At 44.2% G+C, this 144,179-nt stretch overlaps 4 protein-coding genes and 3 long non-coding RNA genes across 11 annotated transcripts; 1 reads left to right on the top strand and 6 right to left on the bottom strand.

Annotated features, from left to right (window-relative positions):
- Positions 1-26,768: 26,768 nt before the first annotated feature.
- LOC115166081 (lysophosphatidic acid receptor 4-like) lies at positions 26,769-29,795 on the top strand. Its single transcript, XM_029719748.1, has 4 exons — positions 26,769-27,190; positions 27,378-27,668; positions 28,456-28,688; positions 28,929-29,795. Exons 1-4 carry the CDS (start codon positions 26,906-26,908, stop codon positions 29,281-29,283), a joined length of 1,164 nt encoding a protein of 387 aa, XP_029575608.1. The 5' UTR covers positions 26,769-26,905; the 3' UTR covers positions 29,284-29,795.
- An 11,924-nt stretch (positions 29,796-41,719) lies between these two features.
- Positions 41,720-42,671, bottom strand: LOC115164644 (uncharacterized). The gene is made up of 2 exons (XR_003869962.1): positions 42,608-42,671; positions 41,720-42,511 (listed from the first exon to the last, which is right to left on the bottom strand). It is a non-coding gene; the product is annotated as an uncharacterized LOC115164644 (long non-coding RNA).
- A 21,505-nt stretch (positions 42,672-64,176) lies between these two features.
- Positions 64,177-89,670, bottom strand: cysltr1 (cysteinyl leukotriene receptor 1). 3 transcript variants are annotated; one of them, XM_029719723.1, is made up of 4 exons: positions 89,603-89,670; positions 81,756-81,838; positions 65,239-65,424; positions 64,177-65,002 (listed from the first exon to the last, which is right to left on the bottom strand). In XM_029719723.1, the coding sequence occupies exons 2-4, from the start codon at positions 81,834-81,836 to the stop codon at positions 64,259-64,261; spliced, it is 1,011 nt and encodes a 336-aa protein (XP_029575583.1). In that variant the 5' UTR covers positions 81,837-81,838; positions 89,603-89,670; the 3' UTR covers positions 64,177-64,258. The 3 variants fall into 3 exon arrangements, with proteins under 3 accessions (XP_029575583.1, XP_029575575.1, XP_029575594.1); XM_029719715.1 differs by lacking the exon at positions 89,603-89,670 and adding an exon at positions 84,707-84,946; XM_029719734.1 differs by lacking the exon at positions 89,603-89,670 and adding an exon at positions 84,714-84,946.
- An 11,178-nt stretch (positions 89,671-100,848) lies between these two features.
- Positions 100,849-114,689, bottom strand: LOC115166049 (histamine N-methyltransferase-like). 3 transcript variants are annotated; one of them, XM_029719693.1, is made up of 15 exons: positions 114,639-114,689; positions 114,352-114,491; positions 113,803-113,880; positions 113,471-113,597; positions 108,106-108,267; positions 107,355-107,733; positions 107,127-107,228; positions 106,878-107,022; positions 106,509-106,807; positions 104,596-104,798; positions 104,371-104,499; positions 104,177-104,283; positions 103,860-104,072; positions 103,526-103,758; positions 100,849-102,532 (listed from the first exon to the last, which is right to left on the bottom strand). In XM_029719693.1, the coding sequence occupies exons 12-15, from the start codon at positions 104,239-104,241 to the stop codon at positions 102,096-102,098; spliced, it is 948 nt and encodes a 315-aa protein (XP_029575553.1). In that variant the 5' UTR covers positions 104,242-104,283; positions 104,371-104,499; positions 104,596-104,798; positions 106,509-106,807; positions 106,878-107,022; positions 107,127-107,228; positions 107,355-107,733; positions 108,106-108,267; positions 113,471-113,597; positions 113,803-113,880; positions 114,352-114,491; positions 114,639-114,689; the 3' UTR covers positions 100,849-102,095. The 3 variants fall into 3 exon arrangements, with proteins under 3 accessions (XP_029575553.1, XP_029575545.1, XP_029575562.1); XM_029719685.1 differs by lacking the exon at positions 114,639-114,689 and having other exon boundaries at positions 103,526-103,761; positions 114,352-114,528; XM_029719702.1 differs by lacking the exons at positions 100,849-102,532; positions 103,526-103,758; positions 103,860-104,072; ... (7 more) ...; positions 108,106-108,267; positions 114,639-114,689 and adding an exon at positions 114,206-114,258 and having other exon boundaries at positions 113,514-113,597; positions 114,352-114,530.
- A 2,807-nt stretch (positions 114,690-117,496) lies between these two features.
- LOC115166039 (uncharacterized) lies at positions 117,497-118,526 on the bottom strand. Its single transcript, XR_003870263.1, has 4 exons — positions 118,282-118,526; positions 118,059-118,193; positions 117,880-117,973; positions 117,497-117,739 (listed from the first exon to the last, which is right to left on the bottom strand). It is a non-coding gene; the product is annotated as an uncharacterized LOC115166039 (long non-coding RNA).
- Positions 118,527-118,603: 77 nt separating this feature from the next.
- LOC115166044 (uncharacterized) lies at positions 118,604-119,241 on the bottom strand. The gene is made up of 2 exons (XR_003870264.1): positions 118,996-119,241; positions 118,604-118,638 (listed from the first exon to the last, which is right to left on the bottom strand). It is a non-coding gene; the product is annotated as an uncharacterized LOC115166044 (long non-coding RNA).
- An 8,305-nt stretch (positions 119,242-127,546) lies between these two features.
- LOC115164641 (histamine N-methyltransferase-like) lies at positions 127,547-129,151 on the bottom strand. Its single transcript, XM_029717335.1, has 2 exons — positions 129,016-129,151; positions 127,547-127,970 (listed from the first exon to the last, which is right to left on the bottom strand). Exons 1-2 carry the CDS (start codon positions 129,134-129,136, stop codon positions 127,609-127,611), a joined length of 483 nt encoding a protein of 160 aa, XP_029573195.1. The 5' UTR covers positions 129,137-129,151; the 3' UTR covers positions 127,547-127,608.
- Between the last annotated feature and the right edge of the window lie 15,028 nt (positions 129,152-144,179).

Genomic DNA, 144,179 nt, shown 5'->3' with positions numbered 1-144,179 from the left:
GAACCTAACCCAACACTCACAACCCCACTATACCATAACCAAACATAACTCTGCCACGTCCTGACCAAATATAATACAAAAATACCTAAGTATATGGTCAGGACGTGACAACACACCAGGCAGCTGGTCTGCGCATGCTCTGAGGACGCGGCCGGGGATGCCGTCTGGGCCTGCAGCCTTGCGAGGGTTAACATGTTTAAATGTTTTACTCACATTGGCTACAGTGAAGGAGAGCCCGCAAGTTTTGGTAGCGGGCCGTGTCAGTGGCACTGTATTGTCCTCAAAGTGAGCAAAAAAGTGTTGTAGTCTGTCTGGGAGCAAGGCATCGTCGCGGAAGTTAGAATAACAGTGATCTAGGGTTTTGCCAGCCCTGGTAGCACAATCGATATGGTGACAGAATTTGGGGAGCCTTGTTTTCAGATTAGCCTTGTTAAAATCCCCAGCTACAATAAATGCAGCCTCAGGATATGTGGTTTCCAGTTTACATAGAGTCGAATGAAGTTCTTTCAGGGCCGTCGATGTGTCTGCTTTGGGGGGAATATACATGACTGTGATTATGATCGAAGAGAATTCTCTTGGTAGATAATGCGGTCGGCATTTAATTGTGGCTACGGAGAGCGTGATCACACAGTCGTCCAGAACAGCTTATGCTCTCATGCATGCCTCAGTGTTGCTTGCCTCGAAGCGAGCATAGAAGTGATTTAGCTCATCTGGTAGGCTCGTGTCACTGGGCAGCTCGCCGCTGTGCTTCCCTTTGTAGTCTGTAATAGTTTGCAAGCCCTGCCACATAAGATGTACGTCAGAGCCGGTGTTGTATGATTCAATCTTAGCCCTGTATTGATGCTTTGCCTGTTTGATGGTTTGTCGCAGGGCATAGCAGGATTTCTTGTAAGCTTCCGGGTTAGAGTCCCGCACCTTGAAAGCTGCAGCTCTACCCTTTAGCTCATTGCGAATGTTGCCTGTAATCCATGGCTTCTGGTTGGGGTATGTACGTACAGTCACTGTGGGGACGACGTCCTTGATACACTTATTGATAAAGCCAGTGACTGATGCGGTGTACTCCTCAATGACACCGGAAGAATCCCGGAACATGTTCCAGGCTGTGATAGCATAACAGTCCTGTAGTTTAGCGTCTGCTTCATCTGCCCACTTTCTTATAGACTGAGTCACTGGTCCTTCCTCCTTTAATTTTTGCTTGTAAGCAGGAATCGGGAGGATAGAGTTGTGGTCTGATTTACCAAATGAGGTCGAGGGAGAGCTTTGTACGCATCTCTGTGTGTGGAGTACAGGTGATCTAGAATTTTTTTCCCTCTGGTTGCACATTTAGCATGTTGATAGAAATTTGGTAGAACTGATTTAAGTTTCCCTGCATTAAAGTCTCTGGCCACAAGGAGCACCGCCTCTGGTAACTGGAATGAGACTGAAATCCTTCTGCTGCTCAGACATCAGTGTAGTTGGTAACTGGAAAGAGACTGAAATCCTTCTGCTGCTCAGACATCAGTGTAGTTGGCAACTGAAAGAGACTGAAATCCTTCTGCTGCTCAGACATCAGTGTAGTTGGTAACTGAAAGAGACTGAAATCCTTCTGCTGCTCAGACATCAGTGTAGTTGGTAACTGAAAGCACTCTTGCTTATTGATCCCCCCTGATCATTTATATTTTTAGTCATCCAGAGCAATTTATAGGAGTAATTAGGGTTAAGTGCCTTGCTCAAGGGCACATCAACAGATTTTTCACCTAGTCTGCTCGGGGATTCGAATCAGTAACCTTTCGGTAACCAACCAATCAGTAACCAACACTCTTAACCGCTAGGCTGCCTGCCGCCCGTTGAGCAAGTTGTCCAAACACCAATATTGGAATTTGAACAATTGTCCTCTGCTCTCACTTCGATCTCTATTAGATGAAGACACAGATCTGTTTGAACAGGGACATTCTTCCTTTTTCGCACTGACAGGATGTCTGGGAATCTAACCTGAGATTGCGCTAGTACAGAATTCCACGTAAGCACATTCAATGGGCCTTTTCTCACTCCTTTAGTCCCTATTGGTGTGAGCGTGTAAACTGTGTGTACCTCAATACTGCTTAGGTTATTTCTCTCTTAGAAACAAACTTTCAAATGAAAATAAACTTCTTTGCACGGAAAAAACAGTAGAATAAATGTGGGTTTTGACACTCTTATGTAGGTGTCATAATAATCAATATATGTCACAACAGGTGTAAACATATGGGTGATGACAGAGTTGGGCTCACAAGTGGAGCAGCGGTCTAAGGCACTGCATTTCAGTGCAAGAGTTGTCACTACAGTCCATGGTGCGAATCCAAGCTGTATCACACCCGGCCGTGATTGGAGACCCATAGGGCGGCACACAATTGGCCCAGCATCGTCCGGATTTGGCCAGGGTAGGCCGTCATTGTAAATAAGAATTTGTTCTTATCTGACTTGCCTAGTTAAATAAAGGTTAAATAAACATTTTAAAATATATTATGACATGCTTATGACCGTGTCGTAATGTGTTATGACACTGGGTGTCAAGTAAAGGATATTACCCTCAACAACATAACACTCACTCCAAATCAAAACTCTAAACCTACACCCTGATTTTGGACAAAATTACCTGGAAGAATTCTGGAAGGATTTTAATTACCAAGGATTCTTACGACCAAGGACTATCCAGAGAACTTTCTGACAAACCAGAAACCAGAAAAAGAAGCTTAACAGAAACCCCAAAATATCATCCAACCTTGAACTGAGAGAGTCCCATAAACTTTCGCACTGTTTCATAGGCCCGTTCCAAATCTCTAAAGTCATTAGCACCACTGCTGTTTATCTTTTGTTACCTCGTACCCTCCGTATTCACCCTACTTTCCATGTGTCTAGGATTAACCTGTTTGGGATAGGGGGCAGTATTTTCACGGCCGGATAAAAAAACGTACCCGATTTAATCTGGTTACTACTCCTGCCCAGAAACTAGAATATGCATACAATTAGTAGATTTGGATAGAAAACATTATAAAGTTTCTAAAACTGTTTGAATGGTGTCTGTGAGTATAACAGAACTCATATGGCAGGCAAAAACCTGAGAAAAATCCAACCAGGAAGTGGAAAGTCTGAGAATTGTAGTTCTTCTTTAGAATCTCTATCGAAACTACAGTGTCTGTGGTGTCACGTTCGGGGTATACAGCTGTGGGGCTGTCCTTCCGTCCCCTCGGACGGGTCCCCGACTCGGCCCGGCTCCACCTCAGCAGGGCCTCAGTGTTCTGATGCGTCTCCACTGCTCCCAAGAGGCCCTCCAAGATCTGGGACGTGCATAGACTCGCTGCCCTCTTCATGTCATGGGGTAACGCCTGTAAGAAGCAATCCAGAACCACTTTGTCTAGGATGGAGAGGGTGGATATGTTGGTTATGAGCCATGCCCTGGTGATACGCAGTAGGTCACTCATATGGGCTCGGGGGGAGGCGTCAGCCACGAACTTCCAGTCGTGGAACAGTTGGGCCCGATGGGCCAGGCTGTACCTGTAGTAGCTGTCCGTTCAAACGTGCAGAGGTATGTTTCGATGTCATCGTCTTCCGATGTCATGTTTACCAGAATGTGCAGTAACAAAGAAATACACCGTGATGTACTCACACTGCTGAAACGCGAGAGATAATTACTATATCTACTCAAATTTCTATAATCGGCTGGCTCATATGTCCTAGAACAAGAAATTAATAATGACCGAGTGAACTCATTCCTGAAACGCGAGAGACAGAAATAGTACTACGTTTTGGCCAACGAGTCTATATCTCAGAATACCTAAATCGGCCGGCCCATATGTATGTCCTGTCTCGTAGTATTCAGTAATTCACTCTTACACGCTGACTTCATCAGAGAAACAACACCGGAGGCAACAATAGTATCTTGTTGAAATGGAAACACACACACACACACCTTAACAACAATTCCTGCCTACAGCTCTAATGGTGTATAATGTAATCTGCTGCACAATTCATATAGGCTGAATTCAACATCAAGGACTCATTCTATCTGGGCACCACGTGAAAAGTTGTTTAACGAGTTACAATCACCCGACTTAAACTCTAAAGATATATAGATATCTCTTGCATCAATAAGAGTCAATTATTAATTATTACCTCATCAGTCTCATTCTGAACATCGCTTCACTGTGGCTCAGTTGGTAGAGCATGGTGTGTGCAACGCCAGGGTTGTGGGTTCGATTCCCACGCGGGACCAGTACAAAAAATAAAACAAAATTTAAAAATGCATGAAATTAAATGTATGCATTCACAACTGTAAGTCGCTCTGGATAAGAGTGTCTGCTAAATGACTTAAATGTAAAAAATAATACCTGTATCCGCAAGAACCCTAGCCCTTTTGAATATTCAGTACTACACGAAATTATTTAATAATGTATTTATTAACTAACTAAATAATAACACAGAATACCATACACACTTACATGAGATAAAAGTCCCTAGTGGTCTGACACGATATGATGGCTTGTTACACAATGGAAAGGGGGTGGGGAAAGACAAAGAGAGTGAACTTATCTTACATACATTTGGAAGCTATGCTCATGGAAATGTGAATACTTAGCACCCTACGCTGCTCATTCGGATTGGAAATGCAATATATATTTACGCGTAGATGTGTTTCTCTGTCGTCTCTCTGTTGAAACCAATCGATCCGTCTATGAGTAGTGGTTCGATGTAAGGCTCTGGTTGTCCACCAGAGGTCACAATGTCCTTCTTATTTGAAGAGCTTCTCTGGTCTTGGAGTGTTCGTTAGACTAGGCACTTCATATGTACCAGTAATAGTCTGAGATGGTGTTTCTTCCTTCCACCTTGTGTCTTTAGTCAAAGTTCTAGGACCACTTTTATATGCACAGCTGCAGATAATGTTTGTGGTCTCCTAGGTGATCTTCTTTACTCGTGTTGATGTGGAGAGCTTCAGAGTTTCTAACCATTTCAACATGTAGACCACCGTCTCAAGTCTTTGGTATCAATGTTTGATTTTTCAGCTCCCGACCACTTTACACAACAGCAGTAACCCGGCTGTAACGTTCGTTGCCTGGTGACGAGGAAGCGGACCAAAACGCAGCTGGGAGCGAACACATGTTTATTCTTTACACTGAATTAAACACGTACACAAAATCAAGAAAATGCCGATACGTTACTTGCTCAAAAACAAAGAGACAACACCCCACAAACAGCGTGGGGAAAACAGCAACTTAAATGTGATCCCAATCAGAGACAATTAGCGACAGCTGTCTCTGATTGGGAATCGACAGAACCCAACATAGAAATAACCCACCTATAGCCAACACAAGGCTAAAACGTAAACATAAAACAAACCAAGGAAAAATACCCAACATGACACACCCTGACCCAAAATACCCGAGTTCACCTGGTCAGGGCGTGACACCGGCATGTTTTGCTCTGGTTTTCATTGGTTCCAACCATTTTGTAACGTTCAGCTCACGCTGTCTGTATGTTAATTCTTAGCGAGTCCTTTTAAGCACTGTGGCCAAAGGGGGTGTTCCTTCATGCTAACACAAACTCTGAGCTCACAAGGCATGGCCACTGACTGCGCACAAGTTTCTATGAAAAACAAATATAATTTAGAAGGCTAAAATCACATTGCTATCTTCACCAAAGTATTCTCATATTTAATCATATCATTTTTACAACATTTAAATGCAAACCTGATACTTAGAATGCGTACACTTTCAGAGTTATCGTTACCTTGATATACCATCCTTAATGACATCACAAAATAATAAACAATGTGACAGGATTATTCTTTAAGTCCCCCCGGACCATTCAACCTCTTGAGCGTCTCATCCCGTTAGCGGGATCATTTTCCAGCGAAAAACTCCTAGCGACATTAGCATAACGAAATTCAATATTTTTTTTTTTCAAATATAGGACTGTCTCATATCGTTTTATAGATACACCTCTCTTGAATCGACCCTCGTCGTCCGATTTCAAAAAGGTTTTACAGGAAAAGCACAACATTAGATTATGTTAGAGGAGTACATGGTAAAAGTAGCATCATTTGAATTTTCCGCCCAAGCACATGCATCACATATAACCAAAAAACAGCTAAATGCAGCACTAACCTTTTACAAACTTCATCAGATGACACACCTAGGACATCATGTTACACACAGCATGCATTATTTTGTTCAATAAAGGTCATATTTCTATATAAAAACAGAATTTTACATCGGCACCTGACGTTGACTAACTATTTTCCCATAAAATGCGTCCCGGGAAACAGTGCTACAATTTCATAAATTACTATTCGAAAATATTTTTTTATTTTATATTGTCAATCTAAGATTTATATATGAATATCTCTTGAAAACACAGGTCATAACAGATTTTAAATTAACTTTACAGGGTAATCACACTTTGAGATAAAAGGGGATGCGATACTCAGAAAATGAGCTAGAAAACCTAGCTCGGCGCCATCTTGGAACAATCGCAAATCACATCTGATCTTGTATAATATTGTCAATAATCCCTCACCTTTAGTTGTCTTCATCAGAAAGCACTTCCAGGAATCCCAGGTCCACGACAAATGTATTTTCGGTCGAAAAAGTCCATCCTTTATGTTCCATTAGCTTGCTGTTGTTAGCGCGTCCGAAGGCTGTATGCAAATGTTGATACGGGCGCGGGACTTAGGTTACGAAAAATAACTTTTTTCCCTCCTTTAGGTTCGTTCAAACATGTCAAACGTTGTATAACATTAATCTTCAGGGCCTGTTTCAACAAGAGAGCCAATAAGATTTGAGTGGGACGATTTCATTGTGTTTCAAAACGTTTCCAAAGGTGGGGGTAGACACGGCCGCCGACGTCACAATGCTGATGGCCCTCCTACTGTGACCAATTGCCACAGCGTCTCCTTCACTGAGTTTCGACAGTAGAAGCCTCAAAACACTTTGTAAAGACTGGGGACATCTAGTGGAAGCACTAGAAAGTGCTCAATTATCGATTTTTCACGTTGTGAATTACAGGCAAGGCTGTGAAGTCGAGTCCACAATTCAGAATCCCACTTCCTGTTTCAATCGGTCTCGGGGTTTTGACTGCCATATGAGTTCTGTTATACTCACAGACACCATTCAAACAGTTTTAGAAACTTTAGGGTGTTTTCTATCCATATAAAATAAGTATATGCATGTCCTAGCTTCTGAGTTTGATTAGTAGGTCGTTGAAAATGGGAACGAATTTTTTCCAAAATGCGCTGTGGCGCCCCCTATGGTAGGATATCCGTAAGAGGTTAACATTTGAACATCAGAAATAATGTTCCAATATCCAATCTTTGACATTAGAGTGTTTAGGCGGGCCACACCCTCTCTAGACAAAGAATTCCTTTGGTGGATACTGAAAGGCAGAGAGGGAAAATTCCCTCTAAATTTACGACTGGCCGTTAAGTCATAAAACCGGCCCAACTCCCCCCTCTCCTCTCCTGTGGGAGAGAGGGGTTGGGGGTCAGCTATCTGTCAATGATGTTCCAAGCTGATCTGGCACCTTTGATACTCACCAAGTCATGACAACTGGTATCAACCCAACTGGTCATGACAAGTGGTATCAACCCAACTGGTACCACCCAGCCACTGCAACACTGACACAATGATACCTAGACTATCAACCCAACTGGTACCACCCAGTCACTGCAACACTGACACAATGATACCTAGACTATCAACCCAACTGGTGCCACCCAGTCACTGCAACACTGACACACCTTGGTGAACACAAAACATTTCGATTTTTTGTTCACACACTCATACGTGAATCCGTATATATGCGTGATTTGTATATTTATTTATACTTTTTATAAAAATAAAATAATATATTTTAAAACGTGACAAGTCCATCCAATACATGGAGCCACAGACTAGAACTGGAATACCTGCTCCTGTCTATTCTGGTCACCTCCCAGCTCAAAGTGGAAAACCTGTTCCTTCCTATTCTGGTCACCTCCCAGCTCAAAGTGGAAAACCTGTTCCTTTATATTGTGGTCACCTCCCAGCTCAAAGTGGAATACTTGTTCTTTTATATTCTGGTCACCTCCCAGCTCAAAGTGGAAAACCTGTTCCTTTATATTCTGGTCACCTCCCAGCTCAAAGTGGAAAACCTGCTCCTGTCTATTCTGGTCACCTCCCAGCTCAAAGTGGAATACCTGTTCCTTTCTATTCTGGTCACCTCCCAGCTCAAAATGGAATACCTGTTCCTTTATATTCTGGTCACCTCCCAGCTCAAAGTGGAAAACCTGTTCCTTTCTGTTGTGGTCACCTCCCAGCTCAAAGTGGATGACCTGCTCCTTTCTATTCTGGTCACCTCCCAGCTCAAAGTGGAATAACTGTTCCTTTCTGGTACCCTGTGCTTTGACCTCTTTCTCCCCTCTCTCTCCAGATGAAATCTCGCGTCTTGTGACGGCCGGCCGCCCAACAACCTGCCCACTTGACCCTATCCCCTCCTCTCTTCTCCAGACCATTTCCGGAGACCTTCTCCCTTACCTCACCTCGCTCATCAACTCATCCTTGACCGCTGGCTACATCCCTTCCATCTTCAAGAGAGCGAGAGTTGCACCCCTTCTGAAAAAACCTACACTCGATCCCTCCGATGTCAACATCTACAGACCAGTATCCCTTCTTTCTTTTCTCTCCAAAACTCTCCAGAACGTGCCGTCCTTGGCCAGCTCTCCTGCTATCTCTCTCAGAATGACCTTCTTGATCCAAGTCAGTCAGGTTTCAAGACTGGTCATTCAACTGAGACTGCTCTTCTCTGTGTCACGGAGGCGCTCCGCACTGCTAAAGCTAACTCTCCCTCCTCTGCTCTCATCCTTCTAGACCTATCGGCTGCCTTTGATACTGTGAACCATCAGATCCTCCTCTCCACCCTCTCCGAGTTGGGCATCTCCGGCGCGGCACATGCTTGGATTGCGTCCTACCTGACAGGTCGCTCCTACCGGGTGGCGTGGCGAGAATCTGTCTCCGCACCACGTGCTCTCACCACTGGTGTCCCCCAGGGCTCTGTTCTAGGCCCTCTCCGATTCTCGCTGTACACCGAGTCACTTGGCTCTGTCACATCCTCACATGGTCTCTCCTATCATTGCTATGCAGACGACACTCAATTAATCTTCTCCTTTCCCCCTTCTGATAACCAGGTGGCGAATCGCATCTCTGCATGTCTGGCAGACATATCAGTGTGGATGACGGATCACCACCTCAAGCTGAACCTCGGCAAGACGGAGCTGCTCTTCCTCCCGGGGAAGGACTGCCCGTTCCATGATCTCGCCATCACGGTTGACAACTCCATTGTGTCCCTCTCCCAGAGTGCTAAAAACCTTGGCGTGACCCTGGACAACACCCTGTCGTTCTCCACTAACATCAAGGCGGTGACCCGATCCTGTAGGTTCATGCTCTACAACATTCGCAGAGTACGACCCTGCCTCACACAGGAAGCGGCGCAGGTCCTAATCCAGGCGCCTGTCATCTCCCGTCTGGATTACTGCAACTCGCTGTTGGCTGGGCTCCCTGCCTGTGTCATTAAACCCCTACAACTCATCCAGAACGCCACAGCCCGTCTGGTGTTCAACCTTCCCAAGTTCTCTCACGTCACCCCGCTCCTCCGCTCTCTCCACTGGCTTCCAGTTGAAGCTCGCATCCACTACAAGAACATGGTGCTTGCCTACGGAGCTGTGAGGGGAACGGCACCTCCGTACCTTCAGGCTCTGATCAGGCCCTACACCCAAACAAGGGCACTGCATTCATCCACCTCTGGCCTGCTCGCCTCCCTACCTCTGAGGAAGCACAGTTCCCGCTCAGCCCAGTCAAAACTGTTCGCTGCTCTGGCACTCCAATGGTGGAACAAGCTCCCTCACGACGCCAGGACAGCGGAGTCAATCACCACCTTCCGGAGACACCTGAAACCCCACCTCTTTAAGGAATACCTAGGATAGGATAAAGTAATCCTTCTAACCCCCCCCTTAAAAGATTTAGATGCACTATTGTAAAGTGGTTGTTCCACTGGATATCATAAGGTGAATGCACCAATTTGTAAGTCGCTCTGGATAAGAGCGTCTGCTAAATGACTTAAATGTAAAAATGTAAATGTTTCTGTTGTGGTCACCTCCCAGCACAAAGTGGAATACCTGTTCCTTTCTATTCTGGTCACCTCCCAGCTCAAAGTGGAATAACTGCTCCTTTCTGTTGTGGTCACCTCCCAGCTCAAAGTGGAACTATAGAACTCATATCTAATGCCTGCATAACCCGTGAAAATCTGATGTAATTCTAGTTCTATGCATTACAGTGCTTTGCGAAAGTATTCACCCCCCTTGACATTTTTCCTATTTTGTTGCCTTACAGCCTGGAATTAAAATTGATTTTTTTGGGGGGGTTTGTATCATTTGATGTACACAACATGCCTACCACTTTGAAGATGCAAAATCTTTTTTTATTGCGAAACAAACAGACAAAAAAGACAAGACAAAAAATTTGAAAACTTGAGCATGCATAACTATTCACACCCCTAAAGTCAATACTTTGTAGAGCCACCTTTTGCAGCAATTACAGCTGCAAGTCTCTTGGGATATGTCTCTATAAGCTTGGCAAACCTAGCCACTGGGATTCTTGTCCATTCTTCAAGGCAAAACTGCTCCAGCTCCTCCACATTGGATGGGTTCCTGCTGGTGTACAGCAATATTTAAGTCATACCACATATTCTCAATTGGATTGAGGTCTGAGCTTTGACTAGGCCATTCCAAGACATTTACATGTTTCCCCTTAACCTGTTAGGGTATAGGGGGCAGTATTTTCACAGCTGGATAAAAAAATTTACCCAATTTAATCTGGTTACTAATCCTACCCAGTAACTACAATATGCATATACGTATCATTATATATGGATAGAAAACACCCTAAAGTTTCTAAAACTGTTTGAATGGTGTCTGTGAGTATAACAGAACTCATTTGGCAGGCAAAACCCTGAGACAGATTCTGACAGGAAGTGGATACCTGATGTGTTGAATTGACTTTAAGCCTATGCCATTGAAAAACAAAGGGGCTGAGGAATGTTTTGGCACTTCCTATTGCTTCCACAAGATGTCCCCAGCCTTTACAAAGTGTTTTGAGTCTTCTACAGTGAGATCTGACCGAAGAAGAGCCTTGGAACGGTGATGGCCCAGTAGACACCTGGCGTGCGAGTTCATGTTGGGTACTCTCATTCCGAAACGTTTTAAAAGAGAACCCAATGGTCCGCCTTGAATTTTATTCATGTTCTGGTTAAAAAAGGCCCTAATGATTTATGCGATACAACGTTTGACATGTTTGAATGAACGTAAATATATTTTTTCCGTTCGTGATGTGAAGTGAAGTCCGGCTGGCTTAGATCATGTGCTAACAACACGGAGCTTTTTGGACATAAATGATGAGCTTTTTTGAACAAAACTACATTCGTTATGGACCTGGGATTCCTGGAAGTGACATCTGATGAAGAGAATCAAAAGGTAATGGATTATTTACATAGTATTTTCGATTTTAGATCTCTCCAACATGGCGGTTAGTCTGTATCGCAATGCGTATTTTTCTGGGCGCAGTGCTCAGATTAATGCAAAGTCTGATTTCCCAGTAAGGTTATTTTTAAATCTGGCAAGTCGATTGCGTTCAAGAGATGTAAATCTATAATTCTTTGAATGACAATATAATATTTTACCAATGTTTTCTAATATTAATTCATTATTTTGTTGCGATGACTTGACTGCCGGTTATTGGAGGGAAACGATTTCCTGAACATCAATGCCATAGTAAAACGCTGTTTTTGGATATAAATATGAACTTGATAGAACTAAAAATGCATGATTGTCTAACATAATGTCCTAGGAGTGTCATCTGATGGAGATTGTAAAAGGTTAGTGCATAATTTTAGCTGATTTTATGGTTTTGGTGACGCCTGTCTTTGAATTGACAATACAGTACACACAGCTATTGTCAATGTACTCTCCTAACATAACCTAACTTTATGCTTTCCCCGTAAAACCTTTTTGAAATCGGACAACGTGGTTAGATTAAGGAGATGTTTATCTTTCAAAGGGTGTCAGATAGTTGTATGTTTGAAAAACTTGAATTTTGACATTTATTAGGTTTCAAATTTGCCGCTCTTGACATGCACCTGCTGTTGATAGGGTGCGCCACGGGTGGCACGCTAACGTCCCACATAGCCCCAAGAAGTTAAACCACTCGAGTGTTGCTTAAGCAGTATGCTTAGGGTCATTGTCCTGCTGGAAGGTGAACCTCCGTTCCAGTCTCAAATCTCTGGAAGACTGAAACAGGTTTCCCTCAAAAATTTCCCTGTATTTAGCGCCATCACCAGGCAGTCCACTCATTGACTGAGTTCCTTTTCTCTGCCCGGTTACAGGAGACGGATGAAAAAACTTTCTGAAGGCTTTTGACAGCAAATTGAAGCCTTAGGAAGTGCAACGTGACCCCACAGACACCATAGTTTTGATAGGTATTAGAAAGAAGAACTACAATTCTCAGATCTCCCACTTCCTGGTTGAATTTTGCTCAGGTTTTTGCCTGCCATATGAGTTCTGTTATACTCACAGACACCATTCAAACAGTTTGCAATGACTTCTGTCCCCAGAAGAATACATTGCCTGCTCCCCTAAATTCAACCTGAAGCCTATGTGGGCTATGAATGCCTTATGAACCTGTCTTCAATGAAAATTCATCAGGCCACTATGAGGTCTACCTGTGTTGATTGTAAGCTTCCTGGAGCAACCGGAAGTGGTTAAATTCACCCTAAAATTGTTTTGATATACTAAACCTGCAGTTTGTAAAAAACACTGCATTCAACCCTAAACTAAGGAAAAACCTACCCCAATCAGGATACGTGTTTACTTTCAGCTTCCTGTGCCACCCGGAAGTGCCTTAAATTGGGGTCATAGGGGCTGTTTCGAAGGGTTAAAAAAGTCACATCTTTCCAAAACTTCATATGTGTGATTAGGCAACCCTCATGAACTGTAAATCAGTCATTTCTCCCATCAGATTTCCAAGAAAAACTCTCTCTCTCTCTCTCTCTCTCTCACACACACACACACACACACACACACACACACACACACACACACACACACACACACACACACACACACACACACACACACAGAATGTACAGAGTGACACAGTGTGGGGCTTACAGACACACAGAGCCTGCAATAGTTACCTTCATTCGAACTATCAAAGAACCGTCAGACCTAGAGCTCTGAAACTTTAGAAATCTGTTCTAGAGCTCAAGTCGATAGTGCGTGGTGAGTTATGTGGCTCTACAAGGTTCTCAGACCGAGAAACAGCCTCGTACATTTGCAATAACTTCAATGCATTTTGACCATCACGAAAATGACGACATTAATAAAAGTACCAGAGTCGCAGGATTAGGTGCATTGAAACCGCCACGGCCCATAGAGATGGACCCTAACATTTCTGTCCGATATCTCATTCACGGACCCCATAGCAACGCCTGGGAAAAAGTGGATTTTCAGCACCACTTAAGGTCACTGCTTGTGCCCCGAATGACCTATCGAGTTGAAATTCGGGATTGGGAGTCGCCTCAGCTAGGCCTACACATAATGTCAGAACTGGAACCGCAGCTAGAACGTAACTACGTGTTTTACGTTTTTATCATGGTTTAACCTCTCTAGGGTATGTGGGACAAAATCGTCCCACCTACGTAACAGCCACTGAAATCCAGTGGCGCGATTTTTGAATCGTTAGAAATACTATTACTTCAATTTCTCAAACATATGACTATTTTACAGCTATTTAAAGACAAGAATCTCGTTAATCTAACCCCACTGTCCGATTTCAAAAAGGCTTTACAACGAAAGCAAAACATTAGATTATGTCAGCAGAGTGCCCAGCCAGAAATAATCAGACACCCATTTTTCAAGCTAGCATATAATGTCACATAAACCCAAACCACAGCTAAATGCAGCACTAACCTTTGATGATCTTCATCAGATGACAACCCTAGGACATTATGTTATACAATGCATGCATGTTTTGTTCAATCAAGTTCATATTTATATCAAAAAACACGAGAGTCTTGTCTTTAAAATGCTGTAAAATAGTCATATGTTTGAAAAATGGAAGTTTTCGGATTTTAGAGGAATTTGTATTTCGCGCCACGCCCATCATTGGATATTGGAGCAGGTGTTCCGCTAGCGGAACATCTAGATGTAAGAGGTTATTAACATAGTGATATATATCATTTGGGCAGTATAAATGCCATTTGGACATGGTTCACTGACTTTTGAGTTTGGAAGCCGACTTCCTATGATCATATATGGCAAATGGACATAACATCCTGATCTGGCACTTTCAATACCTATATATTGCATTTGGACATTTCTTATTGCATTTGGCAATGGTTCACTGACTTCTGACTTTGACTTTTGACTTCCTATGATAGCATATTGCAAATGAACATAACATCCTGATTTGGCACTTTCAATACTTATATATTGCATTTGGACATTTCTTATTGCATTTGGCAATGGTTCACTGACTTTTGACTTCGACTTTTGACTTCCTATGATAGCATATTGGAAATGGACAAAACATATGCCTTATGGACATCTCAATAGAATATGACAAAGGTATGTTCATACAGTTCTTATATATGTGTAATTGACAAATAAATCAAAAGAATTTCAAAAAACGGACCAGAAAGCACTTTTTTAGAGGGTGACAAATTTTAGATTTTTTTTTCTCACATTTTCAAAATTTGACACTTGGGTCTTGATTTGATGTCCATTTGCAATATGAAAATTTAAGGTGGAGTGCGCTCGCACTCCTTTGGATTTTTGCTGTATGAGACTTGGCATTTGCCATATGACATTTGCCATAAGCTTTGAATGATCTGCCGTCCAATTGAGTGGTATTTGCCATCGTGTATATGTTTCGTACACTGCCAATATGTTCCCATTCATTTTTGTCCATTACAGGGTTTTTTTCCCTTACTTATAAACTCACTCACTGAGTCAGCGTATAGCGCAATCGTTGTTGTTCTCTGAGGCTGCCCGGAACATTTCCCAGTCCACGTGATCAAAACTATCTTGAAGCATGAATTACGATTGGTCAGACCAGCGTTGAATGGTACCTGTGACTAGAACCATTCAACACTGGTCTGACCAATCAGAATCCACGCTTCAAGATTGTTTTGATCACGTGGACTGGGAAATGTTATGGTCAATAATATCGCAGGCCGGGTGCAGTGCACACTGACCAGGTCGCCTGGTGTACGGTGTTTCCTCTGACACATTGGTTTGGCTGGCTTCCGGGTTGGATGGGCATTGTGTCAAGAAGCAGTGCGGCTTGGTTGGGATGTGTTTCGGAGGACGCATGGCTCTCGACCTTTGCCTCTCCCGAGTCCATACGGGAGTTACAGCAATGAGACAAGACTGTAACTTCTACCAATTGGATACCACGAAATTGGGGAGAAAAAGGGGTGAATTTAAAAAAAGACTAATAATATCAAAGGCTGCAATGAAATCTAACAGTACAGCTCCCACAATCTTATTATCAATTTCTTTCAAAAATAATTTATATGTGTCAGTGCAGTACATGTTGAGTTCCCTTTTCTATAAGCATTCTGAAAGTCTGTTGTCAATATGTTTACAGAGAAATAGCATTGTATTTGGTCAAACACAATGTTTCCAATAGTATGCTAAGAGCTGGCAACAAGCTGATAGGTCTGCTGTTAGAACTAGAAGAGGCCGCTTTACCACTCTTGGGTAACGAAATTACTTTGGCTTCCCTCCAGGCCTGAGGACAAACACCTTCCTCTAGACTCAGATTAAATATATGACAGATAAGAGTGGCTATAGAGTCAGCTACCATCCTCAGTAGCTTTCCATCTAAGTTGTCAATGCCAGAAGGTTTGTCATTATTGATCGATAACAATATTTTCTCTCCAACACTTACTTCACAAAATTTTAACTTACAATGCTTTTCTTCCATTTTTGTTTTTTAATGCATGGATACAATGGCCACAGTTGATTGTTGGCATTTTCTGCCTAGGTTTGCCCACTTTGCCAATGAAGTAATCATTAAAACAATAATTGCCAACATCAAATGGCTTTGTGATGAATAAGCCATCTTATTCGTTTAAAGAGGGAGTTGAATTCGTCTTTCTACCCATAATGTCATTTAATTAAAGTACTCAAGTTTTTTTTCCATCATTCTTTATGTAATTGATCTTGGCTTCATAATACAGTTTCTTGTTCTTTTTGTTAAGTTTAGTCATCATTTCTCAATTTTCAATTTTCTCAATATTTTTTTTACTATTTTCTACATTGTAGAATAATAGTGATGACATCAACACTATGAAATAACACATATGGAATCATGTAGTAACCAAAAAATTGTTAAACAAATCAAAATATATTTTATATTTGAGATTCTTCCAAGTAGCCACCCTTTGCCTTGATGACAGCTTTGCACACTCTTGGCATTCTCTCAAACAGCTTCATGAGGTAGTCACCTGGAATGCTTTTCCAACAGTCTTGAAGGAGTTCCCACGTATGCTGAGCACTTGTTGGCTATTTTTTCTTCACTCTGCGATCCGACTCATCCCAAACCATCTCAATTGGGTTGAGGTCGAGTGATTCTGGAGGCCAGGTCATCTGATGCAACACTCCATCACTCTCCTTCTTGGTCAAATAGCCCTTAACTTCTTGGGGCTATGTGGGACGTTAGCGTGCCACCCGTGGCGCACCCTATCAACAGCAGGTGCATTTCAAGAGCGGCAAATTTGAAACCAAATAAATGTCAAAATTCTAATTTCTCAAACATACAACTAACTTACAGCCTTTGAAAGAGAAACATCTCCTTAATCTAACCACGTTTTCCGATTTCAAAAAGGTTTTACGGGGAAAGCATAAAGTTAGGTTATGTTAGGAGAGTACATTGACAATAGCTGTGTGTAGTGTATTGTCGATTCAAAGACAGGCATCACCAAAACCATAAAATCAGCTAAAATTATGCACTAACCTTTTACAATCTCCATCAGATGACACTCCTAGGACATTATGTTAGACAATGCATGCATTTTTAGTTCTATCAAGTTCATATTTATATCTAAAAACAGCGTTTTACTATGGCGTTGATGTTCAGGAAATCGTTTCCCTCCAATACCGGCAGTCAAGTCATGACAACAAAATAATTATTTAATATTAGAAAACATTGGTAAAATATTATATTGTCATTCAAAGAATTATAGATTTACATCTCTTGAACGCAATGGACTTGCCAGATTTAAAATTAACCTTACTGGGAAATCACACTGCAATAATCTGAGCACTGCGCCAGAAAAATACGCATTGCGATACAGACTAACCGCCATGTTGGAGAGATCTAAAATCGAAAATACTATGTAAATAATCCATTACCTTTGATTCTCTTCATCAGATGTCACTTCCAAAGAATCCCAGGTCCATAAAGAATGTAGTTTTGTTCAAAAAAGCTCATCATTTATGTCCAAAAACCTCCGTGTTGTAGCACATGATCTAAGCCAGCCGGACTTCACTTCACATCACGAACGGGAAAAATATATTTACGTTCGTTCAAACATGTCAAACGTTGTATCGCATAAATCATTAGGGCCTTTTTTAACCAGAACATGAATAAAATTCAAGGCAGACCATTGGGTTCTCTTTTAAAACGTTCCGGAATGAGAGTACCCACCATCAACTCGCACGCCAGGTGTCTAATGGGCCATCGCCGTTCCAAAGCTCTTCTTCAGTCAGATCTCACTGTAGAAGACTCAAAACACTTTGTAAAGGCTGGGGACATCTTGTGGAAGCAATAGGAAGTGCCAAAACATTCCTCACCCCCTTTGTTTTTCAATGGTATAGGCTTAAAGTCAATTCAACACATCAGGTATCCACTTCCTGTCAGAATCTGTCTCAGGGTTTTGCCTGCCAAATGAGTTCTGTTATACTCACAGACACCATTCAAACAGTTTTTGAAACTTTAGGGTGTTTTCTATCCATATATAATAAGTATATGCATATTGTAGTTACTGGGTAGGATTAGTAACCAGATTAAATCGGGTACATTTTTTTATCCAGCCGTGAAAATACTGCCCCCTATACCCTAACAGGTTAACCAGCCTGGAGTTGTGTTTTGAGTCACTGTCAAATTGTCAAAAACAAATTATAGTCCCATTAGGCACAAACCAGATGGGATGGCGTATCGCTGCAGAATGCTGTGGTAGCCATGCTGGTTAAGTGTGCCTTGAATTTTTAATAAATCACTGACACTGTTACCAGCAAAGCACCCCCCCAACATCACACCTCCTTCTCCATGCTTCACAGTGGGAACCACACATGCGGACATCATCCGTTCACCCACACCGCATCTCACAAAGACACGGAGGTTGGAATCAAAAATCTCAAATTTGGACTCATCAGACCAAAGGACAGATTTCCACTGGTATAATGTTCATTGCTTGTGTTTCTTGGCCCAAGAAAGTGTCTTCTTCCTATTGGTGTCCTTTAGTAGTGGTTTCTTTGCAGCAATTCAACCATGAAGGCCTAATTCACCCAGTATCCTCTGAACAGTTCATGTTGAGATGTGTCTATTACTTGAACTCTGTGAAGCATTAATTTGGGCTGCAATCTGAGGTGCAGTTAATTGCCCATTTCTGAGGCTGGTAACTCTGATGAACTTATCCTCTGCAGCACAGGTAACTCTGTCTTCCTTTCCTGTGGTGGTCCTCATGAGAGACAGTTTCATCATAGTGCTTGATGGTTTTGCGACTGCACTTGAAGAAACTTTCAAAGTTCTTGAAATGTTCATTGACTGGAGGTCATTGACTGACCTTCATGTCTGAAAGTAATGATGGACTGTCATTTCTCTTCACTTATTTAGCCTTCCCTGTGGCTCAGTTGGTAGAGCATGGTGTTTGCAACATCAGCATGGTGTGTGCAACGCCAGGGTTGTGGGTTCGATTCCCACGGGGGGACAGTACAAAAAAAAAAAAGAATGCATGAAATGTATGTATTCACTACTATAAGTCGCTCTGGATAAGAGTGTCTGCTAAATGACTAAAATGTTATTTGAGTTGTTCTTGCCACAATATGCACTTGGTCTTTTTCCAAATAGGGCTATTTTCTGTATACCAACCCTACCTTGTCACAACACAACTGATTGGCTCAAACGCATTATTAAAAAGGATATAAATTCCACAAATGAACTTTTAACAAGGCACACATGATCATTGAAATGCATTCCAGGTGACTACCTCATGAAGCTGGTTGAGAGAATGCCAATAGCGTGCAAAGCTGTCATCAAGGCAAAGGCTGGCTACTTTGAAGAATTTGTTTGTTTAACACTTTTTTGGTTACTTCATGATTACATGTGTGCTATTTCATAGTTTTGATATCTTCACTATTATTCTACAACGTAGAAAATAGTAAATAAAAACGTTTGACTGGTACTATATGTGTGAACACCTAACAAAAACACATCTCCACTGACAGTCCATGTTAATTCAAGGTGGTTTCTTAGGCACTCAGTTACATGTTAGGTGACTTGGTGAGACTTATCAGCAGCTATGTTAGGCTAAGTTTAGTCCCCTTTCACCCCTCATAGCTGTACAATAGCAGGAGAGGACAGGACATCCTGCTCCCATCAGGCACACACACAATGAGAAGTGTCTGACATGCAGCTATATATAGCTGTGTGTGTGTGTGTGTGTGTGTGTGTGTGTGTGTGTGTGTGTGTGTGTGTGTGTGTGTGTGTGTGTGTGTGTGTGTGTGTGTGTGTGTGAGTGAGTGAGTGAGTGAGTGAGTGAGTGAGTGAGTGAGTGAGTGGTCACGTGTAGACTTGGTAAAAACATATAGATTCAATGGTTGTAAAGATGGGGAGAGGTCTGTCCGTAATAAAGAGATGCTCTGTTTAACTCCTGCAGACTCTAGTTTTGTCTAATCTTGATTATTGTCCAGTCGTGTGGGCGAGTGCTGCAAGGAAAGACCTAGTTAAGTTGTAGCAGGCCCAGAACAGAGCGGCACATCTTGCTCTTCATTATAATCAGAGGGCTAATATTAATACTATGTATGCCATACTCTCTTGGCTAAGAATTGAGGAAAGACTGACTGCATCACTTCTTATTTTTATAGGAAACATTACGTGTTGAAAATCAGAAATGGTTTGCATAATCAATTTACACATATCTCTGACATACACATTTATCCCACCAGACATGCCACCAGGGGTCTTTTCACAGTCCCCAAATCCAGAACAAATTCAAGATTGCATCCAATGGGTCCGGATACAGCTTTAGAACAAAGTTTTACAGTATTAGTACAAATGTGATCAATACGTGTGGATGATCTTGTTACTGTAGTGTTTGTAAACACCCTGGTAGGTTGATTAATACCCTGAACCAGATTACAGACAGTGGTTACAGTGAGAAGCTTCCTCTTGAGCGGACAGCTTGATGAAAACCAGTCAATATTCAGGTCCCCAAGAAAGTAGACCTCTCTGTTTACATCACACACACTATCAAGCATTTCACACACATTCAAATCTGATCCGGTGACATCACTGACACATTGTGAGGTAAATCTGTGTCAGAGAGAATGCAGAAGTGTTATAATTCTCTAGAAGAATTGAACAAATTCAAGACAGCGTACAGTATTATATAGGACCATTAATGCATGGAACTCCGTCCCATCTCATATTGCTCAGATGAACAGAAAACCTGGTTTCAAAAAACAGAGAAAGCAACACCTCACAGCACAACACCTCTCTCCTATTTGACCTAGACAGTTTGTGTGTATGTATTGATATGTAGGCTATGTGTGATTATTTTTAATTGATGCAGTTCTGTCCTTGAGCTGTTCTTGTCTATTAATGTTCTGTATTATGTTTCATGTTCTGTGTGGACCCCAGGAAGAGTAGCTGCTGTTTTCACAACAGCTAATGGGGATCCTAATAAAATACCCCAAAATGCCAGACAGTATGGCTGGAAGGATGGTGTGATATGATTTTGATCCGACCAACACTTCATCATGTCATGGACTGCACTACATCATACCAACACTATCCATAGACTAACTGTATACAGCTCCACACTGAGAGGTATATGTCACTTCCTCTTGTAGTCTGGTGGTGTACTTACTGGAGGAAAGGAGGTGAGCATAGAAGACCAGAATCTAGAACTACACTCTCCTGATAAACCAACCAGAGTGTTGAGTCTGAGTGTCTGGATCAGTCTGCTATCAGCTGGACACGTGTCTGGACACGTGACTCTCTCTCTCTCTCTCTCTCTCTCTCTCTCTCTCTCTCTCTCTCTCTCTCTCTCTCTCTCTCTCCCTTGCCCCTCTCTCTCTCCCCTACCCCTCTTTATCTCTATCTCTCCCTCTCCTCTCTCTCTCCAATTCCTGCCCCTCTCTCTCTCTCCAATTCCTGCCCTTCTCTCTCTCTCCCTACCCTGCCCTGTCCGCTCTCTCTCCCACCCCTGGCCCCCTCTCTCCATCCCTCTCCTGCCCGCCCCTCTCTCTCTCTCTCTCTCTCTCTCTCTACCATGCCCCCTGCCCCACTCGTGTGTGTGTGTGTGTGTGTGTGTGTGTGTATGTGTGTGTGTGTGTGTGTGTGTGTGTGTGTGTGTGTGTGTGTGGGTGTGTGTGTGTGTGTGTGTGTGTGTAAGTGCCCCGCGCCCCTCCAGCGACCAAAGTGCTATCGTCTCATTTCCTGCGGCCATGCAAGTCGACCTCCAGGCTACCACCGACTGCACAAGAACACACAAAAAATCCTCCACCGAACTCTACATTCAACTAGACACAGACACACGCGCTGAATGGGATCCCTTACTCTGTTTTCTGCCAAAGTAAAAAATAAACAGCTCTTCTGGATACGGCAAGTTTGATAAGTTTTGACGACATGACAGAATCCTGGAAAATTTAAAATACTGTGGGAAGTGAAGTTACTGAGGTGAGACCCCCTCGGCAGTCCAGTGCAGAAGAAAAACGGAACACTTGTCAGTGAACCAGTCTGATTCTACAACGAGGTGAGCTGTCATCATCATCCTCACTAACTCAGATAACTAGTTACCACAGCCACAAAGTAAAAAATATACGCTGGGTGTACAAAACATTAGGAAAACATTGCACCTCCTTTTGTCCTCAGAACAGCCTCCTTTTGTCAGGGTATGAACTCTACAAGGTGTCGAAAGCGTTCCACAGGGATGCTGGTCCATGTTGACTCCAATGCTTCCCACAGTTGTGTTCAGTTGGCTGGATGCCCTTTGGGTGGAGGACCATTCTTGAAACACACAGGAAACTGTTGAGCGTGAAAAACCCAGCAGCGTTGCAGTTCTTGACACAAACCAGTGTGCCTGGCACCTACTACCATACCCCATTCAAAAGCACTTAAATATTTTGTCTTGCCCATTCACCCTCTGAATGACACACATACACAATCCATGTCTGAATTGTGTCTTTGCTTAAAATCCTTCATTAACCTGTCTCCTCCCCTTCATCTACACTGATTGAAGTGGTTTTAACAGGTGACATCAATAAGGGATCATAGGTTTCACCTGGATTCACCTGGTCAGTCCATGTCACCTGGTCAGTCCATATTGCCTGGTCAGTCTATGTCACATGGTCAGTCTATGTCAAGGAAAGAGCAGGTTTGCCTAATGCTTTGAACACCCATTGTATAGCCAATTGTAAAAAAGCATGAAAAAAAGTGCATTTTGCTTTAAATTTACAGTTAGCAGTGTGGTTTAAGGTGGGTTATGGTTATGCATGTGGTTAAGGTGGGTTAGGGTTATGCATGTTTTTAAGGTGGGTTAGGGTTATGCATGTGGTTAAGGTGGGTTAGGGTTATGGATGTGGTTAAGGTGGGTTAGGGTTATGCATGTGGTTAAGGTGGGTTAGGGTTGTGCATGTGGTTAAGGTGGGTTAGGGTTATGCATGTGGTTAAGGTGGGTTAGGGTTATACATGTGGTTAAGGTGGGTTAGGGTTATGCATGTGGTTATGGTGGGTTAGGGTTATGCCTGTGGTTAAGGTGGGTTAGGGTTATGCATGTGGTAAAGGTGGGTTAGGGTTATGCATGTGGTTAAGGTGGGTTAGGGTTACGCATGTGGTTAAGGTGGGTTAGGGTTATGCCTGTGGTTAAGGTGGGTTAGGGTTATGCACGTGGTTAAGGTGGGTTAGGGTTATGCCTGTGGTTGAGGTGGGTTATGGTTATGGATGTGGTTAAGGTGGGTTATGGTTATGCATGTGGTTAAGGTAGGTTAGGGTTATGCATGTTGTTAAGGTGGGTTAGGTTTAGGGTTATGCATGTGGTTAAGGTGGGTTAGGGTTATGCATGTGGTTAAGGTGGGTTAGGGATATGGTTATGCATGTGGTTAAGGTGGGTTAGGGTTATGCCTGTGGTTAAGGTGGTTTAGGGTTATGCATGTGGTTAAGGTGGGTTAGGGTTATGCATGTGGTTAAGATGGGTTAGGGTTATGCATGTGGTTAAGGTGGGTTAGGGTTATGCCTGTGGTTAAGGTGGGTTAGGGATATGCATGTGGTTAAGGTGGGTTAGGGATATGGTTATGCATGTGGTTAAGGTGGGTTAGGGTTGTGCATGTGGTTAAGGTGGGTTAGGGTTATGCATGTGGTAAAGGTGGGTTAGGGTTATGGATGTGGTTAAGGTGGGTTAGGGTTATGCATGTGGTTAAGGTGGGTTAGGGTTGTGCATGTGGTTAAGGTGGGTTAGGGTTATGCATGTGGTTAAGGTGGGTTAGGGTTATACATGTGGTTAAGGTGGGTTAGGGTTATGCATGTGGTTAAGGTGGGTTAGGGTTATGCATGTGGTTATGGTGGGTTAGGGTTATGCCTGTGGTTAAGGTGGGTTAGGGTTATGCATGTGGTTAAGGTGGGTTAGGGTTATGCATGTGGTAAAGGTGGGTTAGGGTTATGCATGTGGTTAAGGTGGGTTAGGGTTATGCATGTGGTTAAGGTGGGTTAGGGTTATGCCTGTGGTTAAGGTGGGTTAGGGTTATGCACGTGGTTAAGGTGGGTTAGGGTTATGCCTGTGGTTGAGGTGGGTTATGGTTATGGATGTGGTTAAGGTGGGTTATGGTTATGCATGTGGTTAAGGTAGGTTAGGGTTATGCATGTTGTTAAGGTGGGTTAGGTTTAGGGTTATGCATGTGGTTAAGGTGGGTTAGGGTTATGCATGTGGTTAAGATGGGTTAGGGTTATGCATGTGGTTAAGGTGGGTTAGGGTTATGCCTGTGGTTAAGGTGGGTTAGGGATATGCATGTGGTTAAGGTGGGTTAGGGATATGGTTATGCATGTGGTTAAGGTGGGTTAGGGTTGTGCATGTGGTTAAGGTGGGTTAGGGTTATGCATGTGGTAAAGGTGGGTTAGGGTTATGGATGTGGTTAAAGTGGGTTAGGGTTATGCATGTGGTTAAGGTGGGTTAGGGTTGTGCATGTGGTTAAGGTGGGTTAGGGTTATGCATGTGGTTAAGGTGGGTTAGGGTTATACATGTGGTTAAGGTGGGTTAGGGTTATGCATGTGGTTAAGGTGGGTTAGGGTTATGCATGTGGTTATGGTGGGTTAGGGTTATGCCTGTGGTTAAGGTGGGTTAGGGTTATGCATGTGGTTAAGGTGGGTTAGGGTTATGCATGTGGTAAAGGTGGGTTAGGGTTATGCATGTGGTTAAGGTGGGTTAGGGTTACGCATGTGGTTAAGGTGGGTTAGGGTTATGCCTGTGGTTAAGGTGGGTTAGGGTTATGCACGTGGTTAAAGTGGGTTAGGGTTATGCCTGTGGTTGAGGTGGGTTATGGTTATGGATGTGGTTAAGGTGGGTTATGGTTATGCATGTGGTTAAGGTAGGTTAGGGTTATGCATGTTGTTAAGGTGGGTTAGGTTTAGGGTTATGCATGTGGTTAAGGTGGGTTAGGGTTATGCATGTGGTTAAGGTGGGTTAGGGATATGGTTATGCATGTGGTTAAGGTGGGTTAGGGTTATGCCTGTGGTTAAGGTGGTTTAGGGTTATGCATGTGGTTAAGGTGGGTTAGGGTTATGCATGTGGTTAAGATGGGTTAGGGTTATGCCTGTGGTTAAGGTGGGTTAGGGATATGCATGTGGTTAAGGTGGGTTAGGGATATGGTTATGCATGTGGTTAAGGTGGGTTAGGGTTATGCCTGTGGTTAAGGTGGTTTAGGGTTATTTATTTTATTTTATTTTATTTTACCGTTATTTTACCAGGTAAGTTGACTGAGAACACATTCTCATTTACAGCAACGACCTGGGGAATAGTTTCAGGGGAGAGGAGGGGGATGAATGAGCCAATTGTAAGCTGGGGATGATTAGACAGCCGTGATGGTATGAGTGCCAGATTGGGAATTTAGCCAGGACATGTTATGCATGTGGTTAAGGTGGGTTAGGGTTATGCATGTGGTTAAGGTGGGTTAGGGTTATGCATGTGGTTAAGGTGGGTTAGGGTTATGCATGTGGTTAAGGTGGGTTAGGGTTATGCATGTGGTTTAGGTGGGTTAGGGTTATGCATGTGGTTAAGGTGGGTTATGGTTATGGATGTGGTTAAGGTGGGGTTATGTATGTGGTTAAGGTGGGTTTTAATCCGATTTTAAGAAGAGAAATAGGTGGGATGTATGACTTTGTGGCTGTGGTAACTAGTGACTACCCAGCTAATCAGACACTGAACTAAAAATACTGTTATTTACTTGTTCAACTGTTGTGATTGCTTATTAAAACGTGTTTGTAAATTAGTTTCATAAATTATAGCGCTAGCAGCTCTCTCTTTCCATGCATTGTTAGATAGGACTAGGACTAGGGATTAGAATTAGGACTAGGACTAGTACTAGGATTAGGACTAGGTTTAGTACTAGGACTGGGATTAGGACTAGGACTAGGGTTAGGACTAGGATTAGGACTAGAATTAGGACTAGGACAAGGATTAGTACTATAATTAGGACTAGGACTAGAATTAGGATTAGTACTAGAATTAGGACTAGAATTAGGACTAGGACTAGAATTAGGACTAGGATTAGGACTAGAATTAGGACTAGGACTAGGGTTAGGACTAGGATTAGGACTAGGACTAGAACTAGGGCTAGGACTAGGGTTAGGACTAGGATTAGGACTAGGACTAGAACTAGGGCTAGGGTTATGACTAGGACTAGGATTAGGACTAGGACTTGGACTAGAATTAGGACTAGGACTAGGGTTATGACTAGGACTAGGACTAGGACTAGGGTTAGGACAAGGAACAGGGTTAGGACTAGAATTAGGACTAGGACTAGGACCTGTGACTCCTACAGTAATCTGTTTATAGTTTTAACCCCCATAATAACACTGGAATAATGGAGAAAAGAGACAGGCATTGGGGAACATTATCTGATTATCAGCTTGTACCACTTTGACATGATACATTCTACATGGCATGGTCTGTCTGTCTGTCTGTCTGTCTGTCTGTCTGTCTGTCTGTCTGTCTGTCTGTCTGTCTGTCTGTCTGTCTGTCTGTCTGTCTGTCTGTCTGAGTTGTAGTATCTACAGTAGGACTGACAGAAAGACACAGCTGTATTGGTCTAGTATCTATAGTATCATGCTAACAGACATGTTTATTCCTGTCTGCAGGGGGAGCGACCAGCCCATACACACACACACACATAGTGTCAACATCTTTGGGAGTGTGTGTGTGTGTGTGTGTGTGTGTGTGTGTGTGTGTGTGTGTGTGTGTGTGTGTGTGTGTGTGTGTGTGTGTGTGTGTGTGTGTGTGTGTGTGTGTGTGATCATGATGGCCTGGAGAGGTCTTGCCTGGTGGACCCCGCGCTGATCTCCCCAGAGACCTCCCCCCCGGCCTCAGCATGGCTGGTCTGGTGCTGAATGAGACAGGCATGGAGGACTGTGGGATAGATGACAGCTTTAAGTATGACCTGTACAGCGTGGTCTACAGCGTGGTGTTTGTCCTGGGGCTCTGCACCAACTGTGCTGCTCTCTTTGTGTTCTGCTTCCGGATGAAGCTACGCAACGAGACAACTCTGTTCATGACTAACCTGGCGTTGTCAGACCTTGTGTTTGTGTTCACGCTGCCCTTCAAGGTCTACTACAACGTCAACCGACACTGGCCCTTTGGAGACGAACTATGCAAGGTAGTTACTAGTTTCTAGCCCTTTTCACTGTGTGAACTGTTCTGTCATTGCACAGGTGTTTGGCTGTATATGTGTTTCTGTCTCATACATCTATTCCACCCCCCAGGTGTCAGGCAATGAATTAATCAATTAATCAATTAGTAAATTAATTAATCAATTAACCAGCCAATCTTTCTCCATTCCCCAGGTATCAGGAACAGCCTTCATAACCAATATCTATGGCTCCATGCTGTTCCTCACCTGCATCAGTGTGGACCGCTTTCTGGCCATTGTCTACCCCTTTCGATCGCGCTCAGTCCGCACGCGGAAGAACGCAGGACTGGTGTGTGCTGCGGTCTGGCTCACCATCGTGGGTGGAGGGATATCGGTCACCTTCTTTTCCACGATCAACCAGGCGAACCGCGCTACGGCCTGCTTCGAGGGATTCTCCAAGAGCACCTGGAAAACATACCTGTCCAAGATCACTATCTTTATAGAGGTGAGGAGAGGGAGGGAGGGAGGGAGGGAGGGAGGGAGGGAGGGAGGGAGAGAGGCAGGGAGGGAGGGCGAGAGAGAGTCAGGGAGGGAGGGCGAGAGAGAGGCAGGGAGGGAGGGCGAGAGGGATGCAGGGAGGGAGGGCGAGTGGGAGGCAGGGAGGGAGGGCGAGAGGGAGGCAGGGAGGGAGGGTGAGAGGGATGCAGGGAGGGAGGGCGAGAGGGATGCAGGGAGGGAGGGCGAGTGGGAGGCAGGGAGGGAGGACGAGAGGGAGGCAGGGAGGGAGGGCGAGAGGGAGGCAGGGAGGGAGGGCGAGTGGGATGCAGGGAGGGAGGGCGAGAGGGAGGCAGGGAGGGAGGGCGAGAGGGAGGGAGGGTGAGAGGGAGGCAGGGAGGGAGGGCGAGAGGAGGCAGGGAGGGAGGGTGAGAGGGAGGGAGGGCGAGAGGGAGGCAGGGAGGGAGGGCGAGGGGAGGCAGGGAGGGAGAGAAGCAGGGGGAGTGGGAGGGAAGGATAGAGAGAGAAGGATTCTCTTCAATCACCTGGAAGACTCACCTGGAATTACCTGGATTCAATCAGAAACCACTTTAGCGTGCTTGACAGTTAAAGGTCATCTCCAATTCAACCGGCATCTGCCCTTGATTAAGATCCCTGGGAATGCCATAATATTGCCTTTGAAAGTCGTCTTGTCTTCAAACACGATGGGATTGAATCCCGGCCTTACCTCTCACGGTGTGTGTATCATATTATTAGTGTGTGTCGTGTGTGTGCTAAGTACTTCCTGTCCTCTCCAGATCGTAGGTTTTCTCCTCCCCCTCATGACCAACCTGGTGTGTTCCTCTCTGGTGCTAAGAACCCTTCGTCGCCCAGGGACCATCGGCCATGGCTGCAACAGCAAGCGCCGGGTCCTCCGTATGATCCTCGTCCACCTGGCCATCTTCATCGTCTGTTTCGTCCCCTACAACTCCATCCTCTTCCTCTACGCCATGGTGCGGACCCAGGCTCTGGCCAATTGTAACCTGGAGAGGTATAAGTAATTGCATTTTTGCGCTTATGCTTTAACAATCAATCAATATATCAATCAATATATCAATCAACATGTCAATTTTTATAAAACTGCACTTATTCAACGTTCTTGTAAATATCCTCTGAAATGTGTTGTTGCTGTTTTTAGATATGTGATTTTGTCTGTATGTAAAGTATGGTGTTTGTTGCTAACTGACTTGCCTCATTGAGGCCATTCATTAGCGTTGTTCTGAGTTTGAAGGTTTGTCCGGACGCTGTACCCCATCACCCTGTGTCTGGCCACCCTCAACTGCTGCCTAGACCCAGTGGTGTACTACTTTACCTCTGAGTCCTTCCAGAAGAGTCTCACCACAGGGGGGAAGGGAGGGGTCCGGGCTGAGAGCATCCCCCGCAGCGACACACACCTGAGTAGTGAGGCAGAGACGCAGCAGGACACAGGGACACTGACCAGGGATGGGAGACCGTGGAGAGACACATGGGACTGGACAGTCACCAGGAGAGACTCACAAGAAGCATCACTCACTAGAAACACACAGGACGCACACGCTCTTGCCAGCAATGGGAAAGATACAGGAGTGAATGAGACTCAGTTCTGACACTGCAGGAGAGACAGGGAGAAATAGAGAGAGGAAGAGAGAGGAAGAGAGAGAGGAAGAGAGAGAGAGGAAGAGAGAGAGGACAGGTCAGGATGGAGAGATCAGGTCTCTGAGTCGAAGCCTTATTTCAAATGCCACTCTATCACCGCACCAAACAAAAAAAATATTGAATTTTCTTTTTGGAAGAGGGGGGAGGAGAGGGGGGATAGAGTGCCGTCTGAAACCACCCGCCTTGTCGGACCTTTGACAATAGTTTGGCCGCCTCTGCCACTCTTTCTTCCTCAGTGTGTGTGAAGCACTCCTCTGGTTCATGCAGCATGCCAGAGCAGATCTTCCACAGTCGGGAGAAATAGTAATGCATATTAATAGATTTTAATTGCATGCAAATAAAGGTTGCTTCGCTACCACTCCCACAACAGAAGCACAATCATGGTCTCGGATTGGCAGGTGGAGGACTTCTGTGAGAGGTCGCTGTTATGCCCAAATTCAACAATAAACCAACGAGGAAGTCTGTTGCAGTGTTGAGAACTGTTGACTGGGTGAATAGGGTCAATATCAGGGGATATCTTTATCTAGATATTTCCGGATATCTGACATGTTATTAGATATAAGGAGTAGACATGCTCCAGATACACATGTCCTTCATTTCATTTACGGAGCTAGGATATTCTCCATAACACGACAGTTTCTACATGCGTACAATCAGGACCTCAGCAATCTCCCTGCTACCGTATGAGTCCGAGGAGATATCTGGGATGAGATATGTTCAAGATACTCACCAGATGCGCGTGTACCTGCTTACAAATTTGTTGAATTTTCTAACTCCGGAAAGGGTATGTGTCAACATGCTGACATACAGTATCTAAGCCTTTATACTTAGGCATGAACGAATCCACATATTTTCAGAAATGTACCACATCTGCAGTCATTACCTGATCATGCGAGGTCGCAGTTGTAAATGAGAACTTGTTCTCAACTAGCCTACCTGGTTAAATAAAGGTGAAATAAAATACAAATAAAATATATATTTACTGTATCATAATTTAAATATCCTTACATGATATGTGAATCGTGGATATTTTAATGTTTCATCCTCATGTCTGATCGAAATGGGCTAAATCTGACTCATGAAATGTCCAGCGTCCAAACTTTTTTACCTGTTCAGGTGCCGAATATTACTTTTATTTTTCCCATGAAGGTGACATATCTGAGTAAACACACCATACTCAGAAGTAGGTTACATGGAAAAGCAAACCTCGGCATATTTAATCCAAGTTGCTGTTTTCAAAGCACTTTCCTGCTATTTCTGTTTCAGAGCTGCAGAATAGCAAACCCAGAGCTTCCAATCACAACACGTTTTCTGTAAAGATGCAAAAGTAGCTCAATCTTTGCTAAACATTTATTTTATTTATATAACAGAAAATCTAAGTTGCACACCCTCAATACCCCTGCCTGCCCTGTTTGTTATGGATCGTTATGTCAAGCAAAGCTCTTAACCGTACCAGTCTGCTTTTAATTCTTATTCAGCTCGACTGGCCATAAATTCGGTGTCTGAACTGTGCGTTACAGACTTGAAGAATTTGGACTTTACTCATGGAAAGGAACTGATTCTGCTTTGTGTAATCTCTGCTCCCTGTGATTCCCTGAAACTATGTTTCATCACTTCATCTACTGCTCCTTCTCAACTTCAACTTGATCAACAGAGAACAAGATTGAGAAGTGAAGATGGACTTGAACTGAACTTGATGTTGATTTATGTAAAGATCCGAAAGGTCTTGAGGGACTTAAAGGTATTGAACTTGATCCTGCTGTTGTTTTGTTCCAGACTTAGCAGTCTCTGAGAAACAAACACAAACACATAGCTGGCCAGATTAGAGAAGGAGAGAGAGAGGGAGAGGTAAATCTTGAGTTACAGCCTGAGCTTTAGGGATTAACATGGTCCTTGAGGAGGTCAGTTGGCTGTGAGGATGAAGCCTTTAGTAAGAGACCAGCTGAATGTCCCTGACTGTTAGGGTTGTAATGAATGTCCCTGACTGTTAGGGTTGTAATGAATGTTCCTGACTGTGTTGTAATGAATGTCCCTGACTGTTAGGGTTGTAATGAATGTTGCTGACTGTTAGGGTTGTAATGAATGTCCCTACTGTTAGGGTTGTAATGAATGTTCGTGACTGTTAGGGTTGTAATGAATGTCCCTGACTGTTAGGGTTGTAATGAATGTCCCTGACTGTTAGGGTTGTAATGAATGTCCCTACTGTTAAGGATGTAATGAATGTTCCTGACTGTGTTGTAATGAATGTCCCTACTGTTGGGGTTGTAATGAATGTTGCTGACTGTTAGGGTTGTAATGAATGTTGCTGACTGTTAGGGTTGTAATGAATGTTGCTGACTGTTAGGGTTGTAATGAATGTCCCTGACTGTTAGGGTTGTAATGAATGTCCCTACTGTTAAGGATGTAATGAATGTTCCTGACTGTGTTGTAATGAATGTCCCTACTGTTGGGGTTGTAATGAATGTTCCTGACTGTTAGGGTTGTAATGAATGTTGCTGACTGTTAGGGTTGTAATGAATGTTGCTGACTGTTAGGGTTGTAATGAATGTTCCTGACTGTTGTAATGAATTTCCCTGACTGTTAGGGTTGTAATGAATGTTGCTGACTGTTAGGGTTGTAATGAATGTCCCTGACTGTTAGGGTTGTAATGAATGTCCCTGACTGTTAGGGTTGTAATGAATGTCCCTACTGTTAAGGATGTAATGAATGTTCCTGACTGTGTTGTAATGAATGTCCCTACTGTTGGGGTTGTAATGAATGTTCCTGACTGTTAGGGTTGTAATGAATGTTGCTGACTGTTAGGGTTGTAATGAATGTTGCTGACTGTTAGGGTTGTAATGAATGTTCCTGACTGTTGTAATGAATTTCCCTGACTGTTAAATTGTAATGAATGTTGCTGACTGTTAGGGTTGTAATGAATGTTCCTGACTGTGTTGTAATGAATGTTCTTGACTGTTAGGGTTGTAATGAATGTTGCTGACTGTTAGGGTTGTAATGAATGTTCCTGACTGTTAGGGTTGTAATGAATGTTCCTGACTGTTAGGGTTGTAATGAATGTCCCTGACTGTTAGGGTTGTAATGAATGTTCCTGACTGTTAGGGTTGTAATGAATGTTGCTGACTGTTAGGGTTGTAATGAATGTTGCTGACTGTTAGGGTTGTAATGAATGTCCCTGACTGTTAGGGTTGTAATGAATGTCCCTACTGTTAGGGTTGTAATGAATGTTGCTGACTGTTAGGGTTGTAATGAATGTCCCTACTGTTGGGGTTGTAATGAATGTTCCTGACTGTTAGGGTTGTAATGAATGTTGCTGACTGTTAGGGTTGTAATGAATGTTCCTGACTGTTGTAAAGAATTTCCCTGACTGTTAGGGTTGTAATGAATGTTGCTGACTGTTAGGGTTGTAATGAATGTCCCTGACTGTTAGGGTTGTAATGAATGTCCCTGACTGTTAGGGTTGTAATGAATGTCCCTACTGTTAAGGATGTAATGAATGTTCCTGACTGTGTTGTAATGAATGTCCCTACTGTTGGGGTTGTAATGAATGTTCCTGACTGTTAGGGTTGTATGAATGTTGCTGACTGTTAGGGTTGTAATGAATGTTGCTGACTGTTAGGGTTGTAATGAATGTTCCTGACTGTTGTAATGAATTTCCCTGACTGTTAAATTGTAATGAATGTTGCTGACTGTTAGGGTTGTAATGAATGTTCCTGACTGTGTTGTAATGAATGTTCTTGACTGTTAGGGTTGTAATGAATGTTGCTGACTGTTAGGGTTGTAATGAATGTTCCTGACTGTTAGGGTTGTAATGAATGTTCCTGACTGTTAGGGTTGTAATGAATGTCCCTGACTGTTAGGGTTGTAATGAATGTTCCTGACTGTTAGGGTTGTAATGAATGTTGCTGACTGTTAGGGTTGTAATGAATGTTGCTGACTGTTAGGGTTGTAATGAATGTCCCTGACTGTTAGGGTTGTAATGAATGTCCCTACTGTTAGGGTTGTAATGAATGTTGCTGACTGTTAGGGTTGTAATGAATGTTGCTGACTGTTAGGGTTGTAATGAATGTTCCTGACTGTTGTAATGAATTTCCCTGACTGTTAGGGTTGTAATGAATGTTGCTGACTGTTAGGGTTGTAATGAATGTCCCTGACTGTTAGGGTTGTAATGAATGTCCCTGACAGTTAGGGTTGTAATGAATGTCCCTACTGTTAAGGATGTAATGAATGTTCCTGACTGTGTTGTAATGAATGTCCCTACTGTTGGGGTTGTAATGAATGTTCCTGACTGTTAGGGTTGTAATGAATGTTGCTGACTGTTAGGGTTGTAATGAATGTTGCTGACTGTTAGGGTTGTAATGAATGTTCCTGACTGTTGTAATGAATTTCCCTGACTGTTAAATTGTAATGAATGTTGCTGACTGTTAGGGTTGTAATGAATGTTCCTGACTGTGTTGTAATGAATGTTCTTGACTGTTAGGGTTGTAATGAATGTTGCTGACTGTTAGGGTTGTAATGAATGTTCCTGACTGTTAGGGTTGTAATGAATGTTCCTGACTGTTAGGGTTGTAATGAATGTCCCTGACTGTTAGGGTTGTAATGAATGTTCCTGACTGTTAGGGTTGTAATGAATGTTGCTGACTGTTAGGGTTGTAATGAATGTTGCTGACTGTTAGGGTTGTAATGAATGTCCCTGACTGTTAGGGTTGTAATGAATGTCCCTGACTGTTAGGGTTGTAATGAATGTTGCTGACTGTTAGGGTTGTAATGAATGTCCCTGACTGTTAGGGTTGTAATGAATGTCCCTGACTGTTAGGGTTGTAATGAATGTTGCTGACTGTTAGGGTTGTAATGAATGTCCCTGACTGTTAGGGTTGTAATGAATGTTCCTGACTGTTAGGGTTGTAATGAATGTTGATGGCTGTTAGGGTTGTAATGAATGTTCCTGACTGTTAGGGTTGTAATGAATGTCCCTGACTGTTAGGGTTGTAATGAATGTCCCTGACTGTTAGGGTTGTTATGAATGTTGCTGACTGTTAGGGTTGTAATGAATGTTGCTGACTGTTAGGGTTGTAATGAATGTCCCTGACTGTTAGGGTTGTAATGAATGTTGATGGCTGTTAGGGTTGTAATGAATGTTGCTGACTGTTAGGGTTGTAATGAATGTCCCTGACTGTTAGGGTTGTAATGAATGTTCCTGACTGTTAGGGTTGTAATGAATGTTGATGGCTGTTAGGGTTGTAATGAATGTTCCTGACTGTTAGGGTTGTAATGAATGTTGCTGACTGTTAGGGTTGTAATGAATGTCCCTGACTGTTAGGGTTGTAATGAATGTTGATGGCTGTTAGGGTTGTAATGAATGTTGCTGACTGTTAGGGTTGTAATGAATGTTCCTGACTGTTAGGGTTGTAATGAATGTCCCTGACTGTTAGGGTTGTAATGAATGTTCCTGACTGTTAGGGTTGTATAATGAATGTTGCTGGCTGTTAGGGTTGTAATGAATGTTCCTGACTGTTAGGGTTGTAATGAATGTTCGTGACTGTTAGGGTTGTAATGAATGTTGCTGACTGTTAGGGTTGTAATGAATGTTCCTGACTGTGTTGTAATGAATGTCCCTGACTGTTAGGGTTGTAATTAATGTTGCTGACTGTTAGGGTTGTAATGAATGTTCCTGACTGTTAGGGTTGTAATGAATGTCCCTGACTGTTAGGGTTGTAATGAATGTCCCTGACTGTTAGAGTTGTAATGAATGTTGCTGACTGTTAGGGTTGTAATGAATGTCCCTGACTGTTAGGGTTGTAATGAATGTTCCTGACTGTTAGGGTTGTATAATGAATGTTGCTGGCTGTTAGGGTTGTAATGAATGTTCCTGACTGTTAGGGTTGTAATGAATGTCCCTACTGTTAGGGTTGTAATGAATGTTCCTGACTGTTAGGGTTGTAATGAATGTTGCTGGCTGTTAGGGTTGTAATGAATGTCCCTGACTGTTAGGGTTGTAATGAATGTCCCTACTGTTAGGGTTGTAATGAATGTTCCTGACTGTTAGGGTTGTAATGAATGTCCCTGACTGTTAGGGTTGTAATGAATGTTCCTGACTGTTAGGGTTGTAATGAATGTTGCTGGCTGTTAGGGTTGTAATGAATGTTGCTGACTGTTAGGGTTGTAATGAATGTCCCTGACTGTTAGGGTTGTAATGAATGTTCCTGACTGTTAGGGTTGTATAGTGAATGTTGCTGGCTGTTAGGGTTGTAATGAATGTTCCTGACTGTGTTGTAATGAATGTCCCTGACTGTTAGGGTTGTAATGAATGTCCCTGACTGTGTTGTAATGAATGTCCCTGACTGTTAGGGTTGTAATGAATGTCCCTGACTGTTAGGGTTGTAATGAATGTCCCTGACTGTTAGGGTTGTAATGAATGTACCCGACTGTTAGGGTCAGCAGGGGATCAGCAGGGGATCAAATACTTTTTTCCCCCACTGTAGGGAGGAGATATCAGTGATGAACTTGTGCAGTCTAGATGGGGTGATATAGAGCTGATGGGGGAAAATAAACTGGATCAGTCTGTATCTGGAGTTCAATGTGGCTGTAACAACATCCCTGCATAGGTCACTCCATAGGCCCTCATCAAGATCAATACCCAGATCTTTTCCCCATCTAATTCAGGGTTTATCTAGATCATGCAGTGTTAGTCCTGATATAAGAGCATCGTAAACACGGGAAATGGTCTTGAACAGTGGTTGGTCTGCATGGCAGAGTTGTTCAATAGGTGACATCTTAGGTAGGTTCCATTGTCCCTTCAGAGTCACCCTAATAAAGTTTCGTAGTTGTAGGTAACTAAAGAAGTCCCTGTTAGACAAGTGGTATTTCTGTTTCAGCAGTTTAAAGACATAAGAACTCCCTCCTCATAACAATGTTCAAGAAGAGTGATCCCCTTATCAGACCATGGTCTAAAGTTACTATTCTGGAAAAACATAGGAATCAATCTATTGTTCCATAGAGGGGTTTTAGGGGAAAGAAATCCCTCTCGACTGAACAGCTCATGCAGTTTACACCATGCCAAGACAGAATGTATGATTAAAGGGTTGTCTTGATGGTTTTTATAGATTTCCTGTCCCATTTGTAAAACAATTCAGGAGCATTATCAAACCTCTGAGCCAGAAATCTAGGCTAAGCAGCCCAGTAGTACATTCTGAAATTGGGGAGTTTTAAACCCCCATAATCAAGGGTCAGTTTATACAGGCCAACTCTAGGGGATTTTCCGTGCCAGATAAACCGTCTGGTCAGCTTGTCGAGAGAGGAAAAGAATGACAAGCTGGCCAGATTGAGTTTATAGAGGTTCTTCATGTCACCCTCCACCTTTTGCAACAAGCTGGCCAGATTGAGTTTATAGATGTTGTTCAGGTTACCCTCCACCTTTTACAACAAGCTGGCCAGATTGAGTTTATATAGGATCTTCAGGTCACCCTCAAGCTTTTACAACAAGCTGGCCAGATTGAGTTTATAGAGGTTCTTCAGGTCACCCGCCACCTTTTACAACAAGCTGGCCAGATTGAGTTTATAGAGGTTCTTCAGGTCACCCGCCACCTTTTACAACAAGCTGGCCAGATTGAGTTTATAGAGGTTGTCAGGTCCCCCTCCACCTTTTACAACAAGCTGGCCAGATTGAGTTTTTAGAGGTTCTTCAGGTCACCCTCCACCCTTTACAACAAGCTGGCCAGATTGAATTGATAGAGGTTCTTCAGGTCACCCTCCACCCTTTAAAACAAGCTGGCCAGATTGAGTTTATAGAGGTTGTTCAGGTTACCCTCCACCCTTTACAACAAGCTGGCCAGATTGAGTTTATAGTGGTTGTTCAGGTCACCCTCCACCCTTTACAACAAGCTGGCCAGATTGAGTTTATAGAGGTTCTTCAGGTCACCCTCCACCTTTTGCAACAAGCTGGCCAGATTGAGTTTATATAGGATCTTCAGGTCACCCTCAAGCTTTTACAACAAGCTGGCCAGATTGAGTTTATAGAGGTTGTTCAGGTCACCCTCCACCCTTTACAAGAAGCTGGCCAGATTGAGTTTATAGAGGTTGTTCAGGTCACCCTCTACCTTTTACAACAAGCTGGCCAGATTGAGTTTATAGAGGTTGTTCAGGTTACCCTCCACCCTTTACAACAAGCTGGTCAGATTGAGTTTATAGAGGTTGTTCAGGTCCCCCTCCACCTTTTACAACAAGCTGGCCAGATTGAGTTTATAGAGGTTCTTCAGGTCACCCTCCACCTTTTGCAACAAGCTGGCCAGATTGAGTTTATATAGGATCTTCAGGTCACCCTCAAGCTTTTACAACAAGCTGGCCAGATTGAGTTTATAGAGGTTGTTCAGGTCACCCTCCACCCTTTACAAGAAGCTGGCCAGATTGAGTTTATAGAGGTTGTTCAGGTCACCCTCTACCTTTTACAACAAGCTGGCCAGATTGAGTTTATAGAGGTTGTTCAGGTTACCCTCCACCCTTTACAACAAGCTGGCCAGATTGAGTTTATAGAGGTTGTTCAGGTCCCCCTCCACCTTTTACAACAAGCTGGCCAGATTGAGTTTATAGAGGTTCTTCAGGTCCCCCTCCACCCTTTACAACAAGCTGGCCAGATTGAGTTTATAGAGGTTCTTCAGGTCACCCTCCACCTTTTACAACAAGCTGGCCAGATTGAGTTTATAGAGGTTGTTCAGGTTACCCTCCACCCTTTACAACAAGCTGGCCAGATTGAGTTTATAGAGGTTGTTCAGGTCCCCCTCCACCTTTTACAACAAGCTGGCCAGATTGAGTTTATAGAGGTTCTTCAGGTCCCCCTCCACCCTTTACAACAAGCTGGCCAGATTGAGTTTATAGAGGTTCTTCAGGTCACCCTCCACCTTTTACAACAAGCTGGCCAGATTGAGTTTATAGAGGTTGTTCAGGTTACCATCCACCATTATGCCCAAATATGTGAAGCCCATAGGCGACCATCTAAAAAGAAACTTATGCTTGATGGTATGATGGTCAAAGACAGACAACAGTAAGATTTAGCTTTTAGCAGATTTCTACTTTGCACTTTCTTCCACTGCAAATCTACCATTCCAGTGTTTTACTTGCTATATTGTATTTACTTCACCACCATGGCCTTTTTTTCCCATTACCTACCTTATTTCACCTCATTTGCTCACATTGTGTATAGACTTATTTTTCTACTGTATTATTGACTGTATGTTTGTTTTACTCCATGTGTAACTCTGTGTTGTTGTATGTGTCGAACTGCTTTGCTTTATCTTGGCCAGGTCACAATTGTAAATGAGAACTTCTTCTCAACTTGCCTACCTGGTTAAATAAAGGTGAAAAAAAGAATTGACCTCATATCCAGATAAATAACTATAATACTGTAATAGGTTCTGTAAGTGAGAGAGGGAATTTTCTGGGTTCATTAGAAATAAGATAAGGTTGTCCGCAAAGAGTGATAACTTATGGGTAAGTAGGCCCACCTCAAAGCCATGTATGTCAGGGCACGTTCTAATGGCCTTGGCCAACAGTTCGATGGTGAGGGCGAAGAGGTGGGGGCTAAAAGGGCCGCCTTGTCTGTTCCCCCTATAGAGAGAGAAAGAGGAGGAAGTAATCCCATTGGTAGCAATCCTAACTTTAGGAGATATGTACCTGAACCAAACTTTTCCAAGACACGAAAGAGATATGGCCATTCAACCCTATCAAAGGCATTTTTGGCATCGAGATATACTGCGACAGTAAGCATTTTGTTTTTGTTAGCAAGGTGAATTATATCAAAGAACCTTCTGAGATTCTTGGAGGACAATCTATTATTTATGAAGCCATTTATGAAGTCTGATCTGGGTTGACCAACAGGGGAAGACATAATTCCAGTCTCTTAGATAGCATCTTGGTGACCAGTTTACAATCTGTGTTTGGTTTTATAGACCAATCTGAGATTGGTCTATAGGAGGCGCAATTTAGCGAGTTTTTCCCTTTCTTGTGAATTATTGTAATCACCGCTTGAGAGACACTCTGGAAAGCAGTTGTCCTCCCCAGCTTTTTTAACTACCTCCATAAGGTAAGGGACCAACAGCTCCCTAAATTCTTTATAGAACTCCGGAGGGAAGCCATCCTCCCCAGGACATGTATTAGAAGGTAAGGATTTAATAGCCTCCAGCAATTCAGGGACTGAGAACTGTTTACTCAGACACTCTCTGTTTTCCTCTGACAGGCATGAGAGGTTGAGAGAGGAGAGAAAAGAGTCAATCTCTGATAGATCATCGCTTGATTGGGAAGTGTAGAGTTCTTCGTAATATTTCTTATAAATATCATTCATTTCACTAGGGTCGAAAGATATCCCATTAGTAAGAGTTTCTATAGCATTGATTGTCCTCTAACTTTCCTCTGCTTTCAGTTGCCATGCCAATACTTTGTGTGCTTTCTCTCCAAGCTTGTAGTAATGGTGTTTTGATTTAGTGATGGCCCTCTCAGCCTGATATGTGTTCAGTATTATATTTCAGTTTTTTATTTACCAAAAGTCTGTATCTCTTTGGTAGGTTTTCTCTAGCTCAGAGATTTCAGATTCAAGGACATTCAGTTCCTCACCGTGTTTTCTCTTCAAGTATAGGAAATGATCTGTCCCCTCAGATAGGCTTTCAATGCATCCCAAAGAATGAAACTGTCAGGAGCGGAGGGTTTGTTTGTCAAAGTAAAAATATTGGTCTGCTCTTTGATGAATCCACAAAATTCAGGTTGCTTCAGGAGTGTAGGATTTAGTCTCCATCTATATGCTCCATTTACCTTGGGTAGGAATGGAGATTGATAATACCAGAGGAGAATGGTCACTAAGCAATCTGGGGAGATAATCGGTATCTAACACTCTATGAAAGAGGGCCCTCGCTGTCATCTTTCAATCCCACCACACAGATATTGCTACATCTGCTCTGGTTCTCCATCTGGTCTACCTTGTTGTTGAGGTAGGCATTGTCCTTCTGCAGCTCTATCAGAACCTGGTCATGTCTAGTGACGTTATCTTCAACTGTGCTAATGCGTAACTCAGCCTTAGTCGTTCTCAAAAGGAGATTTTTACATTTTAGTCATTTAGCAGACGCTCTTATCCAGAGCGACTTACAGTAGTGAATGCATCCATTTTTTTTGTACTGGCCCCCCGTGGGAATCAAACCCACAACCCTGGCGTTGCACACACCATGCTGGCATTGCAAACACCATGCTCTACCAACTGAGCCACAGGGAAAGCCAGGAGATCACTCAGGGAGGATTTCAGGTTGTCAATGGAAGAATGGAGTTCAGCCGATTTCTTGTCAATTTTGAGAGAAAGACCTTTGTTACCATCTTGAATTTCCCGGAGGAGAGTAGCAAGCATGTCGGCAGGCTCAGAAGAGGCTGCTGAGAGCAACAGTCTGGAACTGTCGTCTGAGTTATGAGGGCTAATGCTAATCTTGCTAGCTGTGGTGTTATCATTATCTTGGGAATCAACCAAGTTTTGGTCATCCTTCTTGCCTCTCGGTCAGAGGTCCATGGCTCTTTGGGAAGGTAAATACTTGACAGTTTATCAGCCGATGTTAGAATATTGTTTCAACTTTGTTATTTAGGTAATAATAGGATAACTTTGAAGAACTCGGTTTTTCAATGTCTGCTCAGCTCCACGGCATCACGTGCTCTCATGAAATCTCATTCTAACCAATAATGGGGCTTGTTCATTATAAATACAATGATTTAGTTTCGGTATCAGACTAACTTTTCTTATGATTTTGTTTGCAGAGCATACAGGCTGGCAGTTTATTGCCAGTTCACCCTATGGGCACAAGGGAGAATTGGATGAGGTGTATGGCGTCTCATCCCTGCGTGTGTCGTTTATTAAATAAGGAACACCTACCCAGATGCAAAGGCATTTACATAGGGTTGGAGTTTGAATAGAACCAGTTCATTCAGTAAATCTAGCCTGCTGTAATTTTTGAAGACATAGACCTAATGCCTGCGCCTTATGCAAAAATAGTATTAGTTAGTTTGTCTACTATAACAACAGGTTCAATCGTAACCAGAAACTTGCATTGAAGACAAAACTAATTTCAACAAGCGCTAATCCTGTGTCCCTGTTGCCAGAGTAGTGACTTCAACTAGCTTTGGCTGCCATCTAGAAAGGAATGGTAACTACACTGGGCAGCAAAGGAGACTTTAGTAATATACGCCATTTAGCAGATGCCTTTATCCAAAGCAAACTGGGTTACATGGTAGTAAAAACAGATCATAGAAACAGGATTACAATTTTGATATCATGGATGGTCAGTCCTTGCATCTATAGCTCTGTAAATGAATTTGAGAGGGGTTACATTTCTCCAGCCCCATCCCTCAGCTTTTTAACGAAAGAGAAGCAGGGAGACACTTTTTTTATTGTTTCTACTGCTGATTGGCACTTTAAGAACTTAAGATGCAGATTAAATACACACCAACATATGTTACAGATACTATATAAATGTCCCATCACTCAGACAGGTAGTGAATACACAGCATCCAGCACAGCAAACAATCAATCAATCAGTTAGTGAATACACAGCATCCAGCATAGCAAACAATCAATCAATCAAATGTATTTTACAAAAGCTCTTTTTACATCAAAATAATAACCACAGTGGTTATAGAGGATGCAACAGTTCAACACCTCAGGAGCAAATGTCAGTTGGCTTTTCATAGCTGAGCATTCATAGGTTGAGAGAGAGAGTCGAAACAGCAGGACCGGGACAAGGTAGCACATCTGTTGAAACGGGTAAAAAAGAATCTGTGGAAAAACAATTCCACTCCGATTCCCTTTATGGATGGGTGTATCTTTGAATTCGCTGTTGAATAGCCTTCTACTTGTCCATTTTCGGAACACCATCCCGCTCCCCCAAAGTGATCGATAGTATATCTTGTCTCGCACTGTGATGATGGTTATTCTGAGCTCTCAGGTTCATACAGCGAGTTATGGTCTTCACTGATCTCACTCTCCATCAGCTACATCTGTGGCCTATAGGGGCAGGACTCAGTTGTATACTGATGGTTGTGAGCTCAATCTAGCTGGGCCCTGAGCTCTTTAGTGATGGTCCCCGTTGACCTCTTCTCCACCGCAGCACAGGAACACTCTGGCACCCATAGGTCAGTTTGGCATGTTGTACTAACCGTTCTTTCCTGTTGGTAGAAAACAATTAAGGCATCTATTAGGCTATAGTTATATTCAATAATCACTGCATATACTTAGAAATAACATGGATTAGCATGTACCACCTGCCTCCTGCACAGTCTCCTCCAGGATGAAAACATTTTCAGGGATGAAGCTGTCATCCTGAAAATAAACAAAAGTTTTGTTAAGACAACAGAACCCAAATATATCAGTTGGCATTAACAAGCTACCTCTCTTGTATGGTTTGTCAACACACACACACACACACAGAGCAACTACAGGGACATTTATTTTTAAACAAACATTAGCTATGTCAACTTCAGTCTTTCTAAATGAGGTGGAGCTAACAAAACATTACAAAAACAAATCTGTCAACAAAATGTATTCCAGTACTTGACTATCTGAGGTGGAAGCTAGCTACAGTAATAACCTAATAACAGGGGAATATGGAGAAACTGTGTTGCAATTTTAGTTATTTATTTAACTAGGTAAGTCAGTTAAGAACAAATTCTTATTTACAATGACAGCCTACCAGGAAACAGTGGGTTAACTGCCTTGTTCAGGAGCAGAACAACAGATGTGTACCTTGTCAGCTCGGGGATTTGATCCAGCAACCTTTTGGTTACAGGCCCACCACTCTAACCACTAGGCTACCTGCCACAGTTGAGTTGCTTGCTAATGTTATTTACTGGGGGGGTGTTGACACAAAACACTTCAGATGCAATTAGCTAGTTACAGTACCTTCAACTAGAGTTGCAACAAAGTTGTCCAGTGTCTAATGCTAGCCTAGTCAACAACAGTCATGACCGGTTAACGTTACCTCAGGCTCCAGTGCATTGACTCGTGTCGCCTCTTCCGTTCAGTCGCTTTGCTTGACTCAAGTCACCGACGTTGATGATGGTCGGTCGGTAACCCCTACACCATAACCCTCTAAATTGAAAATGGAGGCGCAAGCAGAGGGCTTCAATGTAGGCCTATGACTCCTTTACATTTGGAAACTCCCGGATGCCGTATCGAAAGTGCTCTTCATCGCGAAGTCTGCCTCCGCAAAGTGCTGTCTGCAGATCCTGCTCGAGCTGTCACATCCTTCCTCTTCAGGACATGGAGCCACTTCTTCAAAAGTTGTGGGTCCTTGGGCAGCTGATTGTAGTTTACAGAGGGATTTTTTGGAGCCAATTCATACAGCCTGGCGCTATACAGTTCATGTGTGAATTACTGTTTGCGCTGTTCTGTGAAGGGAGTAGAACACAGCGTTGTACAAAATCTTCAGTTTCTTGGCAAAATATCGCATGGAATAGCCTTAATTTCTCAGAACAAGAATAGACTGACGAGTTTCAGAAGAAAGTTCTTTGTTTCTTGCCATTTTGATGTTGCTGACTGAGGTTAAAACTGGTGAGTGTAGATGGCATAGGGACATTGTTATCCATGTTGGCACCAACGATGTTAGGATGAAACAGTCAGAGGTCACCAAGCGCAACATAGCTTCAGTGTGTAAATCAGTTAGAAAGATGTGTCGGCATCGAGTAATTGTCTCTGGCCCCCTACCAGTTAGGAGGAGTGATGAGCCCTACAGCAGAGTCTCACAACTGAATCGCTGGTTGAAAACTGTTTTCTGCCCCTCCCATATTCTCTATGAACATAGACAGGGGTCTTACTCCTCTAGCTCCACAATGAGATAGGGTTCAGGCCAGGCAACAGGCTGTCAGCCAGGCTGTTATCCAGCCTGCCAGCTTAGTGGAGTCTGCCACTAACACAGTCAGTGTAGTCAGCTCAGCTATCCCCATTGAGACCGCGTCTGTGCCTCGATCTAAACTCAGCAAAAAAAGAAACATCCCTTTTTCAGGACCCTGTCTTTCAAAGATAATTCGTAAAAATCCAAATAACTTCACAGATCTTCATTGTAAATGGTTTAAACACTGTTTCCCATGCTTGTTCAATGAACCGTAAACAATTAATGAACATTTACCTGTGGAACGGTCGTTAAGACACTAACAGTTTTCCGACGGTAGGCAATTAAGGTCACAGTTATAAAAACTTAGAACACTAAAGAGGCCTTTCTACTGACTCTGAAAAACACAAAAAGAAAGATGCCCAGGGTCCCTGCTCATCTGCGTGAACGTGCCTTAGGCATGCTGCAAGGAGGCATGAGGACTGCAGATGTGGCCCGGGCAATAAATGGCAATGTCCATACTGTGAGACACCTAAGACAGCGCTACAGGGAGACAGGACGGACAGCTGATCGTCCGCGCAGTGGCAGACCACATGTAAAAACACCTGCACAGGATCGGTACATCCGAACATCACACCTGTGGGACAGGTTCATGATGGCAACAACAGCTGCCCAAGTTACACCAGGAACGCAAAATCCCCCATCAGTGCTCAGACTGTCCACAATAGGCTGAGAGAGGCTGGACTGAGGGCTCGTAGGCCTGTTGTAAGGCAGGTCCTCACCAGACATCAACAACGTCGCCTATGGGCACAAACCCACCGTCGCTGGACCAGACAGGACTGGCAAAAAGTGCTCTTCACTGACGAGTTGCGGTTTTGTCTCACCAGGGGTGATGGTCGGATTCGTGTTTATCGTCGAAGGAATGAGTATTACACCGAGGCCTGTACTCTGGAGCGGGATCGATTTGTAAGTGGAGGGTCCATCATGGTTTAGGGCGGTGTGTCACAGCATCATCGGACTGAGCTTGTTGTCATTGCAGGCAATCTCAACGCTGTGTGTTACAGGGAAGACATCCTCCTCCCTCATGTGGTACCCTTCCTGCAGGCTCATCCTGACATGACCCTCCAGCATGACATTGCCACCAGCCATATTGCTCGTTCTGAACGTGACTTTCTGCAAGACAGGAATGTCAGTGTTCTGCCATCGCCAGCGAAGAGCCCGGATCTCAATCCCATTGAGCAGGTCTGGGACCTGTTGGATCGGAGGTCAGGGCTAGGGTAATATCTCACAGCAAGAACTGGCATATCTGGTGCAGTCCATGAGGAGGAGATGCACTGCAGTTCTTAATGCAGCTGGTGGCCACACCAGATACTGACTGTTACTTTTGATTTTGACCCCCCTTTGTTAAGGGACACATTACTCAATTTCTGTTAGTCACATGTCTGTGGAACTTGTTCAATTTGTCTCAGTTGTTGAATTTTGTTATGTTCATCCAAATATTTACACATGTTAAGTTTTGCTGAAAATAAACGCAGTTGACAGTTATTTTTTTGCTGAGTTTAGGTTGGGCAAAACTAAACATGGCAGTGTTCACTAGCAATCTCATTGGAATTAAGACCATGTCCATTCCTGTCATTATTTTAAGATATGTGATAATACCTCACATCTCAAAAGGCCTCCTGGGCCGTATACAGCACTCCTCACTGAGTTCCCTGAATTCCTATCGGACCTCGTAGTCATGGCAGATAATATTCACAATTTTGGTGATTTTAATATTTACATGGAAAATTCCACAGACCCACTCCAAAAGGCTTTCGGAGCCATCATCGACTCAGTGGGTTTTGTCCTACATGTCTCGGGACCTAGTCATTGCCACAGTCATACCCTGGACTGGATCTAGTTTTGTTCTGCAGAGTAGATATTGTGGATCTAAATGTTTTTCCTCATAATCCTGGATTATTGGAACACCCTCTTCCATCGCAAAAAATCATTCGCCCAGACCCCAACCAAGGATTATCAAAAGCTCTATTCATTTTTGGACAACCCAAAGATTTCTAAATGCCCTTCCAGACTCCCTCCACCTATCCAAGGACATCGGAGTACAAACATCTATTAACCACCTGAGGATCTAAATTTAACGTGATAGCCTAGATGCAGTCTCAAGAAATTATCTCCCTGGTATCCAGGAAATACCCGAGCCCTGAAGCAAGCTTCCAGAAAATACCCGAGCTCTTAAGCAAGCTTCCAGAAAATACCTGAGCTCTGAAGCAAGCTTCCAGAAAAGGCCTGAGCCCTGAAGCAAGCTTCCAGAAAATACCCGAGCCCTGAAGCAAGCTTCCAGAAAATACCCGAGCTCTGAAGCAAACTTCCAGAAAATACCTGAGCTCTGAAGCAAGCTTCCAGAAAATGCCCGAGCCCTGAAGCAAGATTCCAGAAAATACCCAAGCCCTGAAGCAAGCTTCCAGAAAATACCTGAGCCCTGAAGCAAGCTTCCAGAAAATTGGACTTGCGTGTAAAGACAGTACCCTCACTGCTGCTCGATCAGCCGACTTTTCCAACCTGATTAAGGTGAATAAAAACAATACCCAAACTTTTTGGGATACTGTCGCAAATGTAACTAAAAAGCAGCATTCCCCAAGTGAGGATGGCCTTCACTTCAGCAGTGATGAATTAATGAACTTCTTAAAAAAAAGATCATGACCATTAGAAAGCAAATTATGGACTCCTCTTTGAATGTGTATTTCTCCAAAATTCAGTTGTCCTGAGTCTGCACAACTGCTCAGTTCTCAGTTCAATGGAGACACTCTAGTTTTTTAAATCCTTTTAATCTTGTATCTCTCAACACATTCATGAAATTAGTCATGATCTCTAAACCTTCCAGCTGCTTACTGGACCTTATTTCAACTAAACTACTGAAAGAGCTACTTCCTGTGCTTGGTCCTCCTATGTTGAACATTATAAATGGCTCCCTATTCTTCAGGTGTGTACCAAACTCACTAAAATTGTAATAAAGCCTCTCTTGAAAAAGCCAAACCTTGACCAGGCAAATGTTTTAAACTATCGGCCTATATTGAATCTCCCATTCCTCTAAAAATGTTTATAAAACACTGTTGCTCAGCAACTCACTGCCTTCCTGAAGACAATGTATACGAAATGCTCCAGTCTGGTTTTAGACCCATCATAGTACTGAGACCACACTCGTGAAGATGGTAAATTACCTTTTAATGGCATCAGACCAAGGCTCTCTGCATCTGTCTTCATGCTCCTAGAGCTTAGTGACGCTTTAGACCCCATCAATCACCACATTCTTTTGGAGAGATTGGAATCCCTAATCGGTCTACACGGACATGTTCTGGCCTGGTTTAGATCTTATCTGTTGGAAAGATATCAGTTCATCTCTGTGGATGGTTTGTCCTCTGACAAATCAATTGTAAGTTTTGGTGTTCTTCAAGGTTTCATTTTAGGGCCGCTATTGTTTTCACTATATATTCTACCTCTTGGTGATGTAATTTGGAAACACAATGTCAACTTTCACTTCACTGCTATGCGGCTGGAAGTCTGCGTTTCAGACATAATGACAAAACAGGGAAGCAAATTCTATGTACCAAGAAACAGAAATCTGCTGTTTGATCTGACAATTAATGTTGATGGTTGTAGTCATCTCATATATAAATGTGAAGGACCTTGGCATTACTCTGGACCATGATCTCTCTTTTGACTAGCAAATCAAACATATTTCAAGGGTAGGTCAGATTTTTTAATCTTTGTTGCAAAAATCGGAAAACCTTTTGTCCAAAAAATTAATCAGGAAAGCTAATCCATGCTTGTCACTTCAAGATTAAACTACCGCAATGCTCTACTCTTCGGCTACACAGATAAAGCACTAAATAAACTTCAGCTAGTGCTAAATATGGCTGCTAGAATCTTGACTAGAACCCCCAAAAATGATCATATTACTCCAGTGCACAGAAGAGGACTGGCCACCCCTCAGAGCCTGGTTCCTCCCTAGGTTGCTTCCTAGGTTCCAGCCTTTCTAGGGAGTTTTTCCTAGCCACCGTGCTTCTACATCTGCAAAGTTTGCTCTTTTGGGTTTTAGGCTGGGTTTCTGTACAGCACTTTGAGACATCTGCTGATCTAAATAGGCTTTATAAATCCATTTGACTGATTGAGCAAGTAATCCTGCTGCGGTCTTTAGATCCTCTTTGCATCTAGACCTGCTGTCCTCACGATGACCTCTGGCATGGTCTGATGTCCTTACAATGACCTCTGGCATGGTCGGATGTCCTCACGATGACCTCTGGCATGGTCTGATGTCCTTACAATGACCTCTGTTCTCTTACCACTGAGGGAATTAAAGACTTCTGTGATATTAATTATAGGAAACATGTACCAACAGTATGCTGAATGACTGTGTACGCTGTAGACTACTATGAGTTAGCGGTTGTTACGTGCAGTGTCATATGCTGGCCACTAGGTGTCCCCAACCATTCATATGTTAGTTACCAGAAAGTTCAGTTGAACCTTTATTCACATACTGGTATAAGACACTGAACAATAATAAATACATCTCATCAGAACACACACATACATACAATATATACACACTTAATAATAACTATATACTCACTGGCCAGTTTATTAAGTACACCACCCCGTTCACGATAATGGTTCGCTCCTACAGACAGTTTGAGTTAATTTTGATTTTTACAGGGACAGTGCACATTAATCAATGTTTCAGTAAAAGTGTCGGTTTTAGCTCATTTTCAACTTCAGTCCCTGGGCTGGTTATTAAAAACAATTCCAATAACAATACAGACAAACAATGAGCAGTGGCCACATGCAGAGCAACATAGGACCAGCAACACGTAGCATGCAGACAGAGCAACATAGGAGAAGCAACACGTAGCATGCAGTCAAAGCAGCATAGGACAAGCCACACGTAGCATGCAGACAGAGAAACATAGGACAAGCCACACGTAGCATGCAGACAGAGAAACATAGAACAAGCCACACGTAGCATGCAGACAGACAGAGCAACATAGAACAAGCCACACTTAGCATGCAGACAGACAGAGCAACATAGGACAATCAACACGTAGCATGCAGACAGAAAAATAGCACAAAAAGCAACAAAACAAAATAAAAGCAAGTGTTTCCACATCTCACCAGCTACAGACAACATGGAGAGACAATGCACATCTCACCAGCTACAGACAACATGGAGAGACAATGCACATCTCACCAGCTACAGACAATATGGAGAGACAATGCACATCTCACCAGCTACAGACAACATGGAGAGACAATGCACATCTTACCAGCTACAGACAACATGGAGAGACAATGCACATCTTACCAGCTACAGACAACATGGAGAGACAATGCACATCTCACCAGCTACAGACAACATGGAGAGCTGCAATGCACATCTCACCAGCTACAGACAACATGGAGAGGCAATGCACATCTCACCAGCTACAGACAACATGGAGAGCTGCAATGCACAGCTATGTCTTTATGTTCACTAGTCTGATTGGCCTTTAGCTATGTCTTTATGTTCACTAGTCTGATTGGCATTTTGCCGTGTCTTCATGTTTTTTTGTGAAGGTGTGATAGGTGGTACAGTTGTGTGTCTGATAGCAGTGTATTCCAGACATGGGAAGCTCTTACAGAGAAAGCAGATTGACTAAAGGTGCTTTCCTTAAAGGAACTATACAGTCATCTCTCATGGCAGACCTTGGCAGATCTGCTGCCATGGGTTTGGGTTTTCTGTTTAACAAAAGTACTAAGTGGAGGGGTAGGAGCCAGGCCATTTAGGATCTGGAAAACAAGACATGCATTGGTGTATTGCACAGGAGCTCATGCTTTCTGAGGACGTAACAGTGATGATTGCTATTGGGCTTCCTATCAAGCACTTTGAGAGCCTGTTTGTAGACAGACTGAATGGGTTTTAATGTTGTACAGCAATCTTGGGCCCAACTAGTCAAGCGGTATGTTAAGTGGGGGAGTATCATAGCATTAAAGTACAGTTTTGCTAGCTCTGTAGTCAAACAAATTCAGATGAATCGCTAGGTTGAATTCGGTGATTTGAGTTACCTTTTTCACCTGCTTTTTAAAAGAGGTTGGAATCAAGTATGATGCCAAGGTACTTATAATCAGATACCACCTGGAGCTTCTCCCCTGACACATACAGTGAGGGAAAAAGTATTTGATCCCCTGCTGATTTTGTACGTTTGCCCACTGACAAAGAAAGGATGTCTATCATTTTAATTGTAGGTTTATTTGAACAGTGAGAGATAGAATAACAACAAAAAAATCCAGAAAAACACGTCAAACATTTTATAAATTGATTTGCATTTTAATGAAGGAAATAAGTATTTGACTCACTCTCAATCAGAAAGATTTCTGGCTCCCACGTGTCTTTTATACAGGTAACGAGCTGAGATTAGGAGCACACTCTCAAATGGAAGAAACACAAAAGAACTGTCAATCTCCCTCGGCCTGGGGCTCCATGCAAGATCTCACCTCGTGGAGATGCAATGATCATGAGAACGGTGAGGAATCAGCCCAGAACTACACAGGAGGATCTTGTCAATGATCTCAAGGCAGCTGGGACCATAGTCACCAAGAAAACAATTGGTAACACACTACGCCGTGAAGGACTGAAATCCTGCAGCGCCCGCAAGGTCCCCCTGCTCAAAAAAGCACATATACATGCCCGTCTGAAGTTTGCCAATGAACATCTGAATGATTCAGAGGACAACTGGGTGAAAGTGTTGTGGTCAGATGAGACCAAAATGGAGTTCTTTGGCAGCAACTCAACTCGGCGTGTTTGGAGGAGGAGGAATGCTGCCTATGACCCCAAGAACACCATCCCCACCATCAAACATGGAGGTGGAAACGTTATGCTTTGGGGGTGTTTTTCTGCTAAGGGGACAGGACAACTTCACCGCATCAAAGGGACGATGGACGGGGCCATGTACCGTCAAATCTTGGGTGAGAACCTCCTTCCCTCAGCCAGGGCATTGAAAATGGGTCGTGGATGGGTATTCCAGCATGACAATGACCAAAAACACACGGCCAAGGCAACAAAGGAGTGGCTTAAGAAGAAGCACATTAAGGTCTTGGACTGGCCTAGCCAGTCTCCAGACCTTAATCCCATAGAAAATCTGTGGAGGGAGCTGAAGGTTCGAGTTGCCAAACATTAGCCTTGAAACCTTAATGACTGCAAAGAGGAGTGGGACAAAATCCCTCCTGAAATGTGTGCAAACCTGGTGGCCAACTACAAGAAACGTCTGACCTCTGTGATTGCCAACAAGGGTCTTGCCACTAGTACTAAGTCATGTTTTGCAGAGGGGTCAAACACTTATTTCCCCTCATTAAAATGCAAATCAATTTATAACATTTTTGACATGTGTTTTTCTGGATTTTTTGGTTGTTATTCTGTCTCTCACTGTTCAAATAAATCTACCATTAAAATTATAGACTGATCATTTCTTTGTCAGTGGAGAAACGTACAAAATCAGCAGGGGATCAAATACTGTTTTCCCTCACTGTAGACATCTGGTTCAGTAGCATCAGTTGTCCTCTTTGTGAACAATATGCAGACTGTTTTATTTCACATTGAGATGCAAACATGAGTCACTGAGCAACTTTGTAACCTGGACCATTACAGTAGTGAGTTCTTGTGCAGCTTGTTGTTTACTCTTTGCATGCACATATATCACTGTATTATTTCCAAATATTTGACATTCAGACAGAAGACAGATCATTAATGTACAGGCTGAACAGGAGGGGCCCCAGTATTGACCCTTGGGGCACGCCAACATCATAGCTGAGAGTGGACGACAGCTCATTGCCCACTCTGACACACTGGGTTCTGCCTTCAAGGTATGATTCCATCCATCTTGAGGCATTGGGGAAAAGATGAACATGGACAGTTTTGTGTTGAGAACCTCATGGTTAACAGTATCAAAAGCTTTCCTTAGGTCTAGAGATACAGCCCCAACAACTTCCCCTTTGTCCATCTTGGACTTCACATTTTCCAGAAGAAAGCAGTTGGCCGTTATTGGGGAGGGTTTTGCTCTGAAGCCAAACTGCATGGAGTGTAATGTGAAGGGGCGGTTGTTGAGGTGGGCAATCAGTTGTCCTGCTATAAACCTTTCAGCAACCTTCAACACCAAAGGTAGTATACTAATGGGCCTGTAGTTACTCATGTCAGCAGGGTCACCTGATTTAAAGATGGCCGTTATTATGGCCAACTTCCATACCCTTGGAAACACCACCTGACCAATAGATGTGTTGGTGACCTTAGTAATGGGGCCAATGAGTGACTCTTTGTAGTTTTTAAGAAAGGTAGAGTCCAGCCCAAACACATCTTTGGCTTTTGAGTTCTTTAGTGAGCTAATCACCTTGTTCCCCTCTGACTCAGAAACCTCCCTTATGATGAAGACAGGTGGAGTGTCATTTACTAGCACTGAGCCCAAGAAACCAGTGTAGGGGTTCTGTGTCAGTACCTTGACTTTTTTAGATTCTCACAGATCAATTTAGTCACATGGCCGTGGCTTGCTATAAAAAGCAGGCAGACAGGCGATGTGGCATTCAGTTACTGTTTGATTGAACATTAGAATGGGAAAAACCAGTGACCTAAGTAACTTTGAGCATGGTATGATCGCCGGTGCCAGGTGTGCTGGTTCCAGTTCCGCAGAAACAGCCAGCCTCCTGGGATTTTCACATACGACAGTGTCTAGGGTTTACTGAGAATAGTGCTACAAACAAATAACATCCAGTCATCGCCAGTCCTGTGGGCGAAAACAGCTCGTTGATGAGAGAGGTTGAAGGAGAATGGCAAAAACCGTGCAAGCTAACAGGTGGGCCACAAAAAGGCAAATGCTGTACAACAAAGCAGTACGGTGCAGTACAGCAATGGTGTGCAGAACGACATCTTGGAATGCACAACTCTTCTGTCCTTGTCACGGATGGGTTATTGCAGCAGATGACCAGACCGGGTTCTACGTCTACCAGCTAAAAACAAGAAGAAGCGGCTCCAGTGGGCACGCAATCACCAACACTGGACAATTGAGGAGTGATAAAACATTGCCTGATATGACAAATCACAGTTCCTGTTGCATCACGCTGATGGAAAAGTCAGGATTTGGCGTAAGCAGCATGGGTCCATGGCCCCATCCTGCCTGGTGTCAATGGTACAGGCTGGTGGCGGTGGTGTAAGTGTGGGAAATGTTTTCCTGGCACACGTTAGGTCCCTTGATACAAACTGAGCAACGTTTTAATGAGACACCTTGAAGAATCCATGCCCCAAAGAATATAGGCTGTTCTGGAGCAAAGGCAGGTCCGACCCAGTACTAGATGAGTGTACCTAATAACCTGGTCGCTATATATACACCAGTCAAACATTTTGGACACATCTACTCATTCAAGGGTTTTTCTATATTTTACTGTTTTCTACATTGCAGAATAATAGTGAAGACATCAAACCTATGAAATAACCCATGGGATCATGTAGTAACCAACGCCCCATGAAAGAAAGAGTGTGCAAAGCTGTCAAGGCAAAGGATGGCTACCTTGAAGAATTTTAAATATATTTGGATTTATTTAACACTTTTTTTTGTAAGTTCATGATTCCATACGTGTTATTTCATAGGTTTATTGTCTTCACTATTATTCTGCAATGTAGAAAATAGTAAAAATAAAGAAAAACCCTAGAATGAGTAGGTGTATCCAAACTTTTGACTGGTACTGTGTGTGTGTGTGTGTGTGTGTGTGTGTGTGTGTGTGTGTGTGTGTGTGTGTGTGTGTGTGTGTGTGTGTACACTACAGTTGAAACGTTTGGGGTCACTTAGAAATGTCCTTGTTTTTGAAAGGAAAGAAAAAATTTTGTCCATTAAAATAACATCAAATTGATTAGAAATACAGTGTAGACATTGTTAATGCAAAATGAAAAAAAATCTGGATCCCTACAAATCAGCTGGGCTAGACAATCTGGACCATCTCTTCCTAAAATTGTCCGCTGCCATTGTTGCAACCCCTATTACTAGCCTGTTCAACCTCTTTTGTATCGTCTGAGATTCCTTAAGATTAGAAAGCGGCTGCGGTCATCCCCCTCTTCAAAGGGGGAGACACTCTAGACCCAAACTGTTACAGACCTATATCCATCCTGCCCTGCCTTTCTAAAGTCTTCGAAAGCCAAGTGAACAAACAGATCACCGACCATTTCAAATCCCACTGTACCTTCTCCACTATGCAATCTGGTTTCCGAGCTGGTCAAGGTGCACCTCAGCCACGCTCAAGGTCCTAAACGATATCATAACCACCATCGATAAAAGACAGTACTGTGCAGCCGTCTTCATCGATCCTGCCAAGGCTTTCGACTCTGTCAACCACCGTATTCTTATCGGCAGACTCAACAGTTTCTCAAATGACTGCCTCACCTGGTTCACTAACTACTTCTCAAACAGAGTTTAGTGTGTCGAAACAGAGGGCCTGTTGTCTGCCTCTGACAGTCTCTATGTGTATGCCACAGGGTTCAATTCTTGGGCTGAATCTTTTCGTTGTATGTAACAATAATGTCGCTCTTGCGGGTGATTCCTTGATCCACCTCTATGCAGACGACACCATTCTGTACACATTTGGCCCTTCATTGGACACTGTGTTAACCTGTTGGGGCTAGGGGGCAGTATTTGCAGGGCCGGATAAAAAACGTACCCAATTTAATCTGGTTACTACTCCTGCCCAGTAACTAGAATATGCATATAATTGTTTCATTTGGATAGAAAACACCCTAAAGTTTCTAAAACTGTTTGAATGGTGTCTGTGAGTATAACAGAACTCATTTGGCAGGCCAAAACCTGAGAAGATTACAAACAGGAAGCGCTCTCTCTGACCATTTCATGGCCTTATTGATCATCTCTAACAAAAACAGGGGATCTCTGGCATGACGTGACATTTTCTAATGCTCCCATAGGCTCTCAGAAGGCGCCAGAAAGCTGAATCGTGGCTTTGCAGTCCATGGCTGAAAAACATTAGCGCATTTTGATAGTGGTCGATCTGAGGACAATGGGACGGGGCGTGCGTGCCCGAGTCGCCTCCATGTTTACTTGCTCTCTCTTTGAACGAAAACCACCACTCCCGGTCGGAATATTATCGCTTTTTTACGAGAAAAATGGCATAAAAATTTATTTTAAACAGCGGTTGACATGCTTCGAAGTATGGTAATGGAATATTTAGACATTTTTAGTCACGCAACGCGTCGGGCGCATGACCCTTATTTACCCTTCGGATAGTGTCTTGAACTCACGAACAAAACGCCGCTATTTGGATATAACTATGGATTATTTGGGACCAAACCAACATTTGTTATTGAAGTAGAAGTCCTGGGAGTGCATTCTGACGAAGAACACCAAAGGTAATCAAACTTTTCTAATAGTAAATCGGAGTTTGGTGAGTACCACACTTGGTTGGTGTCAAAATAGCTAGCCTGTGATGGCTGGGCTATCTACTTAGAATATTGCAAAATGTGCTTTCACCGAAAAGCTATTTTAAAATCGGACATAGCGAGTGCATAAAGGAGTTCTGTATATATAATTCTTAAAATAATTGTTTTTTGTGAACGTTTATCATGAGTAATTTAGTAAATTCACCGGAAGTGTTCGGTGGGAATGCTAGTCACATGCTAGTCACATGCTAATGAAAAAAGCTGTTTTTTGATATAAATATGAACTTGATTGAACAAAACATGCATGTATTGTACAACATAATGTCCTAAGATTGTCATCTGATGAAGATCATCAAAGGTTAGTGCTGCATTTAGCTGTGGTTTGGGTTTATGTGACATATGCTAGCTTGAAAAATGGGTGTCTGATTATTTCTGGCTGGGTACTCTGCTGACATAATCTAATGTTTTGCTTTCGTTGTAAAGCCTTTTTGAAATCGGACAGTGTGGTTAGATTAACGAGAGTCTTGTCTTTAAAATGCTGTAAAATAGTCATATGTTTGAGAAAATGAAGTAATAGCATTTCTAAGGTATTTGAATAACGCGCCACGGGATTCCACTGGCTGTTGAGTAACCTCCAGATGAGATTTAACGCCATACAACACTCCTTCCGTGGCCTCCAACTGCTCTTGAATGCTAGTAAAACGAAATGCATGCTCTTAAACCGATCGCTGCCCGCACCCGCCCGCCCGACTAGCTTTACTAATCTGGACGGTTCTGACTTAGAATATGTGGACAACTATTCATACCTAGGTGTCTGGCTAGACTGTGAACTCTCCTTCCAGACTCACATAATTAAGCATCTCCAATCCAAAGTTAAATATAGCATCGGCTTCCTATTTCACAACAAAGCCTAATTCACTCATGCTGCCAAACATACCCTCGTAAAACTGACTATCCTACCGATCCTTGACTTCGACGATGTCATTTACAAAATAGCCTCCAACACCCTACTCAGCAAATTGGATGCAGTCTATCACAGTGCCATTCGTTTTGTCACCAAAGCCCCATATACAGTGAGGGAAAAAGTATTTGATCCCCTGCTGATTTTGTATGTTTGCCCACTGACAAAGAAATGATCAGTCTATAATTTTAATGGTAGGTTTATTTGAACAGTGAGAGACAGAATAACAACAACAACAAAAAACAGAAAAAAACATGTCAAAAATGTTATAAATTGATTTCCATTTTAATGAGGGAAATAAGTATTTGACCCCCTCTCAATCAGAAAGATTTCTGGCTCCCAGGTGTCTTTTATACAGGTAACGAGCTGAGATTGGGAGCACACTCTTAAAGGGAGTGCTCCTAATCTCAGCTTGTTACCTGTATAAAAGACACCTGTCTACAGAAGCAATTAATCAATCAGATTCCAAAATTTCCACCATGGCCAAGACCAAAGAGCTCTCCAAGGATGTCAGGGACAAGATTGTAGACCTACACAAGGCTGGAATGGGCTACAAGACCATCGCCAAGCAGCTTGGTGAGAAGGTGAAAACAGTTGGTGTGATTATTCGCAAATGGAAGAAACACAAAAGAAAAGAACTGTCAATCTCCCTCGGCCTGGAGCTCCATGCAAGTTCTCGCCTCGTGGAGTTGCAATGATCATGAGAACGGTGAGGAATCAGCCCAGAACTACACCAGAGGATCTTGTCAATGATCTCAAGGCAGCTGGGACCATAGTCACCAAGAAAACAATTGGTAACACACTACGCCGTGAAGGACTGAAATCCTGCAGCGCCCGCAAGGTCCCCCTGCTCAAGAAAGCACATATACATGCCCGTCTGAAGTTTGCCAATGCACATCTGAATGATTCAGAGGACAACTGGGTGAAAGTGTTGTGGTCAAATGAGACCAAAATGGAGTTCTTTAGCATCAACTCAACTCGCCGTGTTTGGAGGAGGAGGAATGCTGCCTATGACCCCAAGAGCACCATCCCCACCGTCAAACATGGAGGTGGAAACGTTATGCTTTGGGGGTGTTTTTCTGCTAAGGGGACAGGACAACTTCACAGCATCAAAGGGACGATGGACGGGGCCATGTACCGTCAAATCTTGGGTGAGAACCTCCTTCCCTCAGCCTGGGCATTGAAAATGGGTCGTGGATGGCTATTCCAGCATGACAATGTCCCAAAACACACGGCCAAGGCAACAAAGGAGTGGCTCAAGAAGAAGCACATTAAGGTCCTGGAGTGGCCTAGCCAGTCTCCAGACCTTAATCCCATAGGCAATCTGTGGAGGGAGCTGAAGGTTCGAGTTGCCAAACGTCAGCCTCGAAACCTTAATGACTTGGAGAAGATCTGGAAAGAGGAGTGGGACAAAATCCCTCCTGAGATGTGTGCAAACCTGGTGGCCAACTACAAGAAACATCTGACCTCTGTGATTGATAACAAGGGTTTTGCCAGCAAGTACTAAGTCATGTTTTGCAGAGGGATCAAATACTTATTTCCCTCATTAAAATGCAAATCATTTTATAACATTTTTTACATGCATTTTTCAGGATTTTTTTGTTGTTATTCTGTCTCTCACTGTTCAAATAAACCTACCATTAAAATTATAGACTGATCATTTCTTTGTCAGTGGGCAAATGTACAAAATCAGCAGGGGATCAAATACTTTTTTCCCTCACTGAACTACCCACCACTGCGACCTGTATGCTCTCATTGGCTGGTCCTCGTTACATATTAGTCACCAAACCCACTGGCTCCAGGTCATTTATAAGTCTTTGCTAGGTAAAGCTCCGCCTTATCTCAGCTCACTGGTCACCATGGCAACACCCACCCCTAGAGTGCTCCAGCAGGTATATTTCACTGGTCATCCCCAAAGCCAACACCTCTTTGGCCGCCTTTCTTTCCAGTTCTCTGCTGCCAATGACTGGAACGAATCGCAGAAAACATTGAAATTGGAGTCTTATATTTCCCTCTCTAACTTTAAGCATCAGCTGTCAGAGCAGCTTACCGATCGCTGCAGCTGTACACATCCCATCTGTAAAATGCCCATCCAACCAACTCCCTACCTCATCCCCATATTTGTTTTTCTGCTCTTTTGTACACCAGTATTTCTACTTGCACATCCTCATCTGCACATATATCACTCCAGTGTAAATTGCTAAATTGTAATTACTTCGCCACTATTAGCCTATTTATTGCCTTACGGCCTTACTTCATTTGTACACACATTTGTCTATTGTCTTATTGACTGTACGTTTGTTTATCCCATGTGTAATTCTGTGTTGTTTTTGTCGCACTGCTTTGCTTTATCTTGGCCAGGTCGCAGTTGTAAATGAGAACTTGTTCTCAACTGGCCTACCTGGTTAATAAAGGTGAAAAGAACCAGTTTGCGCTGTACTGTGAAGGGAGTTGTACAAAGCATTGTACGACATCTTCAGTTTCTTGGCAATTTCTCGCATGGAATAGCCTTCATTTCTCAGAACAAGAATGGATTGATGAGTTTCAGAAGAAAGTCCTTTGTTTCTGGCCATTTTGAGCCTGTAATCGAACCCACAAATGCTGATGCTCCAGATACTCAACTAGTCTAAAGAAGGCCAGATGTATTGCTTCTTTAATCAGGACAACAGTTTTCAGCTGTTCTAACATAATTGCAAAAGGTTTTTCTAATGATCAATTAGCTAATCCAAGTTTATAATTTTAAAAGGCTAACACAACGTGCCATTGGAACACAGGAGTGATGGTTGCTGATAATGGGCCTCTGTACACCTATGTAGATATTACATAAAACATCTGCAATAGTCATTTACAACATTAACAATGTCTACACTGTATTTCTGATCAATTTGATGTTATTTTAGTGGACAAAAAACTAGCTTTTCTTTCAAAAACAAGGACATTTCTCAGTGACCCTAAACTGTTGAACGGTAGTGTATGTAAATATATATATGGGTTCGATTATACAAAAAACTAGGTTTTAAAGTGAGAATAGGCATTGGTCTGAATCAAAAAATATAAGAAATTTACATGAGCACCACATTGCCAATTCCACCCATGCGCTACCAAGGTTTTTCAGCACACAGCCTTGACCTACTACAGTAGTTATGTTGGTTTTGTACTTCAGACTGTGTGTAGGCAGGTTTCTTAGGATTCAAATCTTCTCAAACAGCCTAATTCATAGTCTGAGAGGAGGTGATGTAATTTTTACCTCATACAAGGTAAAGGATTGGATTCTTCACACACCACAGTAAGACATTTTCCCATTATGCTCTCTTTTCATGCTTTTTGTATTAAATGAAAGCAAGCTTTCCTTTTATACTTACAAGACTATCAGGTTTGATTTGTCTTGTAGTAATGTGGTGCCTGCCTATATTTCCTTAAACCTTTACTTTAGCAAAACATGTCATTACATGTTTTATTCCTTTTTTGGTTAGTAGGTGCCCGACATAGCAGGTGGTGGTGTGTTGGACACAGTCGCTCAGATAGATAGAGCCTGTCTGCATTCCTGATTTCTGTAACTGTTAGCTTACCTGTGTAATACTGTCAAACTCAGAACCGCTTGTGTTTCAAACATGGTCCTGTTTTATCAATTGCTGTGCTGATCAATGGACAGTTTATTACCTCTGTCAAAATAATATGTACTTAAAGTTATGTTTGTACTTGTATTTATTTTTGCAACAAAGATTGTGATGCAACAATAACACATATTTACAATACGCCTATATCTAAAAATACATACAGCCAAATGATAGATATATATATATATATATATACACACACATAATTTTACTAGCAGGGTATAGTAAAGTCCATAATTTTTTTTAAGAGTATAGACTGTTTGAGAAGTGTTGAATGAGCATGGGCGGAGTAGGCATTGCGATGCTTGTGAATTTCCTTTCTTTTTCGGCTTCAGAACAATGACTATTCTCACTAAACTTAGTTTTTTGTTTTTCATTTCTGTGGTTTTTACACTGGAAGGTGATTATGCAACATTATAATACAGCATAGCACATGCTCTCCTCACAATGTCATGCGTTTTATTGATTTTATTTATTGATAAGATCCTAGCTCATAATCCTACTGATCATTGCTCAAAGCAAATTGGCGAGAGCAAGGAAACACAAACTGAAGTGAATGTTTACTATATGATTACACAATGTATCTGGCTGGATGACTACAGGAGCGAGAAATATGGATGAGCTGTTCTCAATGGAAGAGTTCTGAAATATTATTTCTCGCCAAGGCAGAATGTGACTGTCATATTCATCAAACTCGGGGGAAATGACTTGGGCCACACAAAGGGCCCTGGTGCGTCAGATGAGAGCTGATTTGGAGGTAGTCATCAGAATGTTCTCCGGGAGAACGGTGGTCAACTCTGACATCACACAGTGGAGGAGTTGGATGTTCCAGTGGGAGGAGACCAGGCTGGTCCACAGCAAGTCACCAAGCAATGATTCTGATGTTTTAACCTGGTGCAGTGCGTGGAGCCCCCTGACTATGTTTTACTATATTACGTCTAGTCTATGAGACCAGGCTGGTAGACAGCAAGTCACCAAGCAATGATTCTGATATTGTCATTTTAACCTGGTGCAGTGTGTGGAGTCCCCAGACTATGTTTTACTTGCGGATAGCGATTTCAGATTTTCTGTGAACACACTGAAAAGTAATTTGACACCTATGTTGATCAGTCAGCACACATTTGCATTATAAATGTCAAGACGGCAGGAGAGGGAGTTTATGCCGGAGCTGGCATTTATTCGACCAATGTTTGAAACAGCAATACTGTCAGTCTGGTAAGCATGCACAACTGAGGTTCGGTTTCTATGTGCTTTTGGGGTTCTTAACTATATGCGGTTCAACATCGCTAACTTACTGTATCTCAACAAATCAATTTGTTTTCTCGGCTATGGTTTGTGTTGTGGTCTTGGTTCATCTTAGTCGAGGATATGTAGCGTAGCTAACTGCAATATTAGTCCATGTCTTCCCTGTGGCTCAGTTGGTAGAGCATGGTGTTTGCAACGCCAGCATGGTGTGTGCAACGCCAGGGTTGTGGGTTCGATTCCCACGGGGGGCCAGTACAAAAAATATATAATTTATTAAATGTATGCATTCACTACTGTAAGTCGCTCTGGATAAGAGCGTCTGCTAAATGACTAAAATGTAAATTACCGTAGCTTGATCAATGCAATGCAAATAAACGTGATGAGTATGGCAGTTTCCCAAAGTTTGGTGGTTTTAGACTTAACATTAACTAAATAGTTATGTTTTGTGTAAGAAAGTATGATATATTGTCATGCATGAACTGGCCATACACGTTAGCTAATGTTCAGTCTTATGTTGGCTAAGGTTACTTAGCTAGCTAAAGTTAATTGGCTATCATAGCAGCCAAGGACATTAGCTAGTTTATTTGTGCATCTTTGTTTGTGCTCTGGTTACATGTAAGTGTCTAGATCAGCAGTTTACACATGATGATTTCAGCATTATGTGAAAAATCTTATTGGCAAAATATAGCTAGCGTTCCTTACTTATTGGTTAGCTACCTAGCCAATGTTAGCTCTCACCTGACTGGTATAACATTATGTTAGCTAGCTAGCTACATTTATTTGTCTCTTTGTTTGCTAGCTAGCTTTCAGCTGACTGGTGATAGCTAACTACAGAGGCTAGCTGCTGGACTTTGTACAAGCAAGCTAATGTTAGCTAGGTAGCGTTAGCTATTTAGCTACCTAGCTAATCAAAATATCTCTTTAAATTTATTGATTAACCTCAGGTATATGGTGGTATCGAAAGCTATCTATATACAGTAGTCTTGGTTTGTTCCATACACTTATGACTGGCAGCATGGTGCAAGCAGCTGTGTTGTTGCCAAGCAACTGACCCAGTGTTAGAACTGAGTTTCAGCTAAAAAAATATGTTAGCATTGTCCGAAATGCTACCAAAAGGTAGCACATCGTTGTTTCTTAACGGACAGAAATGTGCACGTGAGGCCGATTTGAAATTATAAATTTAACAAAAACTGTTGCACCTACAAACTTAGTCAATCAGCCATTTTTTAAGTCCAATGGTCAATTTCTGGAAGGTATAGCCTTGTTTTAATCCGCCATCTAGAATTTTACCTAGGTAGGCGCAAGAAAACACGCTTCACCATCTGGCAGTCCGATGGACGAATCTGGGTTTGGCGGATGCCAGAAGAAGGCTACCTGCCCCAATGCATAGTGCCAACTGTAAAGTTTGGTGGAGGAGGAATAATTTGTTGTTTTTCATGGTTCAGGCTAGGCCACTTAGTTCCAGCGATGGAAATCTTAACGCAACAGCATACAATTACATTCTAGACAATTCTGTGCTTCCAACTTAGTTTGGGCAAGGCCCTTTCCTGTTTCCGCATGACAATGCCCCAGTGCACAAAGCGAGGCCCATACAGAAATGGTTTGTCGAGATCAGTGTGGAAGAACTTGACTGGCCTGCACAGAGTCCTGACCGCAACCCCATCGAACATCTTTGGGATGAATTAGAACGCCGACTGCGAGCCAGGCCTAATCACCCAACATCAGTGCCCAACCTCACTAATGCTGTTGTGGCTGAATTGAAGCAAGCAAGCAATGTTCTAGTGGAAAGATTTCCCAGAAGCGGTGAGGCCAATATTGCAGCAAAGGGGGACCAACTCCATATGCATTGTGCATAGGGGCATTGTCATGCTGAAACAGGAAAAGGCCTTCCCCAAACTGTTGCCACAAAGTTGGAACTACAGAATGGTCTAGAATGTCATTGTATGCTGTAGTGTTAAGATTTCCCTTTACTAGAACTAAGGGGCCTAGCCCAAACCATGAAAAAGAGCTTGGCATTGTGATCTTAGGCTTCTCTCTGTCACACTCACTCTCTGTCACACTCACTCACTCACTCTCACACTCACTCACACTCACTCACTCTCTCTCACACTCACTCACTCTCTCTCACACTCACTCACTCACTCTCACACTCACTCACTCACTCACTCTCTCTCACACTCACTCACTCACTCTCTCTCACACTCACTCTCTCACTCTCTCTCACACTCACTCTCACTCACTCACTCACTCACTCTCACTCACTCACTCTCACTCACTCACACTCTCTCTCTCTCACACTCACTCTCTCTCACACTCACTCTCTCTCACACTCACTCTCTCTCACACTCACTCTCTCTCACACTCACTCTCTCTCACACTCACTCTCTCTCACACTCACTCTCTCTCACACTCACTCTCTCTCACACTCACTCTCTCTCACACTCACTCTCTCTCACACTCACTCTCTCTCACACTCACTCTCTCTCACACTCACTCTCTCTCACACTCACTCTCTCTCACACTCACTCTCTCTCACACTCACTCTCTCTCACACTCACTCTCTCTCACACTCACTCTCACACTCTCTCACACTCTCTCACACTCTCTCACACTCTCTCACACTCTCTCACACTCTCTCACACTCACTCACTCTCACACTCACTCACTCTCTCTCACACTCACTCACTCTCTCTCACACTCACTCACTCTCTCTCACACTCACTCACTCTCTCTCACACTCACTCACACTCACTCTCTCTCACACTCACTCACTCTCACACTCACTCTCTCACTCAAAGCGTGTTCCCCTCCCTAAACGGTGGCCGTGCCCGTCTCTGCAGCCGGTTGTCTCTGTGTCCTGCTAGTGGACCTGAAGGTTGACAGGCGTCGTCTGAAGCCTTCTCCAGAGAAGAAGTAGAGCAGGGGGTCGAAGCAGGAGTTGGAGGCAGCCAGACAGAGTGTCACCACCACACTCTTCTGCATGTACACCAGCTCCGAACAGGAAGTGGCAGTCTGGGACAGGAAGCTGAGGTGGACAGAGCGCTGGATGTGGTACGGCATGAAGCACAGCAGGAACGCCAGCATCACTATGACAATCATTCTGATGGCCTTAGACCCCGCCCCCTTCTGGCGCTGCGCAGTGTGTTGCCGTGACAGCAGGGCCCGGATAATCCCGGCATAGCACAGCAGGATGACCAAGAAAGGAAGCACGAAGCCCACGACCAATGAGAAGTAGTTGAGCATGATGAGCTTGCTAAGCCCGCCCCCTGTGCTGCGCTCTGGAGGCTCGAAGCACTTGGTCTTATTGGTGACTGGGTCGAAGTGCTGACCAGTCATGAGGAAGGGGGAGGAGACAGTGCAGATGAACACCCAGATACAGACACACACCAGACGGGCGCGGCGCTCTGAGACCAGGCGCAGGTTCTGCACGGGGAACACGATGGCGAGGAAGCGTGTGACGGACATGGCTGTCATGAAGAACACGCTGCAGTAGAGGTTCACGTAGAGGGCATAGGACGAAACCCTGCACAGGAAGTCTCCCAGGTTCCACTGACCCTGAGGGAGAGGGTCAAAAACAACAATAATCTATTTTAATAGCATCTCAAAGACCTGGATTCATTCAAAGGTGCATTGTCGACAATGTGCCTTTTAAAAGGCAATTTCCCCCGAAGTAAATTAGCTGTAAAAGTCAAGTGAAATGCGCTTGTCGACAACTCAACTTTGATTGAATTTGTCCAAAATGCTGTTACAGAGCACAACCCCCCGAAAACAAGAAGTAGAAATAGTCCTACCTTATTAACGTAGTAGAGGACCCGTAGCGGCAGCGTGGAGACACACAGCAGGTCGGACACGGCCAGGTTCAACATGTAGATGTGGAATGCAGAACGCTGACGGAACGTTTTAACCAGAACCAACAGGGCAAAACCATTACCGGCCAGGCCGAACACCGTGATGATAGAGTACACCGTAGAGTACACCTGGAGAGACAAACACCTGGTTACAGCCAGTAGAATGCACCTGTTAAAACATAGAACACCTGGTTACAGACAGAGTACACCTGGTTACAGACAGATACACCTGGTTACAGACCGAGAGTAGAATACACCTGGTAACACATACAGTAGATACACCTGGTTACAGACAGAATGTAGAATGTGGCAGGGCTTGCAAACCATTGCAGACTACAAAGGGAAGCGCAGGCGAGAGCTGCCCAGTCACACAAGCCTACCAGACGAACTAAACTAGTTCTATGCTCGCTTCGAGGCATATAACACTGAAACATGCATGAGAGCACCAGCTGTTCCGGAAGACTGTGTGATCACGCTCTCCGCAGCTGATGTAAGACCTTTAAACAGGTCAACATTCACAAGGCCAGACGGAATACCAGGACGTGAACTCCGAGCATGAGCTGACCAACTGGCAAGAATCTTCGCTGACATTTTCAACCTATCCCTGTCCAAGTCTGTAATACCAACATGTTTTAAGCAGACCACCATAGTCCCTGTGCCCAAAACACTAAGGTAACCTGCCTAAATGACTACCGACCCGTAGCACTCACGTCTGTAGCCATGAAGTGCTTTGAAAGGCTGGTCACGGCTCACATCAACACCATTATCCCAGAAACCCTAGACCCACTCCAATTTGCATACCACTGTCACGCCCTGACCATAGAGAGCCCTTGTTTCTCTATGGTGTAGTAGGTCAGGGCGTGACTAGGGGGTAGTCTAGTTTATATTTCTATGTTGTGTTGTAGTTTATATTTTCTATGTTGGTGTTTTGTATGATTCCCAATTAGAGGCAGCTGGTAATCGTTGTCTATAATTGGGGATCATATTTAAGTAGCTATTTTTCCCACCTGTGTTTGTTAGGATATTGATAAGAGAATTATCTAATAAAAGGTAAATGAATCAATAAACCATGATGAATTATTAGTCATACAGCATGGTTAACCTGTCTGGGCTAGGGGGCAGTATTTTCACGGCCGGATGAAAAACGTACCCAATTTAAACAGGTTACTACTCTGGCCCTAGAATATGCATATTATTAGTAGATTTGGATAGAAAACAATCTGCCGTTTCTAAAACTGTTTGAATGGTGTCTGTGAGTATAACAGAACTCATATGGCAGGCAAAAACCTGAGTAAAAAAAATCCAACCAGGAAGTGGGAAATCTGAGGTTTGTAGTTTTTCAAGTGATTGCCTATCCAATATACAGTGTCTGTGGGGTCAGATTGCACTTCCTAAGGCTTCCACTAGATGTCAACAGTCTTTAGAACGTTGTTTCATGCTTCTACTGTGAAGGGGGAGAGAATAAGAGCTGTTTGAATCAGGGGTCTGGCAGAATGCCATGAGCTTTGGGAGCGAGCTGCGTTCCTTTTAATTTCTAAAGACAAAGGAATTGTCCGGTTGGAATATTATTGAAGATTTATGATAAAAACATCCTAAAGATTGATTCTATACATCGTTTGACATGTTTCTACAAACTAATGGAACTTTGTCTTTTCGTCTGGACTTAGTGCCTGCGCATTTGGAATAGTGAACTGAATGCGTGAACACTTCCGGATGCTGGAGTGAGTGGTCGTGCGGCACCTCGCTCCGCGGGTAATATTACATTACATTGGAACGATTTGATTAGTGTATTATTAGCTAGCTACATAGTTGTATCTGCTGTCTTTGTATCAAGGATAAAGGTGTAGCTCTGAGGAACTAACAAGGTTAGCTAGCCAGCTGTATTCGTTCGTCCGCGCCGTTTTCGAAACAGCGTCAACACCACAACACCACAGCCACTGTTAGCTAGCCAACTTTACCAATTAGCAGTACTGTAGAAACTATATACATTACAACGGAACGATTTGACTAGTGTAATGTTAGCTAGCTACATAGTTGTCTTTGTATCAAGATAAAGGCGTAGTACAGAGTAACTATTGAGGTTAGCTAGCCAGCTACATTTTCTAACAGTCTACAACGCGCCCACTGCTAGCTAGCTAACACTACCAGCTAGCTGTATCATTTTTAGTTAATAAGATTTTTGCAACGTAAGCTTAACTTTCTGAACATTCGAGTTGTGTAGTCCACTTGTGTAGCTAGCAGGACTGACTTTGTGTTAGCTAGCCAACGTTTAATTACTTCTGCGTTATGAACTAGACACGGAAACGAATGATCCATTGGTAGCTTGTTACCAAGTATTGGTGCTAACCGTGTGTTATTGGATGCTAGCATGCTAGTTAGCTACGGCGTCATAGGACACGGTGCACTAGGTGGGTTTTCACGGAAGAATACTGTACCAAGTTATCTAGCGGAAAAAACTAAGTTTGAGCCCATTCCTGGAAACATTGAACCACTGTAGTTTACATGTTACAGTTATATTTTAGCGTTTCAGTGAATTGTTAGTGAGGGAGGACCTGCTCTCTCGCTTCCCCAGTTGTTTAGTTAATTTTTCATGCCAATCTCCTTTGCATTAGCGTAGCCTCTCCTGTAGCCTATCAACTGTGTTGGTCTATCCCTGTTCTCTCCTCTCTGCACAGGCCATACAAACACTTCACATCGCGTGGCCACTGCCACTCTAACCTGGTGGTCCCAGCGCGCACGACCCACGTGGAGTTCCAGGTCTCCGGCAGCCTCTGGAACTGCCGGTCTGCGGGCAACAAGGCAGAGTTCATCTCAGCCTATGCTACCCTCCAGTCCCTCGACTTCTTGGCGCTGACGGAAACATGGATTACCACAGAAAACACTGCTACTCCTCTCTCCTCGTCTGACCACGTGTTCTCGCACACCCCGAGAGCATCTGGTCAGCGGGGTGGTGGCACTGGAATCCTCATCTCTCCCAAGTGGACATTCTCTCTTTCTCCCCTGACCCATCTGTCTATCTCCTCCTTTGAATTCCATGCTGTCACAATCACTAGCCCATTCAAGCTTAACATCCTTATCATTTAATCGCCCTCCAGGTTCCCTTGGAGAGTTCATCAATGAGCTTGACACCTTGATAAGTTCCTTTCCTGAGGATGGCTCACCCCTCACAGTTCTGGGTGACTTTAACCTCCCTACGTCTACCTTTGACTCATTTCTCTCTGCCTCCTTTCCACTCTCCTCTTTTGACCTCACCCTCTCACCGTCCCCCCTACTCACAAGGCAGGCAATACGCTTGACCTCATCTTCACTAGATGCGGTTCTTCTACTAATCTCACTGCAACTCCCCTCCAAGTCTCCGATCACTACCTTGTATCCTTTTCCCTCTCGCTCTCATCCAACACTACTCACTCTGCCCCTACTCAGATGGTATTGCGCCGTCGCAACCTTCGCTCTCTCTCTCTCTCTCCTGCTACTCTCTCCTCTTCCATCCTATCATCTCTTCCCTCGGCTCAATCCTTCTCCAGCTAATCTCCTGATTCTGCCTCCTCAACCCTCCTCTCCTCCCTTTCTACATCCTTTGACTCTCTATGTCCCCTATCCTCCCGACCGGCTCGGTCCTCCCCTCCTGCTCCGTGGCTTGACGACTCATTGCGAGCTCACAGAACAGGGCTCCTTACACAGGAAGCGGCGCAGGTTCTAATCCAGGCACTTGTCATCTCCCGTCTGGATTACTCCAACTCGCTGTTGGCTGGGCTCCCTGCCTGTGCCATTAAACCCCTACAACTCATCCAGAACGCCGCAGCCCGTCTGGTGTTCAACCTTCCCAAGTTCTCTCACGTCACCCCGCTCCTCCGCTCTCTCCACTGGCTTCCAGTTGAAGCTCGCATCCGCTACAAGACCATGGTGCTTGCCTACGGAGCTGTGAGGGGAACGGCACCTCCGTACCTTCAGGCTCTGATCAGGCCCTACACCCAAACAAGGGCACTGCGTTCATCCACCTCTGGCCTGCTGGCCCCCTTACCTCTGCGGAAGCACAGTTCCCGCTCAGCCCAGTCAAAACTGTTCGCTGCTCTGGCACCCCAATGGTGGAACAAGCTCCCTCACGACGCCAGGACAGCGGAGTCAATCACCACCTTCCATAGACACCCGAAACCCCACCTCTTTAAGGAATACCTGGGATAGGATATAGTAATCCTTCTAACCCCCCCCCCCCCAAAAAAAGATTGATGTACTATTGTAAATATTTTAAGGTGAATGCACCAATTTGTAAGTCGCTCTGGATAAGAGCGTCTGCTAAATGACGTAAAATGTAAAAAATAAAAAGAGGTATTTGGACATAAAGATCAACCTCTCTGGGGTATGTAGGACACGTTATTCAACAGCCAGTGAAATAGCAGGGCGCCAAATTCAAAACAACAAAAATCTATTATATCCCATTTTAAAGATACACTTCTCGTTAATCCAACCACATTGTTCGATTTCAAAAAGGCTTTACGGCGAAAGCATAACATTAGATTATGTTAGGACAGCGCCTAGACAAGAAAAACCACACAGCCATTTTCCAAGCAAGGAGAGGCATCACAAAAAACAGAAATACAGCTAAAATTAAATCACTAACCTTTGATGACCTTCATCAGATGGCACTCATAGGACTTCATGTTACACAATACATGTATGTTTTGCTCGATAAAGTTCATATTTATATCCAAAAACCCCATTTTACATGGGCGTGTAATGTTCAGAAATGTTTTGCCTCCAAAACCCCTGGTGAATGAGCACATCAATTTACAGAAATACTCATCATAAACGTTGATAAAATATTAAATTGTTATTCAAAGAATTATAGATACACTTCTCCTTCATGCAACCGCTGTGTCAGATTTCAAAAAAGCTTTACAGCGAAAGCAAACATTGCAATAATCTGAGTACAGCGCTCAGATATCAAAACAAGCCATACAGATACTCGCCATTTTGGAGTCAACAGAAATGACAAATTACATTATAAATATTCACTTACCTTTGATGATCATTGGAATGCACTCCCAGAAATCCCAGTTCCAGAATAAATGTTTGTTTCCTTCGACCAGGATCGTAGTGTTTCCCTGTGAAAGAGGAAGGTTGGTTAAAAAAATATCCACCGACAGGTGTGACCAAGGTCGTTGTGGAACGGGTAAGGGGTGTAGCTTACCTCTGGGCAGGTGTGTCGGAGCCTTACACTGGGCACACATCGAGCAGGAGGAAACATAAACCCTCACGTCCTTAGCCAAGGTGGGCCACCAGTACTTCCCAGTCAGACAGCGCACCATCCGACCGATTCCCAGATGATCAGAGTAGGGTGACGCGTGGGCCCAATAGATCAACCGATCTGACGGCAGACGGAACGTACATACGCCCGACGGGACACTGGTGGGGAGCGGGCTCTGTACACAAAGCCTGATCAATGTCCGCGTCCAGCTCTCACATGACCGGCGCTACCAGGCACCAGGCCCGGAGTATGGGAGTCTGATCCATGGGCCGCTCCTCTGTGTCATACAGCCGGGACAGTGCGTCTGCCTTCATATTCTGGGGACCTGGTCTGTAGGACAGGGCAAACACAAAACAGGTAAAGAACATGGCCCACCTTGCCTGATGAGGATTCAGTCTCCTCGCTGCCCGGATGTACTCCAGGTTGCGGTGGTCAGTCCAGATGAGGAAATGGTGTTTAGCCCCCTCAAGCCAATGTCTCCACGCCTTCAACGCTTTAACCACAGCCAACAGCTCCCGGTCCCCCACATCATAGTTACGCTGTGGCGGGCTGAGCTTCTTTGAGAAGAAAGCACAGGGGCGGAGTTCGGTGGGGTACCCAAGTGCTGTGAGAGCACAGCTCCTATCCCAGCCTCGGACGCGTCCACCTCCACTATGAACGCCAAAGAAGGATCCGGATGGGCCAGCATGGGAGTCGAAATAAACAGAGCTCTTAGCTGCCCAATAGCCCTGTTCGCCTCAGCCGACCACTGTAACCGTACGGGACCCCCCTTCAGCAGTGAAGTAATGGGAGCAGCCACCTGGCCAAAACCCCGGATAAATCTCCGGTAGTAATTGGCAAACCCTAAAAATCTCTGCACCTCCTTTACCGTGGAGGGAGTCGGCCAATTACGCACGGCTGCAATGTGGTCACTCTCCATCTCCACCCCTGATGTGGAAATGCGATACCCTAGGAAGGAGACGGCCTGCTGAAAGTACAGGCATTTCTCGGCCTTGACGTACAGGTCATGCTCAAACAGTCGTCCAAGTGTCCTGCGCACCAAGGACACATGCTCGGCGCGTGTAGCGGAATATATCAGAATGTCATCGATAAATACCACTACACCCTGCCCATGCAGGTCCCTGAAAATCTCGTCTACAAAGGATTGGAAAACTGATGGAGCATTCATCATCCCGTACGGCATGACAAGGTACTCATAGTGCCCTGATGTGGTACTAAATGCTGTCTTCCACTCGTCTCCCTCCCGGATACGCCCAGGTTATACGCACTCCTGAGATCCAGTTTCGTGAAGTAGCGCGCCCCATGCATTGACTCCATTGCCGGGGCGATAAGAGGTAGCGGGTAACTGTACCTCACCGTGATTAGATTGAGACCTCTATAGTCAATGCACGGGTGCAGACCTCCATCCTTCTTCACAAAAAAGAAACTCGAGGAGGCGGGTGAAGTGGGGGACCGAATGTACCCCTGACGCAGGGATTCAGAGACATACGTCTCCATAGCCACTATCTCCGCTTGCGACAGGGGATACACGTGACTCCTGGGAAGCGCAGAGTCTGCCAGGAGATTTCTTTCACAATCCCCCCGTCGATGAGATGGTAATTGAGTCGCCTTCTTTTTACAGAAGGCGAGAGCCAAATTGGCATATTCTGGGGGGATGCGCACGGAGACCTGGTCTGGACTTTCCACTGTGGTAGCACCAACGGACACCCCAACACACCTCCCCGAGCACTCTCGCGACCACCCCGTGAGAGCCCTCTGTTGCCAGGAAATAGTGGGGTTATGATGAGCCAACCAGGGAAGGCCTAGTACCATGGAAAACGCAGGACAGTCAATGAGGAAGAGACTGATTTTCTCCTCGTGACCCCCCTGCGTCTCCATGGCCAGGGAGATGGTGGCTTCCCTGATTAGCCCGGACCCTAATGGTTGACTATCCAGAGAGTGAACCGGGAAAGGTTTAACTACAGGAATAATGGGGATCCCTAAACTAAGGGCTAACGCTCTGTCGATAAAATTCCCAGCTGCGCCTGAATCGACAAGCGCCTTATGCTGGGAATGCGGGGAAAACTCAGGGAAACAAACAGGTGGTCAACAGAGGACTCTGGATGAGTGTGGTGCAGACTCACCTGGGGTGACGCAAGAGTGCCTTGCCTGTTGCCTCGACTCCCAGATAGACCGACACCGCATCGATCGGCAGTGTGCCGTTTGCGGCCACAGATGGTGCACGTGATGGCCCCTCCTCCAGCCTCCCTACATTCAGCCCCTCCCAACTCCATGGGCACCGGAGCGGGGGTGCTGGAAGATGGCACCGACAGAGCCCCCTCTGGACGTCTGCGAGTGACCAGCAGGTTATCCAACCGGATGGACAAATCCACCAGTTGGTCAAAGGAGATGGTGGTATCCCTGCAGGCCAGCTCACGTCGGACATCCTCGCACAGGCTGCACCGATAGTGGTCGATGAGGGCCCTGTCATTCCAGCCTGCTCAGGCGGCCAAGGTCCGGAATTCCAGGGAGAATTCCTGGGCGCTCCTCGTCCCCTGCCTCATATGGAAGAGCCGTTACCCCGCCGCTCTACCTTCGGGCGGATGGTCGAAGACGGCCCGGAAGCAACGGGTGAACTCCTCGAAGTGGTCCAACGCCACGTCTCCTTCTCCCCACACGGCGTTTGCACACTCCAGAGCTCTCCCCAAGAGGCATGAGACGAGGGCAGACACTTTCTTCCTTCCCGAGGAAGCTGGGTGCACAGTGGCCAGGTAGAGGTCCAGTTGTAACAGGAATCCCTGGCACTGTGCTGCTGTCCCATTATACTCCCTTGGAAGGGAGAGATGCATCCCACTGTGACTGGCTCCGGAAGGGACGGGTAGAGGTAACCCCGGTTGCGCTGGTCGAGGTACTGGAGAGACTGTTTCTCCTAGAGGTCCATAGTCTGGACAACGCGATCCATCATGGCACCAAGATGATGTAACATAGCAAAATGTTCCTGGACGTGCTCCTCGACTCCTCTAACTGGGGTACACTACAGTCCGGTCGTCTCCTCCCTCTGCCCGGTTTTCCTACGGCCCTACAGACTGCGGAAGCCCTGTTTACTCACGTCTTCCGGCACTACGGGGTGCCTGAGGATATAGTGTCTGATCGGGGTCCCCAGTTCACGTCGAGAGTCTGGAAGGCGTTCATGGAACGTCTGGGGGTCTCGATCAGCCTTACCTCTGGTTTTCACCCCGAGAGAAACGGGCAGGTAGAGAGAGTCATCCAGGATGTGGGCAGGTTTCTGCGGTCCTATTGCCAGGACCGGCCGGGGCAGTGGGCGCCGTTTGTGCAGAACTTGCTTCGCCACTCCTCCACTAACCTCTCCCCCTTTCAGTGCATATTGGGGTACCAGCCGGTTCTGGCGCCATGACATCAGGGTCAGACCGAGGCTCCTGCGGTGGATGACTGGTTCAGGCGCGCGGTGGAGACATGGGAGGCCGCCCATGTTCACCTTCAGCGAGCCGCGCTTCGCCAAAAGACCAGCGCGGACCGTCACCGCAGTGAGACCCCGGTGTCTGGCTCTCGCCCCGAAACCTGCCCCTCCACCTGCCCTGCCGGAAGCTGGGTCCGCAGTTTGTGGGGCCATTCAAAGTCCTGAGGAGGGTGAACGAGGTGTGCTACAGATTACAGCTTCCCTCTGATTGCCATATTAACCCCTCGTTCCATGTGTCTCTCCTCAGGCTGGTGGTGGCTGGTCCGCTCCAGGAATCTGAGGTACGGGTGGTTCCTCCACCCCCTCTGGACATCGAGGGGGCCCCGGCGTACTCCGTTCATTCCATCCTGGATTCAAGGCATCGGGCAGGTGAAACTCAGCCTTCAGTACCTCGTGGAATGGGAGGGGTACGGTCCGGAGGAGGGGTGCTGGGCCCTGGTTGCGGATGTGTTGGACCCTGAACTGCAGCAGGAGTTTCACCGTCGCCGCTGGAGCCGCACGTCAAGAGGGCGGGGGTACTGTCACGACTTCCGCCGAAGTCGGCTCCTCTCCTTGTTCGGGCGGCGTTCGGCGATCGACGTCACCGGCATTCTAGCCATCGCCGCTCCATTTTTCATGTTTCCATTTGTTTTGTCTTGTTCCATACACACCTGGTTTTCATTCCCTAATCACACTGCATGTATTTAGTCCTCTGTTCCCCTCCATGTCTTTGTGTGAAATTGTTTTATGTTATGTGGGTATTTGTCACGCGCCAGGCTTTTGTTACATTTACATTTTAGTCATTTAGCAGACGCTCTTATCCAGAGCGACTTACAGTAGTGAATGCATCATGTTCCGTGTTTTGGGCACGTTTATGTACTTATCCGCTTTCGTTTTGGACCGGAATAAAAAGTGCGCCTGTTACTACACTCTGCTCTCCTGCATCTGACTTCTACACCCGCATTGCTTGCTGTTTGGGGTTTTATGCTGGGTTTCTGTACAGCACTTTGAGATATCAGCTGATGTAAGAAGGGCTATATAAATACATTTGATTTGTACGTTGGCTAATTGGACCGATCGTAAAGGTAGATTACCCTCTCAGTGACGGATCCTTACAAGGCATCCGGACCACGATATCTTCATCTTTTCCTCCTGTGAATGACGGGGATGAGGGCCTGTCGGGTGTCTGGAGTAAATCCTTTCCATCTGACTCGAAGAAGATGAATTCCTCCAGTACAGGTTGAGTAATTGCTGCCCTGATATCAAGAAGCTCTTTTTGGTCATAAGACACGGTGGCAGAAACATTATGTACAAAATAAGTTACAAATAACACAAAAAAACATACACAATAGCACAAGTGGTTATGGGATCGTAAAATGGTGGCCATGTCCTTCGGCACCAATATCCATGTTTGTGCGTATTCATGTGTCTGTACCTCTGTATCTCTTCACAGTCCAGTGCTGCCCTGTTCTGAGCCAATTGTAATTTTCCGAGGTCCCTCTGTAGCACCTGACCACACGACTGAGCAGTAGTACAGGTGTGACAAAACTAGAGCCTGTAGGACCTGCCTTGTTGATAGTGCTGGTAAGGCAGAGCATTGCTTTTATTTAACTTACTTGCCTAGTTAAATAAAGTTACATTTAAAAATGTAAAAAAAATGTATAATGGCCAGACATCTCTCCATCTTAGCTACTGTTGTATAAACATGTTCAAGCTAGCATATATGTCACAAAAACCAAAACCACCGCTAAATGCAGCACTAACCTTTGATGATCATCAGATGACACTCCTAGGACATTGTTATACAATACATGCATGTTTTGTTCAATCAAGTTCATATTTATATCAAAAACCAGCTTTTTACATTAGCATGTTTTGTTCAGAACTAGCATACCCACCGAAAACTTACGGTGAATTTACTAAATTACTCACAATAAACGTTGACAAAAACAATTATTTTAAGAATTATAGATACAGAACTCCTTTATGCAATCGCGCTGTCCGATTTTAAAATAGCTTTTCGGTGAAAGCACATTTTGCAATATTCTGAGTAGATAGCCCGGCCATCACGGCTAGCTATTTTGACACCCACCAAGTTTGGCACTCACCAAACTCAGATTTACTATAGAAAAATTGGATTACCTTTGCTGTTCTTCATCAGAATGCACTCCCAGGACTTCCATTTCAACACCCAATGTTGTTTTGGTTCCTAATAATCCATAGTTATATCCAAATAGCTCCGTTTTGTTCGTGCGTTCAAGACACTATCCGAAGGGTGACGCGCCGGCGCATATCGTGACAAATTTCAAAATATTCCATTACCGTACTTTGAAGCATATCAAAACGCTGTTTAAAATCAATTTTTATGAGATTTTTCTCGTAAAATAGCGATAATATTCCAACCGTGAGACGTATCCATTCAAACACTGAAATAAGAAAATGGAGTCATCACATGCACGCGCAGCCAGTGTCATTGTTCTCAGAAGTACCACTCTCCAAAACCCCTAATGTTTTTCTCCCAGAGACTGCAGAGTTATCATTCAACGTTCTGGCGCCTTCTGAGAGCCAATGAAAGCCTTAGAAAATGTCACGTTACAGCAGAGATCCTGTATTTTCGATAAAGAGGCTACAGAAGGCCAAGAAATGGTCAGACAGGGCACTTCCCATATAGAATCTTCAGGTTTTGGCCTGCCATATGAGTTTTGTTATAATCACAGACACCATTCAAACAGTTTTAGAAACTGTAGGGTATTTTCTATCCAAATCTACTAATTATATTCATATTCTAGTTTCTGGGCAGGAGTAATAACCAGATTAAATCGGGTACGTTTTTTATCCGGCCGTGAAAATACTGCCCCCTAGTCCAAACAGGTTAAGTGTTGCAGTCATTTCATTAGTTGTAGTTGCTGATGTGTATAGTGTTGAGAAAGTATGGTGTGGGTTTTTCTTTTGTTTCCCTCCTAGTGGGTAGATTTAGTGGGCGCTCAGGGTGGGTGTCTCTTAGGTTCCAGTCAACATTCAGTGAACTCCACCATTAGTGTCTTTTAGAATCCCTCCTAAAACATCCACCCGTTTCATTTTAGTTGTTGTCAGTGACCCTTTGTTAGTTCCCTATTCTATTTGAGCAGCATTTTTGGTTTTCTTGTGGGGTAACGTAATAGTCCCCACAGTGACCGTACGTACGTAACCCAACCAGAAGCCATGGATTACAGGCAACATCAGCACTGAGCTAAAGGCTAGAGCTGCTGCTTTCACACTATTCCGGACGCTTATAAGAAATACAATGCTACGACCTTTGACGAGCCATCAAACTGGCAAAGCGTCAATACAGGACTAAGATCGAATCCTACTACACTGGCTCTGACGCTCAGCAGATGTGGCAGGGCTTGCAAACTATCACGGATTAGAAAGGGAAACCAAGCCGCAAGCTGCCCAGATGTGTGCCAACCAGACGAGCTAAATGCCTTCTATACTTGCGTCGAGGCAAACAATACTGAATCATACATCATACAAGGTCCACAGTTGAGGCTCCCACACTGCCCTATCCCACCTGGACAAGAGGAACACCTATGGTGCCATGATTTTCTTTATTTTGATACTGAATGTTATCAGATCTTCAACCAAAACCTAATATTAGATAAAGGGAACCTGAGTTTACTAATAACAAAAAAAGTATACTTATTTTATGTATTTAATGAAGACTTGCGTAACACCCAATTCCCCTGTGTGAAAAGATAATTGCCCCCTTACACTCAATAACTGGCTGTGCCACCTTTAGTTGAAATTATTGCAACCAAATTATTAATATAGTTGTTGATCAGTCTCTCACATTGCTGTGCTTTAGCTTCAACTCACAGATGGATGACGTGACATTCTCCTGTAGAGTTCTCTGATATAGAGCAGAATTCATGGTTCCTTCTATTAAGACAAGTCGTCCAGGTACTGAGGAAGCAAAGCGTCCCCAAACCATCACACTACCACCACCATGCTTGACCGTTGATATGAGGTTCTTACTGTGGAATGCAGTGTTTGATTTTCGCAGAACATAATGGGACCCACGTCATCCAAAAAGTTGACTCAAGTTTGCCAAAACAGCACCTGGAAGCACCTGGATGATCATCAAGACTCTTGTAAGAATGTTCTATGTACTGTGGAAGGACCACCATGGGACAGGCTGGTCCCACGGATAGTAGCCCAGCCCAGCATGTGAGTAAAGGTGATCAGAGGCAATTAAGCACAGCTAACGGTACTGATTACCTATTCTCTTCCCCCTACAAGAGAGAGGAGGGAACCGGCAGTGGAGAAGACTGGAGAAAAAAAAGAGTGATTGCTTCTCCAAAGGAGAAGACTTACCGGATGGAAGGGAGAAGAAGAGGACAAACTACCTCTTGGGAATGGCAACCATGGATCCACACCACCACCCGGGCCCGTAATTTATGTTATAGTTAAAAGTTACTCACCTTGTGTTCGTTGTTCCTGTAAAGAAGAATATTTGTGTTTTCCGTGTGAGATTATCCTTGAATGTGTGGGATTGTTTGAGAAGAAACAAATACCTCAATAGAGAACATTGTTCAATGTAAGAAAACCTGCTCCCAACTAGTTTATTCCACCTTTCCCTTTAGAGCAACCTCAAAGTACTTGGTCTGCTCACAGTACAGATAATTCAAAAGTATAACCTTTTGGTCGACATGGGTCCCAGACTGAAAAGATTTGTCATGGACCCTCAGATCTGAGGGTGAGCTCCCTGCCATGCAGGACCTCTATACCAAGTGGTGTCAGAGGAAGGCCCTAAAAATTGTCAAAGATTCCAGCCACCCAAGTAATGGACTGTTCTCTCTGCTACCGCACGGCAAGCAGTACCAATGCACCAAGTCTGGAACTAACAGGACCCTGAACAGCTTCTTCCCCCCAAGTCATAAGACAGGTAAATAGCTTGTCCGGGTAGCTATTTAACAATCTGCATTCACATGCACTGCTGCTACTGGTTATCTATCCTAGTCACATTATTATGTATGCAGATGACTCAACACTATACACATCAGCTACTACAGCGACTGAAATGATTGCAACACTTAACAAAGAGCTGCAGTAAGTTAGTCCTAAATATTTCAAAAAGTAAAAGCGTTGTAATTAGGACAAGTCATTCACTAGACCGCAACAAAATCTTGTAATAAATAATGTGGAAATTGAGCAAGTTGAGGTGACTAAACAGCTTGGAGTAACCCTGGATTGTAAACTGACATGGTCAAAACATATTGATACAACAGTAGCTAAGATGGGGAGAAGTCTGTTCATAATAAAGCGCTACTCTGCCTTCTTAACAGCACTATCAACAAGGCAGGTCCTGCAGGCCCTAGTTTTGTCACACCTGTGGGAAGCATTGGAGTCAACATGGGCCAGCGTCCCTGTGGAACGCTTTCCACACCCTCAACACAAATTGAGGCTGTTCTAAGGGCAAAGGAGAAGGTGTTCCTAATGTTTGTTATACTCAGTGTCTATACAGTGCATTCGGAAAGTATTCAGAGCCCTTGAATTTTTCTACATTTTGTTACTTTACAGCCTTATTCTGATATTGATAAATACTTTTTTCCCCCTCATCAATCTACACACAATACCCCATAATGACAAAGCGGAAACATGTTTTTTGAAATTTTTGCAAATGTATTACAAAATAAAAAAAACAAAATACCTTGTTTACATAAGTATTCAGACCGTTTGCTATGAGACTTGATGTTTCTGCAACTTGGAGTCCACCTGTGGTAAATTCCATTGATTGGACATGATTTGGAAAGGTACACACCTGTCTATATAAGGTTTCACAGATGACAGTGCATTTCAGAGCAAAAGCCAACCCATGAGGTCGAAGGAATTGTCCGTAGAGCTCTGAGGTTCTTCAGCAAAGTACTGAGAAAAGGGTCTGAATACTTATTTAAATGTGATATGTTTTTTATTCTTAATACATTTGCAAAAATGTCTAAACCTGTTTTAGCTTTGATGTGGGGTATTGTGTGTAGGTTGATGAGGATTTTTGTTTTCAATACATTTTATAATAAGGCTGTAACGTAACAAAATGTGGAAAATGTCAAGAGGTCTGAATACTTTCCGAATGCCCAGTACATACTGTATCTACCTCAATTACCTCCTACCCCAGCACATCGACTTGGTATTCGTAGCGTGTATATAGTCAAGTTATCATTACTCATTGTGTATTTATTATTATTTGTATGATTACATGTTTTTACTTTTCTATAGTTTCTCTATTTTCTTTCTCTCTGCATTGTTGTGAAGGCCCGTAAGGAAGCATTTCACTTTTAGTCTGCACCTGTTGTTTACGAAGCAAGTGGCAAATAAAATCTGATTTAATGGCGAAGAACAGTTTGCAAAACTGCATATCTATGGCTCTGGTCTGCCTGAGGACTGAGTGACTGTAAATGGTAGGCATGTTCTCTGCCATCTATCCACTGGGCACACTGGTTGAGTCAACGTTGTTTCCACGTCATTTCCAGTGGTGTGAAGTACACAAAAATACTTTAAACTACTACTTAAGTCTTTTTAGGGTTTCTATTTTTGACAACTTTTACTTTTTAATCCACTACATTCCTAAAGACAATAATGTACTGTTTACTCCATACAGTTACCCTGACAACCTAAAGTACTTGTTACATTTTGAATTCTTAGTAGGACAAGAAAATGGCCCAATTCATGCACTTATCAAGACAACTCGTGTTCATCCCTACTGCCGCTGATGTGGTGAACTCACTAAACACAAATGCATCTTTTGTAAATTATGTCTGAGTGTTAGAATGTGGCCCTGGCTATCCATATATTTAACAAGAATATGGTGCTTAATATAAGGAATTACAAATTATTTAGACTTCTACTTTTACTTTTGATACTTAAATATATTTTAGCAATTACATTTACTTTTAATACTTAAGTATATTTAGAACAAAATAGACTTTTACTCAAGTAGTATTTTACTGAGTAACTTTCACTTGAGTAACTTTCTATTAAGGTATCTATACTTTTACTCAAATATGAAAATTGGGTACTTTTTCCACCACTGGTCATTTCAACAAAATAATGTTGAACCAATGTGGAATAGATGTTGAATTGACTTCTGTGCCCAGTGGGTACTTTAAGTTTTAATGATTAATCTAGGTAGAGGGAGGGTCATGTAAAATGTGTTAAATAATATACTGTATGTAATTTGGCGACATACAGTCATTCCTATTCTAAATACTGTACAGTCCCTTATATCGGCCCATGCCTGTTCACAACAACGTGGATCCCGATTATTCTGTCACCACTGTAACTTACTGCCTGAACACACTGCTTCTGTTAGATACCACTGTTAGGGTTTGACCAACTATTTGTTTGCATAACCTATATAATATAACAAAGAAGCTATGCTATAATATTAAGTTTATACTCTATATGATAAGAGTATACTGCTGTGTGAGAGGAAGGGGCTCATGGGATGGTGAGTCATATGGAAAGAATGCAGATGCTGTGAATCAGGGATGTGGAAGAGCTTGTTAAAAGATAAGGGCAGGATATGGGTGAAATGTATATGCGGAGGGGTGTCGGGGTTTAAGAGAACTGTGCAGTCACAAGATAAATCGACTGCCAAAGATAATAACTACGCCCGGCAACAGGAGGCGTCTTGAGGTTGGGACCAACCTGCACGCCAACGATAGGATGAGTAAGTTTAAACCACGCAAGACAGGCAGGCAGACAGGCAGGCAGGCAGGCAGACAGACAGACAGACATGGTTACCTGGTTACGGAAGTCATCGATAGACAGACAGTTGGTCGTGTTGTCCCTCAGAGTCACGTTGTCAAACTCCTCTAGATGCATATCTGGAACACACAGACAGCCAGTATGAGAAGAGAGGAAGACAGACAGACAGTATAAAAAGAGAGGAAGACAGACAGACAGTATAAAAAGAGAGGAAGACAGACAGACAGTATGAGAAGAGAGGAAGACAGACAGACAGTATGAGAAGAGAGGAAGACAGACAGACAGTATGAGAAGAGAAGAAAACACTTTTCTAGAGTTCAGGTACGCCTCTGCATGAAAGAAAAGAAAGTTGGAGGAGTTTAATAACAATGACATCCCGTACTAGGGCAGAACCAGGAAAACAGAGCAGTTTTATGTTTGCTTTGAGGGCAACCTACAAAACATGTTATCTAAGCTTTGTTTGTCGTAAAGCTTTGCTGTTTATGAAGCAGATACTAATCTGATAATTTTCTGGAGAAGAGTTTCCACAGAACACCAACAGAGCCCTCCGCATTGTTACAATATTTCAGAGGCACTCGGCGATGCGGTATGGATTGTTGATTTAGCCTCAGCATGACTCCTGGGCCTTCGCAATTGCGTCAAACAATTCACATGGAGCCACTGAACCTCTGCTCCGGGATCAAGCCTAAATTGGCTTTAACCCTCCCTGCTGCAGAGAATACCACAACCCTCCCTGCTGCAGAGAATACCACAGAACACCCTAACCCTCCCTGCTGCAGAGAACACCCTAACCTGCCCTGCTGCAGAGAATACCACAGAACACCCTAACCCTCCCTGCTGCAGAGAATACCACAACCCGCCCTGCTGCAGAGAATACCACAGAACACCCTAACCCTCCCTGCTGCAGAGAATACCACAACCCGCCCTGCTGCAGAGAATACCACAACCCGCCCTGCTGCAGACAATAACATAACAGTTATTGGGTCAGGACTGTTCTGACAATACCAGCTATTGGGTAGGAACTGTTCTGTCAGTACCAGTTATTGGGTCAGAACTGTTATGTTCTGTCAATACCAGCTATTGGGTAGGAACTGTTCTGTCTGTACCAGCTATTGGTCAGGACTGTTATGTTCTGTCAATACCAGTTATTGGGTCAGGACTGTTTTGTCAGTACTAGTTATTGGGTCAGGACTGTTCTGTCAGTACCAGCTATTGGGTCAAAACTGTTCTGTCAGTACCAGTTATTGGGTCAGGACTGTTCTGTCAGTACCAGCTATTGGGTCAGGACTGTTCTGTCAGTACCAGCTATTAGGTCAGAACTGTTATGTTCTGTCAGTACCAGTTATTGGGTCAGGACTGTTCTGACAGTACCAGTTACTGGGACAGGACTGTTCTCACAGTACCAGTTACTGGGACAGGACTGTTCTCACAGTACCAGTTATTGGGTCAGAACTGTTCTCACAGTACCAGTTATTGGGTCAGAACTGTTCTCACAGTACCAGTTATTGGGTCAGAACTGTTCTCACAGTACCAGTTATTGGGTCAGAACTGTTCTCACAGTACCAGCTATTAGGTCAGAACTGTTATGTTCTGTCGGTACCAGTTATTGGGCCAGGAATGTTCTGTCAGTACCAGCTATTGGGTCAGAACTGTTATGTCAGTACCAGCTGAAAAACATCCTGCTAGTAGCTATATTAAACACCTGACAGACATCCTGCTAGTAGCTATGTTAAACACCTGACAGGTATCATGCGTCAATCATCCACGGGACAGAAGTGGAGGTGGAAAGTTTTAAGTTCCTCGGCGTCCACATCACAGACAAACTGAAATGGTCCACCCACACAGACAGCGTGGTGAAGAAGGTGCAACAGCACCTCTTCAACCTCAGGAGGCTGAAGAAATTCGTCGTCACCAAAAACACACAAACTTTTACAGATGCACAATCAAGAGCATCCTGTCGGACTGTATCACCGCCTGGTACGGCAACTGCACCGCCCTCAACCGCAAGGCTCTCCAGAGGGTAGTGAGGTCTGCACAACGCATCACCGGGTGCAAACTACCTGCCCTCCATGACACCTCCAGCATCCGATCTCACAGGAAGGCCAAAAAGATCATCAAGGACAACAACCACCCGAGCCACGGCCTGTTCACCCCGCTGTCATCCAGAAGGCGAGGTCAGTACAGGTGCATCAAAGCTGGGACCGAGAGACTGAAAAACAACTTCTATCTCAAGACCATCAGACTGTTAAACAGCCACCACTAACATAGAAGCTGCTGCCAACATACTGACTCAAATCTCTGGCCACTTTAATAAATGGATTAAAGGCATCATGAGTCACATTAAATAACGCCACTATAAGAATGCTTACATATCCTACATTACTCATATGTATATACTGTATTATATACCATCTACTGCATCTTGCCTATGGCACATTGTAACGGTTTTGACTTGAAGTTATTGTTTATAGGGGTGCCAGGTAGGTTGTGCCTACCAGAGAATATATTAGTTTCTCCTTTTGGTTTGGGAGGGAATGAGTCCCATCTGGTCCGTCAAGTCTACACCAATACAAAGGACTCATGTAAAAGACAGGGTGGAAATACACTTTTCATAAACCCTTAAAACATTGGAAAGAACTTCAAAAACAACTATTCTTTAGCGTGGGTTGTATTAACAACATAAATGATCACACACACACATATAACAATATACAATAAATGAGCTCTGGTTCCTCCAGAAATGTCCTGTACCTCGGGCCTAAAAAGAGTCCAGCCCGGTAAACAAGTTCAGGGAACTCAAGTGAACTTAGTCACGCAATGTTTGTCCGTTCATACCAGTGTAACGTAAACCCAGTATCAATCGTACAATCAAAATAACTATTATTTTACCACACAACTATAAAGCGTATCACATCTTAATAAGTCCTCAACTACAACTAACTACATAAATCATCACGGTATACATCACACCAAAACAAATTAAATACCGTATACAAAAAGGTTGTAGTCAGTCGGTCAGTCAGACAAGCCAATCCGCCGACAGATAACCAGCGGAGAAAGGCCACGAAGAACAACAGAGAGGTGTAGTCCACAGACGCAAAGAGTGGATCCGGTCCTGGGTAAACTTGCTATTAGGCTACAAATCACACTTTTAAATGCAACACAACAAACGGAAGAGAGACGCTTCAGAACTGAGGGTTGAACACATCCTCATTCACGTCTCCATCACAACCCCACTTTTGCGCAGCTAATGCTGGCTATTTAATTGGGAATTAAAGGGAAAGCGCCCTATTGGAAGGAGAAGCACTGAGACGTTCAGGAAAATTCAGGGCCGTCACAACATGGCTATCGCTCATCCATATATTTATATGTACAAATACATATTCATCCCTTTACATTTGAGTGTATAAGGAAGTCGTTGTGAATTTGTTAGATTACTTGTTAGATATTACTGCACTGTCGGGAACTAAAAGCATAAGCATTTCGCTGCAATCGCACTAACATCTGATAACTATGTGTTTGTGACCAAGAAAATTTGATTTGATTTTCTAGTAGCTATATTAAACACCTGACAGACATCCTGCTAGTAGCTATATTAAACACCTGACAGGTATCATGCTAGTAGTTATGTTAAACACCTGACAGACATCCTGTTAGTAGCTATATTAAACACCTGACAGACATCCTGTTAGTAGCTATATTAAACACCTGACCTGATAGACATCCTGTTAGTAGCTATGTTAAACACCTGACAGGTATCATGCTAGTAGCTATGTTAAACACCTGACAGGTATCATGCTAGTAGCTATGTTAAACACCTGACAAACATCCTGCTAGTAGCTATGTTAAACACCTGACAGGTATCACGCGTCAATCATCCACATCGACGGGACAGAAGTGGAAAAGGTGGAAAGTTAAGTTCCTCTGTGTACACATCACGGACAAACTGAAATGGTCCACCCACACAGACAGCGTGGTGATGAAGGTGCAACAGCACCTCTTCAACCTCAGGAGGCTGAAGAAATTTGGCTTGTCATCTAAAACTCACAAACTGTTACAGATGCACAATTGAGAGCATATTGTCGGGCTGCTAGCAGCTATGTTAAACATCACTTCGCTTTTCAATTTATTTCACCTCTAAGATTACAGATAAGCTTGTCACAACTGGCTGGGAAATATAAGGCACCGACAGACATCCTGTTTGTGTGTGTGTGCGCGCCCATGCGTGTGTGTTTAATATGTGTATAAACATGACGTCTCGTGACTGAAGTTTCTGCCAAAAAGGTTTCCAAGTGAAGTTATGCAAATATCCAGCAGGTCAGAGAAGTGAAAGTGTTTCAGGTATTTAGGTCTGCACCCTATCCCTAGCAGCATACCACCCTACATCCCACTGCTGGCTTGGTCCTGGTCAGTCTTATTGAGAATTGTCCAGACCATGCATGTTAATTATTAATTGCAGAAGAGCTAGTAAGATGGGTGCCCTCTAGATGTGCTCTTGGTCATTAGACACCATTAGACATGCACCTGTCTGGGGTGTGGACACGATTGGTTATTCCTGTAACTGTGCTATGGCCTAATATGTACTGTTGCCATGGTCCTACATGCATGAAGCTGTCTTAAGGCGAGTACATGTCTGTATTTTTGAACTATTGGTGTGGCTCTACAGTTTCCATGCCCTAATATGACACCAAACTAAAATGAGTGCAAGGCAATAAGATAACGGTGGCTAAATGCCAGAGGTGATGAGTCATTAAGAGGAGTTACTATGGGTGTGACGTAAGGAGGAAAAATGTATAAGAAGTCCATGCCAAGACTGGAAAGTGAGTTGTATTCATGAACCAGCTCGACTTTTATTATGCTGTCTATAAGTCTATTTGAACTCACAGGCTCCAGTATTTGAGAAACATGATTGACTATATATTTCCACGACAGTCTCAAGATGGGAGACCAGATGCTGCTGGTAGTGGTGTTGGAGGGCCAGTCTCTAGATGGGAGACCAGATGCTGCTGGTAGTGGTGTTGGAGGGCCAGTCTCTAGATGGGAGACCAGATGCTGCTGGTAGTGGTGTTGAAGGGCCAGTCTCTAGATGGGAGACCAGATGCTGCTGGTAGTGGTGTTGCAGGGCCAGTAGGAGGTACTATTTCTTCTGGTCTAAAGAAATATCACAGGGCAGTGATTGGGGACATTGCCTTGTGTAGCGTGCAGTCTTTCGGATGGGACGTTAAACGGGTGTCCTGACTCTCGGTGGTCACTAAAGATCCCATGGCACTTATTGTAAGAGTAGGGGTGTTAACCCCGGTGTCCTGGCTAAATTCCCAATCTGGCCCGCATACGATCATGGCTACCTAATCATCCACAGCTTACAACTGTCTCATTCCTATCCTTCCTCTCCCCTGTAAATATTCCCCAAGTCGTTGCAGCTAATGATAATGTGATAGTCAAACAAAGTGCAGTTCTTTTGACCAGGGGTCATAGGGAAAAACGTAACATTTGGAACACATAATAAGATTGACAAATATTGTAAATACTTGTAGAAAGTGTACTGAGAGATCAATGATCATCTGTCCACTGCATAAATTATACACGGCAGAACACTGTCAACTACAATGTTAGCTGTAGGCCCACTGGTCCTCCTGGGGGTTTAACTACAATGTTAGCTGTAGTCTAGAACACTGGTCCTCCTGGTGGTTTAACTACAATGCTAACTGTAGTCCAGAACACTGGTCCTCCTGGGGGTTTAACTACAATGTTAGCTGTAGGCTAAAACACTGGTCCTCCTGGTGGTTTAACTACAATGTTAGCTGTAGGCCCACTGGTCCTCCTGGTGGTTTAACTACAATGTTAGCTGTAGTCCACAATACTGGTCCTCCTGGTGGTTTAACTACAATGTTAGCTGTAGGCCCACTGGTCCTCCTGGTGGTTTAACTACAATGTTAGCTGTAGGCCAGAACACTGGTCCTCCTAGTGGTTTAACTACAATGTTAGCTGTAGGCCTACCACCTTCCACCTTCATAACTGACCTCCTGACCTGTCTGCTTGACCCCTAGCGCCATCATAACTGACCTCCAGACCTGTCTGCTTGACCCCTAGCACCATCATAACTGACCTCCAGACCGGTCTTCTTGACCCCTACCACCATCATAACTGACATCCTGACCTGTCTGCTTGACCCCTAGCACCTTACCAGCAAAGCTAACAATTTTTCGTAACATTCTTAAACCGCCAATCAGCAGTTGAAACAATAACAGCCGTCTCCCCACCACTGTTTCAGTAAAAAGCAGGGGGATGGGCCTGGAGAAATGGAACCACTATCAAATTCAAAGACACAGGTATGGATGCAAGGACTGACCATGATATCAACACTATAGGTTTAACAATATGTTGAGGCTATATAGATGTGTTTACATTTGCTTTTGTTTACAAACATTGGAGTAAAACTAGAAAATATTTTGGGTTCTGATGAGGTACGATAGTAGAACTAAGCTCATGAGGCACTTATAAGTTCTATTCTTCAAGAATCAAAGGGAATATACAGTATCATTAATTTGTATGTCCAAAAATGGATGCAGCAACTGCTGATTGCCACTAAGGTCTGAGTTCAGCTGCAGCTCTCTGATAAGAGTTTTGCTCTCAGCTGTAAAACCACCAATCAGATATCAGCAGGGTTCTGCTCTCTAGTGTACGGACGTGTGCTGATGAAAGACCAGGCCAATTCCAAATGCCTAGCAGTTGGCAGACCGTACCCAATACACATCTCTCTCCCTGTGTATTTTCCCCATTGTGAATAACTTCTTTTTTTCAAGGAGAACATGTCATGCTTTGAATCATTATGTAGGGAACATTATGCCCTGAACAATGACCCACCTTTGGTTGTACAAGGGATTTATATTTTCAAAACAATACTGAAGATGGTTCTTCTCCCTCCTCAAGAGAGATCCAGCTTGAGAGGTCCAGCAGGATAAGAGAGAGAGAGGAGAGGAGAGAAAAGAGGGAGAGAGAGAGAGATTCAGCAGGATAAGAGAGGCTAAGAGAGAGAGCGAGGTCTAGCTTGTGAGGTCCTGCAGGATAAGAGAGGCTGAGAGAGAGGTCTAGCTTGTGAGGTCCAGCAGGTTACGAGAGAGAGGTCCGGGGGGGGGGGTAGAGAGAGAGAGAGACAATGCTTTTCTAGTCTTGGTATTGTACATAGGTGTGAAGGGCCACAGTTCAGCATTATAGACAGACAGTAAAAGTATGTTCAACATATGATATTAAAATGACACGTTGCTGCACTGCTGTATAACCACCAATCAGATATCAACAGGGTTATGCACTGCTGTATAACCACCAATCAGATATCATCATCTGAACACATCTCTGTTATGCAACTCAGCTTCCTGCCCGCCTGTCCGCCCGCCCGCCCGTCCGTCCGCCTGCCCGCCCGCTCGTCCGCCTGCTTGCCCGCCCGCCTGCCAGTCAGTCCGTCAGTCAGTCCAGGTCAGACTCACACATCTTCCCTTTCTAATCTCACACACGTAGCCCACCCGAACACCTGTTTATACAAACCTATCTGTTTACTAACACTGTGTGTGAACCAGTAAGCATTTCTCTCTAGATGTTGACATATTTATGGCCTTGAATAGACATGTTATCTACAGTGATCTGATCGCTGCTCAGACACTTTACCTGCTGCTGCTGATGAAGAAGTTGTGTTCCAGTTTTTTTTTTAAACATTGACTGAGTGATGGCATTATGAAACAGCAGATTAGGGGTTTCCTATTGAAGTCAGCAGAACACAAGGGAGCCCTGTTCAAGAAGGGCAGCTCAATCAATGGTAAATATAAAGTAACTCATTTAATCCCATTCCGTATACAGAGGTTTGTTCATATAAAGAGAGAGTTTCTTACCGTAACCTGCAGACTGTTGCCTGATAGATGACAGAACCTGCTGCTCTGCTTCAGCCTCAGAGTACTGCTGCTGTGGGACACACTGATACACTCAGACTCCTCTCTCTCTCGCACACACTCTCTCTCACACACTTTCTCTCTCTCTCACACAAACACACTCTCTCCCTCACACACACTCTTTCTCTCACGTTTTCTTGGACTCTCTCTCTGTGTTTTTGTTGTAATGATGTTGAGTGATGATGCCTGTTGGAGGGAGACCATACAGTAACATCAATACATTTCTTTACAGTAAATTGATGATGACCTCAGCATCTGTTATTATAACAGATAATCCCATGTAAATAATCTCCTGTCACACCCACTTCTAGAGAAGAAGAATGAGAAGATGTCCAGTGTGTGAGGGCATCATCAATTTACTGTAAAGATCTTTACGGCTGTCCCCTCCCTCCCTTAGCCAGCCAACCAGCCAGCCAGTCAGTCAATCAGCCAGTCAGCCAATCAAGCAGCCAGTTACCCAGTCAGCCAGTCTGTCAGTAAAGAAGCCAGCCAGCCAGTCAGAAAGTCAGTCAGTCTGTCAAGCAGCCAGTCTCTTCACACCATATGGTAATGTATTTAAACCAGACAAACCAGTTTCTCTGTCATTCTGTCTGTCTGTCTATTAAACCGACGTCATCCATGAAACTCAAAACTGCATCTGCCCACTGAGATAAAGCCTAGGCATTAGTTATGGTAGCCTACAGGGTTAGGGTTAGGGTTAACCCATCTGCCCACTGAGATAAAGCCTAGGCATTAGCTATGGTAGCTAACAGGTCTCAGGTGTGTTCCAGCACCACATCACCCCCTGGTAGCTCCACTGGCACCACATTACCCCCTGGTAGATCCACTGCCATCACATTACCCCCTGGTAGCTCCACCGGCACCACATTACCCCCTGGTAGCACCACATTACCCCCTGGTAGCTCCACTGTCACCACATTACCCCCTGGTAGCTCCACTGTCACCACATTACCCCCCTGGTAGCTCCACTGCCACCACATTACCTCCTGGTAGCTCCACTGCCACCACATCCCCTCCTGCCACCACATTACCTCCTGGTAGCTCCACTGGCACCACATTACCCCCTGTAGCTCCACTGGCACCACATTACCTCCTGCCACCACATTACCCCCTGGTAGAGCCACTGGCACCACATCACCTCCTGCCACCACATTACCTCCTGGTAGCTCCACTGCCACCACATTACCCCCTGGTAGCTCCACTGGCACCACATTACCCCCTGGTAGCCTCACATTACCCCCTGGTAGCTCCACTGGCACCACATTACTCCCTGGTAGCACCACATTACCCCCTGGTAGCTCCACTGGCACCACATTACCCCCTGGTAGCTCCACTGGCACCACATTACCCCCTGGCAGCACACAACATGTTGCAACACTGATCCTGGTACTATCAATCTCTATGCAAACGCCGTCTTCAAACATACATTTTGATCAAACTTTGGCAGAGGGGTGAGAACACAAACATCGAATATCCAGAGCAGATATGGGACATAACCTCATCATTAGGTCGTTGGCATGTTGCCCTGTATGTACTCCACTTAACTACCCTACAAAGGCAATGCAGTAAATACATAAAATATTTAACTGCGAAATCTGTCCAGACAAAGATCAATTTCTTATTCTAATTGTCTGGCTTGTTTTTGTGTCAGGAAACTAAATACCAACAGGACATTACAACAGATTGGCAGTTTTTGCACTTTGCAGCACAGTAAGGTTGTTAACATGGTGTTCTGCTCAGCCGGTATTTATCCTACTTAGCTTCTGGCCTGGTCCGGGTACAACACAACCTTCTGGCCTGGTCCGGGTACAACACAACCTTCTGGCCTGGTCCGGGTACAACACAACCTTCTGGCCTGGTCCGGGTAAAACACAACCTTCTGGCCTGGTCCGGGTAAAACACAACCTTCTGGCCTGGTCCGGGTAAAACACAACCTTCTGGCCTGGTCCGGGTAAAACACAACCTTCTGGCCTGGTCCGGGTAAAACACAACCTTCTGGCCTGGTCCGGGTAAAACACAACCTTCTGGCCTGGTCCGGGTAAAACACAACCTTCTGGCCTGGTCCGGGTACAACACAACCTTCTGGCCTGGTCCGGGTAAAACACAACCTTCTGGCCTGGTCCGGGTAAAACACAACCTTCTGGCCTGGTCCGGGTAAAACACAACCTTCTGGCCTGGTCCGGGTAAAACACAACCTTCTGGCCTGGTCCGGGTAAAACACAACCTTCTGGCCTGGTCCGGGTAAAACACAACCTTCTGGCCTGGTCCGAGTACAACACAACCTTCTGGCCTGGTCCGGGTACAACACAACCTTCTGGCCTGGGTTGGGATTCAAGTGGTTAGAAGGACATTTCCTCTTAATGAGTTGCTGTGTGTTGGCTACAATAGTTAGAGGATGTTAGTTGATGGAGTAGAAGATACAGAGGAAATGAGAAACCCGTTTTCTGTTGTGGAAAGTGATAATTCAGTTACAACTCAGTTTTACAGAGAGACAACTGTTATACAGTTATACACCCCAGGGAGGGGGAGGTAGGGAGAGAGAGCCTTAACATTCAGGCTGACTGGCACCCAGGACCAACATTACAGTAATGAGCATTATTATTCAAACATCATTAGTGTATAAGTGGTTTACTCCATCGGAAGACAGTGTGTGGTTATAGGTCTCAGTGGATCTCTAGTGGGAGCTATGGGAAGATTCTCAAATTTTACAAAAGTAAGTCCTCTCCTCTCTCTCCTCCCTGACCAAGAAATATGGTCGAATGGTCGAGGAGAGCTTCAATTAGTTAGTAGGCGAATCGAGGAGTGTTCTCACCTCCTCCCACTAAGGAAGCATATCAGTATCCTAGCTGAGTCCTTCACGTAAGAGTTTTTTTTTTAAAACCTTTGAATCAACTGTTGTTTACTCAGAAAAGAAAAGCATGTACACTACTATTCAAAACTTTGGGGTCACATAGAAATGTCCTTGTTTTTGTCCATTAAAATAACATCAAATTGATCAGAAATACAGTGTAGACATTGTTAATGTTGTAAATGACTATTGTAGCTGAATTTTTTTTAAATGGAATATCTACATAATGAGCATCTGTACGCCTATCAGCAACCATCACTCCTATGTTCCAATGGCACGTGTGTTAGCTAATCCAAGTTTATCATTTTAAAAGGCTAATTGATCATTAGAAAACCGTTTTGCAATTGTGTTAGCACAGCTGAAAACTCTGTCTATTTTTGTTCTGAGAAATGAAGGCTATTCCATGCGAGAAATTGCCAAGAAACTGAAGAAGTCGTACAACGCTGTGTACTACTCCCTTCACAGAACAGCACAAACTGGCTTTAACCGGAATAGAAAGAGGAATGGGAGGCCCTGGTGCACATCTGAGCAAGAGGACAAGTACATTAGAGTGTCTAGTTTGAGAAAGAGACGCCTCACAAGTCCTCAACTGGCAGCTTCATTAAATAGTTCCCGCAAAACACCAGTCTCAAAGTCAACAGTGAAGAGGCGACTCCGAGATGCTGGCCTTCTAGGCAGAGTTCCTCTGTCCAGTGTCTGTGTTCTTTTGCCCATCTAAATATTTTTTTATTTTTATTGGCCAGTCTGAGATATGGCTTTTTCTTTGCAACTCTGCCTAGAAGGCCAGCATCCCGGAGACGCCTCTTTGAGCTTGACATTGAGACTGGTGTTTTGTGGGTACTATTTAATGAAGCTGCCAGTTGAGGACTTGTGAGGCGTCTGTTTCTGAAACTAGACACTAATGTACTTGTCCTCTTGCTCAGATGTGCACCAGGGCCTCCCATTCCTCTTTCTATTCTGAAATCAGGACAACAGTTTAACTGTGCTAACATAATTGCAAAGGGGTTTTCTAATGATCAATTAGCCTTTTAAAATGATAAACTTGGATTAGCTAACACAATGTGCCATTGGAACACAGGAGTGATGGTTGCTGATAATGAGCCTCTCTGTACGTCTATGTAGATATTCCATAAAAAATCTGCAGTTTCCAGCTACAATAGTCATTTACAACATTAACAATGTCCACACTGTATTTCTGATCAATTTGATGTTATTTTAATGGACCATTTTTTTCTCTTTTCTTTCAAAAACAAGGACATTTCTAAGTGACCCCAAACCTTTGACCGGTAGTGTAGCTATTAAAACCAAACGCTAATCTTTCTATCGAGATCACGTCTAGCACAACTAGCTACATTTCTTTTGACTTTACACATTTATTTTGGGATGCCATCTTTACATATTTATTTTGGGATGCCATCTTTGTAAACGTAATTAACATGATGATGCATGAGAGAAGGAGATTCTAATTTCATCCACATCCTCCCTTCTCCTCGGTTACCTTTGACCTTTTTCAAAAGGAGTAGAGGGTGGAGGACGTGAGCAAACCCATTAAGAATCTGCCATGGTAATGGGGATCTGATAGACGGTTGAAGTGTGTGGTAATGAGTTTGTGGGACTCCCAATTCTATGGTTTAGTGTTGCCCCATCTCTTTATGACATTGTTTATCTACCACTTTACCCCTGAATATGACCAAGCCTCTTCTAGGATTCAGTACGATTTGCGTTAGTTAAATATGTTATAGCGTGTTTGACATTAAAAGGTAATATCTGATTGAGCTGACCTCCACAATGTTTATCGTGAATGCAATCTCCACGAACGTCAGGGAAAATGTCTTCAAAAGCTGTATTGTGTGTTTTCAAGAGCGCTGTGCTATGAATTTTATATTCAGACCAGACCATTTGGCCACTAAAGAGCATTGTTTACTGGAAGTCATTATGATTCTCCTGAATATCTTTGTTGTCATTCCAGTAGACTCTGAGCTTTCCTCCATATCACTCCCTGCATGAAAATAGCTGTAGCTCTCTTGTCTCTCCTCCCTACCATTCTGTTAGGATAGAGCTGTATTACTGTCGTCTAAAGACAACAGCAGAATATTACTGTATGAAGACAACAGCAGAATATTACTGGAGTCTAAAGACAACAGGGTTAGGGTCAGGGTTAGGGGTTCGGGTTAGGGTCAGGGGATTATTTTTGGGTTAGCCAAAAATAAGTCGTTTTTTCTGAAGATTTTTCTAAAACCTCCATAAATCACTAGGGGCAGCCCCTGTTGATTTGGGCCCGCAGTGGGGTGCTCTTATAGCTGGCATGGAGGTCTGGATGGCCCCTAAATGCATTTAAAACCTTTTTGAAAATGTTGTTACCATTCCATCACCAGGCCTACAAAAGTATATGGACACTGACAGACTGTTATTTTTTCCAAACTTCCATAAATCACTCATGCCGTCCCCCATTGACTTGGGCCCGTAGTATGGTGGTCCCATAGTGGGCATTGACGTCTGGATGCCCCTGAATGCATTTAAAAATCGGGTCTTGGTAACCCCAAATAATAATACCAAGCCCACAAGTGGTGGACACAGACCCACATTCGATTTTTCAAACCGCCATAAATCACTAATGCCGTCCCCCATTGACTTGGGCCCGTAGTAGGGTGGTCCCAGAGTGGGCATTGAGGTCTGGATGTCCCGTAAATGTATTTAAAACCGTTTTTAAAATTTGGACTTGGTAACCCAAAAAGTGAAACAGTGCAATTTTTGAAAAGTAAAACATTGAAAATATAATTTTTTCCCCCAAACATCCATAAATCACTTATGCCAGCCCCCATTGACTTGGGTCTGTAATAGGGTACTCCCATAGCGGGCATGGAGGTCTGGATGCCCCCTAAATGCATTTTAAACCGATTTTAAAATTTGGACTTGGTAACCCCAAAAAGTAAAACAGTGCAATTTGAGAAGTAGAACAGTCGTTTTACTGACTTTTTTTTCAAACCTCCATAAATCACTAATGCTTGCCCCCATTGACTTGGACCCGTAGTAGGGTGGTCCCAGAGTGGGCATGGTGGTCTGGATGCACCCTAAATGCATTTTAAACCGTTTTAAAAATTTGGTCTTGGTAACCGAAAATAATACCAGGACCACAGTTGGACTTAGTTTCTGGAGCGAAAGGAAAAATGGGCACTGTGTCACATTTGACCAATTTCTGAAATTTTCAAATAATGATTAAAAATACTTCCCGAGGGGCTAGAGGTCCCACATTTTGGCTCATACCCTCTCTCGTGATGAGTTTGCATGTATAGGAAGCTATTTTTTCCGCAACCTACACTTTTTTCACCAACTTAAAACACAATTTATTATACATTTTTATTGAAAAACAGCTTTAATTAGATAGACAAACATTTCTCTGTGTGCCCTTTTGTGCAAAAAAAACAAACATCCGGATTGGAGTTGTACTTTTCGATTTATTAAAGTTTATTTTGGTGTACCGGATTTTGTCCCCTGACACCGGAAAACATTTGAAACGGTGTGAGTGACACAGTAAAGATGGGTAATTTTTCCAGTCGGGGGTTTACACACTCAGGCCCGGGTGAAGCAGATATGTACTGGCGCAAAATCAGAAACCTGGTTTTTGACAACAGGACTACCATGTCCTAGAAGCTCAGGGGTGGTGGCAAACTACTCATCCGGTATAGTAAATGAGAAACGGACACTTCTGAGGGTTGTGGGCCCCTCAGAACCATGGTACTTTGGACCATATCCCTTCGGCGCCCGATTGGTCCTAAGTATTAATCTGATTTTCCCAGCTTGGTGGTGGGAGGATATTGAGCTCTGTCCTGGACAGGTGCTCTATCCCAGCTATCACCTTTTGGGTTGGGGTCCTCCATGACCATGGTTCTAGTCCCAGGAATGTGCCCGTCCCCAGCTTGCCACACGTTGCGTCTCCATGGTTGTCCTCTGTGGTCCAGCCGGTTGAATATCTTCTGACCGATTTGCATTCATTTTCCACCTGGGAGTGCCCCTGTCGGCCGGCCATTGGTCGGTGTTCAGACGGATGGTTCCTCCCGCCCCACGTGGAATTGCCTCTATCGGGGGAGCCCCTGTCGGAGATGGATATCCCCGTTTTAATGACAAGCTCCAGCCGACCCGTCTGACTCAGTGGCCCTACATTGGTGTTCCGGTGCGGGGAGTGAAGTACCCAGGTAGCAATGCCTGTGGTGATGTTCACCCATGCCGTACCGGTGCCAGAAACACGTGTATTTCTCCAACCCTGTCTTTAAAAAGTTGATGGCGTTCCAAATAAACCCTCCAGCTAGACAAGAGACCTCTCGAGCGGCGCCCCGGCACCTGTGGCTCCGGCCACGGGCAGTTCAGGGACTCCCGCTGTGCGCATGGTAGATTGCACCAGGGCCTCCTCCCCTGACGGGATAGGACCGGTCCCTGGTTGTTCTTCGCTTAGTGTGCCCAGGTACAACCTCTACATTGTGAGTGGCTACCTGGTTGATCATGCCAGTAGCATATGCTTGTCTCAAAGATTAAGCCATGCAAGTCTAAGTACACACGGCCGGTACAGCGAAACTGCGAATGGCTCATTAAATCAGTTGTGGTTCCTTTGATCGCTCCAACGTTACTTGGATAACTGTGGCAATTCTAGAGCTAATACATGCAGACGAGCGCTGACCTCCGGGGATGCGTGCATTTATTAGACCCAAAACCCATGCAGGCCAATCTCGGTTGCCCCGGCCGCTTTGGTGACTCTAGATAACCTCGAGCCCATCGCGCGCCCTTTGTGGCGGTGACGTCTCATTCGAAGGTCTGCCCTATCAACTTTCGATGGTACTTTCTGTGCCTACCATGGTGACCACGGGTAACGGGGAATCAGGGTTCGATTCCGGAGAGGGAGCCTGAGAAACGGCTACCACATCCAAGGAAGGTAGCAGGCGCGCAAATTACCCACTCCCGACTCTGGGAGGTAGTGACGAAAAATAACAATACAGGGCTCTTTCGAGGCCCTGTAATTGGAATGAGTACACTTTAAATCCTTTAAACGAGGATCCATTGGAGGGCAAGTCTGGTGCCAGCAGCCGCGGTAATTCCAGCGCCAATAGCGGATCTTAAAGTTGCTGCAGTTAACCTCTAGGGGACACCTTCAAGATATCAATCCCGTTAGCGGGATTCTTTGACAACATCCGGCGAAATGTAACATTAAACATTCTTGAAACTACAAGTGTCTTACACCATTCAAAAGATTAGAATCTTGGTAATCAAACTCCGTTGTCCGATTTAAAATAGCTAATACAGAGAAAAAATTGCAAGCTTTTCTTTGAGAAGAGCGATCAACAACAAACTTTTTTCCGCCATGACAGGTATGACACATTCACATCCAACGGTAAAAATATGACTTACATTCTGATATCTTGCTCTTATTTCTCATCCTGGGGGTCCCAGTGATCAAATGAAGTGCCGTTTTCTTTGATAAAATCAATTTTTATAGCCTAACACGAAACATTTTGTAAACGTGAATTCCGTGTCTATCAACTTTTGACGAAGCATTCGATGTAATTACACACACTAAACATACGTTTATCTAGTCACGGTTGGTTTCATTGCAATCCTCTGGATGTTTGTAACACAGCCAAACTTGATGGTTCTTTTTGTGGGGCATATTGACCGAAAGGAACTGATTTGAAGACAACGAGCAATGACATCATTGGGCACCAATAATATTAGCGTTGTTTCGTTGATTGACTGTATTTCTGTCCAATGGTCACTGATCTTCTTGAAATCTAGCTTGGTAGATAGCCAATGAGCTGAGGTAAACGCCAGTATGTGATGGTTATGGGTTGGAACACCAGCCCTGGTTAGTAAACGCACGCATAACGAACTTCATTCGCCATTGAAGATCAGACTTGTTGAAGGCACATGCCATTACGCACAGTTGTATTTTGTGAAGAGTAGTTTCAGGGATTGTATAGAAAACATTATGGCGAATAAATCTGGAAAAGCAAAGTCGAAGGCTAAGTATACAAATTTGCAAAACATTTTAGAAGAAATAGATAGGGAGACTGAGACAGAATATTTACTTGACGATGAATCTTTGAGTGACCATAGCTTTGATTCGAAGGCTGAGGAAATGTTTCTGCAAGGAGAGGACATTCTTCTGGACTGATAAGTGCTAATGCCGTTGTTTGAAATATAAATCATTTGATATTTTTTGGCAAAATATATTTTTTGGTGGAATTTATAGAAATATAATCAGTAATAAAATGTGATGAAATGTGTAACACACTATGTATTGCCAAAGTACACATTGGCAATACATAGTGTGTGTATGACCCATAACCTGTGTGTTTGTTTGGGTGGATGTGTGTATGTATGTATTCCATTTTTTATAAAAATGGAATGGAGTAGAACAGCAAACACACACATGACCACTGTTGGGGGGAGGGCAGGCAGGCCCACAACAATGGCCGTAGTTGAATGGAACAGCACTTCACCATAGTGACTGTGACATAGTGACTCTGCTCTATATAATACATATGTTTATTTTACGTGATGATACAAGGCTCATCCATAAAATATTTTTTGACCAATATTTTTTGCACATTTTTATTAAAAAAAGTGTGTTGGAATTGCATTTTGTTATGTTTTTATATAGTTATTTTCATAAAAAATATAAAAAACTGCAACATTTTTATAAAAAGTGTTTGTGTTAGAATTGCATATTGTTATGTTGTATATAGTTATTGGCATAAAAATGTATCACTTCACCAATTCGGTCACTTGGATACATTTGGGCAACTTGTGTGGGACACCTGGGTGACTTCATGCTAAATGTCATGTAGCTCACTCATTCCTGAAGTTATCAGTCTGAAACTTTGCAACTACAGTTGCCCTCTTGTGTTCTCCAACTAAATTGTCCCCAGCATCCTATCTGACCGTTTGGCATTTGTTGTACATTGAAAGATGATGCTACAACAATCACAAAACAGAAAACGTATGCTCTTTCTTTCTCTTTTCTTCTACCAGATCTATTGTGTTAGTCTCCTACATTCAAATTAACATTGCCACAAACTTCAGAATGGTATCATTTGAATGGAAACAAGAATATGCATATCCTTGCTTCTGGGCCTGAGCTACAGGCAGTTACATTAGGGTATGACTTCAGGCGGAAATTGAGAAGGGGGGGTAGCCTCAAGAGGTTTTAAAAAGCTCGTAGTTGGATCTCGGGATCGAGCTGGCGGTCCGCCCGTGAGGCGAGCTACCGCCTGTCCCAGCCCCTGCCTCTCGGCGCCCCCTCGATGCTCTTAACTGAGTGTCCCGCGGGGTCTGAAGCGTTTACTTTGTAAAAATTAGAGTGTTCAAAGCAGGCCCGGTCGCCTGAATACTGCAGCTAGGAATAATGGAATAGGACTCCGGTTCTATTTTGTGGGTTTTTCTTCTGAACTGGGGCCATGATTAAGAGGGACGGCCGGGGGCATTCATTTTGTGCCGCTAGAGGTGAAATTCTTGGACCGGCGCAAGATGGACAAAAGCGAAAACATTTGCCAAGAATGTTTTCATTAATCAAGAACGAAAGTCAGCGGTTCGAAGACGATCAGATACCGTCGTAGTTCCGACCATAAACGATGCCAACTAGCAATCCGGCGGCGTTATTCCCATGACCCGCCGGGCAGCGTCCGGGAAACCAAAGTCTTTGGGTTCCGGGGGGAGTATGGTTGCAAAGCTGAAACTTAAAGGAATTGATGGAAGGGCACCACCAGGAGTGGAGCCTGCAGCTTAATTTGACTCAGGCCCAAGGTGGGTATTGACGCGATGTGATTTCTGCCCAGTGCTCTGAATGTCAAAGTGAAGAAATTCAATGAAGCGCGGGTAAACAGCGGGAGTAACTATGACTCGATTAAGGTAGCCAAATGCCTCGTCATCTAATTAGTGACGCGCATGAATGGATTAACGAGATTCCCCACTGTCCCTACCTACTATCTAGCGAAACCACAGCCAAGGGAACGGGCTTGGTGGAATCAGCGGGGAAAGAAGACCCTGTTGAGCCTGATATCTACTTCTCCCCCGAGGAATATTCCTCAGTGATGAGGAATTTTCCTCTTGGGAGAGGAATGAGCCTCTCTTTCCAGAGGAAGTCTGGTGGGCCCATTTAAAGACCTTTTTTGGACATTTCGAGATAGCAGATGTTTGAGTTGGGTCTATTAACAGCGAGTTATTTTTCTTTTTTTCATTTTTGACAAAATTAGCACTCTTGGAAGTGACAGATTTTCAGTGATAAGCCTGAGCTATTTAAAAACACTTTTTCAACATTTGAAGATAGCAGTTAGTTCACTTTGAGCATATCAAAGACAGCTGCAACTTTATTTTATTAATTTTCACAATGTTTAAAATTGGGGAATAACTTAGCATTTCAACTAATTGTCAAATGATAGAATGCTTACTTTACATAAACTGCTATCTTGAAATGTTGAAAATGTTAAGTCTGATCCTTTCATGTATTGATGTATATTTATTTGATTAATTTTCAAACATTTTTTCCCCCTTCTCTACTTTGTGCAATGACAGAGAAGTGGGACTCTCGTTTTTCTGACAAGTTCTCATTGATCTCAGGTCCAGCCACCAGGGGGCACCCACCCTCTATGAAAACTTTCATAGGCCCTCTTTCGCTCACTCATCATGTAACAAGTCGACAGGCTCCCAGAGGCAGGGCAATCAAAGGCTCCAACTCACTGAACTGCCCATCAGCCCAGCCATTGTTATTATTATTCATACTGTTTGGAAACAGGTTGTATTTGAAGACCTTATTTCAAAACCTCTCAGACTAGAAAGTACAATTAATTATACTATAGTGTTTTAAATTGTGTGAATCTGTGATAACTATGCAATAGATCCTCTCTCTGTCTCTCTCAGGCTATGAAAAAAGACAGACAAGACATTGACTCCTGAGTGTTGAACTTTTGCCCCCTCTATAGCCACCCTGGTTATTATAGTTCACATTTTTAAAATAAAGTTGTGATCCTAAGTGAACTTAATACAAGAAATGTGTATCTAAACTTCAGATTTCACCTGTACATGTAGTTTGCCTAGATTGCCCATCCAAGGTTGTTGCCTAGGTGATTGTTCTGAAGTTGGAGCTCATCAGGGTCATTAATAGCACACCTCTGAGTTGGAGTTTTACAAGCTATTGAATACAACTTTCAAACCTGGTTTTCTTGTATGTACCGGTTCACGAGGGTTGCCTAATCACACATGACATTTTGGAAAGATGTGACCTTTTTAACCCCTCGAAACAGCCCCTGTGACCCCAATGTAAGGCACTTCCGGTTGTCATAGGAAGATGCAATTAAACCTAATTCCTCACTGGGACACCCTTTTACATAACCCTGAGTTCAAGCTGACAGACCTTGCTGTCAAGCCATTCGAAATCTTCTCCACCAAACAATTTTCTTGACACCCCATAGTCAAATAACAGTTCTTGCTGCACCTGAATGTCTCGTTGGGCAATGAGAAGGATGACGTTCCACACTTTACCATCCTCTTCTAATTGCTGAAGCTGACCCTTTATGTTGCTTCTCCTTTCTGGAATGATTTATCCTACGTCCAATTGTGACCATCTCTGGGTGGCAAAGGGCAGGGCACAGTCTTTGCATATATGCAGCACGTTTTCCCTGATGATTCCTTGTAGAAGTATAGGGACCCCATCTCATCTTTCTCTGTTGCTGCCAACAATTCTTTCCCCTGCTTCCCTGAGAGCGGGAGACCGTGGTAGTCACAGACAACTTCACCTTTAGCAAATGGACGTGTCGTCATGACCCTTCTTCCTTTGTCAGGGTCACTGGCAATGTGCAGTCCTTTCCACTTCTGGGACTTCACCAGCTTCATAATAGCCTTGTCTTTTGTTGTGCCAGTGTTACTTGAAGGTTGCCAGTAAGAAAGGACATGCTCCACTTTCACTTTGTTCTTCTCCCAGTTCTGCCGTTTAATGCATCTCTCTACTTGACTGGCAGTGGGTTCTCTTCTGGGGAAGTGGGCTGTAACAAAAAAATAAATATTAATAATTTAATCAATAGTAGAAGCCTTTATCAAGTAGTACTTTATTTAGTGACTAAGTAGTACTTTATTTCAAATCAAATGTATTTATAAAGCCCTTCGTACATCAGCTGAAATCTCAAAGTGCTGTACAGAAACCCAGCCTAAAACCCCAAACAGCAAGCAATGCATGTGAAAGAAGCACGGTGGCTAGGAAAAACTCCCCAGGAACAACTCCCTAGAAAGGCAAAAAACCTAGGAAGAAACCTAGAGAGGAACCAGGCTATGAGGGGTGGCCAGTCCTCTTCTGGCTGTGCCGGGTGGAGATTATAACAGCACATGGCCTAGATGTTAAAATGTTCATAAATGACCAGCATGGTCAAAAACTAATAATCATAGTAGTTGTCGAGGGTGCAACAAGCACGTCCGGTGAACAGGTCAGGGTTCCATAGCCGCAGGCAGAACAGTTGAAACTGGAGCAGCAGCATGGCCAGGTGGACTGGGGACAGCAAGGAGTCATCATGCCAGGTAGTCCTGAGGCATGGTCCTAGGGCTCAGGTCCTCCGAAAGAAAGAAAGAGAGAAAGAGAGAATTAGAGAGAGCATATATAAATTCACACAGGACACCGGATAAGACAAGAGAAATACTCCAGATGTAACAGACTGACCCTAGCCCCCGACACAAACTACTGCAGCATAAATACTGGAGGCTGAGACAGGAGGGATCCGATGATACCCCCGGACAGGGCCAAACAGGCAGGATATAACCCCACCCACTTTGCCAAAGCACAGCCCCACACCACTAGAGGGATGTCTCCAACCACCAACTTACCGTCCTAAGACAAGGCCGAGTATAGCCCACAAAGATCTCCGCCATGGCACAACCCAAGGGGGGGGGGGCAACCCAGACAGGAAGACCACGTCAGTGACTATTTAGTGACTAAATAAAGTACATTTTCATAATACCTAATATACTGTATTTTAGCTGCATCGTACCGATCACATAATTCCGTCTCATTTTCTCTTGCTGGCTTCTCCACGTGTCATAGCAGTATCTCTCATGTGTTCCTGCAATCAGTCTTCTGTCCTTCTTGTTGATTGATTGTCCTTCAATCGTGACAGGGAAGTGGTGATAGAAGAGTTTCAAGGTCTGTGCCTCATCCAACTTTTTGCTGCTGGACAATGCTCCTTTTCTCCTTGTGCTTGCACAAGAGGGGCCTGCGGTCTCACTACTTGAAAAAGAGAAAATAACAAAACATTTGTATCTATATTTAGCAGCATTTACAAGACATTGTAAAGTGTAATTTATATAATTTGTGTAAATACTTACTCTGATTCACTGGACATGGCAACTTTGGAGATCAGCTTCATTCCCATGCAGGCATTGACTGTTGTCTTCAAGCGGTAATGCTTGTCAGCTGTAGCAGTTGTATGGGCCAAGTAGTCAGCAACTAGGGACTTGTCTGGGTCATTGAAGCTGGCTTTGGTATTTGTCTCAAAAACTTGTCTTGCTACCTGGCTCGTGATGTTGGGCAGGTTGCATCTGATGAAAGAACAAGAAAAACAGTTTGGTTTCAGAAAACTGTACTGCCAAAAAAGTATTGTGTAATGACAAAACAGTGTTCTACTTAACAGTGGTGTACTTACTTGGCATGAAACCTTTGTAGGTCATTGGACAGGTTTTCCTGTTGTGGAAATGAAGAATCTCTCATTTTCTCCCACGTCAGAGTTTTTCGGTAGTACACATCGAACCACTGAAAATATAGACAACAAAACATGTTCACCAGGTTTGTATTAAATCAATCACATTCACAATAACAGATTGTAGTAAATATACTTACTGCATCTTCCTCGTCTAACGAAATGGTTGCAAATTCCTGCGTTGCCGTCTTGTGCTCCTTAACACCGATGACAGTCCAATTCTCACCATTTGGTAACTTGCACGTGCTCCTTGAGAGCCATTCGTTCAGCTGCGATTGGAACAGTGACATATTAGTAAAGCATACGCCAAAGAAGAAAATACAATTCAACATTATAGCAAATATGACATTAGTTAACTTAGTCACATTTTTTTATCACTCCAGCCCTTTGGAGATGTTTCAGCATGAGTAGAGACTCAAGGTAGTTCAGTACATGCAGTTGTTCAGTTTCCAACAAGGATTCTTCATTTATGGCCTTCCCAATGATACACAGAAATTCATTCTTTGCCACCCTCAAGTTTTCCCAACATTCTTTTGGCGTCTTCGCAACTGACACCATCTGTATGTATCTGCAGAAAAACAATAATGCATTAATTATTTTAAGAACGTTGATAAAACACACTTATTTTAAGATACATTTCTGTGAGGATCAATTTGTTATATATACTGCTCAAAAAAATAAAGGGAACACTTAAACAACACAATGTAACTCCAAGTCAATCACACTTCTGTGAAATCAAACTGTCCACTTAGGAAGCAACACTGATTGACAAATTTCACATGCTGTGTGCAAATGGAATAGACAACAGGTGGAAATTATAGGCAATAAGCAAGACACCCCCAATAAAGGAGTGGTTCTGCAGGTGGAGACCACAGACCACTTCTCAGTTCCTATGCTTTCTGGCTGATGTTTTGGTCACTTTTGAATGCTGGCAGTGCTTTCACTCTAGTGGTAGCATGAGACGGAGTCTACAACCCACACAAGTGGCTCAGGTAGTGCAGCTCATCCAGGATGGCACATTAATGCGAGCTGTGGCAAGAAGGTTTGCTGTGTCTGTCAGTGTAGTGTCCAGAGCATGGAGGCGCTACCAGGAGACAGGCCAGTACATCAGGAGACGTGGAGGAGGCCGTAGGAAGGCAACAACCCAGCAGCAGGACCGCTACCTCCGCCTTTGTGCAAGGAGGAGCAGGAGGAGCACTGCCAGAGCCATGCAAAATGACCTCCAGCAGGCCACAAATGTGCATGTGTCTGCTCAAACGGTCAGAAACAGACTCCATGAGGGTGGTATGAGAGCCCGACGTCCACAGGTGGGGGTTGTGCTTACAGCCCAACACCGTGCAGGACGTTTGGCATTTGCCAGAGAACACCAAGATTGGCAAATTCGCCACTGGCGCCCTGTGCTCTTCACAGATGAAAGCAGGTTCACACTGAGCACGTGACAGAGTCTGGAGACGCCGCGGAGAACGTTCTGCTGCCTGCAACATCCTCCAGCATGACCGGTTTGGCGGTGGGTCAGTCATGGTGTGGGGTGGCATTTCTTTGGGGGGGCCGCACAGCCCTCCATGTGCTTCCCAGAGGTAGCCTGACTGCCATTAGGTACCGAGATGAGATCCCCAGACCCCTTGTGAGACCATATGCTGGTGCGGTTGGCCCTGGGTTCCTCCTAATGCAAGACAATGCTAGACCTCATGTGGCTGGAGTGTGTCAGCAGTTCCTGCAAGAGGAAGGCATTGATGCTATGGACTGGCCCGCCCATTCCCCAGACCTGAATCCAATTGAGCACATCTGGGACATCATGTCCCGCTCCATCCACCAACGCCACGTTGCACCACAGACTGTCCAGGAGTTGGCGGATGCTTTAGTCCAGGTTTGGGACGAGATCCCTCAGGAGACCATCCGCCACCTCATCAGGAGCATGCCCAGGAGTTGTAGGGAGGTCATACAGGCACGTGGAGGCCACACACACTACTGAGCCTCATTTTGACTTGTTTTAAGGACATTACATCAAAGTTGGATCAGCCTGTAGTGTGGTTTTCCACTTTAATTTTGAGTGTGACTCCAAATCCAGACCTCCATGGGTTGATAAATTGGATTTCCATTGATTATTTTTGTGTGATTTTGTTGTCAGCACATTCAACTATGTAAAGAAAAAAGTGTTTAAGATTATTTCTTTCATTCAGATCTAGGATGTGTTGTTTAAGTGTTCCCTTTATTTTTTTGAGCAGTGTATATATATACATACATACATACATACATACATACATACATACATACATACCTTTTCCCAGTAATTTTCTGAGACACCTGCTTGCTCATAGACTTCTGGAGATCATTCAAGCATAGTAGGAAATGCTGGCAATGCTCATACATGGCTCTGTCTGTCTTAATTAGGCTTGTTGAGGTGATGTAGCGAATAAATCTCTTCAAATTCTTCATGTAGTTTGCAATGGTTTGCTTCTTCTGTCCAATGTTTGCAAGCTTGGTAAAATATGATCTGCTTTTTTCCAAGTTATTGACAAAATCCAGTGATGGTTTGGTTGAGTCCATATAAAACAAAAACCTTGACACATTTGCAACCTGTACATGAAAATGAAAAGAATATTAATTACATTGTTAATAACAGTTAAATTAATATTTCTGAACATACCTCCTGTTTGAAATTGGGAATGTTGTTGTTGAGGAGATATTTCCCAAATCCAGCCAGCAGATCCCAATCCAGAGGATGCTTTTGATATAAACCACTGCTTTGCATCCCCTTTCTCAGTGTGTTGTCCCATGACTGGTTCAATGGTCTGGAAAATATTTGGTACGCAGATTTGAATAAATAAAATACATCCATGTTTGCTTATATACTTATATGTAGTACTTGTTTATGAGATTATTTCTATTTACTTACGGTTGGTACAACGCGGACAGGTCATCTTCCATGTTGACGTCCGATTGTTCCTCTAAATTTTCATCTGTAGTTGGTGCCAACACTTGAGCCTCTTCCACTTGGCTGAAATATCAAACAGATTAACAAAAACATTTATATTACAATCAAACATAATGTACAGTTAAAATGAGTTCCAATAGTATGTAATTTGCATATATATTATTTTATAAGTGTAAAATAGTAGTTTACCCAGGTGTTTGTCTGTCTTCTGGCTTGTTTGTAACAAAATTACCAGTTTGTTCACGATTCTTGATCAGAAGTCGGAGTGCGTCCAAATCTCCCAAAGTTCACCAATGTTTACCCAAAAAGTCGCAAATTATAGCTCTAGTCACACTGGAACAGAGCATGTGTAATACATCACAGAGACTGTCCAATTCATCAAATTATTCACCCTCAAAACTGGCTTGTTTTAGCTGTACATTCAATTCGAGCTTTTCAGAGATCACGTGTACTTTTCCACATCAGCAGTCTTGGAAAAGGTAACCTTTGCAGCTCGACCAACGAACCATATCTTTGGGGATGAAGACCCGGAACGTCACCCAGGTGTCACAGATGCCAGACACACTGTCTAGATTAGAAACGATATAGGTGGAGAGCATATGTAATCACTTTCGTATCGCTTGGTAAATGTGCCATTACAAAGTGCTTGTGGTGTAGTATTCAATGTCCATATCCCTATGTGAATAAAGACAACAACATTCTGAGCAAGAATACCAGGTCACATTTACATTACAAACATTACATTTCAATACATCCATACCCAACCAGGACATAGTGGCAGCATTCATTCCCCATTACTACACCCTCTATCAGGCATCAATACACTGCCACTTAGTCATCTCCATCCTCGTCCATATACTTGAGAGAAAGAGACAACTACATTACAAACAAGTCATACACACAAGCAAAGTGTAATCACCGTATACACTACCATATCTACCATTTCATCTTCTGCATTGTTCAGCTGGGGAAGAGGAGGTAATGCTGGGTGAGGTTAAGGCTGTTCATGGTTGAGGACCTCTGGGTGCAACAGTGGAGGAGCTTGTTCCAAGACAAGGTGCCTAGGTCCCTCCTCATCAGAAGATAGTATGTAATCTCTCTCCTGAATGTGTATTAAAGGCATGGGATATATATATATATATATATCACATATACATGGTATATTTTACAACAGTGAATGAAAGCATATCAAACAGTGTCAATCAGTCCGAGTACCTACAGAACGGTTCAGGGTTATGGTAGATGCCTGTGGAGTAGAGATGAGTGTCAGAATCAGTACAAGCTAAATGCCTATGATTAGCATGGTCTATGAACAAGGTGTGTATAGAGTATGATATAATCATATATCTTACCGGGCTCAGCTCGCTATTGTCAGTTTCTATACCACTCTCCTCTGACATTACAGTTCGAAAATGCACAATTGCTTGAGTTAAGGGGATCGAGGTCTATGATTGGCTGTTAAACGTGACAGTTATAGTAGGTGTCACGGTTAAACACCTTTCCATCGGTGGGTTGGGTTACGGTTAGGCACGGTGGTGCAGAGGTGACAGCTGTTGAGAAAGCTACATGTCCTCATAATCATGAGGAGCAACTAGCCACCTCCCTAGCAACAAGTTAGAAACATGAGGCCCTTTTCATGGGGTTGGTGACCGTGTGCTGCTTGGGGTATGCTTCCAATTTCCTAGTACGCTTCCAATTTCCTAGTACTTACAATGGCTGCATCAAAATAACTATGATACCAATTACACACATACAGCGAATTGGGTCAGAGTGACCCTGGGCAGCACTTGTCCCACGACCCCCGTGCTACACAGGAAGCCAGTGGTACAACAGGGCTGAACAGCAGCACCATGCCCTGTATCATGCCCAGCCATGCCCAGTATCATGCCCTTTATCATGCCCTTTATCATGCCCTTTATCATGCCCTTTATCATGCCCTTTATCATGCCCTTTATCATGCCCAGCCATGCCCTGTATCATGCCCTGTATCATGCCCAGCCATGCCCTGTATCATGCCCAGCCATGCCCTGTATCATGCCCAGCCATGCCCTGTATCATGCCCAGCCATGCCCTGTATCATGCCCTGTATCATGCCCTGTATCATGCCCAGCCATGCCCTGTATCATGCCCAGTATCATGCCCAGTATCATGCCCAGTATCATGCCCAGTATCAATGTGCAAGAGGGCAGCCAAGTGGACGGAACGGTGTCCAACAACCCAATAGGATCCTTGAGGACCTGACATTTTTAGTCAGATGTGACCTTTTAACCCCTCAAAACAGCACGTGACCCAAATCTCTCTCAGCCATCACAGATGAACATAACTTTATGTAATCGATCCTCTCTCGGCATATGTATATATGGGTCTTGGATTTTTAGACTGGTATCTGTAAAACACTTTGACAACTGCTGATGCAAAAAGGGCTTGACAGATTTTGTATTATTATAAAAATAATAGAACTATGATTTGGCTTCAGGCCTTTTAACCTTGGGCCTTGGGCATTTAAGGTTAGCTTGTCAAGGGAGTAATCCATTCTCTCTCTTCCCAATCAGAGGCAGGCCTGATGTTTTTTGTCCAAAGCTCAATTTGCATTAATTATTTTTGGAAACTAAATTTTGACAGGCTGGGAAGATCTACAGGGAAAACTATGAAACCTAAATCTTGAAAGGAACATTTTCACATGTATGAGGAGGAGGGTCGCCGCGGTGAGCACGAAAGCCTAGGGCGCGAGCGGAGCCGCCGCGGGTGCAGATCTTGGTGGTAGTAGCAAATATTCAAACGAGAGCTTTGAAGGCCGAAGTGGAGAAGAGTTCCATGTGAACAGCAGTTGAACATGGGTCAGTCGGTCCTAAGAGATGGGCGAACGCCATTCGCAAGGGAGGGGCGATGGCCTCCGTCGCCCCCGGCCGATCGAAAGGGAGTCGGGTTCAGATCCCCGAATGGCGGAGATGGGCGCCGCGAGGCGTCCAGTGCGGTAACATGACCGATCGCGGAGAAGCTGGCGGGAGCCCCGGGGAGAGTTCTCTTTTCTTTGTGAATGGGATGGGTTCGCCCCGAGAGAGGGGCCCAAGCCCTGGAAAGCGTTGCGGTTCCGGCGGCGTCCGGTGAGCTCTTGCTGGCCCTTAAATCCGGGGGAGAGGATGTAAATGTCTGGGGGTGTTTAAAAAAAAAAATTTTTTTTTTTTTTGTTGAAAAAAAGCGAAAAACTTTCCCCAAATGGTCTCAAATTATAGGTCTAGTCACCCTGGAACAGAGCATGTGCGATAAATCACTGAATTTCCTATTTTGGGATATATGCAGCCTCCAAAGAAGTTTGTTTTTGCTTTTTGTTCAAACCATGCTTTTTTTCTCTAAATTGTCTGGGGGTGTTTAAAAACAGGCATGCCCAGGACGTGTGCTCCGGGCATGTGCTGACCAACTGGCATGTGTTTTCACTGACATTTTCAACATGTCCCTGATTGATTCTGTAATACTAACATGTTTCAGTCTACACGACTGTCTTGGTGTGTTTAGACCATTCTAGTTTGTTGGTGATGTGGACACCAAGGAATTTGAAGCTCTCAACCTGCTCTACTACAGCCCCGTCGATGAGGGCGTGCTTGGTCCTTTTCCTGTAGTCCACAATCATCTCCTTAGTCTTGGTTACGTTGAGGGATAGGTTGTTATTCTGGCACCACCTGGCCAGGTCTCTGACCTACTCCGTATAGGCTGTCTCGTTGTCAGTGATCAGGCCTGCCACTGTTGTGTCATCGGCAAACTTAATGATGGTGTTGGAGTCATGCCTGGCTGTGCAGTCATGAGTGAACAGGGAGTACAGGAGAGGACTGATTACGCACCCGAGGGGCCTGCGTGTTGAGGATCAGTGTGGCTGATGTGGTGTTGCCTATTCTTACCACCTGGGGGTGGCCCATCAGGAAGTCCAGGAACCAGTTGCAGAGTGAGGTGTTCAGTCCCAGGGCCCTTAGTTTAGTGATGTGCTTTGAGGGCATTATGGTGTTGAACGCTGAGCTGTAGTCAATGAATAGCATTCTCACATAGACGTTCCTTTTGTCCAGGTGGGAAAGGGCAGTGTTGAGTGCAATAGAGATTGCATCATCTGTGGATCTGTTGGGGCGGTATGCAAATTGGAGTGGGTCTAGGGTTTCTGGGATAATGGTATTGATGTGACCCATGACCAGCCTTTCAAATCACTTCATGGCTACAGACGTGAGTGCTACGGGTCGGTAGTCATTTTGGCAGGTTACCTTAGTGCTATTGGGCACAGGGACTCTGGTGGTCTGCTTGAAACATGTTGGTATTACAGACTCGATCAGGGAGAGGTTGAAAATGTCAGTGAAGACACTTGCCAGTTGGTCAGCACATGCTCGGAGTACACGTCCTGGTAGTCCGTCTGGCCCAGCGGCCTTGTGAATGTTGACCTGTTTAAAGGTTTTACTCACATCGGCTGCGGAGAGCGTGATCACACAGTCGTCTGGAACAGATGATGCTCTCATGCGCGTTTCAGTGTTACTTGCCTCGAAGCGAGCATAGAAGTTATTTAGCTTGTCTGGTAGGCCCGTGTCACTGGGCAGCTCGCGGCTGTGCTTCCCTTTGTAGTCTGTAACAGTTTGCGAGCCTTGCCACATCCGACGAGTGTCGGAGCCGGTGTAGTATGATTAGATCTTAGTCCTGTATTGATGCTTTGCCTGTTTGATGGTTCGTTGGAGGGCATAGCGGGATTTCTTATAAGCTTCCGGGTTAGAGTCCCACTCCTTGAAAGCGGAAGCTCTACCCTTCAGCTCAGTGCGAATGTTGCCTGTAGTCCATGGCTTCTGGTTGGGGTATGTACATAGTCACTGTGGGGACAACGTCATCAATGCACTTATTGATAAAGCCATTGACTGATGTGCTGTACTCAATGCCATCAGAAGAATCCCAGAATATATTCCAGTCTGTGCTAGCAAAACAGTCCTGTAGTTTAGCATCTGCTTCATATGACCACTTTTTTAATGACCGAGTCACTGGTGCTTCCTGCTTTAATTTTTGCTTGTAAGCAGGAAGATAGAGTTATGGTCAGATTTGCCAAATGGAGAGCGAGGGAGAGCTTTGAAAGCGTCTCTGTGTGTGGAGTAAAGGTGGTCGAGTTTTTTTCCCCTCTGGTTGCACTTTTAACATGCTGATAGAAATGATGTAAATCTGATCTAAGTTTCCCTCCATTAAAGTCGCCGGCCACTAGGAGCTCCACCTCTGGATGAGCGTTTTCCTGTTTGCTTACGGCAGAATACAGCTCATTGAGTGCGGTCTTAGTGCCAGCATCGGTCTGTGGTGGTATGTAGACAGCTACAAAAAAATACAGATAAAAACTCTTGGTAGATAGTGTGGTCTACAGTTTATCATGAGATAATCTTCCTCAGGTGAGCAAAACCTCAAGACTTCCTTAGATATTTGTGCACCAGCTGTTTACAAATATACTTAGGCCGCCGGCCAGTCTTACCAGAGGCTGCCGATAGTGTCTAACCCGCCAGCTGTATGTTGTTAATGTCGTTGTTCAGTCACGACTCGGTGAAACATAAGATATTACAGTTTTTAATGTCTCGTTGGTAGGATATATATATATATTACACCATGAGTCGTTAATCATGAAACATATACCCCCCGCCCTTCTTATTCCCGGAGAGATGTTTATTCCTGTTGGCGCAGCGTACAAAGAATCCAGGTGGCTGTACCGACTCCAACGGCATATCCCGAGAAAGCCATGGTTCTGTGAAACAGAGTATGTTACAATCCCTGAAAAGCAACTCTTTCAACTAATTTTGTCGACCTTGTTATCTAGAGACTGGACATTAGTGAGTAATATACTCGGAAGCGTTGGGTGGTGTGCGCGCCTCCGAAGTCTGACCAGAAGACCGCTCCATCTACCTCTTCTCTGGCGGCGTTGTTTTGGGTCAGCCTCTGGAATCAGTTCAAATGCCCTGGGTAGTTCGAACAAAAGATCCTCTTTGGGAAAGTCGTGTTCCTGGTTGTAGTGCTGGTAAGTTGACGCCGCTCTGATATCCAATAGTTCTTCCCGGCTGTATGCAATAACACTTAAGATTTTCTGGGGTAGCAATGTAAGAAATAATAGACAAAAAAAAAATACTAAGGACTAGAAGCGAGGCAGCCCTCTGTCGGCGCCATTGTTGACTGGTTAAGATCACTGGGTGTCTCCAAAGCAACTTCAAGCCTTTCACCTGAATCATGTGTATTAAGTAAAGCCGTTTACATGAATCATATGTATAGAGTCAAGCTTTTTACCTGAATCATTTGTATTAAGTCAAGCCTTTTACCTGAATCATGTGAATGAAGTCAAATCTTTTGATCTCTTTTGTCTTTGACCTGTTTCTCATTCTCCACACGTCACAGTGTGCCAAGAGAACGGGATCTTCTGAAGGCTGGGAGTCTTTTCCACTAACGCTACAAAACAGTTAAAAGACAAACAGGCAAAACAAAGTCATGATGATCAAATACACAGACTCTGTATGGTATCACAATAACTCCTAGAACAGATGACAATGCAGACTTGAATCTGTAGCTCTTTGAGAATTAGGTCTCCCTAGTAAAAGAGACACCAATCTCAATGTGATGTCCCTGTATAAATAAATGTGAAATAAATCAGTACCTTTGAAATTGTCAGTGAGTTGGATGCTGGGTTCCACTATGTCTGCAGTAAGAGGCAGGATGTGGGCATCCATCTCCCCTGAAATACCATACACTTTAACTAGAACACCATAGCATTATAACCATGAAGCCATAATCAGTCCACCGCAGGACGTGATCGTAGAATGTGCTGCAAAATCAACAATTCCCTGCATATTATGTGAGGGCTTGCACATTTGACCAATCACCGCTCTATTACCACATAAAACTGTCAAATCACAGCAATATTACCATATAAAACTGGAGGGACTGTATAATTCTATACTAGTATTACTAGGACTATATAGACTGTCACTGTGGCGGTATAAATCTGGAGAAACAGTTGAGTATTAATAGTTGAGTGCAACTCAGACTAAATTACGTACCGCCACCACTTACAACACCTAGAACATCCATTTTGGATTTCCCCTCTCCAATTCTACAGAATTCAAAGAGAACATTTTACTGTAAATATATCCCAGATGATCATTAGTAATGTACAAACCAAACTAGATGAGTTATAAATCATTACCTGGTGAACTCTCCAGGGAGAACCTTGTCGACATACACAAGGCCATCCTTGGGTTCCTCCGAGTGTTTCAAGTAAAACTGGAACCCCTGAACATAATGGCCCTCGTACCCCACTGGCTTCACAGTGTCCATGGCTGCAGCCTGTTGATGTAAAGACCAAACTGACATTAACCTTAGAATACTGTTATTTTATTGTGACATGTAGAACTTGTCACAATTCAACATAACATATCTCATAAATCATTAAGATCAATCAATTGAGAAAGTACCGTGAGAAGCATTGATTACCTTGCCGTAGTGTACAGTGAAATGAGAAGTCTCTGAGTAGACCTGAAAGCCCTCCCTCGCTCCATCTGACTGGGTGGACTCTGTCCCCAATAATATAACTAGACAGACTGTCTGTATGCACAGTACTGGTCTGTTCATAGAGTCCATGCAGCTGTGCTGTCACATTCCATTCCCATCCAGTCTATGAGTCAAATATCCATGGAGCCATTTCCAGAACCAAATCAATGTGCCTGGAGCACAACCTCTCAAGGTTAATCCATCTTTCAACCACATCTACATTAATTATTTATTTTTCCAGCAAACAATCATTTCACACACTGAAAGGCTATGTTAAGCATCTTGAAGGACACAAGGAATGGATTGAGAACAAATGCATTGCCTTATTTTAGCTGACATGTTAAACTATACTTTACAGTGGCAAGTCTCTCAGACTTACGGCTCTATTCAACCTGTATTGCTGAAGCGTTAGAGATGGCGTGATAGAAATATAAAGGTAATTTCAAATTGAACCAACATATGCAGCATTTACCGTGAATGCAGTCTCCGCTAACGTGCGAACATTGCCTTTAAATTTCAATCACGCTGTAACCCTGAATGCCGCTGCTACTTCCTGTTTATCATATATGTATAGTCACTTTAACTATACATTCATCTACATACTACCTCAATTGGGCCGACCAACCAGTGCTCCCGCACATTGGCTACCTGCATTGTGTCCTGCCACCCACCACCCTCTTTTATGCTACTGCTACTCTGTTCATCATAAATGCAGTCACTTTAACCATATCTACATACTACCTCAATCAGCCTGACTAACCGGTGTCTGTATGTAGCCTCCCTACTGTATATAGCCTTTTTAATGTCGTTTTATTTCTTTACCTACCCATTGTTCACCAAATACCTTTTTTTGCACTATTGGTTAGAGCCTATAAGTAAGCATTTCACTGTAAGGTCTACACCTGTTGTATTCAGCGCACGTGACAAATAAACTTTAATTTGACTTCTGCAACACGGATTGAATAGAGCCCATACTCCCCTACTGTACTCCTCTGCCTTTGGCTGGCATCCAAACATAGCCTGCGTCCTGTTGGATGGACCCAAATTGTTTCAAGGAACCCACACATTAGTAAACAACCAAAGGGCATCCTTAGTTCCCATTATCAATTCACTCTACACAGCAAAAAGTCCAGTGTTGAATTAACTCCCACAGAGTTGATTTCAACACTTTGAGGGTTTATATAGGTCCACACTCTCCAGAGTTAAATTAACATTCAAAATAGTTAAACATTTAACACTCTGCCAGAGTTCCTTCTTTAACTCGCAAAACAGAGTTAAAGTAACACTAAGAGATTAGACAACTAACACTGCTCCGAGTTAATTTTTATTAACTATTTGGGTAGTGTTAATTTCACTCCCTAAAGTGTCAATTATCTACACTGAAAAAATGTTAAAATGAATTGTTAATTTATTCAATATTATTTAATTAAATATATACTTATAATAAGAAGAAGAAGAATGAATCACAATAAACAATCATTGTTAAAAACATTTATTTGTGCCTTTTCTCCCTTGCAGTCAGTTGAATTAAAACATTGTGAATGAAGGTATAATGTACATACTTTCATCTGAAACATTGTATGAGCTTTGAATATAAAACTGTTTATGAAATTTAAGCTCAGACATTTTTAGTAGACATCTTTCCACACTTCGTAATACTCTGAATGCATGATGATAGTCATCAAAATTCTCTGTAAATAGCTTGTTTGTCAAAAAAAGTGATCTTCAACCAAAAGTACATCACTTATTTGACAAAAGACTGGCATGTCTTCTTCCATTGCACTGCAAATAACTAGTCCAGCTTTATATTCTACACCATCAACTTTAACCCAACTAGTTGAGAAAACATCTTTTGACACGATCGTTTCAAGCATTTCATTGTTGACGACATTCTCATCACTAAAGAGAAAAGATTTAATTGGCCCATACTCATTTTGTTTGAGGGTGAAGGTTTCCCAGTGATAAGCAATGGCCATCTGATGCTTTTTAGCAAGCGATTTGGTTATGTTTTTGAAATTTTTAAAACAATTTTTAAACAGCTTGTGTTTGGCCTCAAACCTCATACACCACGTATATAATAAGGGGCCAATCTTCCTTATAGAAGATGGGTAATGGATCATAAAATGATGCTTAGGTATCAAGTTTCTATGTGGATACAAGTGCTTAAATTAACTGAAAACTCTTCAAATGTAATACTTTTAAAGTTTGAATGAGAACAGGGAGGCATTATGAGAACGTTTTAAACAGTCATCCATCTATTAGTCACATTTATCCCCAAAAATCAGATCAACGTTCAGAGATACACAGAATAAACAAATGAAATATTATTGCAGTTATAGTTTAACTGCAATTATAGCAAATGTATTAAAATAAAAACTCACTTGTTGGCTCATCAAGATCACTTCCTGGGGGACTTTCTGCTGACTGCACCAAGCGACGCAACTCTGGTGTTGAGGTGAGCCCCTTAGCCTCTTTTATGACATTTGGCTTGAAGAACAAATCCCATTTCTGAAGAAGCCTGGAGGATGTGTCGCCATCAAATAGGAGAGTGAAGTCTTGGTCCACCTTTAAGAAAGAAGATATTAAACTTCTACTACTACTACTACTACTTCAGGAAATACTTTCAAATTTCAAGCCATTCTAAACATCTCATCCCAAACTTACCAATCCTTTTGTATCCAGGAATCTTGGGAAGCTGGAGAGGATATCAACACTTCTGCCTGGGTCATTAACGAGCTTCTGACGGTGCTGAAAGGTCTCTCTCATCTTCTGGGGAAAATAAATAAATAAATAAATAAATAAATAAAAAATAAATAAATCTGGGAATTGTCTGTGGTATGGTTGAGCAAAGACATGGCCTCTTGGCAAGCATCACCATCAAGCTGCCTTTCAACATTAACAGTCCTTTGGAAATTTGGGCCCCCTGGAGAAAAGTCAATTGGGCTATTTGGTGGCAGTGCAGATCCTCGACGAATCTTCCTCTGGACTGTTTTCAGACGCCAAGAAATGTATCCTGTGCTGCTTGCAGCATCATAGAAGTGTTCCTGAAATGGAAAAAAAGAAAAGAAATGCGTTGTCATACCAGGCTCATGAGAGATCTCACGGAATTCAAATATCAATGTCATCCACACAGTTTTGAGTCACAACATGACATGAAAGAGTTAACAATAATAATGCCTATTACATAGCCCTTCTTGGAGTATGGATCCGTGAGGGAAGGGAACAACATCACTATCCCACGCGCATAATCTTCTCTGATTGCTTTAGTGGGGCGGTGCCTGAGAGGAGATATTAAATTAGTACATTTATGCAATGGCCATGCAGTTATCTGGTACAAATAAAAACAATGTGAAACAAACATACCCATGATTGTCAATCATGTGAGCCACCAGGATGTTAACCATTTTTCTTCTTGCAGCATCTGTTAAGGTTTCTGTTGTTTGGTACTCCTGTAGTACTTCTTCACCCCCAGACTTGCCTCAGCACAGCTTCAATCAACTAATAAAAAACAAAAACATTACAATACATGGTGATAAATAGCTTTTCTAGAGACTCAGAGTGAAAAAATGTGAAAGCATTAAGAAACCTGTTCAGCAGACACAGCATCATGTGTATCCTCAATTCTTTGTCTCTTGCTAGGGACGTCATCTAGGATTATAGTTGATGCACTTGAGCTGAAGCTTGAGTCAGACGTCTCAGAAGCAGAAGACAAGGAGAAATCAGACAATTCTAAAGGAATAGAAAAAATGCAAATAATTATATTATGTAAGGTGTAAAGTGCTTTATTATACCTGCCTTGATATCTCACCCTGATCTGAGAATAGTGTCAGCACCACATTGCTTTGTCCAACGAGGTCGCTGAATATTTCTGCGTCAACTTCTGTCCCTGTTGCATCCTTGTATATAACTTTTGCATCAGGTGGCAGGCAAAATCTCTCGATGACTGGAAAAGATAGTAAGGTCAAACTGAATGTGCCTTTGAAGTCAGCACTGTTTCTTGCCTCACAGCCAATAACTCTTCACGTTGAATACACACTGTATAACCCTTAAATAGACCTAGAGCATTTTCCCTCACATAACCCATTCTCTCTTAAGTCCAAATTGATGATTGGCTTTTTTTATTGACTGTTTTGGTGTATATAAATACTTTACACTCTATGAAGCACACATTACAGAACTGAAAATGATTAGCAATTTAACCCCATTTACCGTATAAAAGAGTCTGATAAAGGCATGTAAAGAAAATCAGAATCGACAACATTAAGGAGCTTGTACAACGAGCTTTTAAAGCCATGCTAACCGTTTTCATGGAATTGCATAAAGTCAAACCGTCCTTCATCCTCATCCAGCTTCACATATTTCTGCTGTTGGCTGTACTTCACCTGGACCAGCATTTTGACTGAGACATGCAAGGAAGTTTGACAAAGTAAATAAACATTTAAAGGAAGAACGATAAAGATTAAAGCTAAGTCGACAGTGTTACACCATTTTTGGTGACCCATCAGATTCTGTGACCTGCACTGTTGGAAAAAGTACACATTTTCAGAAAATCGCGCTGTGACAGATATTAAAATGCTGCTTATGCATTGACTCATCAGTATTTAATGAAGCACTTAAATGTTTAATAAATGTTTAATATCAGTCACAGCCCGATTTTCTGCTAATTTTGTACTTTAGCTTTAACTTAGTAATTTCAGTACAATTAACTGGTAATACTTATACTTTTACTTAAGTAAATGATCTGAGTACTTTTTCCAACACTGCAGGTCATAGAATATGATGGGTCACCAAATACAATGTACGCTGGTCACACAGACAACACGTGAAACACCGTCTGCATGTTGGGACGTGTTATTTGAGGCCCCTTTGATGTTCAAAGTGAAGGGGGGAAAAAGACGTTAGCTCCAGCCTCAAACAAGATTTTATACAGTAAAAAAACATAACGCTTTGTTTTTCCTTTCAATAAATCATCATTGATAAAGTTGGAGACGGTTTAAGTAACAAACTGTTAGCTAGCTTACCATAGACTTCTAGCTAGCTAATCACCAGGACAAATTTGCTACTCAGACCTGGCAACAAACACGGTTTTGTTAGGCATATATTCTCTGTAGATGTCTCATTGTTCATACTGAAATTCTCAGCATCAATGTATAATTGTTTCAGTAAGTTTGAGTTAATTGCACTTACCGTGTAGTACTGCATGGGAGGGAGAAAATGGCGCCGACTTGTCTCCTCTGTCTCCAACCGAAGAAGTGAAATGCATGGGCGGAGCATAATTACATCTCTGCGGAGTTCGGTTAACACTGACCGGATCAACTCTGTCAAATAACTCCAACACTGAACACTATTTAAATCAGAATGTGTTAAAATTACACTCTGGGAGTGAAAATCAACTCGGAAATGTTTAACCCTGAAATTTCAACACTCCAATTTTTGCAGAGTATTCACAGCGCTCTGTGAACCTCTTTACCCCATAGAGGGAATCCAGCACTGCTAACAGCTAACTAAGGAATAGCTGTGTATTAATGTGAGCAGTGCATTGTGCTTACAGACTATGAACACAAAGATCTCTTAGGATTTACATGTTGCTCTTCAAATTGTATCAGGACAATAGATATCTACATTTTAAACATGGAAGGATATAAGAGCTGCCTGTACAGTGTTATATAAGCATGAACTTGATACCTGTGACCTGTGGCCCAGATAGAACTGGTACACTAATGCAGAGCTTTTCCTGAGTATAAAATTAAAGACTACTAATCATCTTCATTATTAATTACAGTGCAGGTATATTATGTACATAAATACATATACTGAACAAAAATATAAAATGCAACATTCAACAATTTCTAAGATTTTACTGAGTTACAGTTCATAAGGAAATCAGTCAATTGAAATTAATTAATTAGGCCTTAATCTATGGACTTCACATGACTGGGAATATAGGTATGCATTTGTTGGTCATAGATACCTTATAAAAAAGGTAAGGGCGTGGATTAGAAAACATGCATAAACAAGGCATAGGTTAGATATACTTACAATAAGTCACTTATTCAACAGCCCTGCCCCAGAGACTCCAACCACAGCCGTGTTACAGCCCTGCCCCAGAGACTCCAACCACAGCTCTGCCCCAGAGACTCCAACCACAGCCGTGTTACAGCCCTGCCCCAGAGACTCCAACGTGTTACAGCCCTGCCCCAGAGACTCCAACCACAGCCGTGTTACAGCCCTGCACCAGAGACTCCAACCACAGCCGTGTTACAGCCCTGCCCCAGAGACTCCAACCACAGCCGTGTTACAGCCCTGCCCCAGAGACTCCAACCACAGCCGTGTTACAGCCCTGCACCAGAGACTCCAACCACAGCCGTGTTACATCCCTGCCCCAGAGACTCCAACCACAGCTCTGCCCCCGAGACTCCAACCACAGCCGTGTTACAGCCCTGCCCCAGAGACTCCAACGTGTTACAGCCCTGCCCCAGAGACTCCAACCACAGCCGTGTTACAGCCCTGCACCAGAGACTCCAACCACAGCCGTGTTACAGCCCTGCCCCAGAGACTCCAACCACAGCCGTGTTACAGCCCTGCCCCAGAGACTCCAACCACAGCCGTGTTACAGCCCTGCCCCAGAGACTCCAACCACAGCCGTGTTACAGCTCTGCCCCAGAGACTCCAACCACAGCCGTGTTACAGCCCTGCCCCAGAGACTCCAACGTGTTACAGCCCTGCCCCAGAGACTCCAACCACAGCCGTGTTACAGCCCTGCCCCAGAGACTCCAACCACAGCCGTGTTACAGCCTTGCCCCAGAGACTCCAACCACAGCCGTGTTACAGCCCTGCACCAGAGACTCCAACCACAGCCGTGTTACAGCCCTGCCCCAGAGACTCCAACCACAGCTCTGCCCCAGAGACTCCAACCACAGCCGTGTTACAGCCCTGCCCCAGAGACTCCAACCACAGCCGTGTTACAGCCCTGCCCCAGAGACTCCAACCACAGCCGTGTTACAGCCCTGCCCCAGAGACTCCAACCACAGCCGTGTTACAGCCCTGCCCCAGAGACTCCAACCACAGCCGTGTTACAGCCCTGCACCAGAGACTCACGATAACATACGCACTAGACTGTGTTGTAGATGTGGAGAAGGGGCCTGAGGGCACACACTATGTGTGTTGTGAAATCAGTTATGAATGTATTGTAATGTTTCTTAAATTGTATAACTGCCTTAAGCATATAGAAGTATCTGTTTCAACACAGAATAGCCGCATGTGCGCAGTGCCTCAAATCGTTTAGAGAAAATAACCTTTCTATTTTATTCAGCTATGTTCACTTGTATTCTTCATACTATAAAATTATATAACACGAGCAACCATACGTGATACATCAACATGTCGTCATACGTTATTGTGCTGTGAGAGCAAAATTGCAAGCTTATGTGATCATACTGTTATTGCATCAAATGGTTGTTTTATGCAACATAAGTGGTTGTTAGAACACTCATCTGTGTGTGTGTGTATATACACACACACGGCAAATTGTATTCCTCGGGATTAATTTTTTTGTTGAACAAACACAATGCTCTCAGTCAATCCAAAATGTTATTGAACCTCAAACCTGAATGTTTAACAAAGGAAAAGTGAGTTGTCTTTCTCAGGGAAATATAAGTGTGCACAATTATTAGGCAACTAAATTAAAAATAATTTCTCTCAACTCACTTGTTTATTCTACATTTTTAGAGTAAGTGTAACAGATAAGTAAGCCTTCCTTGTAGCTCAGTTGGTAGAGCATGGTGTTTGCAACACCAGGGTTGTGGGTTTGATTCCCACGGGGGGCCAGCACAGGAAAAAAAAGATGTATGAAATGTATGCATTCACTACTGTAAGTCGCTCTGGATAAGAGCGTCTGCTAAATGACTAAAATGTAAAAATGTAAATGTAAAATGTCAATTATATAACATTTTTGGCCTTTCAAAAATATTCAGTGACCAATATACCTGAGGTAATGAGGCTGCCTAATAATTATACACACCTTGATATAAGGCGTTATTCACTTTCGCCACACCCTCCCACTCTGGTGTCCCTTGCCCATTTTAAAAATGTTATGGAGGATCAATATGATGTTATCTGTGATTGTTTCTGTTGAATTGTGTCTTTGTTTTGTATGTTTGAAATGTTCTTGTCTGTATGCCTAAAACTGTATATGTCAACATGTTTACACAGGGCACAGCCGTAAAAGAGATCCAGGTCTCAGTCTGTTTTCCCTGTTAAAATAAAGATTAAAAAAAAATAAACAGAAAATAAATGAAACAGAAAATAAACGTAAGTACACATTTTCAATAATCAAAAACACTGCGTCCTATTGGCACAAACATACCTTAAAAGCAGCGGCAAAAACCAACACAGGACATCAAAGAAGCTCTCTGAGCAACAACCAACAGAGGACATACCAATCAGCTCCCTCCTAACAAAGGAACACTGGCTTTTCTAGCTTCAGAAGGAGTCGGTAATTGAAGACAGCTGTATCTCCTGACGAGAGGGCGGGGTCAGATCGCCAATCATCGATGGGGCCGACCAATCAGCTGCTTAGAATTCCAGGAAGCCATCCTGAAACACACACATACAAACAAAACCACAACACAGAAACTGGAGAACGTAACAGCTTCCTATTTAGCAACAAAGCATCCTTCACTCATGCTGCCAAACATACCCTTGTAAAACTGACTATCCTACTGATCCTCGACTTTGGCGATGTCATTTACAAAATAGCCTCCAACACTCTACTCAGCAAATTGGATGCAGTCTATCACAGTGCCATTTGTTTTGTCACCAAAGTCCCATATACTACCCACCACTGCGACCTGTATGCTCTCGTTGGCTGGCCCTCGCTTCATATTCGTCGCCAAACCCACTGGCTCCAGGTCATCTATAAGTCTTTGCTAGGTAAAGCCCCGCCTTATCTCAGCTCACTGGTCACCATAGCAGCACCCACCCGTGGCACGCGCTCCAGCAGGTATATCTCTCTGGTCACCCCCAAAGCCAATTCCGACTTTGGCCGCCTTTCCTTCCAGTTCTCTGCTGCCAATGACTGGAACGAATTGCAAAAATCACTGAAGCTGGAGACTCATATCTCCCTCACTAACTTTAAGCACCAGCTGTCAGAGCAGCTCACCGATCACTGAACCTGTACTTAGGCCATCTGTAAATAGCCCATCCAACTACCAAGATGGAGTAGCAGTCAGACATCTTTGTCCTGTTGTGTCCCTTGTATATATCTTTTTACATCTTTTTCTTCGCATATCTTTTAAAAATATTTTCCTAAAACTCAACTTCTAAATCCTCTCCTGCAACCTGCCTCACCCAATGTGGCGTGGACCTGTTTTTTTTCTATTTACTTCGGATCTGGAATCCCTCAACTGATGCTAGCAAGCTAATTACCTACCAGCTATCAGTTAGCAAACCACTGCTAGCGGTCATCAGCTAACCTTTAGCTCAGAAAGCTCTCGCCAGTTCAAACAACGTGACTCAAACCAGAGCATAACGGACCTATTATTATTTTATGTATTTTTCCCCCCATATCCCCGGATTCCTACCGCAAACTCTGAACATTTTCATCTGGATCTTCGCAACTAGCTAACCGCAATCCCGGGTGACTACTCCAGGCTAGCGTTTAGCCTGCACCAATTAGCCTGAAACTAGCTCGGCCAGGGCTCCTGTGCTACCACCGAAGCCCACTCCTGGGCTACAATATCCGGACCCCTTCTATTGCCGGTACGGGGCACGGAACCCTGCTGATCCTCTACGACTTGAATACAGGCCCCTCAGGCGCGATGTCCGCTGAAGGCCCATTCTGCTAACCGGCCTGCTAGCTATCTAGAGCTACTTGGAACCCTACTAATTCCACGACGTCACCACATAGAGGCAAAAACAGACTTACCCCCATCGCAATGTCTCCCAAAGGCTAACTTGCTAGCCCCGGTCTGCAAACTGCTAGCTTGCCTGCCCTGGTCTGCTAACTGCTAGCCCCTGTCTGCCAACTGCTTGCTTGCTAACCCGGTCTGCTAACTGCTAGCTTGCCAACCCCGGTCTGCTAATTGCTAGCTTGTTTAGCACCGGCCTACTAACTGTTAGCATCGGCCTGCTAACTGGCTGAATTGCCGTGTCCCCAGTCAGCCCAACCAATCACTGGACCCATATGTTCACTTGGCTACGCATGCCTCTCTCTAATATCAATGTGCCTCGTCCATTACTGTCCTGGTTAGTGATTACTGTTACACTGTAGAGCCTCTAGCCCTGCTCAATATGCTTTAACCAACCATGTTTTTCCACCTCCTACATATGCGATGACATCACCTGGTTTAAGCGTCTCTAGAGACTATATCTTTCTCATCATTACTCAATGCCTAGGTTTACCTCCAATGTACTCATATCCTACCTTACCTTTGTCTGTACACTGTGCCTTGAATCTATGCTATCGTGCCCAGAAACCTGCTCCTTTTACTCTCAGTTCCAAACGTGCTAGACGGCCAGTTCGTATAGCCTTTAGCCGTACCCTTATCCTACTTCTCCTCTGTTCCTCTGGTGATGTGGAGGTTAATTCAGGTCCTGCAGTGCCTAGCTCCACTCCCACTCCCCAGGTGCTCTCATTTGTTGACTTCTGTAACCAAAAAAGCCTTGGTTTCGAGCATGTTAACATTAGAAGCCTACTCCCCAAGTTTGTTTTACTCCCTGCTTTAGCACACTCTGCCAACCCGGATGTCTTAGCCATGTCTGAATTATGGCTTAGGAAAACCACCAAAAATTATGAAATCTCCATCGTTAACTATAACATTTTCCGCCAAGATAGAATTGCCAAAGGGGGCGGTGTTAGCCTGCAGAGTTCTGTATTACTATCCAAGTCTGTACCCAAACAATTCGAGCTTCTACTTCTAAAAATTCACCTTTCCAGAAACAAGTCTCTCACTGTTGCCGCTTGCTATAGACCTCCCTCTGCCCCCAGCTGTGCCCTCGATACCATATCTGAATTGATTGCCCCCCATCTATCTTCTGAGCTCGTGCTACTAGGTGACCTAAACTGGGACATGCTTAACACCCCGGCCATCCTACAATCTTAGCTTGATGCCCTCAATCTCACACAAATTATCAATGAACCTACCAGGTACAACCCCAAATCCGTAAACATGGGCACCCTCATAGATGTCATCCTAACTAACTCGCCCTCCAAAAACACCTCTGCTATTTTCAATCAAGATCTCAGCGATCACAGCCTCATTGCCTGCATCCGTAATGGGTCTGCGACCAAACGACCACCCCTCATCACTGTCAAACACTCCCTAAAACACTTCTGCGAGCAGGCCTTTCTAATCGACCTGGACGGGGTATCCTGGAATGACATTGACCTCATCCCATCAGTAGATGATGCCTTGCTATTCTTTAAAAGTTCCTTCCTCACCATCTTAAATAAGCATGCCCCACTCAATTTAAAAAAAAAACTAGGAATAGATATAGTCCTTGGTTCACTCCAGACCTGTCTGCCCTTGACCAGCACAAAAACATCCTGTGGCGTTCTGCATTAGCATCGAATAGCCCCCGTGATATGCAACTTTTCAGGGAAGTTACGAACAAATATACACAGTCAGTTTGAAAAAGCTAGCCTTAGCTTTTCTAACAGAAATTTGCATCCTGTAGTACTAACTCAAAAAAGTTCTGGGACACTGTAAAGTCCATGAAGAATAAGAGCACCTCCTCCCAGCTGCCCACTGCTCTGAGGCTAGTAAACACTTATGATAAGAGAATTATCTAATAAAGGTAAATGAATCAATAAACCATGATGAATTATTAGTCATACAGCATGGTTAATGAATAATCAATGTAATGATCAATGTAGGGATCGATTAGTCTGATTAGTTCTGGAAAGTCCAGGAACCACTGGAGAGGGAAAGAAATGTGTGTATGCAATTAGTATAGAGAGATAGAGAGACAGATGGTCAAGGGAGTAAAAGCTTCAAAGAGTCCTAACCTTGAGGGAAAAGAACAGGCTGAGCTCTGGATAGTGATAAACAAGTGTGAGAAGTCTATGGGGGATGCAGGTCACCAACAGTTTGTGTGTAAATGCATGTGCGTAAGAAAGCAAGAACTATATAATGACTGTTTTGTTATCCTGACCTCAGAACGTTCTCATCAATAAAGCTACAGAAACCTTTTGCAGAAAGCTGAGTCCTTGCCTAATTATTTTTAACCCATTGTCTTACAAACCTTGGGCATTAGTCAAGGCGAATTGATTATTGATTATTATCATCAAAGATATAAATTCCTTTAACAAGATGGGAATCACGTAATTATATGAATACCACAACAAGCCTTTCATGCATACACTGAGTATACCAAACATTAGGAACACCTTCCTAATAATGAGTTGCACCCCCACAGAACAGCATCAATTCATCGGGGCACAGACTCTACAAGGTGTCAAACGTTCCATAGGGATGCTGGCCCATGTTGACTCCAATGCTTCCCGCAGTTGGCTGGATGTCCTTTGGTGGTGGACCATTCTTGATACACGTGAAAAACCCATCAGCATTGCAGTTCTTTACACAAACCAGTGTACCTGGTACATATTACCATACCCCGTTCAAAAGCACTTAAATCTTTCGTCTTGCCAATTCACCCTCTGAATGGCACATACATAAAAATCCATGTCTCAATTGCCTCAAGGCTTAAAAATCCTTATTTAACTTGTCTCCCCCCTTCATCTACACTGATTGAAGTGGATTTAACAAGTAACATCAATAAGGGATCATAGCTTTCACCTGGATTCACCTGGTCAGTCTGACATGGAAAGAGAAAGTGTTCCTAATGTTTTTTATACTCAGTGTTTATCAGTGATACACATTGTTGCTACAGCCTTTTGAGATCTATTCCTGTGTTACTGTAGAGGGTCAACCACCAGCACCTCCAGGGTGTTATTGAAGATGACCCTCCCATCCACCTCCTTGCTATAGTCTGGGGTCATCAGCAGGTCTAGAACTCCTCTCTTCAGCTCAGGAGGAGCAGTGGCGCTGAAGTCTAACACCTGAGTCAGGAAGTCCAGAAGCAGTTCTCCTCTCTGGTCCCCCTCAGTGAAACACTCAGTGATGTCCATCTGAGACGGCAGCTTGTAGCTCTGGTAACTCGTTGTCTTAGAGTCCAGGTAGGCTTTAATATCACCTGTAGTCACACTCTGACTGATCTCTGTGTTACATAGCTGGGTCCTGAAGGTCCTCCACAGCTTTCCCCAGCCACTCTCATCTACAGACATTATACACGTTATAACCTCCCATAGTAACAGAACCCCACAGTGTCACCACCACATATATGCTATTAAATGACTTAGTTCTAATAGTAACTCATTATTAGTTGTAATATGTAATTCCATGTTAACCACCTAAAGTATGTATAACAGTATAACAGAGCTCTGGCATGGAGTCTGATAACACTACAGATCCAATGTTTGTACATATACAGTACAAGTCAAAAATGTGGGATGATTGTGAAGGCAAAGTCCTCTGATGCAGCACTCCATCACTCTCCTTCTTGGTCAAATAGCCCTTACACAGCCTGGAGGTGTGCTGGGTCATTGTCCATGTGACAAATAAAATTAGATTTTTTTTTATTTGGGCTGCAATCTGAGGCTGGTAACTCTAATGAATTGATCCTCTGCAGCAGAGGTAACTCTGGGTCTTCCTTTGCTGTGGCAGTCCTCATTAGAGCCAGTTTCAATATAGCGCTTGATGATTTTTGCGACTGCAGTTGAAGAAACTTTCAAAGTTCATGAAATTTTCCGTATTGACTGACCTTCATGTCTTAAAGTAATGATGGACTGTTGTTTCTCTTTGCTTATTTGAACTGTTCTTGCCATAATATGGACTTGGTCTTTTACCATATAGGGCTATCTTCTGTATACCACCCCTACCTTGTCACAACACAACTGATTGGCACAACTGATTGGCACAAACACATTAAGAAGGAAAATAAATTCCACAAATTAACAAGGGTTGGTCAGGATCCACGTGTACGAAAAGCATGCATGTACACGTGAAATGAATCCCAGGTGAGAGAATGCCAAGAGTGTGCAAAGCTGTCATCAAGGCAAAGGGTGGCTATTTTGAAGAATCTCAAATATAAAATATATTTTGTTTAACACTTTTGGTTACTACATGATTCCATACATGTTATTTCATAGTTTGATGTCTTCACTATTATTCTACAATGTAGAAAATAGTAAACAAAGAAAAACCCTTGAATGAGTAGGTGTGTCCAAATGTTTGACTGTTCTTGAACTCAACTGACTCACCAGATACCAGAATTATGAGTAGTTTTCCATTCCTGTCCAGGAGGCTCTGGTAGAATGTGACTGTTGCACCTGGATCCTTCACGTAATACAACATCTGGATGGAGTACAGGGGAACTATCATGTTATTGTGATATAAGACTGAATATGATGAAATAAATACACTGCACAAAAATATAAAAACGCAACAATTTCAAACATTTTACTGAGTTACAGTTCATAAGGAAATTAGCCAATTGAAATAAATTAGGCCCTCATCTGATCTATGGATTTCACATGACTGGGAATACAGATATGCATCTATTGGTCACAGATACAGTACCTTAAAATAAAGGTAGGGGTGTGGATCAGAAAACCAGTCATTATTCAGTGTGACCCCCCCCATGCAGCGTGACACATCTCCTTCACATGGAGCTGGTCAGGCTGTTGATTGTGGTCTGTTGAATGTTGCCCCACTCCTCTTCAATGGCTGTGTGAAGCTGCTGGATATTGGCGGGAACTGGAACATGCTTTCGTACACGTGGATCCTGACCAACCCAAACATGCTCAATGGGTGAGTATGCAGGCCATGGAAAAAAACTGGGACATTTTCAGCTTCTAGAAATTGTGTACAGATCCTTGTGACATGAGGCCGTGCATTATCATGCTGAAACATGAGGTGATGGCAGTGGATGAATGGCACGAAAATGGGCCTCAGGATCTCGCCACGGTATCTCTGTGCATTCAAATTGCCATCAATAAAATGCAATTGTGTTCGTTGTCCGTAGCTTATGCCTACCCAAACCATAACCCCACCGCCGAGCAAGGGACACTCTGTTCAAAACGTTGACATTAGCAAACCGCTCACCCGGTACAGTTGAAAAAAGGATTAATCCGTGAAGGGCACACTCCAGTGTGTCAGTTGACATCGAAGGTGAGCATTTGCCCACTGAAGTCAGTTACGACGCCAAACTATAGTCAGGTCAAGACCCTGGAGAGGACGATGAGCACGCAGATAAGCGTGTGGATACCCAGGCAATCTGCCTCATTGTTCATTCTCTGAAAATCTCCTAAATATTCATTATCTTCTTGCTTTTCACTCTAAACAGTCAAACCACATTAACATTTATAAAGTGATTTGTCTGGTGTAACAGATAAATCATAATTAAACTGAAGTCTAGATCTCCTAGCTGTTCAGAATTAGGTGATGCCTGAGAGAGACTGGACTAAACTGAAACAGATGAATTAGTTGTGATAAAAAGCTGTGTCCAGCGCTGCACATCTGGGTGGCCCTGACAATAGTGACAGTCTTAACCAGATGAATTAGATTAAACAAAAGATTTAAACTGCATTTCGCCCTTCACTTGAAATGAGATTGAGAATAACAGTGATATGGCAATCCATGCAGCGCTTATACGGCTGTATCCATCTGCAGGGTCTGGCCAATCATCTTCAACAAGTGTTTCCATCTGCAGGGTCTGGCCAATCACCTTCAACTACTGTTTCCATCTGCAGGGTCTGGCCAATTATCTTCAACTACTGTTTCCATCTGCAGGGTCTGGCCAATCATCTTCAACTAGTGTTTCCATCTGCAGGATCTGGCCAATCATCTTCAACTAGTGTTTCCATCTGCAGGGTGTGGCCAATCATCTTCAACTAGTGTTTCCATCTGCAGGGTCTGGCCAATCATCTTCAACTAGTGTTTCCATCTGCAGGGTCTGGCCAATCATCTTCAACTAGTGTTTCCATCTGCAGAGTCTGGCCAATCATCTTCAACTAGTGTTTCCATCTGCAGGGTCTGGCCAATCATCTTCAACTAGTGTTTCCATCTGCAGGGTCTGGCCAATCATCTTCAACTACTGTTTCCATCTGCAGGGTCTGGCCAATCATCTTCAACTAGTGTTTCCATCTGCAGGGTCTGGCCAATCATCTTCAACTAGTGTTTCCATCTGCAGGGTCTGGCCAATCATCTTCAACTAGTGTTTCCATCTGCAGGGTCTGGCCAATCATCTTCAACTAGTGTTTCCATCTGCAGGATCTGGCCAATCATCTTCAACTAGTGTTTCCATCTGCAGGGTCTGGTCAATCATCTTCAATCAGTCATTACTGTTCAAATCCAGACATAAAGCTCTATAGAAATTATGTAAACCATATCACAACTGAGGAAGATGAATCTCTCAGATATCCTAGTTCAACCCAGGAAATTGACTTGTTTTGTTACAGAATAGTCTAATGAAACTTCCTGTTATCCAGGTATAGTGGGGGTTGAGGACATAAGGTTGAGGACAGAGGGTTAGGGTTGTGTTTGTGAAGGAATCCACAAGGTTGATCTGATGCCTTCAAGCTAATGCAGAGACCAGGGGGAGGGTTAGGGTTAGGTTAGGGTTAGGGGTTAGGTTGAGGACAGAGGGTTAGGGTTGTGTTTGTGAAGGAATCCACTAGGTCGATCTGATGCCTTCAAGCTAATGCAGAGACCAGGGGGAGGGTTAGGGTTAGGGGTTAGGTTGAGGACAGAGGGTTAGGGTTGTGTTTGTTAAGGAATCCACTAGGTCGATCTGATGCCTTCAAGCTAATGCAGAGACCAGGGGGAGGGTTAGGGTTAGGGGTTAGGTTGAGGACAGAGGGTAAGGGTTGTGTTTGTGAAGGAATCCACTAGGTTGATCTGATGCCTTCAAGCTAATGCAGAGACCGGGGGGAGGGTTGCACTCCGCTTGCCGAATGGGAGAGTCGAGGGGTCCAGGCACAGATCCGCCCAGGTTGTAGAACCCTATAGTTGTCCACTTTAGTAGAGTTGGTTTTGGGGTGTGTTGGTTTTAGATGTCTTCATCCTTGGTCATTCATCCGTTTTAAGTCCAGGAAGGGATAGGGTTAGAGTGGGGGTTAGGGTTAGGGTAAGAGTGAGGTTAGGGTTAGGATAAGGGTGGGGTTAGGGTTAGGGTGGGGTTAGGGTAAGAGTGAGGTTAGGGTTAGAATAAGGGTGGGGTTAGGGTTAGGATAAGGGTGGGGTTAGAGTAAAGGTTAGGGGAGTCCTTCTATTGGTCAAGGTGTCAATGGTGGTGAAAAAGGGCCACCAGAGAGGAAGTTGCCCACAGAACCGTCCTTCACTGCTGGTTGGCCAAGTGTCACTCCGTGTCCTTCAGTCATTGGGTCCTAGATGTTTTGGTCAGTCAATGCATTTAAGAGTAATTCCCTTCCAGGATCCTTACTCTGAAGCGATTGTCGTTTATTCACATCTAGCTGGTGCTGTCGTGGCATGCTTATTGTAGGATCAGGCAACGCGGTTGAGTTGCGTACCCTGTGTGGGTCCAGTGTCTCAGTTGCTTGCCATGTGTCCATACCAATACGGTCTGTCATTGAGTTTTTGTGGTTTGAGCAGACAAAAACCCAGAAGGTGAACCTTCTCTACGGTTTTCATGCATCCACCCTTTGAGCTCCGTCCATCATCCTCGTAGATACAAACTTGGTTTAGGGTCAGGCAAAAACCATAGAGGGCTGCTCCCTTCCAGGAACCCAGCTTCTCAGTTGGTTGCCATGTGCCCATCTCAAGCATGTCAGTCAGTCGGCCTTTAGAGTTTGAGCAGACAAAAACCCAGGAAGTATAACCTCCTCTACGGTTGTCATGCATCCACCCCAAGTGTCAGTCCTTTGTGCTCAGTGGTTCAGATGGCAAGAACTAGTGAGGCCACTCCCTTCCAGGATTGTGGGTCCCCATAGGGTGTCATTCTTAGCCAGTGAGTTATTGTCGCTATGTTGTTCAAGTCTTGTAGTGGTCGGATCAGTATGAGTGAGACGGGGCCGGGTGTCCGTAGAGTGTCCGAAGCTGGTTTTTATATCTGACGGATCCTCTTCCCTGTCACACTGCACCTGGTCTGCCTTCCAAGTTCTAAGGCCCCAACCAGGTTCCGGCACGCCGAGCGATCCCAAGCCCATTTCACCTACACTCCATTGGAGACATCGAGGGCCACCAACCGGTCAGTGGCTGAACTTCCCGACTCATTCTGTCAAGGTACTGAATCAGCAGGCTTACAGGGTAGCTCTGCCGGGAGCGAAGGTGTGTCATTGGCCGCTAGTCAAGCCCCACATACTCTTCGGTAAGAGTGTCTGGCATTTTTTTTAAAGAGATATGGAACGGATATGCGTAGGACAGCATCGCTTTGTTAAAGCGTCTTATCCCGTGCATGAATCCAAGGTGCACACCAACTCTGAGCCCCTCGGAGCAGCGGGGGCGAGGGTCGCGTCAAGGCCTTAAAGATGTGGTTGAAGGGTAGATTTGGAGAGGGGAAGACCCTCCGTCCAGTCCCACAGGTGTATTTAGATGGTCCCCTTTTTACCGTAGTTTTCGCCCTTTTGTGTTAGGATTTGGACTGCCTGATTTGCAAGGGAGGCTCAGCGCACAGATGGCCCGTTGGGGGGGGCAAGGGACCGAAGGTTGGAGGAGTGTTTAGGTCCTCTCTGTCTAGGGTTTGTTGGTGAGTTGTAGTGGGTTGATTTTAGTTCAGGTTGATGAGAGGCTTGATTGGAGAGTGGATGGGTTGGGTGGTGCTGTTGAAACACAGGAGGGCTGTTGCCTCCGTGTGTTTTTGTTGCTCCCTTGATGGCTAGTGCCTTGGGGGCCCGTTGCTGGGTCCACCCTTGGCTTCATAGCTTGTTGAGTAGAGTGTTGATTGGAGTCTGTGGTGTCGTTTGTCGTGGTTTATGATGGGATGTGGTAGGTGTAGGTGTTGGGTTGGTCCGCAATGGCAGAGGTTTGGATGGTGATGGTGATGATGGGAGCACATCAAGGATGAGAAGGTGGAGGAGGAGAGGGATGATGATGAGGAGGTGGTGGCGGCAGAGGTGGAGGTGAGGAAGGAGATGATGGTGGCGGTGGTGACGATGATGTTGATGGTTGTGTTTTGTCGTTGTTGAAGGTGGGGTGGGGATCGTCTAGATGGGATGGAGTCTTGTGTTGAGTCCGAGAGGTGGGGTGTCTGTGCGCAGTCGAGTTACCCAGTGTTCTTTGCGGGATAGGCGTTGTTGTGTGGTCCATCGTTGGATATGTTTAAGTCCCGTCATGTGGAAGTGGTTTCCAGGATGTACTTGGAGGAAGTGTAGGTCTAGCAGGTAGTTGTTGATTGTTGGAGAGGGGTCAGCTGTGTTGAGGAGGTTGAGTTGTTGTGGGGTGGGGGTGAAGAGGCGTGACAGTACTACTACATCAGTGCCGATCTCAGAACAAGTAGAGTCCGGTGGATGTGGTATGGTCAGTTCCAGCCCCCTGTCAAGTCTTCTCTTGGGGTGGTGATGGTTGTGGTTGTTCCTCCAGTCATTGGTGTGTTGATGGTGGTGTGGGTGTTCCTCCTCATGGTGGTACAGTATAATGTTGTTGGTGTAGGGGAGGTCTTGCAGTGGGGTGCCAGGTGGGGAGTGGAGTACCAGCTAGGCTGTCACTCTCCCCCTGCTCTGGTTAAGAGAGCGGCGCTCCTAATTTATATGGCGTTGCCACCATAGCTGCTGCCGTCGTCAGGGTCCAATGGATGCAATGTTGTCGGGTGTAGAAGTCTGATGAGGGTAGGAGGGGGATGTGATGTCTGTTACCGATGAATCTGTTTATGATGTCCAGGTTTCTGGCTCAGTTGGTAGAGCATGGTGTTTGCAACGCCAGCATGGTGTGTGCAACGCCAGGGTTGTGGGTTCAATTCCCACGGGGGGCCAGTACAAAAAAAGAAAAGAAATGCAATGTATGAAATGTATGCATTCACTATTGTAAGTCGCTCTGGATAAGAGCGTCTGCTAAATGATTAAAATGTTTAGTCTCTCCAGCAGTGGCATCTTGGGGGAGTAGTTGATCTTCGGCATGAAGATCGTGGCGTTGGGGAAGGCTTTCGTCACTGTGTTCTAGAAAGTATCGACGTCCGCCTGGTAAGAAGCCGCGGAGCCTTTCTCCCGGTTGTTGATTGCCGAAGGAGAGTATCACCTTGGTGACCAAGGGGCATCCCTCCTGGGGTAGGAGTTGGAGGATGTCAATGGCATGGCATAGGCAGGCTCCGGGGTAAGCTTCGACCTGTATAAGGTCTGAGTGGATGTCTGGGAGTCTGCTGAAGTTGGAGTCTCCCATACTGAGAGTTGGTCTCCTGGGCTGGACTCTCCAGTCTGCTCTGTAGCGTGATCCTGGATGTCATCTGAAGCTACTGGTACCCTGAGGCGGTGTCATGTGGGAGTGGTGGTCATCGGAGGGGGTCGAAGTGTTTTCCCGGGGTGAGGAGGAGGTGGTGGTGGCGATGTTTCTAGATGAGTGTGTAGAGGAGTCATTGCTGGTGAGGTTTGAGGTGTGGAGGAGCTGCACTTGGTCTGTGCTGGTGTGATGGTCTTGCTGTCGGTGGGTGGTTGGTTGATGCTGGGGGTGTTGTGTCCCTTTCAATGTTTTCTGGTGTTCGCAGTGCAGGTGGTGGAGGATCGTGGAGGAGGTAGAAGAGGAGGTGCCACGGTAGTGGTTGTAGTGGTGCTCTTCTTCCTTGTGGACGGTAGTGGTGCCTTTTGTGTCTGGGTTGAGTGGGGTCTGGTGGCTGTTGTGTTCTCTCTTCTTGCCTGCTGGGAGAGTTCTGTCACAGCACGCATGAGGAGGGCATCGTCTAGGGTATCTTGATCCTCTGGAGCCAGTGGAGATGGTAGTCCGGTGGAGTGAAGAGGTGATAGTGGGGGTCCGGAGAGGAATGGAGGGCTGGTGGTGAGGTCCAGAAAGGTGGGGAGCCCCTCTTCTTGTGCAGCGAGTTGGTTGATGGTCTCTGCAATGCCGGTGGATAGGCTTGAGGGTGGAGGGGGCTTGGCCTTTTGGAGAAGTACCAGGTGTATCTTGGAGTACCAGTCGAGTCCTTTCTTGGTCTTTTTGTAGGTAGTTGGTGCTGGCGGGTCTGTAGGTTCTGGTAGGTGGTGATCTCTGTCCAGGGTGCGGTGGAGTGTTGTGGGCTCAGAGGTAGTAGGTTGAGCCTTGGTTTCCTCAGGTGAGGTCTTCCTGGTCTGGGCTGTACTGGTGGTCGGCGGTGGGTCAGGTGCCGTCTTGTTCTGTAGGTGGCTGGTTCTGTCAGGATCTTGAGAGGGGGTAGAGGCCCTGTTGGTCTTGTGGGTTCTCTTGCGTCCTCTAGTAGCGGTCTGTGGGCATCTTGTCTTGTAGGGTTCTTCCGTGGTGTGGGAGGTAGTGGCTTTGTCCGGAGGGTCGAAGTTTGGTCCTGCCGGATCTTCTTCTGTGGAGAGGGGCCGTTTCAGGCCTTGGCATGGCGAAGTAGGTCTCTCCTCAGTTGGGGTGGCATGTAGAGAGGTCTGGAGAGGTGAGTCGCCCTCAGCTTCGCTGCCTGGGGGGGATGAATTGGCTGTTGTCCCTGGTTGGCCAGTCTCTTTGAAGATCATATCAAAGTTTATTTGTCACGTGCGCCGAATACAACAGGTGTAGACCTTACAGTGAAATGCTTACTTACAAGCTCGAACCAATAGTGCAAAAAAGGTGTTAGGTGAACAATGGGTAAGTAAAGAAATAAAACAACAGTAAAAAGACAGGCTATATACAGTAGCAAGGCTACAAAAGTAGCGAGGCTACATACAGACACTGGTTAGAGGGAGGGAGTTCCACAGGCTCTCCAGAAGAGGTAGTAGTGGGGGTCTTTGAAGGAGTTCTTCTGCCCATCTGCTGCCGAGGTAACAGGCCTCTGTCCAGTTGGTGCAGTCGGTGTTGTCGGAGAGGATGTGGTGGGTGCATTCTGTCTCGTTCCTGTAGTGTCTCTCCAGGATCTCATGGTTCCTTCTGAGCCATTGCGTGGTGGCGATGGTTAGTTTGTCGATGGTGTCGTTTGATGCTCTCGGTGGGGTGAAGAGGGCTATCAGTTCCCTTGTCTTGGTCTGGTAGCCAGGTGGTAGAGGGCCCCCGGAGAGGTGTTCGCTAGTTGCTTCCAGGTGGTGTCTCACTCTGATGAGTCTGGAGATCAGCTTAGCTGTTGTCTTGACACTGGGGTGGAAGAGGGTGGAGGTCCCATGTAGTGGGGTCTCTCTGGGTTGCTGTTCTATAGTTCTACGGGTGTGGAGAGGAGAGATGGGCCGCTGGAATGATGGCAGGGAAGAGGAGGAGGAGATGTCCTCTGGTGTCGTGAAGAGGGGTCTCGATGCTGCTGGTGTGGAGTCCTCTGTGTTGGTGCTCCTGGTGTCTTGTTTTAGAGTGGGAGAAGGGCTGGGGACTGGTGAGTAGTTCATGGTACCCGTAGTAGTAGTGGTGGCCACTGCGTCTTGGCTGAAGCTGCTGCCGGTGTGGGGCGTAGTCTCTGTTCCGAAGGTGTCGCTGTGGTGGTGTCGAGTCAGAGGTGGATCAGTTCGCCGCTGGGGAGGTGTTTCTCTGGAGGTAGGTGGGTTTCTTGATTCCCTGGAGTGTCTGGAAGCCATTGTGTAGTGTGGAGGAGGTCCCAGGGCGTGGTGGTGTTCAATCTTCTCTGTGTGGTGGTTGTCCTCTGGGTTAGAGGTGCTACGTAGAGGTGCAGGAGCTGTTCGGTCCTGTTCTGTTGGTCTGCTCTGCCTCCCTGTATAGTGGGAGTGTCTGCTGTAGGATGTCTTGTGGTGGTCCTCTGGGTTGGAGGTTCTACGTAGAGGTGCAGGAGCTGTTCGGTCCTGTTCTGTTGGTCTGCTCTGCCTCCCTGTATAGTGGGAGTGCCTGCTGTAGGATGTCTTGTGGTGGTCCTCTGGGTTGGAGGTGCTACGTGGAGGTGCAGGAGCTGTTCGGTCCTGTTCTGTTGGTCTGCTCTGCCTCCCTGTATAGTGGGAGTGCCTGCTGTAGGATGTCTTGTGGTGGTATCTTCCTGTACCAAGGGGGACCGATGACCTGTCTAGTAGTCGTGGTGTCTCAGACGGGAGGTGTCTGGGCTGGGTCAGTCTCGTGGAGAGCGGTGGTGTTCTGCTGGACAGGTGTGTGACATCTGCTGGGTGGTGTGTTGAATGGAGGGGGAGATTGGTGTAACCCTAACCCACTGTGGGTGCTGGGTCTGGTAGAGGTGGTCTCAGAGGGTCGGCTGGAGAGTGTGTCCTGTGGTCCTTTTGTTCTGCTCATGCCGTCCAAAGATCTGGTAGTGATGTCGGGCTGTTGGAGTGAAGTGGTCTCAGGTGGTCTGTGAGTGTGGTGGTAGCGTTGAAGAGCTGGTTCCATCTTCCTGTGTTGAGTAGATCAGTCTGGAGAGGTGTTTGAAGATTTTATGTTCGTTGAAGATGTGACGTTCCGGTGGTGAGACAGGGTTGAACGCTGAAAATGTTTTACTTTGTGTCTCGTCCATGGCCGTCTTGTGTTGTGTGTGTGTGGGAGCTGTGTAAAAATAAAGTACAAATTTATTAAAATGTAGCCAAAAAGAGGCCCTCCCGAAGTCCGTTGCGGATCCTGCCTTCCTTACAGCTGCACAACGGATCTAGTAGGGTCTAGACGGTGAAGGCAGGGATCTAGTAGCTCAGATTGTTGAGAGTGGAGGTCTGGTAGATCTAGCCGTAGTGTGGTGAATCTTCTACAGTGGGTCTCTTGCTCTTTGCTGGTATCTGCATGAAGTTGTCTCCTTGAAGTGCTTCGACCAAATAGTGCTGAGTCTGAGATGATGCCCTTCTTTTATAGAGAAAAGGGGTGTGGTCCAGCAGGTGTTGAGGATACTCATTGGAGCATGATGAGAGCATGCATTGTGCATGTGAGGGGTATGGCTATTCCGTCCAATCAGATCGCAGTACCTGTGGTGGCCTTCATGGGATGTCCATGTCATCAAGAGGTCAAGTGGTCTGGGGTAGAGCGTCAGCTCCATTGAATACAATGGTGAAGGCCATTACAATGATGAATTGCATTGGGCCCGGTGACCTTTCTCTTTTGGGGTGATGTTTCCGCTGTGGGTGGGTGAGCGGTCCAGGATGTGTTGGAGGTAAGAGTCGAAGTCTGTGGGATTAGAAGGAGTCCTTGATGAGGTGCCTAGGTGGTGTAGAAGTCCCTCAACTGGTTCTCTAAATATGGTAGTCTTGACCTTTGCTCTGCCATCGACCTGTGTGTTAGCGTTAAGCTCATCCTCTCTGGTTTTAAGTGCCATATTAATTTTCTGAGGGTGGCAGGTCCAGGAGGTGTCAGAAGCAAGGGTGAACACTTGGGGGGTTGGAGCCAGCCCCTGTAGAGATCTTTCTGAGGTGTTTTGTGGTCATGGCAAGTGAATGAAGATGAGTAGTTAGCTGTCTTTTCTCTCTCCCATTGACTTGTATGGGGTGTTGGGAGTGGTTAGCTCTGGTTGTAGTAGGTTCATTTCGATTTTGAGTGTGGGCCTTCCCAGGGTCCTAAGGGTGTTTAGGGCAGATGTCCACCTTCCTAGGTAGGTGCTACTGTAAGGGGGTGCTGTTTGGAGGTGTTAAAGGGGTCCATACTTACCTTTGAAGTTGGGTGTCTGTGTTATCGATTCTCCATAGGCTTCCATTGTAGTGAAAGAGAGCGGTGGGCTATACTGTTGGTCTGGTGGTCTTTGCTCCTTGTCTGTGTGGGCCAACATTCTGAGGCAATAATAGGATGAAGTTTACCCTTGTGGGGTTGTAGTCCACCCATTGTTTCCTTCCTGGGAGGTGTTTTCTATTTTTCCACTGTGGTTGAAGTTCAGGTAGTTGTGCTGTGTTATTGGTTTCCCATAGGTATTAATTGTACCGGTGGAGAGCAGTGGGCTATATCAGCGTGTTGAAGGCCTAGGCTTCTCAGGGGTGTGGATTCGAATCCTGGGCTACAGAAGGATGAACATTATGCCCTTGGGGTTGTCACCAGTCATTTTTTTTGTTCCTCCAAAGGGTTTTTCTATTTTTCCACTGTTGTTGAAGTTGGGTAGTAGTGTGAATTCCATAGGTTTCCATTGTAGCGATAGGAGTGAAGTGCCGTGCTGAGTTCAAGTAGGAGTTGGATCCCCGTAGCTGCGGGTTTTAGAAACCTGTTGTGTTGTGTTACAGCTCCTCTGGTTGTGTGGTAGTAGCTCTGCTCTGGTGTTGGGGATAGTGGTCTCTTTTATCCTGAGTTGTCCATCCTGTTGGTGGTGCTACCCATGCTAGAGGGAATACTTACCTGGGGTGGCACATAGGAGGTGAGGATAATACTTACCTGCATGGGTCCAGTGGTGTTCATGAAGTTTTGTAGATGAGATGTCCTGTTTCAGGGAGGTCTTTGTTGTTGAGCTTTTCTTTTCCATCCTCTCCTCCTAATGTGTCCATCATCAGTCACCAATCCAGGTGCCAAAGCCATCACGTTCCAAATTAATTGGTGGTTGTGTTTCCTATGTGTTGGTGGAGTGTAGGTGAGGTGGGTGTCTTGTTGATGGTCTCCGTTGGTGTAGGGGGCCAGTGGTCTTGTTTGATGCGACCGTTGGTGTGAAGTGTGATCTTGCCTTTAGTTGTGGAAGACGTTGTTTTCTGTCCAGTCGTAGATGTCTTGTGTCTTGGAGGGAGTTCTTGAAGTACTGTGTCGGGTCTTTTGTAGTGTAGATCTCTGTTGTAGATGTAGATAAGGTGCATGGGATGGCTGTGTCCAGGCCCCCCGACGCCCAACACCCAGGCGTCTGGCCATGGTTAGGTTTTTGTTTGTGAAGGAATCCACAAGGTCGATCTGATGCCTTCAAGCTAATGCAGAGACCAGGGGGGAGGGTTAGGGGTTAGGTTGAGGACAGAGGGTTAGGGTTGTGTTTGTGAAGGAATCCACTAGGTTGATCTGATGCCTTCAAGCTAATGCAGAGACCGGGGGAGAGGGGGGGGGGGGGGGGGGGGGGGGGGGGGGGGGTTGCACTCCGCTTGCCGAATGGGGGAGTTGAGGGGTCCAGGCACAGATCCGCTCAGGTTGTAGAAGCCTATAGTTGCCCACTTTGTTAGAGTTGGTTTAGGTGTCTTCATCCTTGGTCTTTTGTCCGTTTTAAGTCCAGGTAGGGGGTGGGGTTAGGGTGGGGGTAGGTTAGGGTTAGGGTTAGGTTTAGGGGTTAGGGGTTAGGGATAGGGATAGGGTTAGGGTTAGGGTTAGGGTTAGGGTTAGGTTTTGAATATAATTGTGTTTCATATCAGCTAGCTTGTTTTACGGTGCACAGGCCTATCTCCTGTTCATCCCTCCTTCTGATGATGTTATTATATTTAGGTGTAGTACTTAAAATTGCCTGTAGATGTCCTCCTAAGATCATAAATAGACTAAAATGAGTTCTAAAATGCCTTTTTCTGGGTGACAGTACAGGAGCCGATGTGGTGAGAGACTCATTCAACCAGTGTTGTTAAATATGAACATAAAACCAATATTGTGCATTTAGTTGGTTTTATTGTTTTATTCTGTTAAAAGAATGGATAAACCTAAAAAAAGGAAGATACCAAACTAAAACCGAACAAAACATAAATATATAGAGTATAAATAAAACCATGTTCTTCTGCATCCATTTTCCTGTCTGTTAAAACCCATTTTCTAAAACCTCTCGTTCAGGCCATTTGGCGTTATTGTCTGTAGGTGCTGGATCCACTCCCGTTCTGCCCTCTTTCGCTGCCCACAGGTCCAGCCTATATGTGACTGTAACCCTGATATGGTGAGGTGAGTGATGGGGTGATCCTGGAAGTGGGTTATTAGTGTCGTTTGTAAGTGTGCCCTTTTGATGTTATACAGGTGTTGTTTGAGTCTGGTTTCTATAGTATGTTTGGTTTCTCCAATGTATTGTTTATTGCAGAGTGTGCATGTAATGATATAAATGGCGTTATGTGTGTTCAGTGAATAAGCTTCTTGTACTGGTGCTGATGTATGGCTGTGTATGTTTGTAATGAACTTTATCTGTTGAAAATGAGAATTGTGAGATTTGGGGTCTTGTGGTGGCTTACTACTGAATCTAGCTGTGGTGAGAAGGTCCTTTAAATTTTTGTTTTTTCTGAATGCTGAAATTATTCTGTATGGTTTAAGTGGTATGTAAGTGTGCTGAACTGTAGAGAAGTTGTGTTTGATTGATTGATGTAGGGATCTGATTCTATGTGAAAATGTAGTTACTAGGGGGATGATAATTTTCTGTTGATTGGGTATTGATGACAAAGGAGAAGAGACAGAGGAAGTGTTGCGGTTTAGTGATTGGTGCAGATCACTCCCCGGAGGGGGGTCAGGATTAGGGTGAGGGAGGGTGATAGGGGTTAAGTTAGGATGAGAACCCTGGTTAGGGTAATGGTGAACATTAAGGTTAGGCGTGGGGTTTGGGGAGAGGTTAAGGTTAGGCGTGGGATTTGGGGAGAGGTTAAGGTTAGGCGTGGGGTTTGGGGAGAGGTTAAGGTTAGGCGTGGGGTTTGGGGAGAGGTTAAGGTTAGGCGTGGGGTTTAGAAAGATGTTAAGGTTAGGGGTGAGATTAGGCTTAGAACCCTGGTTAGGGTAATGGTAAAGGTTAAGGTTAGGCGTGGGGTTTGGGGAGAGGTTAAGGTTAGGAGTAGGATTGAGGTTGAGATTAAGAGAGGTGGATGGTTTGATGTGGTCTGTGAGTATTGGATGAATGGGAGGGAGGGCTGCCAATGTGTTGTTTTTAATGGTTCTTAAAAATCGTTAGGGTTAGGGTTAGGGTTAGGGTTAGGGTTAGGGGTTAGGGTTAGGGTTAGGGTTAGGGGTTAGGGTTAGGGTTAGGGTTAGGGGTTAGGGTTAGGGTTAGGGTTAGAGGGTTAGGGTTAGGGTTAGGGGTTAGGGTTAGGGTTAGGGGTAGGGGTTAGGGGTTAGGGTTAGGGTTAGGGTTAGGGTTAGGGTTAGGGTTAGGGGTTAGGGTTAGGGTTAGGGTTAGGGGTTAGGGTTAGGGTTAGGGGTTAGGGGTTAGGGTTAGGGTTAGGGTTAGGGTTAGGGGTTAGGGTTAGGGTTAGGGTTAGGGTTAGGTTTTGAATTGAAGTAGGGTTAAAAAGAGACTGATTTGTCTTGTGGTGCGCAGGCCTATTGCTGTGTACCCCTCCAATCTGAATAAATTCTACTGTTAAAATCCACTAGATTGACTCCTAAAAACCTATTCAAAACGTAAGTAGGTTAATATTGTTTCTAAAAATGATAGTCTGAGTGGTCATCTAGGACCATGAAGGAACTAAGCTGTTAAAATATACTAGATTGACTCCTAAAAACCTTTTCAAAACGTAAGTAGGTTAATATTGCTTCTAAAAATGATAGTCTGAGTGGTTATCTAGGACCATGAAGGGGCTAAGATGTTAAAATATACAAGGGATCAGGGGATAGATGCTTTATTAGTACATATGCACAGTTATAAGCCCATTTATCTATAAAAGTGCTATCAGGTCAAGTGCTGAGTTGTAAAAACAAATTCAAATACATACAAACAAAAGGAATAAAACTATTATAAATAAGCATGCACCTGTTGAATATAAGAAAAACCACACAAACTTTATTTATTGTGTTTTTTGTTTTATGGTGCATCCTTCTTCCCGCTCCTTGAGAACCCTGTAAACAAGTGCTGTCCCTTTCCATGGATCCTATCTGATCTGTTAAAACCGCTCATTCAGACCGCTGGGTGTAATTGTTTGTAGGTCTCTTATCCACCTACGTTCCACTGCCTTTCGCCGCCCACTGGTCCACCCAGAACACGACTGTAATCCTGATATATTGAGGTAGGTGACGGGGTGCTCCTGGAAATGAGTGACTAGTTCTGTGTGTAGATGGGCCCGTTTGATATTGTATAGATGTTGTTTAAGTCTATTTTCTATTGTATACTGAGTTTCCCCAATGTAGTGTTTTTTGCAAAATGTGCACGTGATTATATATATGACATTTGGAGTGTAGAGTGAAATGGAGTCTAAAACTGGAGTGGAGGTCTTGCTGTATGAGTTTGAAATGAATTTTCTTTGTCTGAAGTGGGCCGTGTAGGGTTTGGGTGGTTGTGGGGGCTTGGTACTGTATTTAGCTTGGATGAGGATGTCTTGGAGACTCTTGTTCCTTCTAAATGCTGAGATTATTCTATACGGCTGGAGGGGGGTGTGTGCCTGTTGGGTGATGGAAAAATGGTGTTTGAACGCCTGATGTAACGGTCTGATCCTATGTGAGAATGTAGTAACTAGGGGGATGAGAATTGTCTGCTGCTTGGAAGGGGAACAAGAGGAGGAAAGAGGATTGTGGTTCCGGAGGGGGTCAATGTCCAAGTTTGTTGTTCTAGGAAGGTTAAGGTTAGGGGTAGGGTTATGGTTAGGGTTAGGATTAGGGTTAGGGTTAG

Source organism: Salmo trutta, chromosome 3 (genome assembly GCF_901001165.1).
Source record: "Salmo trutta chromosome 3, fSalTru1.1, whole genome shotgun sequence".
NCBI lineage: Eukaryota > Metazoa > Chordata > Actinopteri > Salmoniformes > Salmonidae > Salmo > Salmo trutta.
The sequence above is the reverse complement of the archived record's forward strand: the minus strand, read 5'-3'. Positions and strand labels throughout refer to the sequence as shown.

Excerpts from the sequence above, each read along its gene's own strand:
- LOC115166081 (XM_029719748.1), top strand. The coding sequence starts at position 26,906 with ATGGCTGGTCTGGTGCTGAATGAGACAGGCATGGAGGACTGTGGGATA. Across the intron at positions 27,669-28,455 it reads AGATCACTATCTTTATAGAG|ATCGTAGGTTTTCTCCTCCC; the intron begins GTGAGGAGAGGG and ends TGTCCTCTCCAG. Across the intron at positions 28,689-28,928 it reads GCCAATTGTAACCTGGAGAG|GTTTGTCCGGACGCTGTACC; the intron begins GTATAAGTAATT and ends CTGAGTTTGAAG.
- LOC115166049 (XM_029719685.1), bottom strand. The coding sequence starts at position 104,241 with ATGAGAGATTCTTCATTTCCACAACAGGAAAACCTGTCCAATGACCTA. Across the intron at positions 104,073-104,176 it reads CTACAAAGGTTTCATGCCAA|ATGCAACCTGCCCAACATCA; the intron begins GTAAGTACACCA and ends TTCTTTCATCAG. Across the intron at positions 102,533-103,525 it reads GAGACGGAATTATGTGATCG|CCCACTTCCCCAGAAGAGAA; the intron begins GTACGATGCAGC and ends TTTTTGTTACAG.
- cysltr1 (XM_029719723.1), bottom strand. The coding sequence starts at position 81,836 with ATGCATCTAGAGGAGTTTGACAACGTGACTCTGAGGGACAACACGACC. Across the intron at positions 65,425-81,755 it reads TCGATGACTTCCGTAACCAG|GTGTACTCTACGGTGTACTC; the intron begins GTAACCATGTCT and ends TTGTCTCTCCAG. Across the intron at positions 65,003-65,238 it reads TCCTCTACTACGTTAATAAG|GGTCAGTGGAACCTGGGAGA; the intron begins GTAGGACTATTT and ends CCTCTCCCTCAG.
- LOC115164641 (XM_029717335.1), bottom strand. The coding sequence starts at position 129,136 with ATGATAGTTCCCCTGTACTCCATCCAGATGTTGTATTACGTGAAGGAT. Across the intron at positions 127,971-129,015 it reads ACTCATAATTCTGGTATCTG|ATGAGAGTGGCTGGGGAAAG; the intron begins GTGAGTCAGTTG and ends TAATGTCTGTAG.